The sequence below is a fragment of the Papaver somniferum genome, chromosome 11 (assembly GCF_003573695.1).
Source record: "Papaver somniferum cultivar HN1 chromosome 11, ASM357369v1, whole genome shotgun sequence".
Lineage (NCBI taxonomy): Eukaryota > Viridiplantae > Streptophyta > Magnoliopsida > Ranunculales > Papaveraceae > Papaver > Papaver somniferum.
In genome coordinates, this window is record NC_039368.1 from 38,538,086 (window position 1) to 38,682,264 (window position 144,179).

The 144,179-nt window shown below is 37.0% G+C and overlaps 5 protein-coding genes and 3 long non-coding RNA genes across 10 annotated transcripts; 1 reads left to right on the forward strand and 7 right to left on the reverse strand.

Annotated features, from left to right (window-relative positions):
• Window positions 1-1,681: 1,681 nt before the first annotated feature.
• On the reverse strand, window positions 1,682-3,455 carry LOC113320138 (metal-independent phosphoserine phosphatase-like). The gene is made up of 5 exons (XM_026568076.1): window positions 3,342-3,455; window positions 2,928-3,102; window positions 2,544-2,786; window positions 2,368-2,443; window positions 1,682-2,192 (listed from the first exon to the last, which is right to left on the reverse strand). The coding sequence occupies exons 1-5, from the start codon at window positions 3,374-3,376 to the stop codon at window positions 1,975-1,977; spliced, it is 747 nt and encodes a 248-aa protein (XP_026423861.1). The 5' UTR covers window positions 3,377-3,455; the 3' UTR covers window positions 1,682-1,974.
• Window positions 3,456-45,196: 41,741 nt separating this feature from the next.
• LOC113322214 (lipid phosphate phosphatase delta-like) lies at window positions 45,197-48,034 on the reverse strand. The gene is made up of 8 exons (XM_026570259.1): window positions 47,227-48,034; window positions 47,034-47,129; window positions 46,875-46,949; window positions 46,659-46,789; window positions 46,438-46,541; window positions 46,195-46,323; window positions 45,989-46,104; window positions 45,197-45,879 (listed from the first exon to the last, which is right to left on the reverse strand). Exons 1-8 carry the CDS (start codon window positions 47,386-47,388, stop codon window positions 45,472-45,474), a joined length of 1,221 nt encoding a protein of 406 aa, XP_026426044.1. The 5' UTR covers window positions 47,389-48,034; the 3' UTR covers window positions 45,197-45,471.
• A 633-nt stretch (window positions 48,035-48,667) lies between these two features.
• On the reverse strand, window positions 48,668-52,028 carry LOC113322213 (lipid phosphate phosphatase delta-like). Its single transcript, XM_026570258.1, has 8 exons — window positions 51,700-52,028; window positions 51,486-51,581; window positions 51,302-51,376; window positions 51,082-51,212; window positions 50,839-50,942; window positions 50,570-50,698; window positions 50,365-50,480; window positions 48,668-49,340 (listed from the first exon to the last, which is right to left on the reverse strand). The coding sequence occupies exons 1-8, from the start codon at window positions 51,859-51,861 to the stop codon at window positions 48,933-48,935; spliced, it is 1,221 nt and encodes a 406-aa protein (XP_026426043.1). The 5' UTR covers window positions 51,862-52,028; the 3' UTR covers window positions 48,668-48,932.
• Window positions 52,029-56,089: 4,061 nt separating this feature from the next.
• Window positions 56,090-61,105, reverse strand: LOC113320241. The gene is made up of 2 exons (XR_003345989.1): window positions 60,812-61,105; window positions 56,090-56,499 (listed from the first exon to the last, which is right to left on the reverse strand). It is a non-coding gene; the product is annotated as an uncharacterized LOC113320241 (long non-coding RNA).
• A 5,795-nt stretch (window positions 61,106-66,900) lies between these two features.
• Window positions 66,901-67,827, reverse strand: LOC113321661. Its single transcript, XR_003346820.1, has 3 exons — window positions 67,680-67,827; window positions 67,252-67,341; window positions 66,901-66,977 (listed from the first exon to the last, which is right to left on the reverse strand). It is a non-coding gene; the product is annotated as an uncharacterized LOC113321661 (long non-coding RNA).
• Window positions 67,828-67,915: 88 nt separating this feature from the next.
• LOC113321662 lies at window positions 67,916-70,795 on the reverse strand. The gene is made up of 3 exons (XR_003346821.1): window positions 70,301-70,795; window positions 69,241-70,020; window positions 67,916-69,101 (listed from the first exon to the last, which is right to left on the reverse strand). It is a non-coding gene; the product is annotated as an uncharacterized LOC113321662 (long non-coding RNA).
• A 17,513-nt stretch (window positions 70,796-88,308) lies between these two features.
• Window positions 88,309-95,280, forward strand: LOC113321146 (DEAD-box ATP-dependent RNA helicase 37-like). 2 transcript variants are annotated; one of them, XM_026569033.1, is made up of 6 exons: window positions 88,309-89,267; window positions 89,370-89,453; window positions 89,933-90,175; window positions 91,227-91,397; window positions 92,183-92,296; window positions 94,315-95,280. In XM_026569033.1, exons 1-6 carry the CDS (start codon window positions 88,485-88,487, stop codon window positions 94,834-94,836), a joined length of 1,917 nt encoding a protein of 638 aa, XP_026424818.1. In that variant the 5' UTR covers window positions 88,309-88,484; the 3' UTR covers window positions 94,837-95,280. The 2 variants fall into 2 exon arrangements, with proteins under 2 accessions (XP_026424818.1, XP_026424819.1); XM_026569034.1 differs by having other exon boundaries at window positions 88,485-89,267; window positions 91,227-91,394; window positions 94,315-94,836.
• A 254-nt stretch (window positions 95,281-95,534) lies between these two features.
• On the reverse strand, window positions 95,535-101,948 carry LOC113322897 (probable acyl-activating enzyme 18, peroxisomal). 2 transcript variants are annotated; one of them, XM_026571080.1, is made up of 14 exons: window positions 101,471-101,948; window positions 101,079-101,208; window positions 100,003-100,257; window positions 99,702-99,866; window positions 99,161-99,201; window positions 98,816-98,944; window positions 98,553-98,626; window positions 98,252-98,472; window positions 98,055-98,149; window positions 97,427-97,643; window positions 97,206-97,331; window positions 96,696-96,794; window positions 96,410-96,616; window positions 95,535-95,966 (listed from the first exon to the last, which is right to left on the reverse strand). In XM_026571080.1, exons 1-14 carry the CDS (start codon window positions 101,776-101,778, stop codon window positions 95,853-95,855), a joined length of 2,181 nt encoding a protein of 726 aa, XP_026426865.1. In that variant the 5' UTR covers window positions 101,779-101,948; the 3' UTR covers window positions 95,535-95,852. The 2 variants fall into 2 exon arrangements, with proteins under 2 accessions (XP_026426865.1, XP_026426864.1); XM_026571079.1 differs by having other exon boundaries at window positions 99,702-99,903; window positions 99,998-100,257; window positions 101,471-101,947.
• Between the last annotated feature and the right edge of the window lie 42,231 nt (window positions 101,949-144,179).

Below are 144,179 nucleotides of genomic sequence, written 5' to 3' on the forward strand. Positions count from 1 at the left end.
TATAGATGGCCTTGCTCTGTAATCAAAGAATGTGAAAGAATTATGAAAAATTTCTTATGGTCTGGAGATGGAGAAGTGAGGAAAAGTACTACTTTATCTTGGAAAAAAGTATGTAATCCATTTCAATAAGGAGGTTTGGGAATAATAAGATTAGGTGTCATTAACAAGGCATTACTTATGAAGATGATGTGGAAGATATTGCAATCTAAAGAAGACTGGGCAGCTTTCTTTGCAGCTAAGTACAAGGATAAGAATGGACAATGGATATATAAATGGGATTTTTCTTCTGTGCGGCCAGGTTTAAGATGGGCATGGAAATCCTTGAAAGATGATATAAGATGGTGTATAGGAAATTGCTATGAAATTTCAGTTTGCTTTGATTGTTGGGTTGGAGAAGTTTCATTAATTGAAACTTTTGGATTAACTGAATTTATAAAAACTCACATCGATATGAAGGTTCAAGGGTTAATTTATCAAGGGGAGTGGCATCTTCTCCACCTCTTTAATGGAATCTTCTGTACCTCTGATTTGGAGTCAAGTTACATTCAGAAGATGAATATAAGAGACCGTACATTTTTCTAGGGTTGCTAATGAAGCTTCTGGGATCGTGGCGTGTGAAGAGTTTTGTAAGGATAGTTCGGGCCGAGTAATAAAATTTCTAATGAGTTGATCCCAGTTACCGAGTCGACTACGATTTTTGTTCTCCTTGGATCACAATTTGTTTTCCTTTTAACAAAAATAGAAAATAAGGTAACATTCGATTATGGGTCTATCTCATCTTTTTAGACCAAATTTTGATTAGAAAAGGTGCAACATCATAAACAGTAATAATCTTACCAATATTATGATGCGTGTACAACAAATCCATGTTGTAATTATAACGAAGATAAACAACAACAAGAGAAAGATTTTCAAAACCCCGATTTATGATCCACTAAAAGATTTTGAGGAGGAACTTCCTCTGGGATTAGTTAGACATGGACCATAAAATCTTCACCAAAAATTCAATTGTTCATATATAAGGGTGTGCAAATTTCTCTAAGTTTCTCTCTCATCTCTAGCTCCTTCTCAAAAGTTAAAACGACCCTCACCATCATTAAAGCTTAATGCTCATATCTAGTCCATTTTGGGCTAGATCTGAGTAGGTTAATCATTTCTTTCATTTTTCTTATTTTCTTAGATAGCTAGTAGTTTAGGTTAGGTTGGTTGAAGTTTTTGTTTCAATCTCCATTGTTTTTAGGATATTTTTATGGTGTTCGTGTGAGTGTTTTTTCCTTTTTGTTTATGCCTTCTCCTGTATGGAGATTCTCTATGCGTTCTCATGACGTTTCTTTGTGATTTCAATGGAGATTTTAGGTGGAAGTTCAAGTGTGTGGTGATCAAGATTCAAGAATTTAGGCATATTACTTTCATACTTTTATGAGAAGATCTTTTTTTTAAGAAGAAAAAAACCCTATCAAAATGGTTGGATTATAATCTCAAAACCATTCTTTCAATCTTCGGATTGCTTGGTACTCTTGTTGGTAGTTTGTTATTTCTCTTCACGAATTACTCTTTATTAGTACTTTTTAATTGTATTTCGATCTTTGATCTTGATGTTCTTCAAGTCCATGTAATCACCATTTTACGATGAATGAAATTTATCAAAAATAAATAAATAATTAAAAGAAAAAGAAAAATGTTCAAGCAAAAACTTTTTATAAAAGTACATGAGCAAATTTAACCAACCCAAAAAAATATACATTCTTGGATAACTCGTGGTACACAATAATAGGTTGCTATCTAATTTATTCAAACAAACATACGTGTGACAAATGTCCAAATAATCAGCGCTGTTCAGGATCAATTTTGGATGGTTATACTCAACGACTCCATGATTGATCCTGATCTGATCTTCACAATCTCTTTTCATAATTTCTCCCGCTGTTCAATCTTCTAAAGTACTCGCGTAGATAATTATATAAATGGGTAGATTTAGTGTTGAAAGGCATCCCCATTGAATCCACGTTGGAGAAATCCGACTTTATTAAGGTGGCTAACATCACTCCATGTCTTGAATACCCATTTCTTCTCAGTGAGATGGACTACATTTATCGAAGCGTTCAATATTTTTCCTGCACTGGCTTCACCAGTAACCGCCATGTAAATGGCTCTTAAAATACCACCGTGTGTCACTACGATGACTCGTTCACCTGTGGGTACGTACGTACAAGAAAATACTGGAGTCAAAAACAATTAAATAATGGCTACAAAATTATGCGGTTCTTTTATTTAAGGCCAGTGCGTCTGCAGATAGAGTGATCTCACTACCATGCACATAGGCTAGTTATTTAAGATTCATACATATATTATATATATAGTATATACCTTTGTGTTTGGATGCAATTTCTTCGAGAGCAGAAACTGATCTCTCACAAAGCTGATTAAAGCTCTCTCCTCCACCCTACATGCGAAAACATTAGATGAAAAATTATGTCATACTGTGGTACTTAGTGAAATTGTACGTAACTAGCCTAGGTATATCATTATTTTTTTTTACTTACAGGGATTTCAAGGTCCTTATCAGAAGAGAAGAAAGCAAGGTAAGCCTCAGGCTCTTTCTCTTGAATCTCACTCCAGTAGTAGCCTTGTAAGCTTCCTACATGCCTCTCCTCCAAATCTGGTACTTCTATCACCTCCGGGATATGGCACGTCTTGGCTATCATTTCGGCAGTGTTTTTAGCACGTTTGAGGTCGGAGTTGTATACAGCAGCAGGTTTCAACTCTTTTCCTAACCTAGCAGCGATCTGTAACAACATCAACAACGACATCGTTGCACATGGCAGGTTAAAAAAAGAGAGGGCGCAAACATGCATGTTTCTGCTGTATTCATTACTTTAGGAATTAATTAATTAATGAATTGATATAGGTTATGGAGGGATATTAACTGCATCGGCTTGCTGCCATCCAGCCTCATTAAGCTCGGACTCTAAGCTTCCTTGAATTCTTCCTGCATTGTTCCATGTGGTCTCTCCATGTCGAACTAGGACGATCTCAGCTACATTATGTGTAACTTCGGTTGGAACCTCAACGTTAGCTACCATGCCAACCATGCCGTTGATTCTGATATTTTTATACAAATAACAGATAAATGAGCCATATATCCCATTAACAAATTAGTTCTTCACGGAAAAATTAAAATAAACCATGGGTGCATTCATCGTTTGTGAAAGTACGTACTGGTTATTATCAACATGTACTGATCAAGAAAAAAACGAATAAAACAAAAAAAACAAAATTACAAAAATAAATATTTGGAATTATGTATGGAAATTCAAAAGAAAAGAACTGTATAAACGTACGCAGACTCATTTGATGAAACAACACAAGTTGCCATTTTGATTTAGCTACTAGTGTGTGTGGTAGGAAGGTTATGGTATTCGAAGAAAGAGAGAGAAGTATATAATCAGTAGGTTTGTTTTAAGAATGAATGGTATTGAAGCTTAGTGATGTATTTATAGAGAAAAAAAGACGTTCTGAAAGACACCTGGGGCTGAATTATTGATGACAATAACGTTATATTCAATGATACGAAAAAATAAATGAGAGAAAACCTACCAAATTATTAGTTAATCAATCAAAATAGTGATTCATCGAATATTTGAGAATCTGCCCACAAATTTGGAGGAAACTCAAATGGCAACATGTAGTGTCAGTGTCGGATTCCAAACCCCATGTTATGTGGATGTATGTACACCTTTCATCATTCACCACGTGTACAGAAAGAGATACGTGGAAGGCATGCAAAACATGATAGCAAGCATCTCATCAGAAGATGTCACCGGTCAGCAGATCTGACGGTCAGGGACAGAGGATCACAGAGGTATGATGGCTCAGAGGAGCACCAGATAATACCCCTTGGGTGTTATCACACCCAATCCCGAGGAAGATCCCAGATCAACGGCCGAGAGGAAGTTTGGCTGACACAGATGTGACAAGACAAAGAGACACTTGTCTGACACGAGCAGACACCCATCTACCCGCATTAAATACCAAAGAGATATACACGTGTCAATCGGCTCGTGGAAGAGGCGAGGATAATCCTTCGTAATCAAGCTCAGGACGCAGCATATGCCGAAGACCTCTGCGTAATAGGCACAAAGCACAAGAAGATAAGATTATAATGGCGCCTCAGAAATGGGACCCACGCTCCAACCCTATAAATACCCCTCTCCACTAAGAGAAAAAGGGGGCGACCAATTGAGAGCAATTATAGGAGAATATATGAGAGAGAAATAGGAAGAGTAAGTAATCCCCCTACTTCCGCAGACCTATGTATACTCTAAAGTCATTCAACTATCTTTGTAACCATTCGATACATAGTGAAACACCATCCCCGTGGATGTAGGCCTTAGTGCCGAACCACGTAAATATGTCTTATTTACATTTCAGCACCTTACATTCAGCGTTAAACTTCATATGCTTTACATTTATACTTGATTCTTGGTTTATTCCTTTATACGAACATTATTTATGATAATATTCGACTAGACAATGACAAGCCCGAAGGCTTCGAGTCGATGAATCGATATAATCATCCCCTTTACGCATACGTACAATTCTAGAATTAGGATGTATGCGAATATTGTTTGTGAACACGTGGATGGCTTCGTGATTTATGTGTTCACAATCTGGCGCTAGAAACAGGGACTTTGTCCCGGTAAAAGATTTATCTTATCCTGTGATTTCACCTTAAACGCGCATTATGGTTGTGCCCTATTCTGGGTTCAGCGTGCTTTCAAAACCTTTTTTATTCTGGGTTCAGCGTGCTTTCAAAACCTTTTTTATTCTGGGTTCATGGTCTTCATTTTCACAAACACCATTTCAAAGCAGACAAATCCACGGCTATCTATCACAGATTTGCACGTGAGGCTTTTCTTTTAAAACTAAGACTTAATAATCCAGATTCATGAGTTCTCGCGACGGATCTGCCTTTTCAAGAGTTTTCTTTTTCAAAAGTAGTCTGAAAACAAGGTCCATGATTGTTTATTAGAGGATTTGTATTGCAAAAACTAGAGATGGAGTCTTTATTTTCTTTTATTAAGGCCCTTGGGCAGCTCATTTCCTTCTATTCCAAATTTGCGGATACGAATGGCACTAACCCGATCCTCGTGGATATCTTTGGTTCTCTTTATTTATTCCCCTATGCAGAAAAAGATTAAAAATGGAAAAGATACTAGAGGCAGGAAAAACCAAAGCCTCATCAAAGGAGACACCGAGGATTACCCCGGTCATGAACCCAAGCAGAAAGGAGACAAAGCTAAAACAGCTACTCAGAGGCAGGATGCTGCGGAAATCACCTCACCTATGAACACTAACTCCATTGCAGCCGCGGCTCTCAAAGCAGCAGCCACAAAGAACAACGCAACTGTTGCGGCCCTCCAGGCTACAGAAGCTAACAAGACTTTGGTTTCAAACCAAATCCATCAACAAAAGAAGGGGTGGCAGAATCTATGACACATCAGCCCGCACATCCACCAGTCTTCGGAATGCCGTCAACCAACGGTCAGAATCAAACCATACCAGTGGTTTTAGTACCGCGGGTGGAAGCTCAACCGGGGGACCAACAATTGAAGCTGATCCTGCCACCCTTAATACACACAGTAGACGAAGGGGGAACTATGGCCGTAGGGGTACAAGCCGGAACTCCCAATCAGGGATCAAACCAGTCCCACCGACTGATGGTAGAGCTCGAAGAATTGAAAAAGAGCCAGCAGGTCTACGCAGATGCCGTAGCTCTTCTGGGGAGAACCAAGACTTGAAAGATAGGATTGCCCAAAGCACGAAGACTAGCCAACAACTGGACGAAGCAAATTCTAAAGCACCAGAGCCTAATCGAGACCGAAGAATCATCCTAGCAAACGCCGCAGGGGAAGCAGTGCATCCGATCCGGAATATGCCGCCGAAGACTTAGACTATTATGACAGTGAAGTTCGAAGAAAGAAACGCTCAACTGAGCATGAGAACGTGGGATATTACCGCGCAATGGAGGAGCTGCGTGATGAGATGATGGCTGAGATCAGGCAGTTAAAAGCCAGACAAGGCGGAGGAAGGCTTGAAGAGGTGATGAAAGAAGCTAACTCCACGCCCCTAACTCATCGCCTGGCAAATACCCCCATTCCGTTAAAGTGCCCTGTCCCAACTTTTGAATGCTATGACGGATCCAGTGATCCCGCGGCACATATCCGGTATTATAATCGTATCTTAGCCCGATGGAGTCAAAACGACGCCGTCCTCTGTAGATATTTCCCATCAAGTCTGAAGGGATCGGCTTTGTCTTGGTTTGACAACCTGCCACCTGATTCCATCAACTCCTACGATCAACTCGCAGAGAAATTCTTGAGAACCTACATGTACAACAAAGCTGTCAACACCGGAATGGATAAACTTTTTTCTCTGGCAATTGGTTACAAGGAGAACACGAGGGAATACACCAACAGATGGCACAAGATCTGCCAAGCCATAGGGAGTGTGGATCCCGTAGTAAGTATCAACTGCTACAAGTGGGGATTAGACCGAATGAGTCCACTATTTGTTGAGATCCACGGAAGCGTACCTAAGACAGAAGGAGATCTTCGAATAATTATTGAGAAGTAGCTCGTCTTGAAGAAATCCAGCGTGAGAACCCGAGGGCACAAACGCAGAGGTCTCACCGTACCAATTCCGCAGAACAAACCAGCGGGGCCAAAAGAAATAGCTCAGTGGAACGCCTCACGAAGATAGGAAGGAACGAAGAGATGAACGACGAAAAGACGATCGAAAATTCGAAGATCAGGTTTACACGAAGCTCAATGCTAGCTACGCTCGGATCTTGCGAGAGATCAAAGGAAGGGAAAATTTGGAGTGGCCGTGGTCTAAGGGAAAACAGCCCCCAAGAACCGAGAAGTCTAAAGATTACTGTGAGTATCATTGCTTCAATGGACACCAGACCGAAATGCAAAAACCTCAAAATAATGATCCAAAAATTGATTGATGCTGGCGAACTCAAGCAATACATACGAAAGGAGGTCACCGAGGACAGATCCAAACGAACCAAGCAAGTCCAACTTCCAGAGGGAAACCGCACAATCAACACCATCTCGTGTTCCGAAGCCGCAGGGCCCTCACTTACAGCGCAGATAGGAAAGAGGCTACGAAAGCAATTCGAAGACCACTGCGAATTATATAAGATTGATGGCGTAGAGGTGGACGAGCACGAAGAGAGTGGATGGACGCACCTATCATCTTCGATACTGAAGATATCGAAGAAGATATGGAAGACCATAACGATCCCTTGGTCCTCACACTACCAGTGGCCGGATGTAACCTCAAAAAGATCCTCATCGACGGGGGAAGCTCAGTGAACGTTCTATTCTACGACGCCTTCAAACGGATGAAGCTCCATGATGAACAGCTAATGACCTCTTATTACACCATCTACGGGTTCAACGGAGCGCCCACAAAGCCATTGGGAGACATCGTGTTGCAGGTGAACGCCGGGCCCATGAAAGTAGAAACACGATTCAGCGTGGTGACGCCCCATCCCCCTATAACGCCATTATTGGACGAAAGTGGGTACATAAACTCAAGGGAGTGGCAGCAACTTACTACCAATATCTCAGGTTCCCTACACCCGAGGGAGTGATGGAAATCAAGGGAGATCGGGTCTCTGCAAAAGAGTGCCAGCCACTCAGGATCGTATCAACAACGAACAGGAAGAGCACGAAAAACCCGAAGGATCAAAAATAAAGAAGCTGCGAAAGAAAAGGCCATAGACCTGTTCCTCAAGGAAACCACAGGAAGGGCTTGACAAAGATGATAATGTCCTTAACACAGAGGCAAGTACTTCAGCAGCCAACGAAGGACAGAAACATACCAAATAGCAATTAAAGAACGTCCCAGTCCTTGGGGACCCGAAGCCGGTGTTCACACCAGTGGAGCCCGTAAAAGAAATCAACATAGGAACGGAAGAAAAACCCGAAGATGATCAAAGTAGGGACCATAATGGACGAAAAAAGAGAAGATTCCTTAACCAAATTACTTAAAGAATACGCGGATGTATTCGCCTGGAAGTTAGGAGACATGCCGGGGATTGATCCGAAAATAATCCAACACGAGCTGCGCATCAAACCAGGCACGCCACCTTTCAGGCAGAAAATAAGAAAAGTTGCACCAGAGTATCATAAGGCAGTAGAAAAAGAACTTCGGAAACTACTAGAAGCAGGCTTCATCAAGGAAGTCAAATACCCTACATGGATCTCCAACATGGTCGTCGTTCCTAAGAAAAATGGAGGGGTTAGGATATGCATCGACTTTACTAACCTCAACAAGGCATGTCCAAAGACAGCTATCCCCTGCCGAGCATAGATCAACTGGTTGAAGCAGTGGAAGGATACGAAGAGCTGTCATTCATGGACGGATATTCTGGTTACAACCAAGTAGCCCTGGCAGAAGAAGATCAACTACACACACATTCTACACCCCGCATGGCCTTTATTGCTACACTAGAATGCCCTTTGGACTTCGAAACGCAGGGGCAACTTACCAAAGAATGGTCGATGCTATCTTCAGGCCATGGATTGGTAGTACCCTAGAAGTCTACGTTGATGACATGCTCGTCAAAAGTAGGCTGCGCAAAGATCACCACCAGGACCTGAGAGATATTTTCGAAGCAATGAGGAAACATCACATGAAAGTAAATCCAGAAAAATGCACTTCGGTGTCACCTCAGGGAAATTCCTCGGATATCTGTTAACAAAAAGGGGTATTGAGGTAGACCCCGCGAAGATTCAGGCCATAGTGGAAATGCCATCTCCGAAGAATTTAAAAGAAGTGCAAAAGCTCAATGGGTCCTTAGCAGCCTTGGGCAGATTTATTGCCCGATCCTCGGACAAATGCAAACATTTTTTCAATATTCTCAAAAAAGGGAGTAAGTTTGAATGGACCGCAGAATGCGAAGAAGCCTTCCAAAGAATCAAGGAACACCTGGCTTCAATTCCGATCCTGCAGAAGCCTGATCCTGATGAGGTTTTGGCATTGTACATAGCAGCGACAGAAGACGCAGTTAGCGCAGTGTTGGTCAAAACCAATACGAAGATAGAACAACCTATCTATTATGTCAGTAAGACCCTCAATTCTGCGGAACGGAATTACACTAAGATCGAAAAACTCATCCTGGCATTGGTATGGTCTACTCAAAAGCTGAGAACCTATTTCCTAACTCACTTCATCCGCGTCCCATGCAAAGCACCACTGGAAGCAGTCCTCAAAATCGCGGGAAAGTAGGTAGAATAGCCAAGTGGAACACCCACCTGGACCAAATCAACATCATTCATGAAATTCAACATTCCCAAAAATCCCAAGTTTTGGCGGATTTCTTAGCAGACCTCCCCCTGGACAACGATGAAGAGATTAGGGAAATGCCAGAAGCCGACGAGGAAAGCAAGGATCTAATTGATGTCCTCGAACCCGCGAGTCAAAGACAATGGGAAGTCTTCGTTGATGGTTCCAAAAATAAGGAATAGGCATTGTCATCACCACCCCAACTGGAGAAAGGATCGTACATGCACTCAGGTTAGAATTCAAAGAGCATACTAACAACATCGTCGAATACGAGGCAGTCGTACATGCCCTCCGCTTAATTATAGAGATGGGGGTAACTGATGTAAGACTGACAAGTGATTCGCAGCTTGTCATACGACAAATAGGGATCGAATACAATGTGTACGACGCCACCCTCTCAGCTTACATGGCCTTGGTCCAAACATTGGCATCAGAAATTCCGAACATCAAGTTCTGACACTTATGCAGAAGGGATCTCAGGAACGCGGATTCCCTAGCATATATATCATCCATGCTGAAGGACAAGAGTATCGAAGTTATCAAAATAACAAGGGTATATGAGCCTTCGATTGCATCACAATTTTCCTTTGCTATAAATCAAGATACAGTGGAAGAAAATATCGAAGATCAGGTGGGAGAAGACATCTGTGACGATTTTGACGAAGAAGATATCCTGTCAAGAGCAAATCAAGACGAAGATTTCAACAACGAATATGATTGGAGAATGATGATCCATGCGTTTCTCAAGGATGGAACCTTACCCGCGGATCACAAACAAACCAGGAAAATACTCTCCAAAGTAGGAAGATATGATCTTCGGGATGGGATCTTGTACAAGAAATCTTTCCTCGGACCGTTACTACGTTGCTTATCCAGGAAAGAGGGGCATAGAATTATAAACGACATCCACTATGGTGACGCAGGGGATCATAGCGGCATGATATCACTAGCCGACAAAGCAAAAATGCAAGGATATTACTGGCCCACAATGATACAAGATGCTGCAAGAATGTCCCGACGATGTGAAGAATGTCAGCGTTTCTCCAAAAAGATACACGCACCAGCAACAACGTTGAATTCTGTGGATAGTCCGTGGCCATTTGCAAAATGGGGCATAGATATCGTTGGGCCTTTCGTCGAAGGATCAGGGAAAAGACGATTTTTGATAGTAGCCACGGACTACTTCAGTAAATGGGTGGAAGCCAAAGCCTTAGACAGAATCAGAGACGTGGACGTGTTTACTTTCATATTCCAAAACATTATTTGCAGGTTCGGCATACCAGCGGAAATCATGTCCGATAATGGTAAACAATTACAGGGGAAAAACATAGACATGCTCTTCGACACTTTCAAAATAAGGAAAAACAAGTCCACCCCCATATACCCTCAAAGCAACGGACAAGCGGAAGCTACTAACAATACCCTCGCCCTTATCCTCAAAAAGCAATTAGACGAATACAAGGGGCGATGGTGTGAACAGCTACACAATGTATTATGGTCATACATGACAACACGAAGATCTGCCACTGGGGAGTCCCCATTACTCCTCACTTATGGAGCTGAAGAAGTCATCCCAACGGAGATCCTCATGCCAACCACAAAGACCGAATCATGGGAGAAAAATCTCACAACAGACATGATGTTAGAGAGACTGGACGACCTGGAAGGAAGGAGGGAAGCAGCATTGCAAAAGATAGAAAATTATCAACGGAGACTAGCGAGAGAGTACAACAAAAAGGTTAAGCTTCGAAATTTTGTAGAAGGGAAGTATGTGCTAAGAAAAATCCCGCAGTATCAACGAGAGAAGAAATGGGGAAAGTTAGAACCTACACGGGGAGGACCTTTTATAATACACGACATTGCGGGAAACGGTTCCTACTATCTTCGCAATCTGAAAGGCGAGGTCCTCCGGCACCCTTGGAATGCTAAATGTCTCAAACCGTACTACCCATAGGAGCATCGCAGCTTTGCATCTGCGTGAAGAATAACAGAAGAAGAAGGCAGCGTAACCGCTTTACATGTTTCTATCTCTGGACGAGGAGTAGCAGCCCTCAACCTATCAATCAAACAAAATTTTTGGGAAATCTTCAAGCAAACGAAATGGTCAAAAGTCCCGCTGGATGAACGCATGTACATTACATGATAAATTAACAATATTGGGTAAAGTAGTTAATCTACAATCTCTCAGCTCCCCTATCAGTATCTATGAGTGTAAGACCAGGGGGAAGGCACCAAACAGAAAGAGATACCCAACCAATTTTAAGGCAGCGGGTCGACGGAATGGTTGCATGTAAATATTTTCAAATAAGCATTCCATATCCTAGAACGCTGCCTCGGCCCCCACCGTTTGGGAATCCTCTGGCCCAGGATTCGCCAGCGGGGTGACAGGTCTCAAGACGATCACGAAGGTATTTACCTTCGGTGTCGCTCCCAAACACTCTCAAATTTTTACAAAGCAAGTTATTCTAGTTTAACACTTCACAATACTTAAAATAAAAAGATGAATTGATAACGCAGGTATGCCAAAAGGATGATCCATTTCATAAAGAGTTGATTACAAGATTCAGCAAATAAGATAAAGCAGGAAACACATCAAAAAATGATTCGAAATTATATAATGAACAAGGATCAACTTTCTATGACTAATAAAAGAAATCTACTTGGACGATACAGCTCCATCAACAGGGTTGTCTCTGCGAGATGAAGGTACGCTACCATGTGAAGAGGGCCCAGAAGAACCAGGCAAGGGCGCGGGAAGGGGACGACGCGGATAATTCTTGACAAGACCATGTTCGACTTTAAGATCAAGTTCAATCTTATCTAGGACTTTGTTGGTCTCTTCAGCCAACTGACGTCGAGCTTTATAAGTGATAATAGCGGTCCGCTGGTTGGCCTGAGACAGCAATGCCGATAGGCGTTCCGCCTCTTTGGAGGTAATCTCCGCTGCTTCCTCACGAGACGCGGCCAACCCTTTGAAATAGTTGGCTTGTCCTTCCTGCTGCACTAAGGAAGAATGAGTCTTTTTAAGCTCATCATTTGCTGCGTGAAGCTGTCCCTCGAGTGCTGAAAACAAGAAATACCAAGGGGTTAAAATGAAGAAATAACAGAATCACACTCGATAAAACGAGGTTATACCTTCGACATTAGCTGAAGCCTCTTCATACTCATTGACAACTGCGTCCCGAGCCTCATCAAGAAAGTCATATTCGTTGGATAGTTTCTTATAATCCGTTTGAAGGTTCGTAAGGGAAAATTGACTCGCATCTAAGTCTACCTGCATCATTGAATCCAAGTGACGAAGGTGGTTGACTTCGTCATTCATCTCCCCCATCCTTTTATGGAGTCGATACACATTCACTTCAAGATCTCTTTCAGACTCCACTTGGCAAGCAACATCAGCTCGAGACGCTGCTAGAGCTTTACTAAGAGCACCAACCTCAGCCCTAGCATTATCTCTTTCCTCGAAAAGACGCAGCATACTATCCCTAACCCCTGGGTCTAAGAAAGAACGAGCATGTTGTAACTATCCTTCCAAAAAGCGCACTCTAGCCTCTAAGTCCGAAGCATGTTCTCGAGCATCACGCAGGTTGTCACGCGTCCATAGTAGCGTACCATTAAACATACAACGGTCATGATTGTACTTATTTTTCATATCAACCATCAGCGTTCGCTTTTCACGCCACTCAGCTGTTAAGGCGTTGTGCTCATCAGCACGAGTATTCCATTTTACGGCTTCGCTTTTCAACTTACCCACCAACTCTGCAATACGGGATTTCTGTCGTTCCCTTTCTTTCTGAAGCCATATCATCTCGGGGACTCCACCCACTGAAGATAGGGTGGGGAGACTCAGACAGAACACCAAAATACAGATAGGGAATCACGAGGAGTGAAAGATCCGTAAAATACGAACCTGTGAAGGACGAGACATTTCTACGAGTCTGCTCCAATTCGTTGCGGACTATAGCAAGTTCTGAACGAAGACTCTCCTCAGCGTTACCCAGCTGTTATTTTTCCTTCAGACGGCCCCTCAGTTCATTTATTTCCACTTCAGCCGCAGACAGTTCCTCTTCTCTATGACGAAGCTTGGCCTCCAACTTTAAAGAATTTGCTTTGAAGAATTGGTATAGAACATGGTTACAATGTTCGCTCCTCATCATCTATGTCACAAACAACAAACATTAATATACCAAAGGGATCAGATATCACGAAGAATACAATGTTCGAATATCATGAAGAAGAAAAAAAAAAGTACAAGGATTCACCTATAAGACACGCTGCTGGGGAAAACCGTATTAGTACCCATCAGCTATGGCCATCATATCAGCAACAGATGAGGGAGGGTCAACCATGAGGGAGGCTCAACCGCAGACTTTCCCTTGGCGGTTATCTCCTCACCCGCGCAAGTCTCGACATTACCACCCTCAGCATGACCACCTGCGTTCTCAGATTGCTGGTCAGTGGTACCTTCTTTGCCAAGATTCCCAAGCACATCCCAATCATCATTTGGGGAAAGCAATGAGAAGTCTTCGGCAAGACCCATGGCAGCATTCACATCAAAGGATTCCCCGCGGAATATATCCTACCGAAAGAAAATTCAGGGGAAATAACGGGCAGAGTACCCACACCAACAATATCATCGCCAACAGGGGCAGATCCGCCCCCGCCAGTACCACCAACGGTAATATTACCCTCAGACTCACCATCACCACCCGCGACAACTTCTTCTTCACCATTACCACCTTCGCCATCAGGGTGAGAAGTGTCGGTACGCTCTTCTCCATCGAACATTTCTTCATCCTCACCATACCCTTCGTTTACGGGACTCGTAACCTCCTCATAAACCTCAGCCTCACCGGTAACCGCAGTAGAAGATTGTTTGGGTCCAAGTTTCTTCTTCTTCGACACCTACAAACCATTATACATCCCACAAAGGCTCATTTTTTCCCTCACTTCAAAAATGAAAATTATTTCAAGCAAGGAAAAAGGGGCAAATAGAATAGAGAGTATAAGAAGAAACTATACCTTGGCAGCAGCAGCACCCTTCGTTGGATGGGTAGCACCAGAACCCTCCTCCTCATCTCCATCAACGACATCAAGAGCATAAGGAAAATTCATGCCCGCGAAATTCGGACACCAAGGACAGAAATCTCCATAACGAGCAGGAGGAGTTTCACGAGGCTTGCTATTTTCAGAAGGACGCCAACCGCGTGGACCCGAAATCCATCCATAAGCCCAAGGACCAACTACCTCAATAACAGTAGCATGCCATTCATAATCATGGTCACGCTTAATCCTTTCACAAGCAGGAAAGAGTTTCCGTTTAACAGATCCCTCAGTACCATGAACATACTTCAGCTTGGCATCACTCACCTCACTCAAAAGACGAATTTCACCACGGGGAGCAGCAATATTACGAAGACTAACACTCCACGGCTTACGGTTTCTGCTGTTGACATAATCCCCAAAAGAACTGTTAAAATTCTGAGAAGTGTACCACTCTCTCTCAGCAGGATTTGGAACATAGCAGGTCATCATAGTCTCTCCCTTGCTTCGCAGGTAACATTCCTTCAGTGAACGAAGATAGTTCCCAGATAGTTGTGACACGGAACGATTATGAGTGTTCGTGGAAGAGCCTTCGTGACTAGCCAACACGTCATAATAAAAGGAGTCACCCGACTTATATAGGGGCAACATGAGACCCGCCTCGAAGGCTCCAATTGTAGTCAACAGATGAAACTCGTCAAACTGATACTTAGCAAGGAGCTCGTAAGTGATATCATCGTTAGGGGCATAGAAGCGAACCTCAAAATATTGAAGTTCATGTTTTCCTTGAACATCTCAAGATCAATATGCTTGAAATTGACCTTCTTCTTACCAACTGAAATGTTGCGTATCAAGGGGACAGTTTCTTCTTCGTCTGCGGAATCATAAGTAGGACTCAATTCCGAAGCTTTCCTTTTAGAAGGAAGATTTTTAGACGGATCAGCTCTCGACATAGTACCCTTGGAGTACTTCCTTTTGAAAGAAACCGTGGGAGGAGGCGGCAAAGATTTCTGCGGAGGCACTGAAGGAGGATTCATTGAACGAAGGGGCGGAACATCCACTATTTCTGTACGAGGAAGAGGATCACGCGTACTCCTAGAGTCATCACGAGGAGGAGCCTGCGTACTCCTAGAATCTTCACGAGGACGAGAAGGGGGGCGGTTAACAGCATACCTAGATCCAGAAGGACCCTTCGGCACATCCCCTTTCTTAGTAGGCACAACCTTCGCACCGGAGGAAGATGAAATCCTATGACCCAGAGGATCCGATTGCGAAGACTTGTAAGGACCTTCCCCAATTAGAGATCTGTCAGAATCTCGACGCGGAGGGGATCTTGGCGGACTAGACGACGGGGTTTGGTAAGGAGCCCGCGGACGATCAGACATATCTACAAGGAAACACAAAAACATTTTAGAGAAGAATACGAGGAGATCACTAAAGATCAAAAAACCCATAATTGATGGTTCATCCGGATAGACATTAAAAACCCTAAGAACTAAAAAATACTCCATCCAACTCCAGGGACAATACTTAGATACGGACTCACAGACGTTGTAACAAAGAACAGGGGCAAGCATATATGCTTCGACATGTATGTTCTTCATCACAAAACCAAGAATACAGCAGCAGGAGACAAACGGGTAGATACATAGATAAATCAATGATGAACAACTAATGAAAAACCCCATACTTGTATAGAAGAGGACGACGAGCACCAACCACAGTCGAAGAAAGGAGGATCGGAGATATCAAAAGATACAGGGACAACAACAATCGAGAGCGAAAGAAACAGAAAATTGAATGTTGTTATCTCCCTCACAAGAATGATGATAATAAATGACTAAAGAACAAGAAGAGGATGAACACTGACAAGAAGAGGATAAAAGTTTTTTTTCACATTCTCTTTCCTATTTATGAAGCTAGAGAAGACAATAACTGCTCCTCGTACCAAGGAGCAGTTACGGGGAAAGTTAATGCAAAGTGGGAAACGTAAAGGACGACCTTTCTTCTTCAAAATTGCAAAATACGCCCAAGTCAGAAGAAGAGGGGAAAATTGTATGTACACCTTTCATCATCCACCACGTGTACAGAAAGAGACACGTGGAAGGTATGCAAAACAAGATATCAAAACATGATAGCAAGCATCTCATCAGAAGATGCCACCGGTCAGCAGATCTGACGGTCAGGGACAGAGGATCACAGAGGTATGATGGCTCAGAGGAGCACCAGATAATACCCCTTGGGTGTTATCACACCCAATCCCGAGGAAGATCCCATATCAACGGCCGAGAGGAAGTTTGGCTGACACAGATGTGACCAGACAAAGAGACACTTGTCTGACACGAGCAGACACCCATCTACCCGCATTAAATACCAAAGAGATATACACGTGTCAATCGGCTCGTGGAAGAGGCGAGGATAATCCTTCGTATTAAAGCTCAGGCCGCAGCATATGCCGAAGACCTCTGTGTAATAGGCACAAAGCACAAGAAGATAAGATTACAACGGCGCCTCAGAAATGGGACCCACATTCCAACCCTATAAATACCCCTCTCCACTAAGAGAGAAGGGGGCGACCAATTGAGAGCAATTATAGGAGAATATAGGAGAGAGAAATAGGAAGAGTAAGTAATCCCCCTACTTCCGGAGACCTATGTATACTCTAAAGTCATTCGACTATCTTTGTAACAATTCAATACATAGTGAAACACCAGCCCCGTGGATGTAGGCCTTAGTGCCGAACAACGTAAATCTGTCTTATTTACATTTCAGCACCTTACATTCAGCGTTAAACTTCATATGCTTTACATTTATACTTGATTCTTGGTTTATTCCTTTATACGAACATTATTTATGATAATATTCGACTAGACAATGACAAGCCCGAAGGCTTCGAGTCGATGAATCGATATAATCATCCCCTTTACATATATGACGTACAATTCTAGAATTAGGATGTGTGCGAGTATTGTTTGTGAACACGTGGAGGCTTCGTGATTTATGTGTTCACACTGGAGTTACAGACCTACAACTTAATTAGTTATAAGAGATGTTATTTGTTTTATTGGCATCATAATGCAGCATGGACTGTGGAGAGAAGATGCATTCATCCTTTTGTATGGCAGGTCAGCCGTGGAAGCTTGTGAGAGGAGGCACGCGCTTGTGATTTAAGCTTAGAAGTGGTATATGTAAGTCCTATCTAGGTGTATTTTGTGCAAAACTGTTGGTGGAAATCAATCTTAGGAGGAGGGGTATATACACCTTTTTCCCAGTTCCTTATATTTCTTTATCAGCGATGGTGCTACCTTCCCTTTACTCCATAAGCTTTCATTTCCCCTCATTGGACAGGGTTTAAGGCATATATGATTGCGACAGGAATTCATGTAACGCGATCACGATGACATAAGAGATTGGAGAAACTAAAGGAATAAAAACCAAACTAAATAAAGCCACGTATTTTATTTTATATATTTCATATTAATCATTGATGGAAGCTTGAAAAAAAATCACCAACAGAGTACTGATTTATTGGTCGACACCAAATCATTTCCCTTCAACAATAAACAAAAGAAAAGCTAAGCACATGTAATATACTTTTAGTTTATATTGAGGATCATAGCTGGCGGTGGAATCATTTAGGGACACATGGCCACTATCAAAGCAGAATATCCCATCAGAATTTCCAAACCGTGGAACAATAAAGTTTTCGGGCTGTAGCTCACACTAAGATCCCTTCACACTTTTATTATCACACATCGTGAATAAAAATCAAACCTTAACGGATTTGAAACTAATACTTTGAGGACATGTTCCTCTTATCAAGTTCTACATGCCTACCAAAAAATGAGCACATTCTGAAATATAAAACCTCGCAATATACCGGTTTTAATTTCGACGGCCAGAATTTCGTTAAGTTTTCAACGGCTCATTTTCAAAGTAATAGTAATAGATGGTGATGTTATACGTCTCGGAATACGCTTATTTTTGGTAGAAACGTAGAGCAGTATAATAGTAACATATTTCCAAAATATTCGCTTCAAATCCGTTACGGTTTTATTTTTATTCGCAAAAATGACGTCCAACATGTGAGATAGTATGGTAATAAAAGTGCGAAGGGAACCCTCCTCAATAATAATGACTTAAAATGTACTAGTATTTTTTCACCTGTCTTTGTAGCAGCACCATTTCCTACAATCGTGAGGCCAAGCATTATGGTAGTGCATTTTACTTGGCTATAGGGAAGCCGATTGTCATGGGTCATCGCTTAGTTATAATGTGGTGAAATGGTTTAGCTTCGCTTAAGTGGGGAGCGCATGTGCTCCGCATTATAGCTGAAATATGTTCTACGATAATTTAGCCTCTGTTTTTGTTTAGTCAATATGAAAACTCAATTGTCATCGTAAGATTGACACAAACTTGGTTTTTGTATGCTATTAATATTCGCTTGAATGTTTTTTCTTAGACCCCTTTTATACCCGATCATAACCATCCGTTATTCTTAAAGGATTCGTCTTTTCCACCGTCAGATTTCAAAAAAATTCTTGATTGTTTATCTACATAAAATAAAAACTCTTATCCCTAAAAACATATTGTCCTGATGAATGGAGTTTCATTGATTTTCATATCTCTCTACTAATCAAATTATTTGATTAATTTGCCCTTCTACTACTCAAATTCTTTTCTCTTAATTCAATTCAATATGGTTGATAAGAATTTTGTTCAACAAGAAGAAATTGATCTTACAGATACGTTCGCACGTTTATGTGGATAGTGATGGAATTATTGGCGTGCAACAAGTATCATCTCTGTTTTTGAGACGTATTCATGAAGTCTTTGTCTCTCGCAACGAAAATGATTATGATGTTCCTTAGCACGAAAACAATCAGAAAAGACATGAGATAATTCATGTCAATTCTTAATATATATATCGACAAAGTAGAAACGGTGCTTTACACAACTTGGTAAGTTCTAAGATTGAATTAAGTTGTTTCTGCTTGGTGATAATAGTAATTAACTTATTATTTCTACTGCAGTGTTTTAGACTCGAGATGGTTGGGAGCAATTTCAAAATCAAACATTGCAGTCATTCAAGTATGAAGCTTGTTATACAGGGTCAAGGGGGGTGCAAGTATACAGGGTCAATTGTATCTAGAACGGGAAGAAAGGGAAAGTCCACAGGGACAAGGGGGGTGCAAATGTTGTTTCTACTTTTCTAGTGACAGTGGGAATGAATTTTGTGTTGTGTTGAAACACAACTGAGCTGTTTTGGTATGTGACTGAAATAGTGACAGAAAGTAAAGGTAACAGTGGCAGGGTACTAAGGCTTCAAATCCACCATTTTACCTATGCTAAGGCAATCTCAGTTCAATACTGCTCTTGTCCCTTGTTAGTTATCAGTCAGCTTCTAGGCTTTCTGACTAACTAGATGGCAGTGGAGGTTCTATGCCTGCTGCTCATCAAAGGGTTGGGTTAGAAAGGAGGCTAAAGGCACTAAGATAATTCTAAACCTTGTGATAGTTGGGGCTCTCACACTGCAACTACCCGCAGAGAAGCTACTTAGGTGTTTTAACAACCTAAAGGATGTTCTTTGATTAATACTATCCTAAACATTTCAGCACAACAAGCACAATATCTAGCTTGGATTGAATTAGCAGAAGCATCATGATTTCATCTCCCCCTTAACAATTAAACTAAAACATGATGAATTGAACAACTGAAATTTAAAATGAACTGATATTGAAAACAAAATTAACAGTTGAGGTCCTGGCTATTCCAGGTCTCTTGGTGGTGCTCTGGCTAGTCCAGGCATGACTTCTAACACACACCCATCATCCCTATTTATACAACAATCCAAAATTAGGGTTAACACCCTTTTCCCCAAAACAGTGAAATTAGGGTTTGGTGAAAATCAAAATTAAATCAAAATAATCCTACCTAATGTCACTGAATCTACTCAATAACACTCACCCATGCCTCTATTTCTAGTTGTAATCATCAATTCCTAAGAATCCCCAATTTGTAAAATTAGGGTTTCCTGTTGAGAAATAGGAATCGAAATTACTCACCTAACATCTCTGATTTCTTCCCAATAGTCTCGACCCATGCTTCCTCAACGTCTTCTGCTCCTTCCCATGCTTCAATTACATCCATCTCATCAACTTATTTCACCAACTCCACAGCTAGGGTTTAGAGGTGTGAAAATGGGTGAAATTAGTCGTTGAGAGGGATATAGGACGTGATATAGGGGATGGGTTTAGTTGGTAGGAGCCATGATGGCTTTGGTGGTGGATGTGGTGGTGGCAGAAGGAGCAGGTGGTGGTGATGGCGACAGCGTCGCTGTGCAGAGAAGGGAGGAGAAGAAGATGGGTTCGATATTTTTGGAGTAGGGGGTGTTTGGTTGGGTTAATAGATTTGGGTTATTGGGTGTTGAGAAGGCTCATCAAGTCTTGATGTTTGGATGGTGAAAGGCGTAGGATAAAAAGATGAAAGAATGATCCAACGACTCGATGGAAATGGATATGAAGCGACCTTTGGATCTGGGATACATCAAAACTGACGGTCTGAGATGGAGTTAGGTGCTATAGTGTTAGACAGGAACATCAAAACTCGATGCACTCTGATAGAGCGACCGTTGGATGATGGAATGGATTCAATCTGACGGTGAAGGAGAGAAACGGGTTTGGGTATTGATTTTAGGCTTAGAAAATGGGTTTGGGCTTAAACAATCTTGAGCCCACTTCTTCTTTAAGAACAATTTCTTCCTTTGTGAGCCCATTTTCATCCTTGAGTCTTCCATACCGCATTCTGCACTTCTTTTCCTCTAGAGTTTCCGCCGGCTTTCTCCGTGTCTTTGCACTTTTCGCTCCCAACTCATCTAGTCTTTATTTATTACCTAAAAATGCAAAATTAATTAATAAAAATATTTATTCTTGAAAACAATGAAAATACAGAATATGGGATAAAATGTAGAATTAATGCACAAAAGATGAGTTAAATGCCAAGAAAAATATATAAAGTATGCACTTTTTAGCACTCATCAAATACCCCCAAACCTGAATTTTACTTGTCCTCAAGTAAAACAAAACTAAGGAAATCCTAACTATACCACTGTCGCTGGTCTCTCGAATGCATTTAGCGTATGCACTAAGCCTTTTAAACCACTAAGTGTCCCTAGTGGACGAGTGCAGTCTCGTGAAGGTTTGCTTAGAACGTACCTACAAAGTTCTAGGACAAAATATAAGCTCAGATTCCATGAAATGTGACATGTGCAAGACAGCAGAAGCTCACAGCAAAATGGAGATGTCAATCTAGCTATCTAAGGCACAATCCTAGAACTGATAACAAATAAAGACATGTGATAAGAGTGTAAAGTGTCTCTACACATGCGTAAAGAAAGATCGGATGTTATGACTACTAATCACCAAGAGATAGTTTCTCAGGCTAAGAACCGAGGTCGAAATCTAGCTAGCTGTCCGGACTTTACGAGAATTGTGAATGAGTTGGAGGTATTTCACAATTAATCGCGTTGTACATCAATGGCATGCACCCTTCCTTGCTTACTATAATACAACAAAAGATGACTCTTTACATGACTCTTATTTACATTGACTACTCTCTTTTATTTTTGGAACAAGAGAGGATGGAATTGATAAATACTTGATTTTTTTTTATTTTTTTTTTGATTTTTTTTTTTTGATATTTTGATTTTTTCTGAATATATACATCGTTTTTTTTTTTTTTTTTTTTTTAACATGCTAACACTTTTGATACATAACAAAAAGAAACAAAAAATTACATGACACTTTGCAAGAGGTAGCCCTTTTTGATGCACCCAGTTAAATTCGATGGTTGTCTTTCTTAATGTAACCTCCACCTTCTATCCCAACCAACCAAAGAACAAGCTAGTCAAGTTTCGTTCAGTATTCTAAAGTGATTGGCAACTAAAACTTCCGATAGAACACCTCAAGGATGAGGCTATACATGTATTGGTAGATCGTGCGCGTGCAAGTTTCTTATCACTATGTGAATTGTGCTAGAATCAGGGTGCCTAAATATCTAGACTAAGACTCCTAATAATTACATATTTGCACAAGAGTCAACATTTCAAGGTAAATGAGCTCCATTTTTATGTTTATCATTTTTCTAATTTTTTATTTTGATTTTTTTCAAAAAGGAAGAGTTCAAATTTTTCAAAATAGCATGTTATCGGGATATCTACTCTATACCCCCAAACCTAAACTAAACATTGTCCTCAATGTTTCAAAAGATGAATAAAATTACAACATACGAATAGGACCATGCTGGGCAGAGAAAAAGGAAAGAGTACCCGGATGTCGGCGAAAGCAAGATTAGAACTCCGTTATTCAAGGCAAAAATCCAACATATGTCAGCCGAGATCATATTGGATTAGCAAAATATATACAAAAGGAACAAAAGGATTTTTAAAATTTTTATCTACTGGATTATATACAAAAAATTCACCATACACTAAAAATCTAAAGAGTTGAGGATCAACCCAAAAGACAAAGTGTAGAGGTTTCAACAGCTTCACACAATAATAATATGATAGGCATGCAAGTGAAGCTGTGAAACATAATGAGCTACCCCCAAACCTGGATTTTTCAACAGATAAAATTTTGGATACAAAATCTCGCAGTTTTGGGGGTTCATCATGCACAAGGTCTAACTCAAAGTGAACTTTGGTAGGGACGGGCAAACATGCATATCCTAACTGTGGCTCCTCGAAAGTATTGTATTTAGATGAAAAATAGTCTAAGAGGACTTGAGAGGCACACAGCTCCAGGCCTAGATTAGGTATTCTCATGAAAATTGGTTTGACAATATTGTTACAAACCAAATCTAGGTAGGATGCAAGGCTATCAGATTGTGACTTAGGAAAGAAAGTGACATCTAAGTGTCTCACATGCATGAGAACAAGAGTATCAATATTATCAGTCACACCAGCATTATTTAAGTCACACTCAAGATGTGTAGCATGCTCATCATCACAAAAAATTTGCACAAGTCCTAATTCAGAATCATGGTTATCCGATATATTCAAATTATCATCAACAGAAGCAATATATTGTGGCTTAAGTATGGAATCAGACATATCAACTATGTTTTCATGCATAGGATCATTAGTGTCAACAGAAGATTTACCTAAGTCATGCTCTTCACAGGATAATTGCACAATATCTAAATCAGTATCAACATCACATGCGTATGGAATACTAGAAGAAATATCATTCATGAAGGTCGGGGCAGAAAAGCCTAATGTATTTGAAACCAAAGGTTCCACAACATTTTCAGCATAGACATGTTCTTCTAACATAACATTATCATCATCATCATCATAGTAATATGCATACTTGTCCCTATTAGCAGTTGTGGTGTCATTAGTCAACTCATGTTCCTCTAGATTAGGTTCATATTCAATATCATACACATGGGAAGGACTAGACATGCTATTTTCAAAGTTCAATTCATTATCACCTATATCATGTGACAGTGTCTCAGTTTCCCTAATGGATCCCATTGACGGGTTTTCTCTGCACTCTCAGCTAAAAATTTCCATGCATCATCCACAGTTTTATCAACAAATTCACCATTACACATACACTCAACCATGGCTCGAGATTTAAAGTCTAGTCCCTCATAGAGGATAACGACAAGTCTCCACTTCTCAAATCCATGGTGTGGACATTCGTTCAACAAATCATTAAAACGTTCAAAATAGTCAAAAACAGTTTCCTCATCCAATTGGACAAAACAACTGATACTTTGACGAATAGCGATGGTCCTATGATGTGGAAATAATTTTTTGAAAAATAGATCTGTGAGTTGGTCCCAAGTGTTGATTGATTGTGGTCTCAAACCGTAAAACCATGTTTTGGCCCTTTCCTTTAGAGAAAATGTAAACAAACGCAATTTCAGAGAGTCTTCGGACATATGATCAGGTTGCATAGTCCGACAAATTTGTTCAAACTCTCTTACATGAGTATAGGGGTTCTCAGAATCGAACCCTCGAAATATAGGAAGTATTTGTATCATGCTTGCATTTATTTTAAAAGGGTTATTGGTTTGAGGTAAGACAATACATGATAATGGAATTTTTATTGTGGGATACATGTATTCATGGAGAGCACGAGGTTGGCCCATATTGAAAAGATACAAAGCCCACTATTTGGTTTTAATGGGTTTTCAAAAATTTTATTTTTTATGGGAAAATTTTGGTTTTGATGTGAATGAAAAACATTTGGCTTTTGATGGGAAACATTTGGTTTTTATGGGTTTTGAAAACTTTGGTTTTTATGGGATTAAAAATTTGGTTCTTATTGGGATAAGCCCACTGTTTTGGTTGTGCTTTGGTGAGGCAATGGGTTTTGGGAACTGTTGTGAAACAGAGCCCAACTTTCGGCCTAGAGTTTGGGTACACGGCCCACTAACGACTTCAGCAAGCCCAGAAACTAATGAAGCCCAGCTGAGTTGGTAGGTTCAGTTAACCTTGTTTAGGTTGTTTGTTGGGTTTTTGAAACCCAAAATTTTGATAGGGACAATCCCACAGTTAAGCTCAAATACGAACCCAAAAGTTAACTTAAATTACAAGCCCAACAAAAAAATGGAAAAAATTATTACAAGCCCACAAATTAAAAATGGAAGCCCACAGGTTGGGTTCTCTTAATGGGTTTAGGCTTACCTTTGAAGCACAGCCCAGCTGTTCAGTTTGGTTGCAAAAGCCCAGTTGGGCTTTGGATCATCCTTAGCTCTTGTTGAAGCCCAGTTGGGTCACAACTTCTACTCCAACAGCACCAGCCCAGCCCAGCTCAACAGATCAGCAAGGCAGGTTCAGGCTTCAGCAACAGGCCCAGCAGGCTTCAGACAGCAGTTCTGGCACCAGCAGTGTTTTGTTTAACTCAAGCCCACAGAACTGACTGTGTAGCAACTTCAACAGCTGCAGTCTTTGGTTCTCAGTGCTGCTAGCAACAGCTTCTCAAGTACCCCTTGATTGCATTTGCACAAACCAGTTGCTTTTCGCCTTTGCAGCTCCTCTCCTTTGCAACACCACAATGGCTTCACAAGGACAATTTTCAGCTCTTTTCTCTTTGCACCAGCTACCTGAACACTCAAATTATGAGTTCAGTTCTAGTTCAGTAAGCAGGTTAAGTGGCAGGGGAAATGGTAGAACAAAAGTGCTGGTTACAGCTACAGATGTGCAGTGCAGTTGGCAATCAAAGTGAGAAGGCAGTTGCAGTTTCAGGTTAATATGCAGAATGACAAGAAGCTAAGAAAGCAGATGACTATTGAACAATGCAGAATTGCAGAGTGCAGAATGCAGCTAAACTAAGATGCAGACTAAAACTACAGAATGCAAATATGAACAGATGCAATATGTCAAGAAAAAAAAAATGGTTGGTATGCAGTTTATGCCAATGCAAAGACCAAATGCAAGATGTAACTAATATTTACAAGGTTACAATGATGCAAACTAAGCTAAGATGAAGATGCGAACAGCAAGTATGCAATGTAAACAGCAAATGATGCAAGGAAAGAAAAACAACATATGCGCCGCCACCGAGTCCCCGGCAGCGGCGCCAAAAACTTGGTAGGTTTTTAAGAAAGCCTACAACTACACCTGCAAGTATACAGGGTCAATTGTAGCTAGAATGGGAAGAAAGGGAAAGTCCACAGGGACAAGGGGGTGCAAATGTTGTTTCTACTTTTCTAGTGACAGTGGGAATGAATTTTGTGTTGTGTTGAAACACAACTAAGCTGTTTTGGTATGTGACTGAAATAGTGACAGAAAGTAAAGGTAACAGTGGCAGGGTACTAAGGCTTCAAATCCACCATTTTACCTATGCTAAGGCAATCTCAGTTCAATACTGCTCTTGTCCCTTGTTAGTTATCAGTCAGCTTCTAGGCTTTCTGACTAACTAGATGGCAGTGGAGGTTCTATGCATGCTGCTCATCAAAGGGTTGGGTTAGAAAGGAGGCTAAAGGCACTAAGATAATTCTAAACCTTGGGATAGTTGGGGCTCTCACACTGCAACTACCCGCAGAGAAGCCACTTAGGTGTTTTAACAACCTAAAGGATGTTCTTTGATTAAGACTATCCTAAACATTTCAGCACAACAAGCACAATATCTAGCTTGGATTGAATTAGCAGAAGCATCATGATTTCATCTCCCCCTTAGCAATTAAACTAGAACATGATGAATTGAACAACTGAAATTTAAAATGAACTGATATTGAAAACAAAATTAACAGTTGAGGTCCTGGATATTCCAGGCCTCTTGGTGGTGCTCTGGCTAGTCCAGGCATGACTTCTAACACACACCCATCATCCCTATTTATACAACAATCCAAAATTAGGGTTAACACCCTTTTCCCCAAAACAGTGAAATTAGGGTTTGGTGAAAATCAAAATTAAATCAAAATAATCCTACCTAATGTCACTGAATCTACTCAATAACACTCACCCATGCCTCTATTTCTAGTTGTAATCATCAATTCCTAAGAATCCCCAATTTGTAAAATTAGGGTTTCCTGTTGAGAAATAGGAATCGAAATTACTCACCTAACAGCTCTGATTTCTTCCCAATAGTCTCGACCCATGATTCCTCAACGTCTTCTGCTCCTTCCCATGCTTCAATTACATCCATCTCATCAACTTATTTCACCAACTCCACAGCTAGGGATTAGAGGTGTGAAAATGGGTGAAATTAGTCGTTGAGAGGGATATAGGACGTGATATAGGGGATGGGTTTAGTTGGTAGGAGCCATGATGGCTTTGGTGGTGGATTTGGTGGTGGTAGAAGGAGCAGGTGGTGGTGATGGCGACAGCGTCGCTGTGCAGAGAAGGGAGGAGAAGAAGATGGGTTCGATATTTTTGGAGTAGGGGGTGTTTGGTTGGGTTAATAGATTTGGGTTCTTGGGTGTTGAGAAGGCTCATCAAGTCTTGATGTTTGGATGGTGATAGGCGTAGGATGAAAAGATGAAAGAATGATCCAACGGCTCGATGGAAATGGATATGAAGCGACCTTTGGATCTGGGATACATCAAAACTGACGGTATGAGATGGAGTTAGGTGCTATAGTGTTAGACAGGAACATCAAAACTCGATGCACTCTGATAGAACGACCGTTGGATGATGGAATGGATTCAATCTGACGGTGAAGGAGAGAAACGGGTTTGGGTATTGATTTTAGGCTTAGAAAATGGGTTTGGGCTTAAACAATCTTGAGCCCACTTCTTCTTTAAGAACAATTTCTTCCTTTGTGAGCCCATTTTCATCCTTGAGTCTTCCATACCGCATTCTGCACTTCTTTTCCTCTAGAGTTTCCGCTGGCTTTCTCCGTGTCTTTGCACTTTTCGCTCCGCAACTCATCTAGTCTTTATTTATTACCTAAAAATGCAAAATTAATTAATAAAAATATTTATTCTTGAAAACAATGAAAATACAGAATATGGGATAAAATGTAGAATTAATGCACAAAAGATGAGTTAAATGCCAAGAAAAATATATAAAAATATGCACTTTTTAGCACTCATCAACTACTCAAATTCTTTTCTCTTAATTCAATTCAATATGGTTGATAAGAATTTTGTTCAACAAGAAGAAATTGATCTTACAGATACGTTCGCACGTTTATGTGGATAGTGATGGAATTATTGGCGTGCAACAAGTATCATCTCTGTTTTTGAGACGTATTCATGAAGTCTTTGTCTCTCGCAACGAAAATGATTATGATGTTCCTTAGCACGAAAACAATCAGAAAAGACATGAGATAATTCATGTCAATTCTTAATATATATATCGACAAAGTAGAAACGGTGCTTTACACAACTTGGTAAGTTCTAAGATTGAATTAAGTTGTTTCTGCTTGGTGATAATAGTAATTAACTTATTATTTCTACTGCAGTGTTTTAGACTCGAGATGGTTGGGAGCAATTTCAAAATCAAACATTGCAGTCATTCAAGTATGAAGCTTGTTATAAAATCGTGAGAGAGAAAGTTCTTGGTTTTGATTATCAACTCACTGTCGCACAAAATACTGCCATGTTTTCCAACCATAAATACTTTATACTAGTCCAAGATGAGATAGAAGTACTACCTATTGAGGGATTCGTTGGGACTACAAGTACCAGGCAAGGCGGGGACCAAAAAAGCTAAAACAGAAGCTAGGATGAAGAAGAATCACGAGCAAGGTATTTTTAGGGAAGAAAAAGGTGATCAGGAGAGTACTTCAATCCAGATGGAAGAATCTGACACACAAAGTGCATAAATTTTAGAGTTTTTTAAGGAATCATTGTTAAGAAAGAAAGCGATGAAAGCCCAACAACAAGCCTAATTCCACTCGATTTTTTGCCTAACCGACAACAAAGTTACCAAACACAATTAAAATAAGATAATGCAATAATGGACATGGATCTTACTAACCCCAAGCCGAGAGACGATATTATCGTCAGAAGAAAATCATATTTTAAAAAGGATAAACATAACGGAAAATGGGTCATTTGTCCAAATATTTTTAAAATATGGCTCAAATAGACGAGTAAAAATTATTATGGGTGAAATGGACACCAAAAAAATAGCAAGGATGAAACTGGATTCATCCTGACTTTAACTTAAAAAATAGCAAGGATGAAACTGGATGCATGCTGATGTAAATTAAAAATATGAAAAAATATTTGAAAATGGGTAGGATGAAACTATTTACATCCTGGCTATTTTTACAATTTTGTCCATTTAAACAGTATCAAAATCTAAGTGTCCTTTTCACCCAGGAATTGTTGATTTTGGTCTTTTTAACCAATTTTGTGTAAACATAATCGGCGTTGATGAATCAGAGATGATGAAGTAATCCAACTTTATTTGTTTTCTCATTTAGTTTAATTTTTAAATTCAGTTTAGTTTCTAGTTAAAATTGTTGTCTTTATTTCGAGCTCATATGATTGTTGTCTTTATTTCGGGTATTGTTTTAAATTAAGATTAGTGAACTTAATGTAGTTGTTGTTTGAATTAATGAAAACTTTGGATTTTTGAGTAACCAACGACTCTATTTTTTTCAATTAACATCAACTGCTAGATTTAGAAAAAAAAATATATTTAAACTTCATAATGGGTATTCAAACTCTATATATGTAAAATAGAGTCGTTACAGATTTTTCACATATAAAGATTATTTATTATTCATCAACTAAACAAGAAAACAAGCATTATATTTCTTCTTCTTTCCTTAAATTTAATCATGCCTCCAGCGTGCACACTTAAGAAAGATATCAATTTTATACGTAGTCTTCGCTGAGTTATGAGGATTTGTCAAACGACATTAATGGAAACCGGAATCCGTTTGTGGTCACATGCTTGGAGAATGTTCGTTTTGTGTTTCAATGGTGATAATAATATATGAAAGTATTCGAGTCTTCGAAGACGAGCATACACCATCAGAAACAATTTAAGGACATTCAGACCGTGTCTAAAATAATCACAATAATGAGGAACTGAATTTTTCCAAATAAAAGGGTATCCATTCATGGAAAAATATTTGATGGGGGCGTTTTCTGATGGGGGCATGGGGAAAAAATCATGTCTTGACACGTGTATTTGTTATAAATTGATTCCATCAAATTTTGTTTCCAAATATATAAAAAAAAAGTGTATTTTTGGTGAAAATACTGGTATCTTAATTGGTGATATTTTATCATTTATATTTTTGGTAACAGAATTTGTTAAAACAAATAATTGGAAAAACACATGTCAAGACATGATTTTTCCTCCATGCCCCCATCATAAAACGCCCCCATCAAAAATTTACTCTCCATCCATCCATTTGAGGCAAACGAGATATCAGGAACTGAAATCCCTGTAGTGAGCACAATACGGTATTTGTTGTATTAATGTGTTTAAGATATTGTTATTAGTTTTAAAATTAAGACTATTAATGTGTTCAAGGTATTGTTATTAATTTTAAAATTAAGACTTGGATTGTGTTATAGTGTGGCTTAATATGTTGTTATTAGTTTTAAACTTAAGACTGTGTTGTAATGGTTAGTGTATTGTTGTTAATTTTCTAGTTAAGGTTTCAATTAAAAAAGTGTTCATTAACAACTAAATTTTAGAATTACAACTGCTCATTCGACTTAAGTTTGTTGTTAAAACACTTTTCTTAATCAAAATTACAAATGAGGTATTTTCCAGCGCCTTTATTGAGTAGTATAATACCTTGGTGAGGATCATAACGTCGTAGAATCTTTATATAGGACTAATACGGTTAGCATAGGTGACCAGGTTCATCCAAGCAATGCAAATCCCCTATCAAGGACAAACCAAATCCACAGTGTTAACTAATCGGGCATAGAGGTTTATTGTGGGAAAGGTGTTTTCTCTCAAGGATTGTGGCGGTGGGGATTCTCATGGGCTATATTATGCAAACGCGGTATTTTTTTTTGTTCCATCAAAGATAGATTTGTGTGTCTTAATTTCTTTTCTATATTATGGAAACAAATAATCTATTTATATATTTACCGCGGATATTTGTGATACACTCTGTCATTGGTGAAGACGCAATTGTATTTATGCCTTTTTTCAATAGGTAATATGTTTCAGACTTTTCAGGGTTAGGTAATCTCCGGTTAAATGTATGTGGGAGCACGGTAATCCTACAAAATTAAATGTTTTCAATAATCATTTCAAAAAGGCGAAAGAAATTGATTCTGTTATCAAGAATTCTGGGATTCTGCAACCCAGAGCAGCGGAATCTCTTCCACATTGCTTTATGAGGGTTACTTCGTTTATTATTTCTGTATGTACCATAGGATTTGCGAGATCCTTTTCACTTTAAGGTGTGAGCGCTATTCCATTTGATTATTTTATAATACACGTTTAGCTAATCATTCATGGAATGACATAGGTAAAATTTAGCTAATCGTTCGTGGAGTGGCACAAGTAAAATATTTAAAAGTCTAATGTGGAATTTTGGCGGACATGTAAAATCTTATTCCTCTCCGGATCAACAACCATCAACTCAATCAAGAGTATCACAATCACCACCATTTTTTTTTCTTCTTCGACTACTTCTTGTTTGATTGTTTCTTCTTCTTTTTCTCGTTTATCTTTTTCAACCAACACCAACAACACTTGAAATGTCACCAACACATTTTACACCACCACCTTTTACATCACCGTCACCAACAACACCACCTTCTGATTGGCGAAAGGTTGATGATTACTGTGTTTTTTGAATTTAAGGTTTAAAGAAATGGGTTTTATTTTTTGATTTTAATTTTGATGGTTAGATATGACTTTATTTCACATGATTTTACTTATATTATATGATTATGAATTTTTGAATGTTCAATTTATATTTCTGTAATTTGTGTGTTGATAAATCTTTGTCTCATTGTTTAGTTGTATTTTGTTGTTCAAAAATTGGATGATAGAAATCAATCATGTTCAGTCTTTGTTAGATGTAAATATTAATTTGTAAGCTAATGACTAAATATGAGATTTATACCTTGTATTTTATTGAGAAATTGGGTATACAAAGAAGAGATTTTCAGTAAAAGAATCACATTCATCTTAATTAGAAATACGATACAATAATAATCGATGAAACCGGTGAGAAATCATAGCCTACCGAGCTGACTCAGATTGGTTTCACACAATTCGGTTATAGTTTCAATTTTAAAGACCGACATATACACAGTTCAGTCGATGGTTTGGGGTGAAAACCGGGCCGACCGACCATTGTGAAACCCTACTCGCATGAAAACTTAGAAATTAGAATGCACATAATAATAAACAATTCTCATTCACATGACACCTTTAAAAAACAAAATTAGAGGAGTCATTTTCAGATCGTGCTCTTGTGTAAGCAATATTGAACCGCCTCAAAACTGGATCAAAATGGTCGAGGGGATATGAAAAAGCGGGGGTCTAACAACCACACCCAATATTTCGCTTAGAAATATATATGGACTAACCCCAACATAATTTTAATAGAATCAACTAGACACTCAAGTTCGATCATAACAAAAAGTATATCAAGGAGTTATATCTCAAATTCTCGATTCAATACTTACTCAAGTAAATAGAAATCTGTGAGTCTAATTGAACACAAGAGAAATTAACTTGAATGGTACCAAAGACCAATGTTCAAGTATCAATCAATTTCAATCAACAACCAAAGGTTTAATTTTACCAATTGATCGATTCAACGCACAACCTGTGATATTTCAATTATATAACAAAATATAATGCGGAAAAGAAATAACACAGACACCAGAAGTTTTTTTAACGAGGAAACCGCAAATGCAGAAAAACCCCGGGACCTAGTCCAAATTGAACACACACTGTATTAAGTCGCTACAGATACTAGCCTACTACAAACTAACTTCGGTCTGGACTGTAGTTGAACCCCAATCAATCTTACACTGATCCAAGGTACAGTTGTGCTCCTTACGTCTCTGATCCCAGCAGGATACTAGCTGATCTCACCCACAACTAAGAGTTGCTGCGACCCAAAGTCGAAGACTTTAATAAATAAATCTGTACCACACAGAAAAGTCTACAGGAATAGATAAATTTGTCTCCCACAGAATTATCTACGAGTTTTGTTCCGTCTTTTGATAAATCAAGGTGAACATGAACCAATCGATAACCCAAATTTATATTACCGAAGAACAACCTAGAATTATCAATCACCTCACAATAATCTAAATCGTATGATGGCGAAACTAGATATTGTGGAATCACAAACGATGATACGAAGATGTTTGTGACTACTTTTCTATCTTGCCTAACGGAGAAATTAATCTCAAGCCAATCTTTCGATTGTACTCAAATACGATAGAAACAGCAAGATCAGATCACGCAACTATAGAGAAAATAGTTGGGTCTGGATTCACAATCTGAATGAAGTCTTCAAGTCGTTAACCTACAGGGTCTCAATAGAAACCTAAGGTTAAAAGAGAATCGAATCTAGCTTATTCAACTAGTATCACATAGAAGGTGTGGGGATTAGGTTTCCAAGTTGCTAGCGTTCTCCTTTATATAGTCTTCAAATCAGGGTTTACAATCAATGCTACCTTGGTAACAAAGCATTCAATATTCATCGTTAGATGAAAACCTGATTAGATTCAAGCTAACATCGTTTAACCATTAGATCGAATCTTAGCTTGTTATAGACAGATGAAATGTAACTTCATTTAGGTTTGAGTAACCGTACCTAAGCGTATACATGTCGTTGGTTCAACGGTAGTTAACCATAGGTTAGCCGTATGAGCACTTTCATATCAACCTTATTCTTCTTTACCACAACTAGTTCAAATGACTCAAATGAACTAGTTAGAGAGTTTTTCAATTGCTTAGATCTCATAGAAGTATACAAGACACAGTCGAAACCAATTTTGATTCACTCTAATCGATTCATGAACATTATAGCCACGGTTTGCAAAGATTGCATTCCTTAAAATATAAATGTCTTAGTTCACGAATTAAACTGTTTTTAGAAAATAACCTACTTAAGTACGCATGTTGGTACGCGGACTTAAGTACCCGGATTAAGTTTGTTTTCATCTCACAAACTCCAGTAGAAATTCACGGTATGTGAACTTCCGACAGTACGTGTACTGGTACGCAGACTTTAGTGTTGATTATCCTGAGCAGCAAAGTACGCATACTTTAGTTCAAGTATATTGGACTTACACACATATGAGTTGTCTCACAATGTTTATATCCAACCATGGTTATATATTCTAAACTCTCATTTCAATCGTTGAAATATTCTTAGAGGACGTTATATAGTTGTTGTTCAAAAACTATTTTTCGTCAAAGCGATTTTCAAGTGATTGAAACTAATATGATTGTCATCACTAGTAAAGATGAACTTGGCCAAAGAGAAATCTTACCAACGCATATTTCGAGAAATAGATAAGCGAGATAAACTCAACTCGAAATAGTACATGTGTATAATCATAGTCTATATATCAATACGACTTTTGTCTCAAGATGGGAGATAAAGTAGACTTTTGAGTGATAGATAAGTTCAAGTCTCCACATACCTTTTTGTCGATGAAGTTCAACCAGTTCCTTGAGTAGTTCTTCGTCTTTGCATGATGAACATCGTGGAGTCTAGAGCTCAACTACACTTTATATCTAGTCTGAGACTTAGCTATTAGTAGCCTAGCAATCAAGACTTATAGTTTTGGCAACTAAACTTGACAAACAAGCTTGAGATAGCAACGCTTGCGAGTTCGACCGAGCAGTGCTCTAACAATCTCCCCCTTTGTCAATTTAGTGACAAAACTATCAATATATATGGAATACAAAATAAATAAACTTTGCAGCTTCTCTTCCACATGCATGATCTCCTTGGTTCTTCAGAAATCTTCGTCACTTCCAAGTACTCCAATGATTCCAAAGGTTGTAAGTTCGTCATCATCCTTGTTGAAAGTCCGTAGCCATAACAATGAGAAAATAAAAGCTCCCAATCATTGTTATACAGTGTCGTAGTATTATTACACAGCATCAAAGTTCAATTCGACAACAATACTATGGTGATATGTATCACTCCCCCTTAGTCAATACTCCATGTCACATGGAAACCCCCCCCCCCCCCTTACATAATGATCCGAAAACCATATGTATTTGTAGTGTGAACTACACATTAATTCTCCCCCTTTTTGTCAATAAAATTGGCAAAGGTACGAAAACTAGTGGGATCCTCATGAAATTTCCATAGAGACACTTCATGACCAAAAGAAAGTACATGTCAAAGTTTTAGATGTAATCATATAGCCGAAGCTAAATGCATTCATCAAGGAGTTTATAAAGATACAAGATAACCCCTATAATATGCCACATCCGCACTCCCCACAAAGATTTGGCAATTAAGAACTCTCCACCATAAAATGTCATTCTCGAGAGAACAACAAGAGCGACCTTACTTTCATAAGAAAAGAAGGATTTCTTTAGACAACACAAATCACATAAGAATGTGAATTTGTATCCAAAATACTAAATTAAATTAACCACAAGAGAACCCATGATTAATTAATCGGGAATCCTCAACATAAGAAAACTTACGGAGCGGCATAGTACATACATAAGAAATATGGATTCGGGAGGATCAATACTGTGAAATAGACAAGGATTCATTTTATTTTCCATCATTATTTGCACAATGACATACAATATACAGAATCCTTGTAAACAAAAGTTTTATCTTTTCTTCCATCAAATAATGACGTAAAGTCTTTAAATTTTGTAAATCAAAAGTCCATTCAATCTTTTATCAATACTTGTATATCGACATATGAAGGACTTAACTTTTGACCACGTATGGGACAATCATAGTTCACAGACGTAAAGACACATATCCCGTAACAAATTGCAATATATAAAACCATAAAGATTAATACTGCAAAAATCATCTTCCAAACAAACTTTAGAATTTAAGCAAATAGATCTAAAAACATTAAAGATGAAAATCCTTGGACATAGTTATGTGTAATCACAATAATGGCTATTCCAAACTCTAGTTATTCTTCCTAAAACACAAGAATAAAATTCTCATAATAAGATTTCCTAGACAAAATAAAATCCACAAGATAAAGAACAAGGACAGACTCTTAAACCATCAAAACCGAACACGAACTGAAATCAAATAGACGTTTCAGAATCCTCACGAGCCTTGAGGTCTTTGAGCTTGTGATTGACAGCATCTACTGCTTCTTCAGAGAAGATATCCTCATTGATAAGATCTTTAACATGTGTATTTATGAGACCAAGGTCAGAAGTAACCTTTTTCAACTCAGTTCTTAACACATCAAGGCTCTTCAAAGTATCAACGAGCCGCAGTTTTGCTTCCTCAAAATAGTTAAGAAAATCATGAACCACTTCAGCAGAAACCATGTCCTCATTCTCAATATCCTGATGTGTATAGGCATAGTAACATGAAGCATTAGAATGACCATCTTCTACTAGGGTTCTTTTCTTCCTTCCCTTGGACTCGAAACTAATACCTTTGTCAAGAAAACCTTTTGCAATACCGCTAGAGTTAGAAGAAGACATTCTTGACAAACCAAAAGAATCCCAAAGTATGCGTACGAGACTCAAGGGTTTTGATATTTAAATGGTTTCTTAGGGAAGGTAACTTTTAGGGTTTCTAAAAATTGATTCGTGACAGTAACACATGTACTCGTACGAACACAATCTTGACCCAAAGGTACGCAACCGGTCGTATTTTTTACGACAAGACATAATTTCTGCTATGTGAAAATTATCACAAGATTTTTTGGCTCAATAAATTTTATATCTCCATAGAGAAATAATTTAGAGCACACAACATAGTTGCAACAAAAACAAAAAAAAAAAGAACAACCTCAGACACAAACAAAACTTTAAGCAAAGTTGTCTGCAGACAATAGTTCAGTTATGGACGATAAGAAAATAGCTCAACTAAACAGAAAGCAATTTTGCCAACAGTATACCTGATTATTAACACATCTTTCTCAACATGATTTTTTATGAGTAAGTTTTCAGTCCTTGTGATTAGTTGACACAAGTATGAGCTTTAAGCTCATTAAATGAACTGTGTTTACGGTTGGGTCTCTTTTTCCTTTCGAATGTAGGAAAGAATTCTTTTTGATCTGAGAAATTATCATAAAACATACTATCATCATAATACGAGACAAGGTGTAAGTTCTTACCATAAGAATTTTGACTGGAGGAAGTTGACAGTCTGTTGACGATTTCTCTATAACCTTCAATTGTCTCCTTTAGGTTATTTTTCATATCATCATTTTTGCTCCCTTCTTTTGAAACCTTGTTCACATCAAAAGTAGCCATATCTTCCTTCTTGACAGAAGTGAATTCCGGATCTCTTCTTAGACGATTTTTGTTGAGTCGTCTGTTATGCTTCTGAGCATTTGAGGAACTCACTGAACTAACTTTCCTGTTAGAATACACATGGCGAGTACTGAAACCAATTGGTTTAGACATACGAATGTCGGTTACACCTTTGAGGATTAAGTCCAAGGTGTGTTGAAGTCAAACACAGGAATTGTTATTCAACCTAGAGTTTCTCTTTTGCTTAACAAGTCCTTTTGAATCACAAAAAAGACATACTTTCTGATCACGAGGGTGATTATAGATAGTACAGACTTAAAATCATCGTTTGAATATTTCTTCCTTCCATGTGATGTGAACAACCTTGGTCATAGGAATATATAGGCACATCTTTTCCGATGGGAAGGGATTCCTATTTTACTTCTGGAACTGGAACTTTATCAGTTACAAAAGAAGTAGATGGTATAGAGGACTTTTTGGAACATCCTTGAATCGAGAGTTTACTCAAGCGATGTTCAATTTCCAAAGTATCCTTTTTGAGGCTTGCCTCAATTAACACACGTGAAGACTAAACTTCAGCATTTTTGGAATCATAGTCTCTTACTATACCAAGAAGAATATTGACATTGTTTTTCAACCGATTAAATCTATCAGCTTGGATTCTAACAATATTTAGAATCAGTTCACTCTCTTCAGCTGTTTCCTTTTATCAACAGAGATAGACTCTTTTGAAGGGTAATCGGAATAACACATGTCAGTGTCTATCTGTTTCGTTAGAACACTGGGTTCGTCCATATTTGAGATTGAAGAATCTTTCTCTTTAATAGACATGGTCAAAACAGTACTTTTATTTCTGGTGATGCGTTTATCAGAGATAGTGCTCTTGTCCATAGAGTCAGATCGCAATAAACACGGGCTTATAAGGTCTTAAACGTCTTAACCTAGCTCTGATACCAATTGAAAAAGCGGGGGTCTAACAACCACAACCAATATTTCGCTTAGCAATCTGTATGGACTAACCCCAATATACTTTTAAGAGAATAACTAGACAGTCAGACTCGATCCTAACAAAAAGTATATCAAGGAGTTATATCTCAATTTCTCGATTCAGTATCTACTCAAACAAATAGAAATCTGCGAGTCTAATTGAATACAAGAGAAATTAACTTGAACGGTACCAAAGACCAATGTTCAAGTATCAATCAATTTCAATCAACAACCAAAGGTTGGATTTTACCAATTTATCGATTCAACGCACAACCTGTGATATTTCAGTTATATAACAAAATATAATGCGGAAAGAAATAACGCAGACACCAGAAGTTTTGTTAACGAGGAAACCGCAAATGCAGAAAAACCCCGGGACTTAGTCCAGATTGAACACACGCTATATTAAGCCACTACAGACACTAGCCTACTATAAACTAACTTCGGTCTGGACTATAGTTGAACCCCAATCAATCTCACACTGATCCAAGGTACAGTTGCGCTCCTTACGTCTCTGATCCTAGCAAGATACTACACACTTGATTCCCTTAGCCGATCTCACCCACAACTAAGAGTTGATATGACCCAAAGTCGAAGACTTTAATAAACAAATCGGTATCACACAGAAAAGTCTATAGGAATAGATAAATCTGTCTCCTACAGAATTACCTACGAGTTTTGTTCCGTCTTTTGATAAATCAAGGTGAACAGGAACCAATTGGTAACCCGGACTTATATTCCCGAAGAACAACCTAGAATTATCAATCATCTCACAATAATCTTAATCGTATGATGGCGAAACTAGATATTATGGAATCACAAACGATGAGACGAAGATGTTTGCGACTACTTTTCTATTTTGTCTATCGGAGAAATTAATCTCAAGCCAATATTTCGATTGTACTAAAATACGATAGAAACAGCAATATCAGATCACGCAACTATAGAGAAAATAGTTGGGTCTGGCTTCACAATCCCAATGAAGTTTTCAAGTCGTTAACCTACATGGTATCGATAGAAACCTAAGGTTAAAGGAGAATCGACTCTAGCTTATACAACTAGTATCACACAGAAGGTGTGGGGATTAGGTTTCCCAGTTGCTAGAGTTCTCCTTTATATAGTCTTCAAATCACAGTTTGCAATCAATGCTACCTTGGTAAAAAAGCATTCAATATTCACCGTTAGATGAAAACCTGATTAGATTCAAAATAATATCTTTCAACCGTTAAATCGAATCTTAGCTTGTTATAAACACATGAAATGTAACTTAATATACATTTGAGTAACCGTACCTAAACATGTACAAGTCGTTGGTTCAACGGTAATTAACCATAGGTTAGCCATATGAGAACTTTCATATCAACCTTATTCTTCTTAACCACAACTAGTTTAAGTGACTCAAATGAACTAGTTAGAGAGTTGTTCAATTGCTTAGATCTCATAGAATTATACAAGACACAATCGAAATAAAAACAGTTTTGATTCACTCGAATCGATTCTTGAACATTATAGCCACGGTTTGCAAAGATTGCATTTCTTAAAATATAAATGTCTTAGTTCACGAATTAGATTGTTTTTAGAAAATAACCTATTTAAGTACGCATACTGGTACGCGGACTTAAGTACCTGGATTAAATTTATTTTCAGTTCACAAATTCCAGCAGAAATTCACGGGATATGAACTTCCGACAATATGCGTACTGGTACGCGGACTTTATTTCCGGTTATCCTGAGCAACAAAGTACGCGTACTTTGGTTCAAGGATATTGGATTTACACACATATGAGTTGTCTCACAATTTTTATATCTAACCATGGTTATGTATTCTAAACTCTCATTTCAATCATTGAAACATTCTTATAGGACGTTATATAGTTGTTGTTCACAAACTATTTTTCGTCAAAGCGATTTTCAAGTGATTGAAACTAATATGACTTTCATCACTAGTAAAGATGAACTTGGCCAAAGCGAAAGCTTACCAACACATATTTCGAGAAATAGATAAGCGAGATAAACTCAGCATGAAATAGTACATGTGTGTAATCATAGTCTATATAGCAATACGACTTTTGTCTCAAGATAGAAGATAAAGTAGACTTTTGAGTGATAGATAAGTTCAAGTCTCCACATACCTTTTTGTCGATGAAGTTCCACCAGTTCCTTGAGTAGTTCTTCGTCTTTGCATGATGAACACCGTGGAGTCTAGAGCTCAATTACACTTTGTATCCTAGTCTGAGACTTAGATATTGGTAGAATAGAAATCAAGACTTGTAGTTTCGGCAACTAAACTTGACAAACAAGCTTGAGGTAGCAACGCTTGCGAGTTCGACCGAGCAGTGCTCTAACAAGATACACATTCACATCCCTTACAAAAATGAAGAAAAATATAACCAACAACAATCTGGGACCAGGCAATCCCAAATTTTCTTAATCAGATTGTTTAGAATGACTCTATGTGTGTTGCATACCTACGCGTAATCGTTCTCTATTGATTAATAAAATTCATGTTTCAAAAAAAAGATGTACCTAGAAAGGGGGAGAAATTTAACAATAAATATAGGATGAATCAGACTGACCACGTTGACCCACTCGATGTCACTTGGTCACCTTACAGCATCCAATGCAAGGAATAAACGTCTTGAAATAGAATGAACCTAGGATTGAAGGCCTTTCTACCTAATTTTAATCCCCAACGCAATGGTCAAGGTCATAAAGAAAGATGATATGGCTAAGTGGGGCAAAGAAGAATGTCTAGATTGGACTTTCTTGATGACCTTGGATCTTAAGTCCACATCATCATTTTGTTTTTACCTTTGAATGAAGTTTGTTAAATAAGATCCTGGAGATTGGAAATGAACTTTTGGTAAAAGGTTCTTTTTCGTATTTTTATTTTTTGTCGTTTAACAATGACCTACGACAAAAAAAGAATCATATTATTGGGTCTGCAAACTCTATGGGTTTTTGGAGGCTTCATGGGTCATGAAATAGTGATTCTTTTAACCCCTTATCTTATTGTTTTCTATAATACCTAATGTACCCTTGATTTGATTAGCGATAATTATGATGATTAAGTAAATTAATTACGATTAGACTAATCGAACGATTAATCTCTTGAGAATCAAAAAAAAAAATTTCTGTTTTTGATTTAGAAGATGAAGAAGGATGATTTTGATGAACTTTTTTGAAAAAATTGAAGAAAACTGATGAAACCAATCCTGAAACTAGTCTAGAAAAACTTGTAATCAACTCTTATTAGAAATTTTGATTGATTCGAATTCGTTAGAAATTGGGGAAAATCTGAGTTTTTTTACCAGTTACGGATGGGAAAAAGTTGTCGTATCAACCGTATTACGTAAAAATGACCCGGAAAGGATTTCTTCCAAGCCGTTAATAGGATTTACGATTTTCCATTTAAGAAATCCTTGTTGTAATCAGGTTTTACGGTTGGGTGAAGATTAAATTCTGGCCAAATACTTATTCAGAGTCACCTATGTCTCAATCACGGCTGCAAACCCAACTGTAAAGGTAACAAACGGCTGGGATAACCGTGTCCATACTCTCAACTAATGCATCTATTGCATTTTTTTGACTTTGACAAATATGGTTGATGACCTAAACGGCTAGTTTTCAAACAAAAAAAGGTAGTTGGTAGGTCATTAAACCCTATAAAAGGAGACCATTCTATCATCTCTTCCTCACCCAAATTCTAGTTATAAGCTCTTATATTCATTCTCATATATTTCCCATCCAAAAAAAGAATAAAAAACACTATGGTGACTCCCTACCCTTATTTTGAAGATTCTGCCTTTGTTAGAGCATGGGCGACAATCAAACAACATGATGTAGATTTAGACATTGACGTGATCAAACATCTCTTTTTTTTGGAACCGTGTTTTCATAGTTTTCATAGAAAGTCCTTGAAGAGTGCGAAGCTTTCAAAAAGGAAATGAAATCCATTAAGGAAGCCAATCCCACTATGTCGGGTTCTATAAGATTAAGTTTTTTTAATAAGTTGTTTCATTAGAAATCGTTTTGAATAACACTATCTAACATAACGGATTTGATTTTACAGTGGACGAGGGCTCACCACCAATATGAGGCAGTTCATGAGAAAGAGTTTGACCAATGTGATAGTCATCGCATCTTGGAAAATACTACCTATGATTTTAACATATAGGAATAAGCGTTTATTTCAAATGTTATGATCTATCCTATCGATGTAATATAAAAGATGTATGCTTTTCCGATTCAATGAATGAAAAATATTTTGGTATATTGAGTTTTATGTTTGTTTAATTTCTTAAAAGAAAAAAATGAATAGTTTGATATTTTTTTTAAGGTATTATCGGCTAGGTTATAATCACAAATGACCTAGCCGTTTTGACCAGAAAATCTGAAAATTCAGATTTACGGTTTGGATAACGGACAATGACCAAACCGTAAACCGTATATCGTTTGGGTCCTTATAGTTTCTAGACCATACCAAGTCTTCCAGAAGCATATACGGTTTGGAATTTCCTTTCTCGACTGAGATTTAACAGGTTATGGCAGGATATTCTGGCCGTTGGTTGTGATTCCCATAATTACGGCTGGTTTGCCTAGCCATAATTATGGTTGGTTTTGTAAATTTTGTTGTCGTGTTCCATTAAAATTTATTCATCAATTCATAATGTTACCATTACATAATTAGACCGCGTTACATTCAATAGTTATACCCAAATCAAAAAAAACAAACATAAAGTATTACACATAAATAGTCAAGCTTTGTTGAAAATCTCAATAAACTCTTTCGTGACCCAATATCATTTCTCATGCTCGAATTCTTTGTGATGAATAGTTTTGTATCAGGAAAGAGCCAAGACTTCCTAGAAAAAACAAATCAACATGCAGTTAGTATATTATTTAAAACTTACTTGATGAAAAACTTTTGCGCATACTCACTCTTTCGAAAAGGGAATTTTCGGGACACTTCGCCTTCACCCGTTCCAATTGCATCAAACCTTTCCTTCATTTGGTTCATTGATCTTCCATTTTCATTACTATCTATGGCAACAAAGATCATAAAATATATGGTTCCATTGAGAATCATCACTTTCGCCCGCGTTAATGCCTTAATCTTCGTTATGCTTTCTCACCATGAGCGGCGCTCTTACGATTGCAATATCTTCTTCAGTAGTGTATCCCGCAGCCATTTTTCTTCTTTTTTTGTTGCAACAACTTTGAAAGTTTGAGAGTTTTTGCACAAACTCTTTGTTGGAGAAGGGTCATTTTATAGCAAAGAATGACCCAACGTCTAGTTAACGGCAAGGAAGCTTGGAAAGACCAAGCCGTTTTGATGTGTCGGCTGGGTTTCAACCCTTACCAAGCCATAATTCTGAACATTCCCAGCCGGTTTAAATACGAATGAGCCGCAAGTTTATCTGTGATACCTCTGTTCAGATTTATGGCCTAGTCAGGGTTAAAACCCAGCCGGCAAACACGATAGGGCTTGGTCTTTCCAACCTTCCTGGCCGTAAATCTGGGATTGCGATGAGTTATTGCATTGATTTTTTTTGAGGCCTTGAGTTATTGCATTGAGTTTTTTGAGGAACGGCTAATTTTTGAAAAAACTAGTCGTTGGGTCATTCTTTGCTACAAAATGGCCCTTTTCCAACAAATAATTTGTGCAAAAACTCTCTCTCTCTCTCTCTCTCAAACTTTAAATCTCTAATTGTTCCAACAAAAGAAAAAAAGTTACTCACTACAATGCCGAATAAGATGTTGCAATCGTTAGAGCATGGCTGACGGTAGTAAAGCATCACGAAGATGCAAACATTTACATAGATGAAGAATCCGATTCTTTTTGGAACCGTATGCACATTATTTTGTGTCATTAGACGAAAGTCATAATGGACGATCGATGAAACTCATTAAGAAAATATTCGAGAAGCTTTTTCCACAATTGAAAGCTTTCAAAGAGGAAATGAAAGTCTTAACGGAAAACAATCCCAATATGCCACGCGTTCAAAGAGTAAGTTTATCAATAATTCTTCCGTCAAGTATTGTTTTAAATAATACTAACTTAAAATTGATTCGCTTTTCAGTGGGAGATGGTCGAAGCCGATTATGAGGATGTCCATGGAAAGAAGTTTTACCTTCATGGTTGCTATCGTGTCTTGGAAGAAAGTACTTATGATGATTTCGAGCACTATTATTAAGATCCATAATGTAATGATCTTTTCTTTAAAGTTTATGCTATGAAATATGTATGTCTTTAAATGAAATGCTATGAAATATGTATATTTTCTTTTCACTCAGAATGTTACGGTTAGGAAGCAATACAAAAACCATTTGTGCGTCCAGTTAATGGCTGGAATGTGCATACCAGCCCAACCGTCAAAATAGTACACGGTTAGAAAAATTGCACGACCTAGCCGTTAAGGTAACAGACGGCTGGGAAACAAATGTTGCGTCTGGGATCCTAAAGTTACGGTGTGGAATTCCTAACTGAATCACAAATAAAAGTTCTAGTTTTATGCAGATACAGAAAAACTTATGGCTAGGAAAGTCTCAATCATAATAGGTACATCACGGCTGGGAGTTCTTTGAATCCCAACTGTGACTATCTTATCACGTCTAGGTTGACAAGAACTCCTAGCTGTAATCAACCCAGAAGTAGTTTTCCTAAACCCTAAATTCATCAATCTTACCTATCAAACCAATCTAAAGGTAAAATAAATGGTGGATTTTTCGATTCGTAATCAACTGGTTTTGGACAGATTCATTCATTGAATCTTAATCTTGTGATTCAACACCTTCATAAACATTAGAATAAGTAGATGGTGGGCTCAATCCAAATCATATTGATCTTGTCATCTTGAGAACCAACCTTAATAAACATTTTTGAAAATTGATGAAGATTTGATCAAAAAAATTGATTTATCATAAGCTTGTTGTTTGATTTTGAGAAGAATAAGAGAGAAAGATGCTGTTGAATTAAGTTTGTTTTGAATTTTGAATTAATTTTGATTTTAGGTAATAAGATTGATGAAAGGGCAAATCTGACTTTTAACATTGACTAGGTCTCCCCCTAGCCACTTTTAGGATACTAGTATCATATGAAACCCCCAATTCCCATAGAGATTGCGGCCCCAGTAACAGAATTCCAAAAAGAGATATTAATAAGACCTCCGTCTAAGGTAATCTTGACCCCTTGTATTGGAGATGCTCTTATAAATTTGCGCCACTTCTTAACGCCAGAGGTGAGGAAACAAGCATGGAACTAAACTCACGGCTGACCACGACAGTCCTGCATATTGACAGAACCGTATACCTGTGTCGACATCGAAAGAGTCTGGAGGAAATAGCAAGATCATACTGAGATAACCAGGCTGTGTCTTTGTGTCATTTTTTTCATCTGCAGTCTTCACGGTTATTGCTGGGATGTACGAAGATGATCTTATTGGGATTCCCAGAGTGTTGCATACCACCGGGAGTACCCATTTAGATAGATTCTTGATGCATAATTTAACAATTAGCATGATAGGAACGCCGACGGCCATCCTTCTCATGTAAAGCCCAAGGCTTAATTGTGGGGTGAAGAGGCGTGGAACATTTTCATGGTGAAATTGAAGGTAAGTTTGCTGGACTCCAATTACCTACAGAACATTCAAAAAACAAAATGCTTACGTCCTGAATAAGCCTTGTAGTTAACATAGTGATTCACAGATTTGAACAAGAAGTAATAAGATATATTCTGCTACTCACAATTCCTAATGCAGCGCCAGTGAAGGCTGCATGGTATTCAAAACTTGGAGTTGGAAACTCTGGAGTTGGATACGCGAATAACAGTAAGAGACTAAGGGTGACCCAGTAGGAAGTAACTGCAGTAAAGAAGCAAGAATGGAATGAACTAGTGAATAAACTGAAAAAAGATAGACCAGAAAATCCTTGAGACGTTCAGGTACACGTACCATTCTGTCCCGAGAGTATAAATTGATCAACATGATGATGAACCATCAGCCAAATTCTTAGGATTACTAGACCGATAACGAGTCCACCAATGACATCAATGGGGCTGTGCATACCAAGGTAAATTCTTCCTACCAAGAGAACAAAATTAAAATTCAATAGGGGAAAAAAAGAGACGAACGGGTAGTCGAAATATTTCTTTTACTGAACATGCAAGAAACTAAAGTGTGACTAGAAAAACTAACCAAAGCCCATAAGCCCCACAAATAAGCAAGCAATTGCAACCCCAATCAATATTAAGGAATCATCTCCGCAATCGATGTAGTCCAAAACATACTGAAGCAAGCATCTGCAACATCCTCAGATCACCCGAACAAAACAAGGCATGCTTATTAGGATTTCTCATGCATTAGTCTCATATATGTATAGAAAGAAAAACGGAGACGTAATGTCGTGGAAGGAATACCCTGATAAGCACACTGTGCTAAGAGTGTGGGAAGAAGGAAATCCATATTCCAGTGCACTTTCTTTCTCATCTTTTGTAGCCGTTACCTTCCTAATAGGTGGACAACTTGGTCTTGGAGCTGATACCAAATCCTACTAACATATAGAAAAAGAAATGAAACTTAAAATGGACTAAGAGATTTAATTTAAGTAAGTTCTTGAAGAGATATGTATGTACCTTAATTACGTTACCTATATAATTACATAGAGCCATCAGTAACGTCAGCTGTCTACCCAATTTGCCATGTCCACTCTACAACACCATCTCACAAGAATCTATAAACAAGCTATACAAAAATCAATCAATCGATCAAAATTATCCAAGACAATAACGTACCCAGAACAGAAGAGGAAGACAAGCAGTGTAAAACGGTACAGAAACAACCCAAGATAGAGTAGAGAATAGAGCATCCAAGAAACCATGTTGAGCACCCTGCACAATGGATCATCACTCTAAAAAAACTTAAAGTTTTGAAAAAATCAAAGTACAATGAGAAGAATTTGTTATGGGTTATAACTTATAAGATTACCTGAATCCGAAGAATGAAGGGAGTTTCATTGATGACTTGTCGAGTGACCCATGGTTGGGTTATGCATCGAATCTTCTGAGTTAAATTTAAGAATGAGGACATCAAAATCCAAAACAGAATACCAAATACAGAAATCACTTGCCACCCATGTACGCTCTCCATTCTTTATGATATTCTTCTTCTTCGGGAAACTTGACTTGAAAGTCGAGTTTGAACTTAACTTGACATTAATAAACATGAGTTTTTCAAGCAAAGAGAAAGTCAAGCTAAAACTGTTAGTTGAAGTAGATATCAAAATCATGCGAAACTGTTAGTTGAAGTTTTGAATTACAGAGTCACGTGGGGATGACTTTTACTCTGCAAAAAAATCCTTACCTCAAAAAGTTTCAGTAGTTGTCCAGCATATCTTCATCTCCTATGCTAGGCTGAATCTGAGTGTTGATGTTTCTCCATGAAAAAGTGAAGTAGTATCTAAATAATTATCTACAACTTCTCTAACTTCAAATTCCTCCGGTTTCCACTCTTCCAGTAACTTATCTACAACTTCTCCTACTTCTTAACAATGGTACAGTGGTGCAGGATAAGCGTGAGAAGCAGTGAAGGATAAGTATTTTTAAGTCTTCATTTCCCTCTTTACCATTTTATTACTCTGTCAGCACACACGTGTCTTGTGTAGGTGCGCTTGTAATACATGGTTAGTTTAGTCGGTTAAGCTAAACTATAAATGAAGTGTCATCTGCTTCATTTTCTTGTAATGAAGATTATCCTCTCTTAATGAAATGTTCTGTCATTTCATCCATTGATACACTGTTGCTATGGTATCAGATAGGTTAGGTTTCTTTTACCTCTTTAATCGTTCATGAAATTTGTCATCTCTACTTTGATCTCAATTGTCTATATATTGTATGTGTCTACTATGATCTCAATTGTCTATATTGTTAGGACCTATTTTGTACTCATTTTGCTTTGTCTTGACATGAAAAATAGGATCAGAATCCAAAGACATGGCACTGGTATTATCACACAGTATATCAATTTTTAATTCAGCTAATAAGATGACATCCAGAGCAACGGAATCTCTTCTGCATCCAGTTATGATTGTTACTTCATTTGCTATTCCTGAATGTACGCCATGGGATTTGCGAGATCCCTTTCACTTCAGGGTAGGAGCATTGTTCCACATACTTATTTCATAATGGAGATTTGGCTAGTCATTTGTGGAGTTGAAAGTCCCATGTGGATTTTTGGCAAACATGTTCAAGAAAGCCTGATATCTCTAAACTTACCCAAGTGTAACTCAGAGATGCCGTGTCAAAAAAAAAAAAAAAAAAAAAACTCAGAGATGCCTAATGAGAACTAAGAAATCAGAATGCACACAATAATAAACAATTCTCATTCATCTGTGACACCTTAAAAAATCTAGATGAGTGACTCATTCTCATATTGTGCATCTATGCAAGGAGGATTGAACCAGCTCAAAACTAGATCAAAACATTAAAATCAGAACAAGTATTATAATTTGTTCTTGAAGGGGTACATAAACGCATCCCCTGGTAAAAAGAAGAAAAAAGAACCAAGTATGATATACATATTAACTACCTACAGAGAGAAGAAAGGAATTTAACAATAAATACACGATGAATTAGATCTGACCTCTTAGACCCACTCAATGTTGGTTGGTCATGTTATAAACTTGTCACCACTTCTTAACACCCAAGGTGAGGAAATAAAGATGGAACTAAATCGACGACTGACCACGCCAATCCTGCATATTGAAGGAACCTTATACCTGTGTCAACATCATATGAGTCTTGAGGAAATAGCAAGACCTTATTGAGATAACCAGGCTGTCTCTTTGTGTCATTTTTTTTATCTGCAGTCTTCACAGTTATTGCTGGGATGTAAGAAGATGATCTTATTGGGATTCCCAGAGTGTTGCATACTACCGGGAGTACCCATTTAGATAAATTCTTGCTACATAATTTAACAACTAGTATTGTAGGAATGCCGATGGCCATCCTTCTCATGTAAAGCCCAAGGGTTAATTGTGGGGTGAAGAGGCGTGGAACATTTTCATGGTGAAATTGAAGGTAAGTTTGCTGGACTCCACTTACCTACAGAACATACAAACACCAAATATCATCAGTGATAACTAAATGCTTACATCCTGAATAAAACTGCAAACATGGGGTACTTTTTAACCGCATATGTTATCAACTGTCTATTTTCAATGTGCCTTAGTATGTCAGTACAGTTCTACAAAAGATATGGACTAAGTTTTAATTATTGTTCATTATTCTGGTCAGCAAAAGCAGGGATCACTCGCAGATGAGATGGAATAAAAGTCGGAACTTAAACTTGGAATAATAACTTGGTGGGGTCCTTTTTCAGAATGGTTGTACTTTCTAAACTTTAGAGATAGAGCGAATAAAGTACCTACCCATTCAAAAAAATTCAAGTTTCAAACCATAAAAATAAACTCACTAGTTGATGTTCTACTACTTCTCAGATGCAGGTTAGGTTTACAATTGCAGTGTCCAACTCAGAATTTGGTTTGGTAGCTTGGAGTGGAGTGGATTGTATGAACAATATACCCATACTACGCTTTAAATATGTAAAGATTGCCCCAAGAGCAATTTGGAACGGAGTTGATACATATATTAATATAATTAGTTGGAAACATTAACACTTGATTAAGCACTGGGATGCGTTCTGTCTACTCAGTTTTCACACTAATGTCTTTGCTTTTCCCTTATTCCTGCTTCAACTTGCTTTCATATTTTAACTCCTTCCTGTAGAATCTTTAGTTACATGTCTATGAACTTAAAGCAACACTATTCCCCTAACTCAAAGAAAATAGTTCGGACAAAGAAGCTAAGAGACGTGCAATCTCAAAGCACAAGTAACATACTGATGTTACTAGTACGACCTAAGGGTGCCCAAAGACATCCTGATATCGGAAAAGAATGTTTTCTTCTAATTGTATAACAACAAACAGATGACAATAATGAAGAAACAGTGCAGTTAGCATATGCTCTATACAGAAATCTTCAGAGGACTATCAAATATCCAAAAGAAAACAGTAATTGATAGATTAATTATAAATATCAGGAAGTAATAAGATACTCTGCTACTCACAATTCCCAATGCAACACCATTAAAGGCTGTATGGTATTCAAAGCTTGGAGTTGGAAACTCTGGAGTTGGATACGCGAATAACAGTAAGAGACTAAGGGTGGCCCAGTAGGAAGTGACTGCAGTAAAGAAGCAAGAACTGGATGAACTAGTGAGTAAACTGAAAATGATAACCAGAAAATCCTTGAGACATTCCTCGTACACATACCATTATGTCCCGAGACTATAAATTGATCAACATGATGATGAACCATCAGCCAAATTCTTAGGATTACTAGACCGATAATGAGTCCACCGATGACATCAACGGGGCTGTGCATACCAAGGTAAATCCTTCCTGCCAAGAGAACAAAATTAAAATCCAATAGGGAAAACTAACCGAAAAACTAGTTTTAGTAGACGAAATATTATAACTAGTTTTAGTGAGATTTCTTTTCTGATCATATATGAAATCAAAGTTTGAATAGAAAAACTAACCGAAGCCAATAAGCCCCACAAATAAGCAAGCAATTGCAACTCCAATCAATATTAAGAAACCATCTGTGTAATTGATGTAGTCCAAAACATAGTGAACCAAGTATCTGCGACATCCTCAAATCACCCAAACAAAACAAAGCAGGCTTATTAGGATTCCTTAAACATTACCCTCTACTATAACTGTGATATACCGCAAATGTGTGCAGAAATAAAAACGGAGACGTAATGTCGTGGAAGGAATACCCTGATAAGCAGACTGTGTTAAGAGTGTGGGAAGAAGAAAATCCATATTCCAATGCATTTTCTTTCTCATCTTCTGTAGCCGTTACTCTCCTAATAGGTGGACAACTTGGTCTTGGAGCTGATACCAAATCCTATTAACATAGAAAAAGAAATAAAAACTTAAAAAGGACTAAGAGATTTAATTTAAGTAAGTATTTTACAAACTTGAAGAAATATGTACCTTGATTACGTTACCTATATAATCACATATAGCCATCAATAAGGTCATCTGTCTACCCAATTTACCATGTCCACTCTACAACATACACAATATAAAATCCATAACTACACCACACAAGAATTTCTGCAAATCAAACAAAATCATCAACCAAATTAAGAAAAGCGGTTGAAAGAAGATAACATACCCAGAAAAGAAGAGGAAGAAAAGCAGTGTAAAACGGCACAGAAACAACACAAGACAGAGTAGAGAATAAAGCATCCAAGAAACCATGTTGGGCACCCTGCAGATAATTTTAAAGAGGATGGATTATCACTCAACAAAAATTTTAAAAAATCTTGAAATTTTTTTTGGAAAAACCGAAGTAAAATTTGAAGAATTTGTTAAGCCATTTGGTTTACCTGGATCTGAAGAATGAATGGAGTTTCATTGATGACTTGTTGAGTAACCCATGGTTGGGTTATGGATCGAATCTTCTGAGTCAATTTTAAGAATGAAGAAATCAAAATCCAAAACAGAATTCCAAATACAGAAATCACTTGCCACCCATGTATGCCCTCCATTCTTTATGATATTCTTCTCCTTCAGGGAAATTGAGAATTTAATGTGTTTTACTCATAAAAGGGGGCAAATCTATGCATACTTTCTGGAAAAAGTAAAGTTTGAATTTAACTTGACATTAATGAACATGAATTTTTCTAAGATTAAGTCGCGGTTGGCTCCTCAACTCGGGTGGGACTTGAATTGAGTTAATCAGATGAAACGGAGTCCAAGCCGATCACGTGACGGACTGCGACGTTACAATTGAGGCGGGTTCAATGAGACTTGACAAAATCCCAAATTAAGCCGCCACTGGATGGACAAATGTTGTTCTCGAGTGCAATAATACCACGACAAAGGATTGGTTTGGTTTGGTTCGGTTCGATTTCCTCACCAACCCTAAATTTATCGACCTCGGTAAAATTATCCTCAATAACGTCTTGAGAAATTTCCACAGACCTATCAGTTAATTGCAGTGTTATCTAGGTAGGTTTCATTTCACCAAGTCCTATATGTAGGTACACATAGTACGGAAGTAAGTTCACACTGGCTCCTAAGTCAAATAAAGCTTTCTCTACCCGGAAGTTACCTATAATGTAAGATATAGTGGGGAACTTGGGTCTTTATATTTATGAGTCATGGTGTTCTGGATAATCGAACTTACATGACTAGCTAAAAAGGCTTTCTTATGAACGTGAAGCTTTCGTTTTCGCGTACACATATCCTTAAAGAACTGGGCATAAGCAGGAAGCTCCCTAATTGCATCTAATAAAGGAAGGTTTATGGTAACTTTCTTAGAAACCTCCAATATGTCATTAAAGTTGGATTCTTTCTTTGTTGGTACTGGTATTACATCCTTAAAGTTGAAGGTTTATGGATCCACTTAGAGAATCTAGTAAACAAAAAGCATGATGGCTCCACTTAGATTTTTTCTAGACAGCTTTTATTCTTCCGAAAAGCAACTAGGTACACTTTTAGCAAACCTCTTAGAATGATCTGAATTAAAGTAAGTCAAAGAGAAGCAGGATAAGCTCTCGGGAGCTTGAATAACCCTACCTCTATGACAACGTTTCCTCGGATTACGGGCGGCGCGATTCAACTTACATTAATCATCCTGAACATTGAGTTAGTCTAACAAAGTACCCAATACAGTCCTTTTGAACTGCTTTCCTACAAGCTCGTTACCTTGTTAGTCTCGTTTTAGTCAATATTTTAAGCTTAGGTTCGCGTCGGGAAAGTTTTCCTAAGGCGGGAAAGAAGGGAACGATGATGAAATTCGAACTCTTGTATTATATGACCGAGTGTTATTAATCACCACTTATGCTTGTAAGTTCAATAGGCATACTTGCTAACATGAACTATCATTGTGAACAGCTCCAGAACCCCTGACCATAATGCATATTCTTCTGTGTAATTTCAAGGCAGGCAACTAACATGCTTACATGAATTCTTGATAAGAATTTCATCTAAACTGAGAAAGTGTTTGTTTGAATAACAAGCGACCCTAGCTTAAATTCAAAGATACCTGGAGCCTTGAAAATCCATACATGGAAAGACTCTTGCAAAAAGATTTCTTAATCTCTGGAAACTCTTATGGCCTAGTTGCTAAGCTAAAGTCGTCCTATATAACCCAAGTTCTTCATATAACTATATTTTAGGTTACGACCTTGAAGAATTAACTTAGGGATTCGTGAAGACCGATCAGACTATATTTTATCTGATAATTCGTTTAAAGGAGAGGGTATCAAGTACACTAATTTTTTTGTTCGGAAACTTGTATGCATAAAATCGAATACAATTATAAGTAGATCTAATTAAAGATCCTTGACAATGTGTATATAGAGTTTATATCACTTTCTCTTCACAATCATAAAGTCAAGACAATAAAGTCCTGATTGTATAGAAAAGTACTTGAGCGATCTCAAAAATTAATATCCAAAATCAATCTAGTCGTATCCAAATAAAGAAGATCATAATTCTTCCAAATATGAAACTTGTTATCTATCTTTCAAGATACGAATTCTACAAGAACGAGTCTCGTAATAGATCACAATTAATATGGACTTATCTACTAAGATGATTACGTACTAATTTATTTAATCCCATTATAAAAATAAAAAAACATAATGCGGAACACTAGAAGTTTTGTTAACGAGTAAAACTGCACCTGCAGAAAAACCCCGGGTTCGCATCCAAATTTGAACACCGAACTATATTAAGACGTTATAGACACCAACCTACTATTATCATACTTCGTACTGGAATGTAGTTGAGATAGAATTCACCCTCCAAGCTATTCAGTTGCAGTCATGCTCCTCATGTCTCTTGAACCTCGTAAGGCTCTGCGTAATTGTTCTCTTAGCTGACCTTTTTTACACCCTAAGAGTCGCTTCAACCTAAGTAAAGAATTTTGATACCAATTTACTTCTAACATATAAGAACTATCTGACTTCCCTTTATATCGAATAGATCAAGGCTCGGAAATCTGTTTGCAATAGGCAAAGTTAGCAAACCTCACAAATCCGGAATACTTACACTCAGTTAGATGAGACTCCTGGATTATTAACCACCTCTCAAGAACAATCTTAAACCTATAAATACATAAGGGTTTTAGATATTTATCTTGAGAAATCACAAAGCCATAGACGAAGAGAACTTTGTGATTTTTATCTATCTCGTTCCTGAAGGAGATTGACGAAAACCTCGACAAACAGAAAGAACAAGATCAGGATACACGAACTATCAAGATAAATATAGTAGAACCTGGCTTCACGAATCTGTAAGTAAAGTCATTAAGTCGTTAACCTAATTATGTTTCTCAGAGGAAACCTAGGTTAATAGAGGACAACTCTAGTAAACAACTAGGACAAAAAAGAGTCAAGATTGGAATTCCCAGTTGTTTAACTGTCTTCGTTTATAGATTTTCAAGACTATGGTTGCATAGAATTCAAGCTAAGATAACTTGAGAATCAAGCAAACATTTTCTCTTTTTAGATGAAACTCTTGTTAGGAGTTTATGCAAGAATGTGAGAAGTTCGTCTTGAAATTACATTGAAGAATATATACTATGGTCCAGAGTACCGGAACCGTGCAAAATGATATCTCATGGAAAGTATGCCTTAAAAATTAATAAGCAAAAAAGACTTAAAACTTGAATCATGATGCATGTACACAAGATGTTTTAGTGACCAAAGATGTATTAGAGGTATTCATGAGAGTTGTAGCAATGCTAAACATATTCGTGAAAATAGTTCATGAGCATCTGCTTAATTGTACCAGGTAGGTATGTGAAAGGGTATGTGTACCTATGAACCAGTTCGTGAATTCAGATAGCCACTGTACGCGCACTGGGTATGTGTTCCCTTAGGTTATTCACGGACTCATCCCAGTACGTGTTCATCCCCCCCATTCACAATTTCATAACTCCATGGTAGGCGTACTAGGTACGCATACCTACCTACGCTATGCAACCTCACATACTTGGGGTACGGGTGTTGGGTATGCGTACCAACCCTGTGTCCAGATTTAAGTAGTTCTAAAAACTCTCTTTTGATGTTTCGGAACGTTCCTAATTACCATAGATATAAATATCATTGCTCAGGAAATTTCCTAATGATCCATTTGACAAAAAAATAGTTATTGAACAATAAATTGTTTCGAACTAAGATTGATAAGGATTTATGAATATTCATTGCTTGAATCATATTTCGAGATGTTTAAAAAGACAAGCTTGACTCGAAACTACTTCTTTACAGTATTAAATCTACTAGAAATCATACAATATAGTCTCATATAAACATAATGGTAATACTTGTGAGTAAATATAATGGTTTAGTCTTCACATACCTCTTCGTTGATGAAGTTCTCTAAATATCTTCGTTTGATCGTTAGTCTCAATCTTCGGGGGTTATCCAGTGATGTCTGATACTCAGCTACCATACTCTAATCCTAGTCTGAGACTTGACTTTCATAATATAGAAATCAAGTTATAGTTATGTGCATATAACATTGACAACAAGCTTGAGATAGCAAAACTTGCGAGTTTGACCTAGCAGTGTTCCAACAGTTTGTGTATCCGGATCTTGTTCTTATTGATCTTTGAGGTTTTAAGTAATATCATAACAGGAACGACATGGATGGAAATCATAAAGTTCTTTTCATCTCAGACTTTTTGATTCCTCGAGATATCTAAATTTTTTTTAGAACATTCTTGAGAGGTGGTCAATAATCCAGGATTCTCAGCTAATTGAGTTTTTTTTTTGTTAGAAAAGGAAGATATATTAATATAGGGAAAGGTTACAACTGATTTAAGATGAATGGATGATAATTGTCCAACCAAACACCTGTTACATTGTATCTTCTACTGTGTTTAGATGTTTTATCAGCCCAACCATTAAAATTCCTATTAACGTACTCAATTTTAACAAAGCTTAAATCTCTAAGAATAAAAAGACAATCTTCTAAAATAGAATTGTTGGACCAGCTAATCTGATTCCCACTTTTATTGAGAAAAGTAATGGCATTCTTTGCATCACTCCTTAAGCAGATTCTTTGATAACCTCCTGCTTTAGCCCACTTAACAGCTTCTAGTAAGGCCATGCATTCCGCTTCCTCTGGATTTAGTGATTGTCCTGCAACTGTTTTACATCCTTTGAACTCCCCTGTTTGATTAAAGACAACAATACCGACACCAGAAGTATTAGTATCTTTATCATAACAAGCATCACAGTAAACTAATAGACAGCCATGTGGAAGGTCTTCATTCGAGGGAGCCACATGAGTTTCAACAACAGTAGGGCAATGATTCTGACTAGAAGAAGTAAGAATTTCATTCGTGTCACTAATCAATCTAGAAGCCAATATGACAGTGCATTGAGTATTAAGGGGTTTTTGTTGGAAAGTATGGAAACATCTGTCTCTCCAAATGCACCATGCAGTAGTTAAAACCGAGCAGCCATGAGTATTATCAGAGGAAAGATGTTTATTGATCCAATCATAGATGTTAATAGTAGTAGCAGAATCTTGATGAACCAAATTTCCAAAAGACGAAGAATTCCAAACAGATACAGAATAAGTACAATGCAAAATAAGATGCTCAACAGTTTCAGTAGAATTGGTGTCACACATGCTACAAATGTTGGTTTGATTAGGCTTGAACCGAGTCACTCTATCCTTAGTAGGCAGAATACCTTCAATGCATTTCCATAAAAACAATTAGATTTTAGGTAATAGAGAAGCTTCCAAAGATTTTTATATATCATATTAGATTGAGCATTAGGATCGGCAGGAGACAACTCACCAGCCAAAAGCTTATAAGCTGATTTAACAGAAAAGTTGCCATTTTTAGTGAATGGACAAACTAACCTATCTCGACCAGATACGGGAATTCTAATGTTCATAATTTTCTGACTATTTTCTTGAGTAAAGAAAGCTTGCACCAGTTCTGAATTCCAGGTGTTTAAATGTTTGTCAATCAAACTATCAACACGCAGATTAAGATTAGGGTAAGAAATGCATAAGGGACTAGACATATTTGGAACCCAATTATCTATGAAAGCATGAATATTTTCACCATTTCTAACTTCCCAAATAGCATGATGCTTAATTATACTAAGGCCATGACAAATGCTTTTCCAAATCCACGAAGATTCCTTAATATCTGAGTGATGCAGAGGGTGACAATTCTTAAAATATTTGCATTTCAAAATTCTAAACCACAGTTCATCTTCTGAATGAATAAGAGACCAAGCTGTTTTAGTCAGGAGGGTAACATTAGTGAACTTTAAATTCCTAAATCCTAATCCCCCTTTCATTTTATGTGTACACACTTTTTCCCATTTCCTAGGATAAAAACCACCGTTTGAATTCTTTCCCCACCAGAAATCACGCTGTGATTGCTCCATCTTGTGGATAAGGTCATCTGGGAGGAGGAAGGAATTCATATGGTAGATGGGAGAAGAATTCAAAATATTATTTACCATGATTGACCTGCCAGATTGATTAAGGTTCTTGCCTTTCCACTTAGCCACTCCATTCGCGAAATGATCAGTGAGAAAGGAGAAAGACTCATTCTTTGATCTTTTCAGAAAGAGTGGGATGCCCAAGTGTTTATCATTCAGATCAACTTTCTTAACATTAAGTGATCTTATGAGAGAGACACTATGATCTGGATGAACATTCTTGCTAAAGAAGCATCCAGATTTTTGAAAATTTATCACTTGGCCAGAGATGAGACTAAAATCCTTAATGAGAGACATTAAATTGTTAGCCTCATCATGAGTAGCTTTAGTGAATAAGAGACAATCGTCGGAAAATAGGAGATGGGAGATACTAGGAGCCTCTTTACTGATTGAACCCATGAATGAGATGACATTCTCCAACATGCAATAAATATCTCGAGAAAGACTCCATACATACAATGAACAAGTAGGGGGATAACGGGTCTCCCTGACGGAGACCTCTACTAGGTTTGTATGCAGTACAAGGGGATCCATTAAGAAGAACTGAGATACTCGTGGTACTAATACATTGATAAATAATGTTACACCAAGAGTCAGAAAATCCAAAGCGTTTGAGAACATCAATAAGGAAGGACCATTCTACACAGTCAAACGCTTTAGACATATCTAACTTAAGACCCATAATACCACATTTGTCTTTTTTCCTCTTCCTTTTCATAGAATGAATTACTTCTTGGGCAATAATCATATTATTCTGGATATTCCTATTCGGAACATACGCAGATTGGAATGGTGATATAATTTTTCCCGATAGTGGTTTCATCCTGTTAATAATGATTTTAGAGATTATTTTATAGCTAGTATTGCATAATGAGATTGGCCTAAAGTCAGCAGGAGTCACAGGATTGTTGACTTTAGGAATTAGAGATAGAAATGTATGGTTCATTTCTTTAAGCAAATGTTTAGAGTGGAAAAAACTTTGGACAATTTTGAAGATATCGTTTTCCACTAATTTCATGTGTTGTTTATAGAAGCCTGGTGGAAATCCATCAGGCCCCGGGGCAGACCATGAAGCCATTTGTTTAATTGTGTCTCTAACTTCTTGTAAAGTAATGGGACTCAATAATTTGTCATTGTCCACATTAGATATACAAGGATCTGTGCAATTCAGAAAATCTCTATTACGAAAAGGATTGGACGTAGTCCAATAGAACTAAAGTGATTAACCAATAGATCTTCAAGTTGATTCCTATCCTTAGACCATTGGCCATTTTTCAATTTAAGGGAACTGATATGGTTGAAATGCCTTCTTCTATTAACATAAGTATGGTAGAAGTTGGGATTTCTATCATGCCCTTTTATGAACTCGACTCTAGACTTTTGAGCATAAAATTCTTCTTGGATTTTTTGTCAATGCTCCAACTGTATCTCAACTTGCTTAATAGCCTCAATATTCTGAGTAGTATTAGCTTCACTATTCAGAACTTGTAGTTGAGTTCCAAGAGATTTGACTTTATGATCAATATTACCAAAGTGCGAAATATTCCAATTTTTCAGTTCAATTTTCACATTTCTAAGTCTATTGGCAAATTGAAAGGCATGAGTTCCTCTAATAGGTATAGAAAAAGCATTCTTGATTACTGAATGTGAGGAAGGGTCACTGAACCAGCACTTATAATATCTATAGGGCCTTTTACCTTGATTAGAAGAGTGTTCGTAGCCAAGATAATTGGTAAGTGGTCTGAACCTATAGAGTCAATATGAAAAACTTTTGAGTTGGCATAATGACTCAGCCACAGACCATTTACTAGAGCCCTATCTAATCTAGCTCTTATATTATCATCGCCGGATTGTTTGTTAGACCAAGTGAAGGGAGAATCCACAAAGCCTAAGTCAGATAAATCAGCATTATCAATAATTTGTTGAATGATTGGTAAATCCTCAGTAGTCGGTCTTGTGAAAGTAAACCTCTCATGGGAAAACATGGTAATATTGAGATCACCTATTAATACCCATGGGAGATTTGCTTGTTCACCTATTTTGCTGATGTAATCCCATTGTTGTAACTTCTCATCATGGTATATAGAACCATAGAGAAACGTTACTAGGAATTCTTGTTTACTAGGGTCATAAGAAATTATAGCATTTATCATTTTATCTGAATTATATACAATTTTAAGGTTGAAACCACTCTTCCACTTTAAAGATATGCCACCAGAGAGACCAACAAATGGAAATATCCAATTGTTAGGATAGTTGAATCTTCTCAGATATTGGCTCATTTCAGTGGAGTCATTTTTGGTTTCACATAAAAAAATCACATTAGGGTTTTGACTCTTAATAAGATTATCTAAAGCAGTTCTTGAAATAGGGTTGCCGAAGCCCTGACAATTCCACGACAAAATTCTTATGATGAGAGTAATAACAGAATGACTAGAACTGCAAGTAGATGTGGCCAGACAAACACTATTTGTGCAGAAGGCCCAAGAGTGATAAAACCACTGCAATGTTAAACACAGATAAAAACCACAGAGAGGACAAACTAACTTATATGCTAGGACTATGTAAGCAGTCAACCCAACAGGAAATAGATCAACAAAGTTGTCAAAACACACAAAGTACGCAACAACAGCAACCAAACTGCATTCAGCAATGCAGCCTAAACGATCAAATCAGAGAAGACAATAAGGTCAATAAAGCGCAGGTTAAAAAAGTAACCAAACGGATTATTATTTCCAATTAACAAATCACCCAAGATTATTGATCTAATCGGGGTATCAACCAACAATAACGTGTAAACAATAATCACATAATAGCAATTGAGCAATTGATTACTGAAAGTTGAAGAAATTAAGACAAGTAAATTGGGGTCTGGAAATTTGGGGGAGAAATTAAGTTTTGAAATATTCAAGAAATTAGGGCAATAGCAGATGAGGGACAAATTAAAAGAGTAACAATTGATGAAATTAGGGTTAAGGGAAATATGGCGTAAGAGATTAGGGATTATAAATACCTCGTTATTAGCTTTCACGTTATTAATCAGTGTAATTTCTTCATCAACAGCTGTGTCCTCATCAATTTCCTCCATTTCCACACCTTCCATTAGATCAATCAGGTTGCCAGTAGAAATCACATGTTGCTTGCAGATGATCATATCAGGAGAAGAGTTTGGATTGGGTTGTAAAGTGCGAGTGGTTGAATTATTGAGAAGAAGAGGAACAGGTTGATTTGGGATGACAACAGTTGGGGAAGAGACATCACCGCCAGAACGAGAGCGTTTGTTCTGTGATTCTGTCTTTCTTCAAAATTATCGATACCATCTGATGCCTTATCTTTTGGAGAGGGAATTATTATATTGACACCCACATAAGAGTTCGGGGCACTCATATTATTGCCACCACCATTATTTCCTTCAGATCCATCCAATTCAGCCTCAAGATCTTCATTTTCTCGAACCCATATTTCATATTCTTCAGCTGACATCGAATCAAGTTGTAGCTGATGCGCAATTTGCTCACACTGATCATCTGAATGTTCAATAAAAAGCATTGATCACACAAGTGGTAGGGTTGCCTCTCCCAATGGTACTTAACCCACGCTTCCCCTCCAGACGCGGTTCTTAGCCAAGCTCCTCTTTTAAGTGGTGTTGTCAACTCCATCCTAATCTTAGCTTTGACCATTCTGCCGATTCTCAGATGAGCATTAGGGGGATCTATCTCAACCTTTTTTCCTAAATCTTGGATGATCTCATCCACTAGTGACACATTTAAGTGTTTCAATTGTAGATTCCTCAGCTTTACTGTCCAAATTTGATGAATGAATTTATGGTCAGCCAATGGGATTCTAAGAGCAACTGCAATGGACGAGTAAACCCAAATTTTCAGTCGAGTGGGCTGGCGTAGTGGGATGGACCATCGATCAAAATTTGATCAAAGAGTAAAATCCAGATCAAATTTGGTCTGCGATCAAGACCAAATCCAAATATAGTCGGGCGTTGATATAATCTCCGCTACACATCGGGCGTTGATATAATCTCCGCCATTCATCGGGCGTTGATATAATATCCGCTACACAAGGGGCGTTGATATAATGTACGCCTGAAACGGGGCGTTGATATAATGTACGCCCGATGGGGCGTTGGTAAAGACAACGCCCGAAATGGCGCGTTGATATAATGTACGCCCCACTTTCACAAATTCTAAGGACTTACATGGGGCGGGCTTTATACCTCCGCCCCATTATTTTCCTTTTTTTTTTTTTTTTTTTTGTTTCTGAAGCGTTTGATATAATCTCCGCCCCACTCGCGCGTTATCTTTACCAACGTCCCACTCGGGCGTTATCTTTACCAACGCCTGATCCCAGGCGTAATGTTTATCAACGCGCGACCAAATATACTCTTTTCCCACTACGCTACATGACAGACTAAACCCAAATTTGGTCTTTCTTTTTAGTCTTTGGTCTTTGGTTATACTCGCACCACTGTGGACGCTCTAAGATTGTATTTTTTCACTGCCAGCAAGTATCCCTTCACCGTCCACGGAGATTTCTTGATTATTTCTTCTTGTTCATTAGAAGTGCTGAACTTGAAAACAAAAAGATTAGGACCCCATGACCTTTGTTTCCTTATTTTTATATTTCTTCCAGATCGCATTGATCTCTTCTTTAACTTCTCTAACCTCCAAAACCTCTGGGTAAGAGATTTTTCCTAGCACACTGTTTGACCAATTTTCAGCCGCAGTATTGATAACTTGAGAAGATCCCAAGGTTCTTCTTTGAACCTTAGCAGCACTAATATTGGTATTTTGCATTTGCGAAGTGATACTAGAGACTTGGTTTTGAGGATTAGTAGCCATTTCAAAGCACCGAAAATAAGACAAGTATGAAGGAAAGTGACTGAAAATGATTTCAAGTTTAGGATGTTTGTGATGTGAAGAGTACGGGGAGAAGAGGTTATTTATAATAGGATTAACCCTAGTGAAGATACTGAAATTAGTTTGTTACTGCGAGTTATCAGGGTTGTAGGGAAACTTTTTGCGGCTAAAATGATGCCGATTACTGTAACGGCTGTGACTGTATGACTGCATGGACAGATGGGGGTAATTTATTTGCAGGAAATCATCAAGCTTTAGAGAAAACTTCTTGCAGCTAAAATGGCGCCAATTACTGTAACGGTTGTGGCTGCATGACTGTATGGGCAGAGGAGGATTACTGTGACGGCTAGGACTGTTCGACTTCATTGGCAGAGGAGGATTACTGTAACGGCTAGGACTGTTTGACTTCATCGTCCTGCAGGGATTTTCCAGAATTTGCATTCTTGGGAACGGGACAGGATGATGATGGATGAGCATGGGAGATAATGAGAAAGTTTCAGGATGATTATATTCAACTGGGTAAGAAGCAGCAACCTTTAACAACCTTGTTAGACCCATCTTGGAGGTGATGGAGAACACAACTGCCTTAGTATGCATAACTGCTAGAGGGTGCACCACTGCTGACATTGATGCTGGCACAATTATTTGATGAAGAGCCACCATTGGTATAAACACCACTGTTATACTTACAACTGACTAATAAACATGATAGCTGCGACGAAGAAGTTAGTAATCCATGGGAAAAATACGATGGCAATAGTTTAAATGATTTAAAGAATTTAAAAGAGGAAGAAATTAGAGTGGGGATATGGAATCAAACCATATGATATCGAAACTGACAAAAAAGGCAGATTATTCCATCTTTAGCTTCTTGCAAGTGAAAAATAGCTTGAATAGCAAATGGAAGAAAAAAAAAATTCGCCTCCTATTAAAACATCATTCGTACAATTTGCAAGCTATCCTAGGAAACAAAAGGCAGCAAAACAACATATGCCTCCAAGAGTTGTTGTTGCAGTAAGAAGCTTAAACCCGTTCTTAATTGAGGTATTCATGCGATCAAGGAATCTATTTCAGCTAATTGAGTTTAAGTGTTCCGATTTTGTGCAGTTTGCTAGACTTTGTATATTGAAAACAGATTTCCAAGCCTAGCTTGAAAAATCAAAAGGGAAATCAAATAGACTTGTCTGTTAAAGGCAGATAGGTATCAAAAGTCTTCACTGAGTCTGAAGCAACTCTTAGGCTGTAAAGGACGTCAGCTAGGGAACCAAGTTCCTAAAATCTTGCAAGGTTCAAGCGACGTAAGGAACACAGCTGCAGCTGAATTACTTGAGGATTAATTTAGTCTTAACTACATTCCGGTCTGAAGTCGGATAGTAGGCTAGTTTCTGTAGCGGTTTAATACAATATGGTGTTCTAAGCTGGACGAGGTCCCAGGGATATATGCAGGTGCAGTTTTATCGTTAACAAAACTTCTGGTGTCTTATGTTATATCCTTTTTTTCATTAAACTTCTTGTATATTGTTTATCTTTATAATATCATAAGTAGTATGTAATCAATCTAGATATAGTTTCCTTATTGTTTAAGATCAAACTAATATTTGTTGTTATTAAATTCATATTTTGAAAGATAGATTACAAGTGTTTTTTTTATTATTTTGATACAGCAAACGGGGTTAAGGAAACCCCAACCAAACAAAGAAAACAAAAAAACAACAAACTAAACAAAAACTAAACAAAAAACTAAACATTAATGCCTAACAAACACTCTTCCCTCTTTATCAGCAGCCAAGATTTCTCAAAAGTCTAAAGTGAAATCCTCTTCTCTAATCTTCATGAAAGTTGAATTAGGATGAATCTCAGCTAGATAATCGGCTTCTCTATTGCTTTCCTATATCAATGAGTTATCTTCACAGATCTAAACTTCCTTAGAACATACTGAATTCTTCTTCATATTTGAATAGTATGCTAGGGAGGCTTGGGATCCTGATTTTGCAAAAGCAAACATGTGCACATAGAATCACTTCATAGATGAATATAAAGAGCATTGATCTCAAGGGAAATCTTCAACCCCAATTCCACACCCTGCATTTTATGAGTAATAACAGAGATAGGTTGGCACCCACATTTAGCAGCAATTAAATGATCACCCAAAGATTCTCTAACAATGGCACCAAAACCAGCTTCATCCTCACACATGGAATCATTTATGTTAATCATTACATCATAGCCAGTTGGATCTAACCAAGAGCAAAACACTGGTTGGAGAAGAGTAAACTCACAAGATATCCTCAATCTTTCTATAAACTGTCTATTAGCAGCAGTATCATCAGCTATCAAGGAATGGGCACTCAGCTTCAGCCAAACCTTCTGCACAATAAGAAAATTGACTGTCTACAAAGAATTATAATGAGAATCAAATAGTCTAGAAATCCTCTTTCTCCTATTGTTATAAACAAAACTATTTAGTAACAGTTTCTTAATCACAACAGCTGTGGAATCACCCTTGAAATGAAGAACACACCATTGAATCTCCTCCAACCAAGTACTGTGCACGTCTCTGGCATATCTCATCTTAAGTAATAAACCTTTCCATATCTAAGAAGTAAAATCACAACCATGGAATAAATGTGCTTCTTTCTCTTCAGCAGCACCACAAAACAGACAACTAGAGGAGGAAATAACCTTCCAACAAAGCAGTTTATCCCTAGTTTTTAATTTATCATGCAGAGCAACCCGCATAATGAAAGAGTGTCTTGGAATGTGCAACTTAAACCAAACAAGAGACTGGGTACTTGAGGAAGATAAAGTTTTATAAGTATCTTTAACAGAAAAATCACCAGATTTACTAGCAGTCCAACCCATTTTATCATGCTCCAAAAAGTTATACTCAATGCTGGATAAGGAATAGAAAACAAAAGCAACGGCCTCATCATCAGTGGGAGGAAGAAGCCACTCATCAAACCCTAAAAATTCAGAAATAGTACTTTCCTTGTTGGGAAAATACTCCAAGATGATATCTGGATCAACCTAATCATTAATAATACCCCTAGGATGCCAGTTATCAAATAAAAAACAGGTGCCATTACCATCTCCAAGAACATGGAAAATCATCCTTCTAGCCAAACCTCTCAGATCTAACATCCTCCTCCACCGCCAAGAAGCATCCTGGGGAATAAGTAAGGTCCAAAAATATCTGCCTTTGATGAGATTTTGCTTGACCCAATCAGTCCAGATAGAATCCTTACCAGAAACAAGATCTCCGATGTGTCTTAGAGTAGCTGAAATGTTAGTGGTTTCCACATCCTTAACACCCAAACCACCTTCCATATAAGGTAAGCAAATAGTTTTCTAGATAATAGGACAATGTTTTTTACTCAACTCATAACCATCCCAAAGAAACCTCTTAAAGATCCTATTGGTTTCCTTTATCACTATCTTAGGGATAATGAAGCAAGAAAGCTAGAAAAAGACTATACCAGATAACACATGTTTAATTAATTTAAACCTACCAACATGTCAGAGATTTAGACTTCCAAGATTTAACTATGGATAAAATCTTAGCAATTAGAGGTTGGCAATCATAGTAAGAAAGTCTAGAGGAAAGTAAACAATACACCAAAAAATCCGATTTGGGACGGATATAAGCGTTGCAATGAATTTCACCAACGCACATATCCGTTGGAAATATGGCGTAGCAAATTTGTGTGCAACGCGAAAATCCGTTGGGCAAATTAATATGTGCAATGCATAAAAACATTGGTCAACAAGTTTACTAACGTTATCTGAGCAACGGATTCTTTAATTTGTGCAACTGATACAATAAATTAGGCAACGTATTACTCTAATTTGAGCAACACTTATATACGTTGCAAACCCATTTACAGGTGAAAAAAAAATAAAATCCGATGATAACTCCGACAATAATTCCGGTAGATTTCTGCACCTTCATATACCATTGCAAATCAAAAAAAGACCCAATTTGATAAGATAATCACTAATCCTTACAACAACATAAACTAAGTTTGAAAAATACAATGAAATTCGATTCCGGAACATAAGAAATATTGTTATGAAGCTATTGTTTGCGGTTGTTATTCCAAAATATGCTCACAGTACTAGCTTAGTCCTAGCTTTAAGGATTAGAGCAACAAGAAAATAGTGGGACTGTGTATGTTGGCACACTACAGGACGTTCCCAAGTTTCAACTAGCTTCTAAGAGGTACCTCGATTCTTTTGCTGCAGCTGGGCACAATGACATGATGTAATCGACCAATCCATCCATAAATTACCAGCTTCATAGCATCTTTTCTGCAGAAAGAAAAATCAAAATGTTAATTACAAATCATAAGAAAACAAATATGAACCTATTACAAAGAAAATGAGTATAGAATCGATAATGTTCATTCCACCAACAAACACTTAGCAGTACGGTCACAGGGCCATCAAATCAAACCATACAAGCACATATATCATGTCACACAAAATATCATCGTATTTCCATAGAGTGATGCCACTTCAGATGCAGATTTACGGCGTGTGGTACTCTGGAAAATAGAACAAAGTTTGTTGTGAGGAAAATTACCTTATCTTGGGTAGAAGCACCTGAAGTTACACCTATAGTGACAAGACCCTCCTTTGGCCGATTTTCTTTGTCAACCAACTTACCATGCTGCTGCAACATCAAGAGACAACATATTAACTTGAAGATCTAATTCACAAAATATAACTCATATCATATTCATCAAGAGTAATTTAACTGATTACCAAAAGATGAAAATCAAAGAGAACGAGGAAGTATATATGTTGTTGGCATAGTACAATGCTTATATGTTGTACATGAGCGTTTTATTCAAATTTTAGAGAGTAGTTCATACATATAGATTGTGGAAGGAACTAGTGAGTAAAAGTAGTAAAGAACTGACAAACCCATAAGTGTTCAAGTACGATGATTTAACAGAACTGAACTAACAAAAAATCACATAAACACAAGTAGAGCATAAAAAATATCACCTGTTTAAGTAGCAGATCCCACCACGAGGACAACTCTCAGCATACCGTAACCCAACATTTCCACCAAAATACACAAGGTATTGAGCACTTCTGGAATACTCGTCAGCAAGTGATTGACCTTCAGCTGAGGCCACTACTGAAAAAGAAAAAGAAAAAAAAACTCGTAAGTATCATGGTATTGATGAAAACGGGGGGTGGGTGGGTGGGTGCAAGATAATAAAGTGTGTAGGATTTTTTCTACTAAAACATATTTGATGTACTCATAAAGCTCCCAAGTTCTTCAATGCACAGCAAAAGATCAGAGAATTAGTGGAGACTAGTATTGAGCACTTTGGAAAAAATTTGGTCCTCTTCGGTTATGGCTTTGCGCAGTTCAAATTTTCCATCACCATACTTTCTGATGCTCATTCAGTTCAGAAGACATTCAAACCACAAAATAAATGGAAAACCACATTTTCAAAGTTGTATATGTTTAACACACTGCAATCGCAGTCACCCCATCTTCCAAACTCTATTTTATTTTGATAAAGATACAATAGAAATATATCTGAAGTAAGTGCAGTTGGATTCTACTGCAAAGAAACATAACTGGCCTAAAAAGTTAAAGCCAAATAATTAGTAAAGTATGAAGAAAACCAAAATAGTAATAAAGTGCCCAAGGCGCTAAAAATGCGAGCCATACCTTCTTTCTTTTTTCCTGGTCACCTTGGTTGCCTTAGGCACGCCTCACACTACATAGCTCTCAATTACCCTTCGCATTATTTAAAAATATATGGATGCCAACTTTTCTTGTGACATGATCAACAACAAACAAGAGACGTGGAGTTTAATTTTGAAATCAGCAAATCAAACTAGCACCTGTGGCAGGTGTGACAGACCTCACACTCAATTAGGTGCTTAAAAACAATCAGCATATTAAATTACACAGAATTCAAAATCCTAATTTGATGTTGGCATCCTACTAACTTTTCATAATACATACTGATAGGACTACAATGACCAATATACTCTCCTCAACTTACAGGTCCAAAGCAGTCTTATCAATTTGCGAGGGATGTCGAGTCTCCAGGAAAGTCGGATAATTGAAGTTAGTGTGTAGGATTTTTTCTACTAAAACATATTTGTTGTACTCATATACTCGACTTATCTAGTCTGCAGCCAAACAAAGTTGGGAGGATGAACATACAAAGTTGTTCTGCGTCACGGAAGTGTAGAAAAATTTACTTGGTATAATAAAACTAAAAAGGATGTTTCATGAAGCAAACCAAAGAATATAATGTCCATTGCCATCCACGTGCAGGGGGATGCTTCCAGCTTAACCCATCAGCTTCATATATGTCATACTGGGTTAAACCAGGTTATCATTTATAATCAAGCATGCTCAATGGTGTAGCATTATGTCATAGAGCTACCTGTTTCCATCTACAAAACATCCACAAAAACTTAGTGGTCTAGACCAATAAAATCATTGAATCATAAAATTTGATATCACATTTTAAAAATCATCTCAAAGAGAAAAAAAATAATTAGGATTGCACCCAGAAATGGTTTTTTTTCTCACCAAAAGACATTGTAAATATCTGTGAACTAGCTATGGAGTCCATCAAAATTTCTTGTTCTGCAACATCATCTACATTTGCTGTAAGTTCCTGACCCTAGCATCCAGCTCCTGAAATTGCTTCTGCTTTTACAAGGCCATTGAACCACAAAACTTCATTCCTGCAATATCAAACCACCAACCATCTGCAATTCATCTCATTCCTCAACATCATCTCAACCCATTCATTCAACTGCAACACCATATTTGTTGTTCTTCCTTGTTTACACATCACCAAGACAGTCCATTCTGTTGATAACAACAAGATTCAAGCACGTCACATTTCGAGGCTTCTCTGCTGCTCAACCATCTCCATCTCATACATCCACTGCATCAGCACAAGCTCTAAGCATCAGCAAAAATATAACCCACTGTTTCGCTGCATTTTATCCACATACAGCTTCAAAAACAAACCATCTCATCAACACTAGCAGTTCCATCTCCATCTCAGATTCCTCAACAAACAATCACCAACATAACCACCAGAAACTGCCATTTCAGTACATATCTTCTCCATCCATTAGCAGTAACCAAATCCATCTCCTGAACCTGCAACTTCAACTTCAGACTAAAACTGCAAAACCCATTTCATCTTCTGTTGCTCCAAACACCAGCAGTTATATGCATTATCTCTACCATTCCTCACCTGAAAACCATTGCAAACACTCCTAAACTCCACCATCTGAAGCAACTACCACCAATCAAATTCGATCCCCCTCTTCTTTCTCTATTCTCAGCTCGCATCTACCAGAACACCACATACAAACAGTATCTTTAGAACACCATCACCATAAAATTTAAATTAAAGAAAACCCATACTTAAACTCACCTAATACAGTAAACGAAAATTTTTTTTGCAAAATCTGTAAAGAATATCACCTAATACCCATACTTATTAGCAATTCATCATTGTGAACAATCCAATTAATTTCTAACATAAAAAGATAAAGTAAGACACGGGTTTTTGTTGAGATAGAATCCTAGAAAATCTCTTAAGTAAATAAAGCCATAATTCTTGACTTACCTTCTTCATATTTTTCGTGATGTAAAATAAGATTCACATAAATAAAATTTCAGATCAGAGAGTTTTCATTGAGGTTGGTATTCAACTATGCAAAATAAACTTGACTCACAAAATCAATTACAATGAAATAAGGGTTTCACCGGTAAACGCATTTCATTTAAGCAAAAATCACATATCTAGGGTTTAAAGCGAAATTTGGGTAAGTGAAATTAGGTTTGATTTCTGACGGGTTTTGATTTATAGCAAATTGAGTTTGTTTAAAACGAAATTTCGATAAGTGAAATTAGGTTTGATTTCTGATGGGTTTTGATTTATAGCAAATTGAGTTTGAGTTATGTCTACAAAGGACAGTTTTGATTTTAAAAGATCTAGGTTTAGCTGAGGACAATAATGGTTCACAAGTTTTCGCTGAGGGTGAGGGACATAGGATTTTGATTTCCAAGATCTCTGTTCAGAAGAAAATGAGGAAGAGAACAAGATAAGTTTTGGTTTGGGTGATGGAGAGGGATAGAGAAAAGAACGGAAATAGAAGAAAAATAAGAAAAATTAGATATAATCACTTTCAGTAGACATTTAATCCCCCAACAATTCTAACAAAGGCAAGCGTGTCCTGTTTCCATTTTTTTTTTTCTTTTCTTTTGGAATATCCCGATATGGTGCAACGTATTCTAGATTATGAGCAACGGATTATGGTCCCCAACGTTAATATCCGTTGCAAACCCAAAAAACGAAATGTTGCAAAACCCCTGAAATGGTGTAGTGAAAGGCACGCCCAAATACCTCACAGGCAAATTATATATCCTGATGGCAGTCCAGAATAGATAGAATGGCCAGCAAATTAGGAGAGTCCACATTAGAAGAATATAAGGATTAGCAGCAGCTAAAGGGGTACCTTTAAAAAAAACCAAAACATCATCTGCAAAACAAAGATGGGTCAGCCTAGTCAATTTACACCTAAGATGGAGACCAAAATATCCAGTATTGACTTGCTGTTGAAAAATGATACTAAGAAGCTCCATAACCATCACAAAAAGATAAGGTGAGAGAGGACACCCTTGATGAAGACCTCTCCTAGCTTCAAAATAACCATAATGGGAACCATTAATGAAAACAGAAAACTTAGGAAAAGAGATACATAAGTTAATCCATATAATAAACCTTTCAGGAAAACCAATTTTCTTCAAGGTAGCTAGAATAGCCTGCCAACTCACTATATCATAAGTCTTTCTTAAATCAATCTTTAAAGTGCATCTGGCAGCTCCATTGTTTCTATGGTAATTCCTGACCAATTCATGAGCTAAAAAAATATTATCTTGTATTGATTTTGCTGCAACAAAAGCTAATTGACTAGGTTTTCAAAATGTGTTTCATTATACAAGAAAGAATTTATCAATGCACTTATACACAACTCTACATCAGGCTATAGCTCTGTAATCAACAAAACCACAAGGATTTTCCTTTTTTGCAATTAAAGTTAAAAAAGTGCTATTTACATCCTTTAGAAGTTTAGAACCTTTAAACACTGTATGGCACTAACAAAATCATTACCAATGATAACCCAATAAAACTTGAAAAAATGTCTAGAGAAGGCATCTGGGCTCGGAGATTTATCGTAAACAATAGAAGAGAGGGCTGCAATGACTTCATCCCTAGGACAGGTTCTTCAAGAGCTAGTTTAGCATCCTCCCCAACAACATTTTCAAACTCAAGAAAATTAATCAAATCAATGTTAATCTTCACTAGACCTTGCTCATCATATAACTCATAAAAAAATACACTCAACAACAATTTCCTTATCATCAACGAGAGTAACACCAATGATAGAAGAAATACTAAGGATAATATTATTTCTCAACCTTCTCTCTTTAAGAGAATTATGAAAGAAATGAGTATTTTAATCCCCTAAATACAACCATTGCACTCTGTATTTTTTCTTATTCACAGATTCATCATATCTAATCACTTTAACATAATGTTGAATAACATTCTTCTCCTTCCTAGCATAACAGGACAAAGAGGATGCAACTGAATTTGGTTTTGAACAATCACCAACTCAACAACAATTTCCTTATCATCAACAAGAGTAACACTAGTAATAGAAGAAATACTAAGGATACCATTTCTCGACCTTCTCTCTTTAATAGAATTATGAAATAAATGAGTATTTGAATCCCCTAAATCCATCCATTGCACTCTGTATTTTTGCTTCTTCACAGATTCATCATATCTAATCACTCTAGCATAATGTTGAATAACACTCTTCTCCTTCCTAGCCAGAACAGGACAAAGAGGATGTAACTGAATTTGGTTTTGAACAATCACCAACTCCTTTTTAGTTTCATCACCTGTTCAGAAAGATTCCTGAATCTAGTTCTCTTCCAAGCAATAATAACAACCTTGGATTTCCTCAACTTTGTCATAAAAACAAACATATGGTTTCCTCTAATTTTCTCAATCCAAACAAACCTAATTAATCCTAGAAAATCTGGTTTTTCAGTCATAAAATTAAAGAATCTGGAAGGAGGATGGTCATGCTTTCGCTTCTCAAAAATGGTAACAACTCATGCGGAGTGATCGGATATACCAGGAGGAACAAAATCAGCTTTAGAATCAAGAAATTGATCTATCTACTCCATGTTAACCATAACTCTATCAATTTTAGAACCAACTCCAGTATCACCTTGTTTGTTAAACCAAGTATAAAAACAGCCAGAAAAAGGCAAATTCAGAAGATGAGTATCCTTCACATGTACAATTACTTAAATCCTGATAATGGAAAAATCTGAATTCAGCACCTCCAATCTTTTCTTCAGGCTTCATAGTAGAGTTAACTAAAATCTCCCAAAAGAATTGGTTTGGATTTATACCGACTAAAGTTAATAACATCCTCCCACATAGATCTCCTAACCACAACATCATTATCACCATAAAGTAAATAAGAAAAAAAGAAAATCCTTTAACAGTATCAACCAACACAAAAAAAAAACATTGAGTAGAATAATGGAGAATAGAAATACAAACTTCAGTTGGTACCATCAAATCCAAATTCTGCCAGAAACAACATTATTATGATTATCCCGAAAGTGCCAAGATGGCATAATTTTGTTCCTAATTCTAGTAGCATTATTCTCTAACACATGGGTTTCACAATTATTGACAAATCATTTATTCTAATTAAGGAACCTACTTCTACTTGTTTTAGAGGTTCATTATGCCCTCTAATGTTCCATGCTGCAATTTTAAACATTATGGGTAAGATTTTGTTTCTTACCTCTTCCAGATATCTTAAGATCTTGACCCTTAGAAGCCAAAGCATGCTTAGTGGGATCAACATCAGCAGACTTAAGAATAAAATGAGCCCTCACTCCTCCTTTTGCACCACTAGAAGAAGTTTCATCACCAACAACCTTATTACTATAGATCAAGTGCTTCTTAGATAGGTCAGTTACCACATTAAGATCTTGCTCACCCAACACTTCAAATATATTGACTATTTGAACCACTCCACTATCGTTCGACTTAGGTTGCACAGTTTCAGAATTGGTATTCCCTTTTACCATATTAGACTGTTCAACCCCATCCATCAAACTAGCTTCATATTTATCATCTTGCACACCACTATCATCACCTTCATTCTCTATATTGTCTCTATTCCTTGTAGAAACTTTAATAATCCAACTATCCTTAGCAGGCTTATTCTTAGTTTCTGGATCATAACATCTTGATGAGATTTCTCAATCACCTTCTTACAAGCAACAAAAGAATGATTAAAAGTCTTACAATAAGTATACATGGGAGGTTTCCATGTATACTCAACAAAAACTTCAAAAGCTAACCCACCATCCATATAAACAGGAACAAAGCTAGGAAAATCACAAGATGTATCAATTTCAACACAGACTCTAGCATAATTCATCATTTTCATGTTCAAATTTTGTTTATCTAACATAATAGGCACTCTAACACAACTGGCAATGCACTCGAGCCCTTAGAATTCCACATATACAACGGAACCTTCTTCAAATTAAACAAATAGGAAAAGTTCTGAGTTCCTCTAATTCCTTCTCAAGAGTATTATGCCAAGGACGGACCAAAAATAGTCCGTTATAAATGTAAAAGGATCCCCTCTCTAAAACAACAATCATCCTCAAAATCAAATACAAACATAGAATCACCATGAAGAGTCATACTAAACTCACCTTTGGGTTTCCATTATCTTGCTACAGCATTCTTCATAGTAGTAAAAGAAAATCTCGGACCAACACAATCCCCAGTTAGAAGATCCTGACAATTCTGAATATCATTATGAAAATCAGCACATGAATGAGAAACAACTTTCTTACCATTTATAATAGAAGGAGCCTTGGGACGTATCTTATCATCTTGATATTGAAGCTTCGTCTCAGAGAAAACCTCCAACCATTGAATAAATCCACAAAAAATATTATCCCCAGAAGATTTAGGGTTTGAGACTTCCAAAACCCCACTAGAACCATTAGATCCTGCTATATCAGAAGTTCAGAACCCTCAAACAGATTACCTGAAGAACCTCCTGGATATTTACCCTCTGCATCATTCAAGGTCGTGAACAGAGGAGGAAAGACATGAAAAACCTCTGCCATGCCCCCGTCAGTTGTGGGAAAAAAAGAAAAAGCACCACAAAAAAGGAAACTCTAAAAATCGCCCCACTTCAAACTCACCCTATCTTCAAGTGATTAAGCTGATATTTTGGTCTAGATAGATTACAAGTTTCGTGCTTGTTAGAATTCAGATTTTGATATCTCGGATGCAGCTATAATGTTGTTGGATATTGATTTTTGAGATCGTCCAAGAATTCCTCTACACAATCAGGTGCACAGACATTTGGTCTATACATACTGATTGTGGAAGAGAAAGAGAAAAACTCTATATACAATCTGATTCAAGGCTCTTTACTATTGACCTACTTGTGATCGTATTAGGTTTTGTCCATACATGTTTCCGAAGGAAAAAAAATTGGTGGTGTACTTGGTACCCTCTTCTTTTCATCAAGTTCACCAATGGATTTAACCTCATCAAAAAGCGTACTGGAAATAATAATTTTGATACTGAGGGGATAGTTACGGGAACCAGTCTGTATCAGAGAATGCGAAAAAAATATAATCAACTCCTCTAATTTCCCACCTAAGGAGCACACCGAAGTATGCTTGATATGATAGTGACTTTTTTGTTGTTGCTTTTGTCGTTCGTTGCCCGAGGTTATTCCCGGTAAGGTGAAGATATTTCTTGATGGTATTGCTACCCGCTTTCTGACTTTCATCAAAATCCCGGTGATGCTTCAAACCTTACTTGCAAGTTCGCTTCTCTGACTTTTTTTCTTCTGTTTTGATTTCGTTGTCATTTTTTATCCGACGGTTTATGAAGGTAATAAATGTACGACTTCTTCACCGACCAGTTGTATTTTGTTATATAGTTAAGAAATATCCTTCGTTATATAGTTGTTTTATGTTGTTTTTAGTTGTTATATAGTTGTTTATAGGTAAGAAATATCCTTCGTCAGAGGCATAAAGAATATGTTCTGGAGTCGCATGTGTGGAGGTGGAAAACCTCTAGTGTATCATGAGCTTGCGGAAATGTGACTAGACAATCGGCTCCATCTTCTTGAGGTTATGTATATACCTCTAGTGCACTTTCTAAATTCGTTTGTGTTCCATTTTCTACTGATAGCCACCTATCTTTCCGCCATCAGTCCGCAAAAATTATCTGCCTAGAAGAACTTAATCATAGTGCGTCTCTTGTCGTTTTTGTCTATATCTGGATCGATTTTCTTAATTTGATTGTATTTCCGTATTTGTAGGTTTTAAGCTCTTCGTGAGCCTATTGGAAGATGAAAAGATTAACTTGGTGAAGAAAAACCAGGTTTTAAAGAAAAATATTAAAAGTTTAACAAATGAAGTCGCACGATGTCGTAGCATTACTGATGAATCGTATGAGGTCTTCCTGAAGTGAGTGGCGAAGGCAATGCAGCGTGTCTACAATTGGATGATCCGCATAGATTTCTTTCCAAACTCTGTGTTAAGTTTTTCAAGAATCAGATTTTTTATGTTAATTTCTTTTGAGCGTCGTCGAGTTTTTTTTCTTTTCCTTTTTCTATTTTTGGATTTTCCAGACTTATTTGTTATTCGAGTTTCAATAAATAATTATCTATTTTCAATATGGAAGGAAATAGGAAACTTTTACAAATACCTAACTTTTAAACGACAAAATCCTTTAGAAGCACTGATTTCTCTAGAACAGAAATATTTGGACCCATTTGAAAGCAATGACTTTCGCTAAACGAAGATGCTTGTACCTTTTTTAGAGCACTGATATTACAAAGATAGTCGGCAATTTACATTAGCCACTTTACACCTGGACGTAGTTTATCCTACCCCAGTCTGCAGTCAACGTCCACAGGGATAAAACATAGCACAATGGTGTTGATGGGTAAAAAAGCTTCATTGGTTTTTGAGGAAAAGTGGAGAGACGAACGATTCCTCGAACGAGAAAATTTCTTAAGCCTTTTGCAAACAGATACACTGCATGGGAGTGCTTTGACTTCAAGAGATCAATCTGTAAGACTCCAGCCTAAACCAAGACAATGGTCGTTCCAGAGTCAATTCGGTCACAAAGAGGGATGAAGGTCGATCTTTAGGAGGGAACCTGAGAAATGTGTGAGATCAATGATGACTGAAGGATTGCGAATGTGTTGTAACTTCTGCAAGTTTTGTGAACTGTTGAGTTCGAATAAGATAAGTTCTGATTGATTGAATTCTGCTATGTTGAGAGTTCTTGTTCAGATGAGAATTTTTGTTCTTCAATCGTGGATTCGGAGACTTATTTATATTGCAAGAATAGTAGACACATTGATCACAGTAAGTGTGACGGCTGCAGAGGAGTGGAAGAGTGCGAAAATGGAAACCGTGTTTGAACTAGTTCCTCATCGTGCGAGAGACTTGGTTGATTGTCCATCCACTAATTTTTTAACTCTTCAACTGCTTTCACGACTTACTCATATTTCTCATCGTGGGTGTACACACGTTCCATAAGTTTCCAAACCAAAACCCTAGTGAAAATCCCCCCATGTGACATGATTGATGTCTCACGAATGTGGAGTCTGCAAGGCAGGCATGCATTTAATTGGCCAATTGTTGACTTGACTAGACATGAGTCTTAGCCTTGATGAGTCTAACATAATGAACAAATATGGAATGCTTTGAGACTCATGGATTGAGTATAAGGTGTTTATTGAGACAAAATAATGGAAAGACGTTGAGTCTTGATGAATTGTGATATATCATTTTACCGGTTGAGGTAATAATGATATTTTGATAACTTGGATCGACGAGCGTCCAATGAGATTTCTAAATCATGGACTTATTCTGATATGCCGAGTATTCGACAATAAATCAGAGATATTGTTGAATTATGCAAAATCCTCATTCCTGATCTAATATGTCATTAATGGTCGAATGACAAAGTAGGAATCAAATTATTGGATTCAACGTAAATATTGAATGGTCGTCTTTTCGAACCATGTTGCTCAATCGAGCACAAATGTTGGTAGCAGGACCGAACATTAAATATAAATTAAAATATTGATCGCTAGAGCAATATAAAAGCTGTTGAATTATCGTAAATTCAAAACTCTAATTTCGGATAACTCTGGATCCTGGATATGGAGAGTTATCCAATATGGGTGAAAAAACATCGACCAATCAATGGGCATGAGAGCCAGCCATTGATGGTGAATGAACTCCCAAGCGTGCGAAAATATCCCCGAACGGGGATTCATTGTAGAATCCTGAAAATATGAATTATTATTATTAAAACAATAATAAGAGATGCGAGACCGTCCAGCCATGATAGCCAAGGGACCGGATAGTTCCAGTCATGGTTGTGCACCGGCCACCATGACCCTCACACGTGCATTCTTGAGAATTTTAGATATTTTTGTTACTCGTTTGAGCAATATTCTGGATTTTCAGAAGAGTTTGATCTTGACTGAACCTCTCAATTTTGCACGAATGAGCAAGTACAACTTCGCTTGTGTGACCAATATTTTAAGGATATTAAAATAATAATATTCTAATATTTGCCATGAAAAGCCCGGTCGTGAGACCATTTGACTTTTTGGAGATTTGAGCAATATTGGAGAAATTTGCTCAAACGAGGGAGTTTCATGAGATGAGAGAAGAATTAATAATAAAATAAGTTATTGGAGAGGCGTGGGATTGGCCACGGCCGGTGGGCCTGGTCACGTGACGCTCTTTCCTATTTTATTATTATTATTTTTTAACTTGTGTGATGAAATATGGAAAACTAGGAGTTTTGCTCAAACGAGGAAGTTTGCTCAAACGAGGAAGTTTGCTCAAACAAGGGAGTTTTCAAGAGATGAGGAAAATAATAAAATAGGTTAAAAGAAAAATAGAGAGGCATGGGACCGGCCACGACGGCATGGTCGGCCGGCAGGTGGGGCCCGGTCTCGTGCGCTCTTAGTTCCTTTTTTTTTCTTTTTCTTTCAGGTCTTCTTAGTTCCTCGTTCGTCCATTTTTCTGAGTGCTCGTTTGTGCATTATTGATAAGTACACTCACACCATTTTCTCGGGGCTTACTCGGTGGTGGCTCAAATTCCCGAAAAGTGAATATCTATTACTAATCCATGGAATTCAGCTGAGAAAAGCCATGAAATGGAGTAATGAGATATTATAATGAAAATAGATTATTTTCTAGGAATTCAATTGATGAATATCTAGAATTAATCAATTGATGGCTCTATACTAGCAGGTAATTGATGAGTTTCAAAAGTTGTTGTAGTAGTAGAGTTCTTCTAAGACTTGTGAAGGTTCGATTTTTAAATTTAATAAAAATAAATATATAAATAATGTTAACAATGGTGAGAGGTACTGGGACTAAGAATTTCACCAAATTCCATTCATGTGATTCAAAATTATTCCTGCACAATTATAGCTTGTATGATAACAATTTGTTGACTCTAGTTCCTTGCCTAATGTAGATTTTGAGAGCAATGAATGTAAATCTAAAGCATGAGACATCAAAACATTTTAGCTAAGCATGACCCATCAATTGAAATGACACCCATTCAATAAAAATCATAAATCATTTCATTAACAGTGCAAGTAGTCATAAAAAGAAATTAATTTATTTACCACAATGAAGAAAAATGGCTCCATCCGTCGTCCCAACATGTGATTCTAGTTCCTCATTATTACAAAGAAAACTAAATATAAGAAATAAAAGAAAATTGTGAAATTGGATACCGGCTCACCGGCTCTCAAAAAAAAATCATCTCCAGTTTCCTGTTCTCAACATCAATATATAGATTTCAACAAAATCTAACCTTCCTCTTTTAATTCTCTTCCACATGTCATGTCCAATGGGAGTGTGCCACTTGTCTAAGAATACACAATATCACCTAATAAAGACTCGCCACATGTACGACCACTTGCTTTTCTTTTCATGGGAAAGAAAATATTATATGAGCACATACTGATCTTATGTACGAGGTAAGTACTTATTTTTTCATTATCTCAATTCCAAAACAGGCGTCATGTATTAATGTGGTGAAGTATATATTATGATCAAAATCAATCTTCTTTAGTTGCAAAAGATATTTAGTTTCCTTTCTTCCTCCACCATGTCGACATACCTCGTACATTAATTATTGAGTAGGATTTTTCATTTTACGTGATACCTCCTAAATCCTTCGAGAACTAATCACCAAGTCCTTCATCCTAAAATCCACGAGACCAAAATGCCCGAGCATGTTAGTTTCTTAAACCAACTTCAGCCCATCATCTCCTTCACTAACTTAAATTGGGCCTATCCTATTTAGATCCAAAAGTATTCACGACCCATGTACTCCGAAGTCCATATTTTCTTCTTGGAATCCTAGTTTTAGCCGATTTTCTTGGAAGAGCCCATTTTATTCATTTACCTACAAAAACACAATCAATACCAAAATAAGCACCAACAATATATATTTTGGGTAGTAAATATGTAAGAATTAATCGCTCATCACACCCCCAAACTTATATTTTGCTAGTCCTCGAGCAAATTTATTCTAGAAAATAAAAACTCACTAGGTGGCTCTAGTGACCGAGTTAATCTCGGAAGGGTTTACCAAAGGTGTACCCACAAAACCATTACTTCTAATTGGTCACAAGTATCCAAAGAGCTATGAGGACATACATATTCTCAACCTATCTCCAAGTAACTAGAATGCCAGAGAAATTAAAGGGGTCAGCTCTAAAGATGACTGAAGAAAAGGGGAGACACATCCGCAACACTGCTAGATAAAGAGATATCCGCTACACAGCTAGATAAACATTGTAAGATGCGTCCGCTGCTTTACATCTAGATAAGATTAGGAGAGAGATAAAGATGAGAGGGACATCTGCTACACAGCTGGACTAATTACGTGTGATGAGTTAAACCAGTGCTAGAAATATCTTGTGCCAGATTGAAAGCGGACTAACAAAGCAACCAAATGTATCTTTCTTCGACTCTCTCATAGTGCTCAGTAGAAACAACGTCTTCTTCGGTCTTCAACTGTTGATGATAAACTATCGAACCTCATAGAACCTTGATAATTAACTCTTCTCTTCGATTTCTTCCTTGACTTATAAATTTCTACTTCCCTTTGGCCTTATTGAACAGAACGTAACGATGATTTTTTTTCATCTTTTTCATTTTTTTTTTTCATTTTTTTTTTCATTTTTTTTTTGGAAAAAAAATTACAAGACAACAATTTACATGACCATGAGAGAAGGACTTTCAAAACTTGGATCTTCGCAACTTGTGATGTCTTGGTATCACGGATTCTAACAACTTATATCATTTGCTCTTATAACTTCAACTTTGATTTTTGAATTATTCTTTTCTATTGTTGCTTCTAAACCTAAAACGTCTTCAACTTTCTTCATATATTTTGATGTCGCTCCGCTTGTTGATGATGATAAGTTTCTACTTAGAGAGAGTCACAATCCAGTAACTAAGACTACATTGTGAGGTTGCTTTGTCTTTCTGGCATTTCCTGACCTACTTGCCTTTCCATCATGTATGGTTAGGTCCATCACGGTTACCATTTAAAAGGAACAAGTTCTCTCCTGAATTTCAAGGATCTCAATGTCTTTTTCTCTAATGTCTCAAAAGGCTGTTATCTCTAGCATTCCAATTTCTATCTTTTCGGTGAGAAACAGTACGTAAACTTAGCTAACCGGATACCATGTGACGCTAGAAGTTTCAAAAGTGCAACTAAAAAGTTCTTCCCCACCCCCAAACTTAAATCTAACATTGTCCTCGATGTTCTAAAGATAAAATTAAAAGCATGAACAAGGAGAAACTATTATCACTTGAGGGAAAAGAAATAAGGAAGAATATTACCGTGTCGCATGAAAATGGGTTACCTCCCAAGAAGTGCTAAGTTTAAAGTCTTCAGCCAGACAACGGAAGGAATTAGTCACCTCATAGTATCATACAAAAGTAGCCGGAATAACTGTGGGTCATCTAGATCAAAAAGTGTTAACCACAAGAAGAGGAAACTGCAACAGACCAAGAAGATACCGAACATACCCTTGTTTAAGACAACTACAACTAGTTGTGGTTCAGGTTCAGGCTCTATGAAAGGGTCTAGATAAAATATTTTCATGGACTGCATTTCCTCATAGCTAAGATCCGATTCAGGTGTTAGAGTCTGGAAAAACTCAAGTAAAAACTTAGAAGCACATAATAATAACCTAAATAACTCTTAAATTCAATCAGGTTTGACTCACACAGCTGACCACAAAAAAAAAGGTGGTCTTCCTTAAGCAAATGTGTCGACCCTACCCTCCTAAAGTAATTAGGTTTAATCTTAAAACTTAATAACCGACACATCTGAAAATTATATGTTCCCAAAATTGGAAGAAAAGTTTTTGGTGGGAAAACAAAGTCAATTTTGGTATGATAGCCTGGGTTAACCACATCAACCATAGGATGGGTTTCTAACAACTGAGCTCTCCTATGGACACAACTAGGTTCAGGAAAAAGTGTATGAAGATAATCTTGTAAGATGGATGAGGCACAAATTTCAAGTCCTGACTGAGGGATCTTTGTAAGAGCTAAAGGTATGGCACAAGGGGAATGATAATCACCCCCAAACTTAGATTTTTGGGTATCTCTAGATAGACTAGCTACAATTTCATTTAATTTCTAGATCGTTGGAATCCTGAAAATAATCAATTGCTTCTTCTAGGTTATACTCAAGTGACGCATCCTCACTCATATTTAATATCTCTACGAGTTCATTTTCTTCGTCTAAGACCATTGTTTCTAAATCGCTAGACTCTAAAACAGTATTCTCAAAATAAACTCGTTCATCTAAACCATTATCGACTTCGTAATCAAAAGTAAATACTACATCATCTAAAGAGGTGGTATCTCTAATCAAATCCTCGTCCTTTTGAATAGGTGAATAATCATTAAAATTATCGGGATTTGAACCAGAAATAACACTATCATCATAAAGTTCATTTAGAGTAACAAATTCCTGATCACTATGCCTACAAATTTCAAATTCTTCATCAACACTATCCACATCATAATAACATGAAAATGGTTGAACCTCATCTAAAGTAGTGTTACCAATTCTAACCTCGTCATCTTGATAAAAATTATCCTTATTTTCACGGGTGATATAGGAAAGAATGTATTGGCAATCAAGAGTAATTCGAGCAGTTCTTTCTTCCGTCTCTAATTTAAGCCTACGTGTTGACTCAGCAAACTCACGTGTTGACTCAGTTAACTTACGCATTGACTCAAGTATCTTACGTGCTTCATCGAGAGGAGAGGAATTATAAGAATCTTGCTCGTATGACCGGTGGGCATGTGGATAGTAATTGGGCTCACCATGGTATGACCCATATCCTTCAAAAGGATGGGTTCCCAACCACTATTCCCAACATGGTCAAAAAGGATGATGTCCATATTCAAATTCAGGTCGATATTCATTGTATTGGCTTCTATCATACCAGTTCGACATTCTTAATTGCAAGGGAATTCTACACAATCACAAACAAGGCTGACTCGACCAAATCAAACCTATAAAATCTAGCAAACAACAAGCATGATAGCTCCACTTAGATTGTTTCTAGACCAGTTTCTAATCTTTCGAAAAGGAATTCGTTACAATCTGAGAAAACCTCTCTGGAATCAATCCGAGTTTAAGTAAGTTGAATTGAGACGAGGGAAGCTGCGAGGAGCTTTGATACCCAAGGTCTCACCGGTATTATAAGGCGGCGCAGTCACGCATTCAACTCGCAGAAACCATCATGAACTTCAAAGTATGCTCAAAAGAGTAACCAATATTTTTCGAACGACTTTCCTATTAAGCTCGTTACCCTATAGGTCTCGTTCTAGTCAAAATGTTAAGCTTAGGTTCGCGTTTGGTTTAGTTTTCCTAAGGCGGGCAAGAAGGAAACGGTGATGAAATCCGAGTCCTTATCTTAATTTGGACAGGCCTTGCCCTTTACTAGGAAATTAAAACAACCGTATTCAAATCCTCATCATATATTCACCTTAAGGCATACAATAAACCCGCTGACAGGGGATTCGCGGGTGTTTCGAAAGCTTACCTCCCGTACCAGACGGGTGCAGAACCACTGAAGTCGACTCGGGCCACGACTCCTATGTCATGTGCGAACCCGAGGGGCCGAGACGATATTGTAATCGTCGTCCTTCCCTGCAAACAGTTTTATATTTAATGTACCCTTCCTTAGGGTTTTAAAAAAAAATTGTCCAAGTCCAAAGTCCAAATAAAGTGCAAAAGAAAAGAAATAATTAAAAAATAATAATTACAAAAAATGGAAGGTCTCTAAAATAAAATAAAATAAATTCTCTCTTTTTTTTTTTTAATTTTTCTTTCGCTCTTTTTTTTTTTGCTTTGTCTTTTTCCTTCTCTTTTGGATTTAAGCTTTGATTCCAGGTCTTTAGTATCCAACTTCAAACCTGTAATACAAAGACACACTCAAAGAAACGTAAAAAGAACAAATGAAATAAAAAAAAAACTAAAAATTCTACCTAAGCACAAATCCGCGTCGGCGGCGCCAAAAATTTGATGAGTTTCAAAAGTTGTTGTAGTAGTAGAGTTCTTCTAAGACTTGTGAAGGTTCGATTTTTAAATTTAATAAAAATAAATATATAAATAATGTTAACAATGGTGAGAGGTACTGGGACTAAGAATTTCACCAAATTCCATTCATGTGATTCAAAATTATTCCTGCACAATTATAGCTTGTATGATAACAATTTGTTGACTCTAGTTCCTTGCCTAATGTAGATTTTGAGAGCAATGAATGTAAATCTAAAGCATGAGACATCAAAACATTTTAGCTAAGCATGACCCATCAATTGAAATGACACCCATTCAATAAAAATCATAAATCATTTCATTAACAGTGCAAGTAGTCATAAAAAGAAATTAATTTATTTACCACAATGAAGAAAAATGGCTCCATCCGTCGTCCCAACATGTGATTCTAGTTCCTCATTATTACAAAGAAAACTAAATATAAGAAATAAAAGAAAATTGTGAAATTGGATACCGGCTCACCGGCTCTCAAAAAAAAATCATCTCCAGTTTCCTGTTCTCAACATCAATATATAGATTTCAACAAAATCTAACCTTCCTCTTTTAATTCTCTTCCACATGTCATGTCCAATGGGAGTGTGCCACTTGTCTAAGAATACACAATATCACCTAATAAAGACTCGCCACATGTACGACCACTTGCTTTTCTTTTCATGGGAAAGAAAATATTATATGAGCACATACTGATCTTATGTACGAGGTAAGTACTTATTCTGTCATTATCTCAATTCCAAAACAGGCGTCATGTATTAATGTGGTGAAGTATATATTATGCTCAAAATCAATCTTCTTTAGTTGCAAAAGATATTTAGTTTCCTTTCTTCCTCCACCATATCGACATACCTCGTACATTAATTATTGAGTAGGATTTTTCATTTTACGTGATACCTCCTAAATCCTTCGAGAACTAATCACCAAGTCCTTCATCCTAAAATCCACGAGACCAAAATGCCCAAGCATGTTAGTTTCTTAAACCAACTTCAGCCCATCATCTCCTTCACTAACTTAAATTGGGCATATCCCATTTAGATCCAAAAGTATCCACGACCCATGTACTCCGAAGTCCATATTTTCTTCTTGGAATCCTAGTTTTAGCCGATTTTCTTGAAAGAGCCCATTTTATTAATTTACCTACAAAAACACAATCAATACCAAAATAAGCACCAACAATATATATTTTGGGTAGTAAATATGGAAGAATTAATCGCTCATCAGTAATTTGTCGAGGAGCATGATATGTTTTCGAGAAACGAGGTGTGAGATAGTAGAAGCATCATACTCGCTCTGAATATTTATTCTATATAGTCAAGGAACATTGTGACATCCTGGAGACGTTATTGCTCTATACTAGCAGGCAATCTATCTAGGAGTCGTCCAATCACTATCGATTTTATACAAAAGTGAATACTGAAATTGCTCAGTTGATGAAATATGATGAAATCTCAGTTGAGAGACTCTAATGACTGCATATTCATGTGTGCTCTGAGAGGTTTGTACGCTCAGTCACAGATTATGACATGAGGTTTGTACGATCAGTGAAACTCCTAAAATATGAATTTCACATACGCGTATGAAGCTAGGTCAGAAATATGCAAAATCATGGTTTTATGATTTTACCATTCATCAAAAATCCACCATCAACAAGTGGCCATTCATCGGGCTCAGGAAAATTCGTAAGAGAAAGTCATTGTTAAAGGAAACTATTTTCTTTCGGGGAATATAATTTTCTTATTCGTATTATACTCATTAATGATGCATGTCATGTTTACAAAGCAACATTAAACTCTCCCGAATGTTACATATTTTTTAGTTTAGGGTCTCGTTCCAGCGAATTCATCGCACCGTATTCTGGTGATTTGAGGGGCATCGTCTCGTTGTTTTCTTGAACGCGCAGTAATATAATAACATTTTTTGCTCGTTTTGTCTTCCTACGATATTCTCTGTTGCTCCGCAAATGCTTGCTTCTTGTTTATTTTCCTGGTTTTGCGTTTTCTTTTTTCTTACCACTTTGATATATGCCATAAACCCACCTCTCTTGTATTCCTTCGTTTTTCTCCCCACTTGTTTACTGGCACACGGTAAAAACGGGTTCTAAAGTGTGTAGTCTATTGACGTTGGACACTAAGAGAGTTGGCATTCCATGATAAGGCCCTAATATCAACGACATAAAAGGAGCTCTGATTACTAAACGCTCAAAAACTCTCAGGTTGAGCGCCAAGAAACTTGACATTTTTAGGTTAAATTCTAAGATCTCTTCCACGAGACATTAGAAGATAGCCTCGATGGAAACAACTTCGAACGCATTAAACCTAATTTTACAGAGTTCTTCCACATTTTTTCGTAGCTTTAATTCCGACTAAAATTTTCTTTAATGAGTATTAGTTATTCCCTGCAATACACAAACCGCACAACAACGTATATATGTCCACCGTTTCAAAAAAATAGGCCGAATAGAGAAAGTGAGAGTATCACTTTTTCGGAAACGGTTGTATCGTCTATTCAAAATTTAAAAATTGAGAGTATCACTTTTCCTGAAACGGAAGGAGTATTATTTATTTATTATGTCGGCTAGAAAACAAAGATCATGCAATAAGTGGTGGGCGTGGGCTTAGCGCTTAAGTGTTGAGCACACATACTACTACCAAGTATCTATCACACGAAACCTATTTTGAGGCATACTAAATAATGCAAAATAGGGTCACTAAATAAAAAACAACATCACCCCTTATCCCCTTTTTGATAATGGCATAACTATCCTTACATAATTAGTTTTAATGATTATGATTAGCGAGAAATTTTAAGGATTGATTAAAAATTAAATTGTTAGTGGTGAATTAGTAGAAAATCAAATTTATGTGAGAGAGTTGGGGTTTTTGAGAGGAAGAAGAAGAAGAAGTGAAAAAAAAACTTGGATTTTGAATTTTGAGGTTTTAGTGATTAGAAGTGACCAAAATGTGTGATTCAAATCAGAGGTAGACTTCTATACGAGGTTTAATTTCTTTTTATAAGTTGAATCTGTCAAAAAATTGAAGTTTTAAAACCCAGATCTACTGACCAGATGAACAGTTCGGCTGATAACTTTCCAGCCGAACCTTAGTTTTTTGAAAATTTACCTAGGTTCGACCGACAAGCTATCAACCGAACCTAGGTATATTTTAAAAAAAACTGAGGTTCGGCTGAAAAGTTATCAGCCGAACTTCACTCTGTAACTGAAGAATTTAGGTTCGGCTAATTCGAATAAAATCTAGCAAAGTCGCATTAGCCGAACATAGTGTTTCTCTAAATCATACACTAGGTTCGGCTCAAAATTGATACTCCAAGATCAGCCAAACTGATCTTCTGAAGACCCTAATTTCATTTTTGAAATCATATTTTATCGATCAAACAACAAAATCAATCAAAACAAGATGGGTTTGTTACACATACATTCTAAAATACATCTAAGAGCAATTGAGATTTGGATTTCGCACTCCAACATCGCTCACTTCAATTCGTGTTTGCTTTTCTTGATCAATTTCTTGATTGAATTGGAGTCCAAGATGTTTAAGTTTAAAGTTTATTTTGATTTTTGATTTTAGGTTTTTGAGAATAAGGACACTCTAGTAATTTAAATTGTTTAAAGATATATAGGTAATTACACTACCTTTAGACACCTCTTATAAATCCATCCTATATAGTATAATGAATGAGTATGACTCAAAAAAATTTGAGTATGCCTCGAAACAGGTTTCTACCACACACACAGTGGTCACAGCCGGATGTATATCGTACACACATGTGGTGGACGCACGCTAGGGTTGTGGACAAATTGGGGAGTTTTAAGGGGGTTTCGTTTCTTTGTTTATTCCGCATCCTTCTCTTTGGGGTTTGTTTTGGTGTTCTTTTTTAGGTCTTGAGGTTGAAATTCGATAACTGCTTTGGTTTGTTCAGGAGTCCTCTCTGATTGAAACAATTTTGACAAGGTTTGAAAAAAAAAAGAAACTTGGATTGCAGAAGATAAAGGAAGAAAATTTCAATTATGCGATCTTCCTGGGCCGATTCTGTTGCGAACTCTGCATCTGAGAATTCAGCTGCTGGTTCTTCTCTCAATAACAACAACAACATTAATTCTCGATCTTCTTACGTTCCACCACATCTTCGTAATAGACCTCCTCCTTCGGAAAATCCTTCTCCTGCAGTATCAGGTTTTCCTGGTAATTCAACTGGTAATGATAGATCTGGTTACAGTGGTGTTGCTCCTCCTCCGGCTGGAGGTTCCCGATGGGGTGCTCCTAGGCAGGCTGATTTAGGGCAAACTGGTTATGGTGGTGGTGGTGGTGGCCGCATTGGTGGTGGTGGTGGTGGTTGGAATAACAGAAGTGGTGGTTGGGATCGAGGAAGAGATCGAGAGGTTAATCCTTTTGGACCAGATGAAGAAATTGATGTTCCAGAGGAAACTACGGAAAATACTGGTATTAATTTTGATGCTTACGAAGATATTCCCGTGGAAACCAGTGGTGAAAATGTTCCACCACCTGTTAATACTTTTGCAGATATAGATTTAGGTGAAGCCCTAAATCTTAATATTAAGAGATGCAAATATGTTAAACCTACACCTGTTCAACGACATACTATTCCTATTTCTCTTGCTGGTAGAGATTTGATGGCTTGTGCACAAACTGGGTCTGGGAAAACAGCTGCTTTTTGTTTTCCAATTATCAGTGGTATCATGACTGGACAGGCTGCACAGAGACCACGAGGTGCTCGGACGGTTTATCCATTAGCACTTATCCTCTCCCCTACTCGGGAGCTGTCATGCCAGGTGAATGAATGAATTATCCTTGTTTCTGTCTTTCCATGATATTGAATTGCCGGCAGTTGCGAAAAAATATTTCTTAACTATTTCTTTTTAACCATTTTTAAGATACACGAGGAAGCCCGTAAATTCTCTTATCAAACTGGTGTTAGGGTTGTTGTTGCTTATGGAGGCGCACCAATCAATCAACAGGTTTGTATTATTATTGTCACCTGTCAACTATTGATGTGTGATTTTGTTGGTACTTTCTTTTGGGTTACTAATTCGGTCTATGACGCTAGGATTTCTCATATTTCATTATGGTTGAGTTCTTTGATTTTTTGTTTTATTATGCGAACATTGTTATATTAGTATTTAATGTCACTGCCCCAAATTTCCTCGTTGGGAACTATTACACATTTTCTCCAAGGATTATTTGAAATGGCTAAATTCAAGCAAGTATGCCTGTTACTTGCTCGGGATAACCAGTTTTTGGTCTCAAGTCTTTTATTAGGTTTTATTTGGTGTCCACATTGTAGCTGTTTTGGGTTAGTTGCATCATAAGGTGGATCTGGATCCTTAAGCCTGATCACATGGTGACATTTTTTGAGCAAAGATGGTGGTATCTTTTTATATTTGTAATTTAATAGGCCTGAGCCATTTTTCTGACACGGTTGTCCTTTTTGTGTCAGCTGAGAGAGCTGGAGAGAGGTGTTGATATTCTTGTGGCCACCCCAGGGAGATTGGTAGACTTGCTGGAAAGGGCTAGGGTGTCATTGCAGATGATCAGGTATTTGGCTCTAGATGAGGCTGACAGAATGTTGGACATGGGTTTTGAGCCACAAATTAGAAAGATCGTTGAACAAATGGACATGCCTCCACGAGGTGCAAGGCAGACCATGCTCTTTAGTGCCACCTTTCCAAGAGAGATACAGGTCAGTCTACGTGTTTATAAAGTTCCCTTATTCTGCGGTTGGCATAACTTTTAATCCGGTTTGTGCTTGAATCATTTTAGACATGGAGGTTCTTCACCTATCAGATTATATGAATGCCTCTGATAATTATAGTTGCGCAATTGTGAGATACCCAACTTTTGAAATCCTCTGTCATATGGGAACAGTTCAAAGTTCTACAATTTTTTACTGGAAAGCAAGATGTGGCGTTAGAAGCCCTCCTAGTTTTTCCAAATGCTTTGGAGATATCATTCTACAGTTGAACTTACATCATATATGTTCCCTTCAAAATCATATTTACATGGCTTATACACTTTGACCATATAATGCATATATAATTATTAGCCAAGATCATACATATCTTCTCAAATTCATCAGGCACTCTTTGAGAGTCACGGATTCTCTATGAAGCGATGTATTATTGTTAAATTTATTTTTTAATTCACTGTGTGTATACAAAAGCCTATTTGCATAAATATACTGCATACTTGATGCAATATGTATATTAATTCTAATTGGTATTGCCAAACTCTATTTTGTCTGTATTATTCCTTCTTGCATTGTACTGCACTATGTATTCATGCCTTTCTGATTACAATACCAACGTATACATGTACATTCAATTTGGGTCATCATTTTTCATATACAATACAAAAGTATCTGTTTTAGATTTACTCTAGAATTTGATCAAATCATAATTACCTTATCCAGACCTAACATTATATATTGGGTGGTTGAGTTAAATCATGGGGGTCCACCATTCATTAATGTAATAATATTCCCAGTTTTTGAAGTTACTGCTCACTTTTAAATGTTCAAGATGTGCTCTTGATAGTCTTTGTCAGAGAACCCTTTTCTCTTTTGCTTTTGTTCTTCTCTGAATTAGTCTTAACGAACTAAAATTCAATCACACATTTTTTTAAGGTGCACGTATTTTCACTTTAGGAACAAGGACAACGGTATGCAATTTACTATGTGCCATACAAAAACTTATGTGACAATCTTTATAATGTCTATTTGGTTTCTTGTGCAGAGATTGGCCTCTGACTTCCTCTCGAATTACATTTTCCTCGCTGTTGGAAGGGTTGGTTCAAGTACTGATTTGATCGTCCAAAGAGTTGAATTTGTTCTGGATTCAGACAAGAGGAGCCATCTAATGGATCTTCTTCATGCACAGAAGGCAAATGGAGCTCAGGGGAAGGTAGTAAGTGAAACTCTAAAACTTTCAACAGTGGGCAGGTTTTAATTTATCATTTCTAGAGATTTTCTGATCTTCATACAACTAGAATGTGCACATGTGCTTCAGTACGAAAGCTATAATCCTTTTAAATATAATAGCAGCGCAGCTGAAAGTATATAGAACTACACGTGTCTACCCTTCTCCAGTTCTCTGTAAAACTTCATTTAATGCAATGTCTCGTTGTAGTATAGTTGCTAGGATTCACTACAACAACAACAACCAAGTCTTTAGTACAAGTTGGGGTAGGCTAAGTTGCTAGGATTTGCTATTCATGTCAAAAAATTTATGATATATTTCTTCAGTAGTATTATTCAATATGTTTGGAACATGGAACTCAAGAGTGAAGTAAGAATTAAAGAAACACCAAAATGTACTACGTTTACTTGATGCTTTATAGAGATAACAGCATATGATCTCTCTTCAGTAGTATTATTCAATATGTTTGGAACATGGAACTCAAGAGTAAAGTAAGAATTAAAGAAACACCAAAATGTACTACGTTACTCGATGCTTTATAGAGATAACAGCATATGATCTCCATATGTTATTTCTGTTGCTTCACTGTTATATTCGTAATATACTAATCAGCTTGAGGGTAGCTAGTCAACTAGAATATTGTAGCAAATGATAAAATACATTGGTGTCAGTTCTTGGTTGGAGGAGATACACTTAAATGCTTGTCACTCTTAAACTTCATATTTTTAATGCTTCCTCATTCCACGTCTATGTTTTTTTGTGGTGTGCTGCAGCAAGCTCTGACTTTAGTTTTCGTGGAGACAAAGAAAGGAGCCGATTCATTGGAACATTGGCTGTGTATGAATGGGTTCCCTGCTACTACTATTCATGGGGATAGAACCCAACAGGTAAATATAGGTGCCTGGGAATACACTCTTTCATTGTGCATGTTGAATTCTTATTTGTATTTGCTACATAGCTTCTTAAATGTTTTCTACTGTAGGTGCATAATCTTATACCTAAAAGCATGTTTTGAAGCTATAAAGTTGCAGTCATCTCTTTTTCTGTTCAAGTAGTCCATTAGCAATACCCACATTTTAACGTTTTAGATCCCTATGCCAGTCCTTGGTGTAAAATAGCATGTACCAGGCAGGTTGTTACTGAACCCAACTCCCATCGCCTTTGTGCTTAATGCATTACGCATGCCTTTTAGAGTTTGGAGGTGGAGATATGGGAAGTGTTAGAGAGAGCTGGGTTGTTGGGATTTGTATTGTATTCAAGCGGGTGATAGAAGAGTTATTGCATTATTGGATTAGCTTATTTCTTTTATTTTAGAAAACATGCAGTCATGTGCATATTTAAACACTGTTGCTTTATCATAGAAAACATGCAATCGTGTGCACAGCTTGACTTGAACTATTTAAACACTGATTATATTTATAAAAAGAGCTTCATTCATTTGTCCACAAAGCCTGTTCCATGTTTCTAGCTTTCCCTGATGTGCAACTTTCGCTTTTCATCTTTTCTGGATATAGTGTCACAGACGTGGTCGCCCTAATGTGATTGATTGAAACTTTATGTTCTCATCTTTTTCTGCACCAACCATTTTAGACTTTTCTTGCTGAATGCTATCTAAGTTTCAACAAACTTACTCGTCTTGTCATCCTCAGTCACACTTAGCTCCAACACATAAGTGGGTACAGCAACACCTTCAAAAAACAGTACCCTCGTCCACTTCTATTCTTTTATCTCAAGTTCGTTGTCAAGCTTTCTTCTAATTGTGCCACATATCTTTGCATAATAGGCAGATTTTAGATTTTTCTATATGCATCCCATCTTTCAGCTTTGAGATTGATTGATTAATCTCAGACATCTTTACTTTATGTGATTGTTGTCATAACTGTTGAGCCAGTGCTTTGCTTCTTGCCTTCTGTTTTCCGGATCGTCTGCTTGTAACTTGTGAAGGAACTACACAAAAACAAGCAGTATTCTGAAAATGCCCCTAAGACGTAGCCAAACATCTTACCAGTTTGATGCAAATCCCGTATGCCTTAGAACTGGAGTCAAAACGTGATGCTTAAAGTTCTAGGGAGAGGGATAACAAGCTGGAGGTGACCCTAATTTCCCTTTCTAGTTACCACTAAACTGTGTTAGGACTTCATTATCTGGGAACTTAACTGAAGGATTTCACTGGAGAAGCTGACGGATGCTTGATGAGATATTGGGAATATTTTGAAATTTTTGCCAACATCCCTTTCTACATGAAACATTCTCCCTATTCCCCTTCCTCTAAACCTATCGAAATGTGCAGTTTATGGATTTTGCCTTTCTAACTCGATTTTAGTTTCTGGATTGTCAATGATATAAACTTTCTCAAGGATATTCACGATACTGGTGAGGTGTTTGGTTTACTTTAGCACCCAATATTTTGGTGCGAGATATGATTTTGGTCAAATTGAGTTATTTGCGTTAGTACTCATTCATTTAGGTGCATATCACTTATTCCTGCTCCATTTATTTAGGCATCCCCTCGTGGGGTATGGCATGGATTAGATGATGGTTAAAATTTGTGGTGCATCTTGAATATACATAGTAGAGAAGGCCTGACTATCTGCTTCAAAGTTGCGATTTGTAATAGTGTTACATACACCTTCGTAATGAATTTTTAATTTTGTATCCATCATTTAGTTCCAGTGGCTAGGCACTCGATCATGTCCTCTCTTTTTTCGTATGAAAACTAGTCAACTTTTGTCTATATCTAATGTCTGATACGGAAAATATCATAACTTCCAGAAAGATCTACCGTGGAGGTTTTTGTTGCTTTGTGTTGTTCTGCCAACATGAGGTTTTCACTTACTACTCAGTGCTCCATTCCGTAATTAATGGTTGGACGCTAATAGAATAAAACTGTTCTTTATTTTGGCAGGAAAGGGAATATGCGCTGAGGTCTTTTAAAAGTGGGACGACTCCTATATTGGTTGCAACAGATGTTGCAGCACGTGGTCTTGATATCCCTCATGTTGCACATGTTGTCAATTTTGATCTTCCCAACGATATTGACGACTATGTGCACCGAATAGGGCGTACTGGAAGAGCAGGTAAGTCAGGGCTGGCAACTGCATTTTTCAACGAGAACAACTCATCTATGGCAAGGTCACTGGCAGATCTGATGCAAGAATCTAACCAAGAAGTTCCTGCTTGGCTCTCCCGTTACGCCGCTCGCTCTACTTTTGGTGGGGGGAAGAACCGCCGCTCAGGTGCAGGTCGTTTTGGTGGTCGTGACTTCCGAAGGGAATCCTCCTATGGTAGAGGTGGTGGTGCAGATTATCACGGTGGAGGCAACAGTGGTGGTGGATATGGTGCACCTTCTAGTGGATATGGAGGTGGTAGTGGATATGGAGGTGGTGGCGGATATAGTGGTGGAGGTGCCAGCAGTGCCTGGGATTAGCAGGCAGTCTGCTTAGTGGTGCTATAGGGTTCTCTAAGAATATATATTTTTGGGGCAAGGGAGTGTACTACATTTTTTTCTTCTCCCTTATCGTGGGTCGATGATGATAACGATGATTTCATGGTCTTTTCCCTCTATCTATCTCTCTTTTTCTTTTTCTCTTCATTTTTCATTATACAAAGTATGTAATGTCGGGTCTCAGGGTAAGTGTTTTTGGATTGTTGATGGGTGGAGAAGGGTTCTGTTAGGAGGGTGTGGGGAGATAGCACACCAACGTCCCCAATTAAGCAAGGTGAGTAAAAGAATTTAGTAGTAACTAGTGGTGTTTGGGGGTAGTGGTGGTTCTGATAAATCAAATTGTACTAACACATGAGAAAATTTTGTTTCTCCCATTCTCTGTATCATACTATACCTTTTCTATAACCATTCATGTTCATACACTTATAATTTTTTTGGAAAATTTTGGTGGTCTTAGAAATATTTATATAGGCAAGGAAGAAGAGTGGAAGTGTGGAACTGTTCCAGGAAAGCAAGTTATAAAATAGTTTAATGAAAGTTATATGTTTTGATTATCTACATTTTTTTACTTATATATATATTGGATTAGCTTTGCGCCATATAGCTAAGAGTCTAGAATGGGTTTTATAATCAGTCCGGATGAGGGTCTTTACGGGCAGAAATGGCAACTTCTATTCTCCTCAAATCTCACTTCTATTAATAAACCTGCAACACCATAAACGGGTATTGCTAAACATAAGTTTTGGGCATTAGAAACTTTTTGCAGAAATTGAGAATAACACACGTGATTGAATGTACTCAAAATTCTTCCAGAATCCTCACACAGGTTCACTTGTTAAGATAAGAAACTTCTTGCAGAAATTAGGAATAACATACAGTTCTATTTATTTTAGTTTTTGGCTTGCACCGACAACATATCATCTTTTAGGGAACTTCTGACTGGCTACTTGCGCAGAATGCTTTCATGTGGGGAGTATTGCAACATAATAAAACGCCATTTAAAGACGACTCGATATGAAAGGATCATGCTTTATTTGATCCCGCAATACTCTGCGTAACAATTTGTTGGTGGCAGTTCGAGGAAACTCCTTGACAATCTTAACATACTTCACCTAGTTAACAAAAACAAATATTAAATCCGCAATGATTATAAGAAGTGGTTTTTAGCCTGTAGTGAGAATATCCAAATGGCTGATTTTGGGCAAGCTATTTCTTCTTACCATAGTTAACAGATTAGAGGTTGTGGTTGGAAATATATAGAGATCCAGCAATTCGTTTATCTTATTTCAGGTATGGGTATTGGGTGATCTAAAAGTGTAAAATATTTTTCACTCAAAATATTTGTTAGATGGCTCCATGTGCGCAAAATATTGGATCATCAGCGGTACATATTATGTATCACTGTCTACAAGTGTCCAGTGCCAACTTCAGAACTGCAGTCTAAATTTCTAGAGCATTACAACTACAAGGAAAACTTGACCGTTATCCTAATGTTTCAAGTTCAAACAATAAGTAGCAAAGAGGATTCAAAAGACAGATAGCCTGAAGTAGATACCTTGAATAAGGGGTTAAGGTTGGCTTGGATGGCTCTTGAGAATTTTCCCATCAACTGTTCTGGTTTAATGTCTGATTCTTTCTTTAGTACCACAAATATAACCAATTGTTCAGGCCCACCATTTACTGGTGCAATGCTAATTGCAGCAGTCTCTAGCACACTCTCGGATGCTCGATCACATATACGTTCAATTTCAACTGAGCTTGTCTGCACATAAAGAAAAAGGTTGAAGCTCTTGCCATGCCGAATTCAAAACTGATACTAATTCGGAGAAAGTTCGCTGCACCTTGACGCCGCCAAGATTCATGGTGTCATCAGCTCTACCCTGAACTACAAAATACCCATCAGCCGTTCTCTTAAGTATATCTCCATGCCTTCTGAGTTGCTGTCAGTATAAAATACCAAGAAATGTAAGATATTATATTCCATACTAATGTATATGGTAAAATGATAATGTACATCTGCCCATCAGCTTGTACATATAAACCCAGGAGAGTTCACGAATAGTAACTACGTTCCCATCCATTACTTCCTACTTAGTTTACATCTTTGCCAAAATAAAATCTAAATGCAAGCTTTAGGCATTGGTCCTAAGATAAGTACACACATGACGATTATTATGACTTGTCTCTGTAGCATAATGTAATTACAAATACAACATAGATGTAAAATTTAAGTAAATATTTTAGTCCCAACCTGCTTAAGATGAAATGGATTAGTTGCTTTCCCATTTTCGCCAAGGAAGCATTCTTAATAAGAAAGAAAGTCAAAGTCTGACACAAACAAAAGTGCGTACCATTCCATTGTGTGTAGGCATTCCTTTGACGTAAACTTTTTCAAAATCAGCATTAAGCAACCTATTAGTAGCTCCCATATAGAGAGAAAATAAACCGACCTCTCCAACACAAGGTTGATCACTTGGCTGTCATTACATGTTTATTGAAGTACTTCAGTTTATATACATACAAAAAACCTTAGGAGATAGAAAATTAAGAAATTAGGCAAAGAAATTCTCACATGAGCGACACCATGCTCATCAAGAATGACAAACCCTGGTGTCATTGATGCTGTGCTGAATGCTCCAAAAGATTGTGGCTGTAACAAGCTTCCTAGAATATATGAAGATGAAAGCTCGGTACCTCCACAACATTCAATGATGGGCTTGTAATAAGATCTCGAAGAAAGCCATAGATCATCATCTACATTTGAGGCTTCTCCAGTAGAGGCAAATAACCTGTTAATTTTTTATTTTAGAAAACATACAATAGGTAATCATCTCCATCTGAGGATAACAGTTATCCGACATGAAGGCTTAAAGTGATTGGATCTCATACATAAGTTATGATCTACATCTATACATCTATACACTATTAATGCATGGCTAGCTAGCTTTATAATGATACTTCTGAAAAATAACCTTGCTAGTATTAAATTCCCTGGTTCGTTAATAAATTAAAAGGAGACTTTATAAACATGCGCAGTTTGTTCAAATTTATAAACTAGTTATGAAACTGCTAAGTAATGCTAAAAATTAAGCATGCATTGGGTGGCTTACAAACTTGTTGTGGATCGTAGATGCTGAGGAGATGATATCACGGTCTGCCTTCTTGGTTCTAGAAAGTGAGGTTAAAGCATCAAACTTTACCTTATCTGTGTCCAGTCAAGACCATCCATACATCGAGTGTTCTTCCAAGTTTTTACGAGGCTTGGCACTGTACCTAAAATAGTCACACCTGCATCCTACAAACATTTAATCAAACAAGAAATAATATAGTATTAGTAATTCACCAGACATCTCTACAGAAAAGTATAATTTATTCATTAATACATTATTGTTCTCACCTGAACAAATTTTCCGAAACCACGATCGAGAGGAGAGCCATGATAGAGAGCGAGAGTACTGCCATTGAGAAAGCAAGAATATAATAAAATAGGTCCCATAACCCAACCGAGATTTGTAGGCCAACAGAAGACATCTCCAGTTTGGCAATCGCAAAATGCCCATGAATCAGCTGCAGCACGCATTGGAGAAAGTTGTGTCCATGGGATAGCTTTTGGACCTCCTGTTTAGAGATTCAAGCATGGTGAACAAATAACAGGCCATATAGGGGACATGAATAGTTAAGATGATAATATTTTGTACCTGTGGTTCCTGATGAAAAGAGAATATTCGTTACTGAATCGATAGGCTGGTAAACCGTAGAGTAATAGTTTGGACTGCAAAAAACAGGTTTTGGATCAATAGATTAAGCACCTGACTTGAAAAAAGAGAACTAAATTGAGGCAAATTGTCATATTGAATGAATATTATTGTTTCTAAGCAATAAGGTATTCATTAGAAACTCTGCGGAAAAGAAAAGAACTCGTTCAGTAACTCATTTAGAAGCGTTAACAGTATACAGATACCTTGAAAGGTGATCAACAGAAGAAAGGAAAATTTTCCACGACAAATCCTGCTCCCTTAATTGAACTCCTACATCCTTCCCATTGACAGGGATTACGATAGCTTTACATGAATCAGCTGCTACAACACGGCTGCAAGTAGCAAGGTAAATCAATGTTGAAATGAGTATGTGTCTCCAAGGGATATGATGAGAAAAGAAGTAAATTTCTCCAGATTATGTTTGTTCTTTGATTTGATGTACATTACTATATCCAGGAGTCAGCGACCAACATGATGACAAATTGTTGTATTCCCAAAATTTTAATAATATGATTGTAAAAACCAAGAGAAACATAGGTAAACATTACCTATAAAGAGGAAATTTTCTTCCTCCTCTTACAATAAAATCCTGGACAGAGGGTGAAAGCAAACATCATTTTGAAGATCCATGTAATAAAGATAAATGTACTATTCCTTGCTTTTTGACTGAGCAATTGCAAACAACTGAATAAGAAGTTGGCTTTCATGTCACCAAGATTTACAAGTTAACAGCTATTTTGGACAACCACAAAATATTTTTTTCTCCAAATTCTTAAACTAATTTGCTTACTTCAGCTTTGTTTGAGCAATTCTGTCAGCACAACTTGTTACGTGAAACCAGTATGATGCAAATATTTCTGTTTTAAGCTTCAGCTCATGTTAACATGACACTTGGTTGTGGGAATAAAAATAACTAGTGAATAGTAAGCTTCTTAGACCTTGATTAATATAAAGAAAAAAAACTTTTTGGAATTTCTGTTAAAAGCTCTTCATATTTTGAAAGAGTATAATCGATGTTCAGTGCTGTAACCTAACAAGAACCCTTAATATCATAAACACACTAGGGAATTAATTTAGAATTTAGAAGACCTGAGTGAAGATGCCCTTAGCTTTGGATACTCGCAAACGTGTCGCAATTTCTTTTGGAGCAAAGCTGTCAGCAATGGATACAACAATAAATCCTGCGAGCAAAATTGCTAAGTAAATGATAACTGCAGTCACTGTCATCGGCATGTCTATAGCAATTGCATCACCCTTCAAAAACATCCCTTCCAGAGCATTAGATACAAGCCTATAAACCACAGTGATAAAGGTTTTCATTTTTACATGAAAGTTACAGTACAAAAAAAATCAGAAGACAGAGACTGATATCAGCAAAAACATACATTACTTTGTCTCTAAGTTCCTTCAGCGTCAAATGATTGACAGGGAACTCGTCTGAACCTTCATCTCTCCATACAACCACCACGCTATCTTCATCTTTCTTAGGATGATTCACAGGTAGAAGACAGCATTCAGCAATATTTAAAACTGCACCAGGCAGCCATGTTCCTCCCAGCTTCGACTTATCAGTGGTATCTAGAATGCATTTCGGGCCTTGACGAAATATGATCGAAAGCTCTTTTAGAGCTAATGACCAGTAAACCTGTACTAGTATTTTGACGCAAATTATCAATATTAGGCAATGAACAAAAGAAGAAAGATTTTCTTATTGATGAGCTACAGGAAGACAAATGCAAATTTGACAAAACAGTTGAGGTGATGAGTATATACAACAGGTTTTACGCCTGAATTGTATAGATTTAGCTAAGCAGCCACCGAGCTAAAATTCATAAATGCCCTTGTAAGGTATCCTACAGAATTTTCTATCCTCAACTTTTGAAGGTTCGAGATGTTGTCAAGGCTTAAGTTACAGAAGTTAACTATAGATATATCCAGTGAGAAGCATACTCATAAGGTACTCTGTGTTTGCTAGTTACCACCAGAATGGCTATACAGTTACCTGTGGAATAAGTCTTTCGTAGAGAATTTACTGAATTAATGAACACATGGGGGGCATTCATTTTTATTTTTTTTGTTGGTATATGTAATCATAAATTGAGATATGAAATTCCAGTACTTTGTACTCATCAATCAAGCATCTTAATGAAATTTCAAAGGAAGAATGTGATATAGAATTTTGGGTCGGTAACTTATAAAGATGTTTTTCCTATGCAAGTAAGATGAGTAGAAGGATCTCCTCAACTTCTCTAACAAGGATAGAGATTCATACAAATGGATTACGAGAAGCTAGAAGGCCCACCGAATTCCAGTAGGACTTCTAGCAGCAAGATAGAGTGGATGAGTTTCATATTGCTAGAAACATACAGAATCATATTGTGCATACCATACACTTGTTTTTCTTCCTAATTGTGCTTATACAATTAAGTATTTTTACATCTAAAAAAGAGACTTGTATTTGTGTACCTCTGGATGCTCAACTGAGAACTTGTGGAAGACATTATAACTGGTAATTGGGTCTTGATATGAATCACCCAAAAGCTTTGGACCATGAGCTTCCATGAATCTACCTAAATTTGTTTGTCTGGCATGAAACCTGCAAGCATTTTCACAAACACTTATCTTTGAGATCATATAATATGCATCCCTTGTTCTATGAAATGGATTGTTTTTTGAAATTGCAAGTTGTATAATGAGCTAACTGGGGATAATGATGAACTGGAAAGCTGATTGCTAGTTTCTTGCCCTCAAACCACAGCACCTACCCATTTGAGGTAACTTACAATTGTATAGTTTAAAGATAATATTGTAGATGTCTTTTATGTATAAGAAATAAAATGTCAGACAAATTAACTTACAGAGAAGGGAACCAATAAAATGGAAGAGCATTGGTGGAGACCTTCTCCAAATTAGAGTAAACACTGTAATAGATAAGCTGGTGTAGACTATGTGGGTGAGATGGTTTTAGTAATTGTTGAGCTTGTATCTCAAACCAAATATCATAATTAGTAGGATTTGATCCTTGTCCTCCTCTTCCTCTGGCTCCTCCATTAATAGCCTGTTTAAGTTGTTTGTGAAATGCTTCAGCTTCTTCGGTACATAATCCTCCAACTTCAATTATTTCTTTAACTCCTACTTCATATATACTTCCATAATGTTTCTCCATTTATTTTCTTTTTTCTTTCTTTCTTTCTTCCTTCTCCCTAAATCTCTGTGTCTTTTGAGTTATTGTGTATACATTTGCATCACCACACCACACCGCAACATTTAATTAGACAAGGAAGGGGTTTGGTATGGAATGATGGGGATGAAGGGGTAGTTGGGATTGTCAAGCCTGCTCACCGGTCCACAGTACCTTTTTCAGTTGCATCATTTTCTTGGCGTGGTTCTATATAGGCCATATCTCCTTTTTGATACTGCAAATACGAAAATACCCTAAATCACAGCATTACTAAGAGCAAGTCTTATGGTGGAATCTATCCATCTTCCACGCCACCTCAGCATTTGGAACTGTGGATGGAAGCGCAAGTGTAATTGTGGAATAGTAGAAACGCTATTCTTAATGGAGCTAAAAAAACACAATTAAGAATGGAGCTAAAAAAACGCAATTAAGAATGGAACTTTTTTTTCAGCCGTTAGATTTCAACAACTCATTTTAAATCTACCGATAAAAAAAGCGCAATTAAGAATGGAGCTAAAAAAAACGCAATTAAGAATGGAGCTTTTTTTCAGCCGTTAGATTTCAACAACTCATTTTAAATCTACGGATAAAAAAAAAACGCAATTAAGAATGAAGCTAAAAAAACGCAATTAAGAATGAAGTTTTTTTTTTTCAGCCGTTAGATTTCAACAATTCATTTTAAATCTACGGATAAAAAAAACGCAATTCTTAACTGCGTTTTTTTAGCTCCATTCTTAATTGCGTTTAACACTATTCTTATTGGTTTTCAGATGGATTCCACGAACCCTTCCACGAAACCGTGGAACCTTGCTTGGATTTTCTGTGGAAGACCCCAACTTGGAAGCCACTAGACTTGACATTCCATGGTTTTTCCACACTTGGAATAGTTTGGATTCCACCATAAGACTTGCTCTAATAGCGCGTTTGGATACCAGAAGCAGCAGTTGGGAGCAAAAACATTTTGCTTCACAAGAAGCTAATTTTTTAATTTCTAGAAGTCATTTTGAAATTGTATACCCAAACTAACTTCTGATTTTTTTGCTTCAAGAAGTCAAAAAGTAACTTCTGGATATATATCCAAACAACTTCTGAAATTGTATATCCAAACTAACTTCTAGAAGTCACATGTCCATTTCACAACTTTCATTTTTCATGAGACATGACCATCAACACTCTGAGGTTCAGTGAATCAATTTCACCCACAAGTGCTCATCCTTGCATACTTGCATCAAAGTATGCATATGCTTTCACTCTTAAGGAATTACGAAACGGAAGTCTTTCTTCTTTTCTTTATAACTCTTTATGCCCCATAAGCATAAGAGGTTTACCATGTGAAAACACTAAAGGGACCAAAATACACCACCAATTTTTTCATGGGCAGTCTGTATGGACAAACTCAACACAACTCTGAGAGTTTAAATTTCAATCAAGAAAAGTATCTAGAGTTATATATATATATATCTCTCTCTTGTTATTAGAACGTTTACATAATTGAATCCGTGAACCTAATTATAAAGAGAGTTTTTAGACGGTACCGAAGACCATGTCCAAGGATCAATCAAGTCGTATCCAACAAACTAGGTCAGACGTATCTAGCATGGTTATCCGAAACTAGCCGGTTTAAACTTAAAAGCTTAATACTCATTTTCATGAACACAAAGACATTGATCTTGAATCACAATCATGTGATCAGATAAGTCTAGTTTTTTTCAAGAATTGGTCAAATGCAAATTATCTCATAGAAATAATTTAATCGCAATTGAATCATAATCGACATATGTTAGAGCACTGCTCAGTCGAACTTGCAAGTGTTTCTATCTCAAGCTTGTTTGTCAGTGTTAGTGATTAAAACTATAAGTCTCGATTTCTAGTCTACTTATACGATGTCTCGGACTAGGATGCGTTGTGTAGTTGAACATTAGACTTCACGACGTTCATCATTTGAAGACGAAGAACTAATAAGGAGAGCTTGTGGAACTTTATAACAAAAGGTATGTGGAGACTGAAACTCATCTATCACATGGAAAGTATATTTCTACTCTATCTCCTATATTCAGACAAAAGTCGTATTGTTATATAGTATTCGACTATACACATTTGAGATTTCGAGCTGAGTTTAACTCGCTTACATATTTCTCGAAATATGTGTTTGTAAGATTTCGCTTCAACCAAATTCATCTTATATTCTTGACGAAAGTCAAAAGATGATCATGTGAAAATCGCCGAGTAACATCTTACATGGTTTGTGTGATACAATCATTTGGTGTAGACTTGGATTTCGTAATGATTATTTCAATAACTTGAAAATTGCTTTGATGCTAATAGTTCGTGAAAACAGCTATTGTCATCCTCTAAGAATGTTTCAATGACTGAAATAGAGTTTAGAACAATAGGATATAAGCATAGTATGCGTACTTGCATATATGTAATCCATGTCTGGGAACCATAGTATGCATACCCGTATGCGTACCTGTTGGTTTGTGAAAGTCCGCGTACCTAAGTACACATACCGTTACGCGTACTGGCGTAAGGTTTGGGTCCGGGAATTTCTGTTGTGTTTGGAGGTATGCGTACCCGTTCGCATACTGGCGAACCCAAACTCAGTCCAACTACTTAAGTATGCGTACCCGTTTGCATACTTGAGTGGTTAAAGTTCTAGAATCGGTTTTTTCTTGAACTAATACATTTATATAATAAGGAATGCAATCTTTGCAAATCGTGGATATAATGTTCGTGAATTCATTCGAGTGAATCAAACCGATTTTGCTTCAATTGTGTTCTTGGATACTTCTATGAGAATATAATAATTGAAAAACTCTATAACTAGTTTCATTTGAGTCATTTGAACTACTTGTGGTTAAGATGAATAAGGTTGATATGAGAGTGTTCATATAGATAACTTCGGTTAACTATTGTTGAGCCAACCTAGTGTACACGTTTAGGTACGGTTACTCAAACCTAAATGAAGGTACATTTCATTTGTGTATAACAAGCTAAGTTCGATCTAACGGTTGAAATATATTAGCTTGAGTTCAATCAGGTTTCATCTAACGGTGAATATTGAATGCTTTGTTACCAAGGTAACTTCGATTGCAAACCCTGATTTTAAAACTATATAAGGGAGAACTCTAGCAACTGGGAAACCTAATCCCCACACCTTCTGTGTGATAGTAGTTGCGACTAGAGTCGATTCTCCTTTAACCTTAGGTTTTTCACGAAACCCTGTAGGTTAACGACTTGAAGACTTCATTTGGATTGTGAATCCAGACCCAACTATTTTCTCTGTAGTTGCATGTTCTGATCTTACTTCTACTATCGTGATTGAGTATTATCTTTTCCAAGATTTTCTTGAGATTTATCTCCGATAAGTAAGATTAAAATAAATCACAAACATCTTCGTCTCATCGTTTGTGATTCCACAATATCTTGTTTCGCTTCCATACAATTAAGATTATCATGAGGTGATTGATAATACTAGGCTGTTCATCGGAATATAAGTTCGGTTTATCATTTGGTTCCTGTGCACCTTGATATATCAAAAGACGGAACAAAACTCATAGGTATTTTTGTGGGAGACAGATTTATCTATTTCAATAGATTCTCTGTGCGAGACAGATTTATTTATAAAGTCTTCGACTTTGGGTCATAACAACTCTTGGTTGTGGGTGAGATCAGCTAAGGGAATCAAGTGTGTAGAATCCTGCTGGGGTTCAAAGACGTAAGGAGCGCAATTGTACCTTGATCAGTGTGATATTGATTAGGGCTCAACTACATTCCAGTCTGAAGTTCATTGGTAGTAGGCTAGTGTCTGTAGTAGCTTAATACAGTGTGGTATTCAAAGCTGGACTAGGTCCCGGGGTTTTTCTGCATTTGTGGTTTCTTCGTTAACAAAATTCTGGTGTCTTTGTTATTTCTTTTCCGCATTATATTTTGTTATAGAATAGAAATATCACAAGTTGTGCGTTAAGTTCAATCAGTTCTTGAATCCGACCTTTGGGTTGTTGATTGAATCAATTGACACTTGGATATTGGTTTGTGATACTGTCCAAGTTATTTCTCTTATTCAATCGGGATCACAAATTACTATTTGTTTGATTGCGGATTTAATTGAGAAATAGAGATATAAACTCTTTGATATACTTTTCTATAGATTGAGTTTGACTGTCTAGTTGATCATTCTCTTGAAAGTATACTGGAGTTTGTCTATTCAGATTGGCGAACGAAATATTGGGTGTGGTTGTTAGACCCCCGCTTTTTCAACATAATTGGTAAATGCACAAAGTACGAATACATGTGTCGTTCGTGAATTGGCTGAGTCATGGTACACAAAACTAATGAGAAAAACCGAGTTTCGGAGTTGACAGAACTTTTCAGTTCACGTACCGGTTTGCAAACTTAGGTGCAAAACTGAGTTTCGGAGTTGACAGAACTTTTTCAGTTTGCGAACCGGTTTGGAAATCTTAAGACTTTACCAGTTCCGGAGTTCACAGAACCTTTTAGTTTGCATACCGGTTTGGGTACTAAACTGGTTCAGGAACATAGAACTATATTGGTTCGCATACCGATTTGGATACTTAAACCTGGTTCCCTTACCATAGTTCCAAAATAGTTTGCATAGGAAAAAACATCCTTGTTAGAGACTAGTAATTTTAGTTACAGTGCATTAGTAAGGCCATTGAAAAGTGTTACCCCGATTACCTTTCTGACGAGTCTGACTCTGAAGTTGAAAGGAAAGCAGCCAAAGAGAGTGCATTGTTTCTAAAACTTGTAAGAATCCAGGCTGATGATGTCAATCGGTTGAAAAAAAAATCCTATGTACTTGTTGGTATGGTAAATGAGCATGAATCTCTTCTAAAGGTCCTTCAAGAAGAAAACGCCCCAGTCTGTTCTTAACGAACTATACTTGAGGAAAAACTCAAAGAGGATGCTTTGGAAATTTAACTTCTTTTGAGTAAACTCTCTGTTCAAGAATGTTCCAAAGAGTCCATTATACCAATTGCTTCTGATTTGACTGTAAAAAATTCAGTTCCATAAGCAAAACCGAAATCCCTTCCTGTTAGAAAAGATGTGATTGTGTCTTCCTCTAATCAAAGAATATCCACATCACATGGAAGGAAGAAGTCTCCCAACGATTGTGTTAAGACTGTTCTCTCTAATCACTCAGGTGATCAGAAAGTGTGTCTCTTTTGTGATTCAAAAGGACATGTTGAACAAAAGAGGAAATCTAGGTTGAATGACAATTCTATTGTTCGTCTTCAACACACCTTAGATTTAATTTTTAAAGGTGTAACTTACATTCATATGTCTAAACCAATTGGTTTTAGTAATCACCATGTGTACCCCCTACCAGGAAAGTCAGTTCCATGTGTTCCTCAAATGTTCAAATGCGAAACAGTCTTCCTAAACCAAATCGTCCAAGAAGAGCTCAAAGATCTTTTTCTGTTAAAAAGGGAGATAATGCTGTTTTTGATGTGAAAAATGTACCAGAAGAAGGAAGCAAAAATAGAGATATGAAAGACAACCTAAATATGATAATTGAAGGTTATAAAGAGATCATTAACAGGCTGTCAATTCCCCCTAGTCAAAATTCTTCAGGTAAGAATCCATACTATGCGTCGTATTTTGATGATAGTAAGTTTTATGATAACTTTTCACATCATAACGGGTTTCCTTCAAAGATCAGGAGAAATAGGTTTAACCGAAAAACACGTTCATTTGATGATCTCAAAGCTCATACTTGTGCTAATTGATCACAAGGTTGAAATTTCATTCACAAAAATCCTGGTTGAATGAGATATGGTCAGGTATACTTGATGGAAATTTTTTTTCTGATTCTCTAGCTATTTTCTTATCATTCTTAGATGTATTATCATTCACAAACATGTTTGCATAAATATTTGTGTTTGGTCTTGTCAAGCTTTTGATTTTTAATTTCTTTTTGAAATTTTGATATGTCAAAATGCTACTCTTATGCTCTAAATTTTTCTCTGGTGAGAACGCAAAATTCCTTGAGCTAAGATTTGTGGAAGAATTCACTTAGATTTTTTTTTTCATGCAAACATTTTTCTTAGTTTGCAATATTTGGCGTCAGTATTTTCTGCCTATGGGTCAAGTTTGTGTTTGTACGGGTACCTTTTGTTACATGTCAAGGACCAACTTTGGAAACCCTAATTTCTATTTCCCTGTGAAACCATATTTATACCAAACCTTTTATGAGAGTACGCATACTCTACGTTTGATTTTCAAGAGTGGCTTCTCCTCCTAGTTCTTGGAATTTGCCAGCTAATTCTATTGATGATGTTATATATTTTGAGTTAGTTTTAAAGAACAAAAGAACCATTGTTGAAGCTGATGAACTCAAACCCGGTGCATCATGCTATTATGCATATTCTGATCAAGATAGAGAAAGGGCTGAGATGCTCTCTGCTGATCTCGGGGAAGCAAAACTGAAGCTTGGAAACTCTATGAAGGATCTTGATGTGTTACGAACTGAGTTGAAAAAGGTTAACTCTGACTTTTTTCTCATGAAATCACATGTTAAGGGTCTTCTCAAAGAGAATATCTTCTCTGAAGAAGCAGTCAATGCTGCCAGTCACATGCGTAAAGGTCTTGAAAATCGTGAAGATTCTGATCACGAACTCTGATTTTTTCTTTCAATCGATTTTGTTTTTAGAGTTTTTTTTTTTTTTTTTGATAAATGTCTAGGAAACTTCTTATGAGAATTTATTTTTGTGTTTTTAAGAAGGATAACTAGGGTTTGGATTGCAATTATTGTGAGTACACATAGCTATTGCCAACGATTTTCATCTTGCAATGTTTTTAGATTTATTTATTTAAATTCTAAGTTATTTGGAAGATGATTTTTTCAGTATTAATCTTTATTGTTTCATATATTGCAAATTGTCATGGGATATGTTGTTTGTATCCGTGAACCTTTCCTGTCCCATATTAGCTCAAAAATTAACTCTATTATATGTCGGTACGCAAATATTGATAAAAGATAGAACGAACTTTTGACAACAAAAGTTAAGCCTATTATGTGATTATGCAAATATTGATGGAAGATAGGATGAACTTTTGTTTACAAAGATTAAGTCTATTATATATCATTGTGCAAATAGTGATGAAAAATAGAATGAATCTTTGATTATTCCGTAATATCGGTCTTTCCCTGACCCACATCTTTGTGTATGTACTGTGTTGCTCTGTAAGTTTTCTTATGTTGAGCATGGCCAATTGAATTTATCATTTTCTTTGTGGTTTATTCAATTGAGATTTTTGGATACCAATTTATGTTTCATGTGATTTGTTAATGTCCAAAGAAATCCTTCTTTTCTTGTAAAAGTAAGGTCACTCTTGTTGTTCTTTCGGGAATGACATTTTATGGAGGAGAGTTCTTAGTTGAACTTGTGTTTAATTGCCAAATCTTTGTGGGGAGTGCGGTTGTGGAATGTCGTAGGAGTTTTCTTGTATCTTTATAAACTCCTTGATGAATGCATTTAGTTTCGGATATATGATTGCATCTAAATAAGTTGATATGTTGTTCTCTTTTGGTCATGAAGTATCTCTATGGAAATTTCATTAGGATCCCACTAGTTTTCGTACCTTTGCCAATTTATATTGACAAAAGGGGGGAGAATTAATATGTAGTTCATACTACAAATACATATGGTTTACGATCATTATGTAAGGGGGAGTGGTTTTCATTGTGAGATGAATTATTGACTAAGGGGGAGCGATACATATGACCATAGTATTGTTGTCAAAGTTGTGGTACAATTGAACTTTGATGTTGTGTAATAATACTATGACACTGTATTACAATGATTGAGAGCAAATGTTTTCTCATTGTTATTGCTACAGATCTTCAGCAACTATGATGCTCAGTTGAACACGTTCAGAATCACTGGAGTACTTGAAGTGACGAAGATTTCGAGTAGTTGAAGACCAAGGAGATCAAGCATTTGTATGAGAAGCTACAAAGTTTATTTATTTTGTAATCCATATGTATTGATTGTAATACCCGTTCCATTTTCAAGGGCAATTTTTTCTTTTGATAAAAGGGTATTTTTGAAATTTACTTTAAAATTGATATTTTTTTTAGTATAAAAGACAAGGAAAAAGAAAGAGGTGGAGAAGGAGAAGGATTCTGTATTGATCAGTATTCTCTTGGTTACATGGATATAATACATATGTATACATGGAAAGGGGAAAACCAAAAGACACAAAATCTGGACCGCACATCCATGGGCATGGGCCCTTCAACACTCCCCCTTGTGCGGTTCAATAATGGAACTTCAGATGTAGTGCCACATATAGTGCTTTCAGATATCATTCTTTCCTTGATGACTTGTGCCAAAATCAATTGCCTTACTAAAACTTTGACAAGGAAAAACCCAGTGGGATAAAACCTTGGTACAACTCTTCACATGTAGTAATTCACATGTTATCTCGTACTTTACATGTAGTTCCTCACATGCAATACGATCTTCGAATACTGACGAGTCTAAGTTAATTGCCTCGTTAATACTTTGTCAGGAAACCCAGAGGGACAAAACCTGAATTAAAGAAAAAGAGTACAATATTAAGCAAACTTAGAACATAGTTGGACTCGAATATGTTGCCTCATTAAAACCTTGACAAGGAAACCCAGTGGGACAAAACCTTGACGAATGGGAAAGAGTACAACGTGACAGATGCAAGTAAAGATGATCCATTGCAGATGATCACTTTGCTTCGTTGAAGTTGATTAGTTGCTTCACAACTTCTTAGACAGAAAATCCTTCTGGAAATGACAATAGCCTTACTTGGGAAGTTAATTCCCGGTGTTTGTTGTTGTCTAATTAAAAACCTTGCCGAGCAACAAAACCCTGTGGGAAAAAGTAACCTCGGTGAAGGAAGATATTTCAACACACCATTAGATGCTCCCCCTGATGTCAGACAATTTTCATTAGTCTAATGCAGTCAAAAGGAGTTTATCACACTTTACTTTGGTGATATGAATGTTTATAAGACCATGTTGTTGATTCTGGAAGTTACGTTGCTTAACAAAATATCGTGTTTCATTTCTTTGATCCAGATATTTTCAGTAATATCAACGACGATCTTTATGTCTTCGACGTTCAACATACTTGATGTTTTTAGTGTTGTCTCGCTATAAACCTTGTCGAGTAACAAAACACTTTGGGAAAAACTATTCTCGATCGAAGGGAAAAAGAGTACAACACAACTTCAATTTCGAAGTAAAATATGTCGACATCATATCCTCGGATCCCCCCCTCTCCCCTTGATGTCGGCGTCTCCCCCTGGTTACCTTCAGAGTTGTTCCAGACAGTTCCTTTAGTCATGTATTTTTCGAAACTTAATATTGTTAATGACTTATAAAATAATCTACCATATCTCCCTCTGATTACTTTCGTTGGAGAAGAGATTATTGTTCCTTCGTAATCAACAACTTTTGGATTGCACTTTCATTAGCATTCCTTTTAATGTCTTTGTAGGGATAAAACAAATTTATGTCAACGGTTACTTTTAAGTACATGATTACATTCACTATACCATTCCAATGGCGTTGCGTTGGCGCGGAACTATATCTAGTTAACAAGTTCCCTGAGGATGTAAAATTTAATCGAGGACATTATTATACTAAGTACAACAATGCGTCTATTGTACTTAGATATGGAATTTCATATCCAAACACATCTTCGTCATATTCCTTTGAACGAAATGGTTACTTACTTACATTTGAACCTCGACTAATCATGGGAGTGCTATCAGGATGCATGTCTTTGTTAAATTTCCTGACAACTTTAGACATATGCAAACCGGTGGAATAATATACCACAAGCTCAGTATTCGGTTGAGATTTCCCTAGATTTTTCATCTCAAATTCGCATTTTAAATAGCTTTTAAGGTCTCTTATTACATCCAGAGTACACATCATGTCTGTACCATCAACATAAATAGCTACAATTCCAAATCGGGAACTTTCTTATGAATACGCAAGGAAAAATAACTTACTTGTCTATCCCCTCCAAATCAAATAGCCACTTAGACGGGTATACCATATCCTTCTGATTGCTTGAATCTATGAGTGAGCGTTCTATCTAACTATAAATGCACTCTGTGGTTTAGAGTAATTTGATTTGGGCACCAAAAGTCTATCAAGTACTTTTGTAGATATATTCTATCTCTTAATTCTTTCAGAGATACTTAACAACCACATACATATGCTGCATTTCAAGTCCTTTTGAAATTACCAAGCTAACTAAGTAGCGGAACTCTATAACGTTCATTACAAGAGAACAATTCCAGGGCTTTGTGAGAAACCTCGTGCCACAAGGCGAGTATTTGTACTTTAATACTACTTTCTTCTCATTATGCTTTATGAAAAATTAATTATGTATATCCAATAGGCTTTACAATTGGTTGGTTAGCACTACCACACCAAATACCCGTATATTTGCCAAAGAACTAAGTTCTACCTGGATTGTGTAGGCCAAATATGCTATTTATTTGAAATTAATCAAAATAAAGCATGGTTCGATCTCATTGTGCTCTACTTCTGGATCAACTATTTAAGGATTATATAATCAATGTGCATGCATGATCCTTCCATTGACTCATGTGCATTCTCATAATCCGTCGGGATTTCATTGTTCTCTAGAATCATTTAAAAATTCGAAGCGTCCTCCAGTATTGATTCATGGACATAGTCAGAGACAATCAAATCAGATGATTTCATTAATGTTACAAATTATGTTGTGCCTTACTCATCTACTTCCTTTCTAGGTGAGCATTGATCGAACCTGGTGGTCTCTCCATCTTCCTTTATGGAGCCGCGACCTCAACTACACTTTCACCAAGTGTAGTTGCAACACCTTAGTCTATGGTGTACCTCATATTGAGGATTTCTAACCTTGCGGGAATATTTGCAGCTGGTATGTGTGATCTTGTCACTTTGGTGACATCAGTGTACATTCTGAAAATTGATTATTCTTTGTCACTTCACATTTACATTTGTGGAGTACAATAATCAATATTATACACAGTGTGAGCACACCAAGACAATTCATGTCGTTTCCTTAGAAAATACTTTTTCTTATCCCCCCTAACGACGGGAAGACTGTCTCATTAAAGTGATAACCTGCAAATCTAGCAGTAAGAGATCTCCTGCCAAAGGTTTTAAAATGCGGATAATTGTTGAGATCAAATATCCGACAAAATTACTTAATCATTTTCGTGAGCCTTCATAGTACGATGTGGACTCGTAATGGCACATATATAGTGCAACCAAAAATGCGTAAGAACACAAATGTCAGGCTTAGATTCAGTTACCAACTGGTGGGCAGAAAAGGTTGACTATTATTGGGTTCTACGAAAATTAAGTAAAGATGCACGTAATATTGCATATCCCCAAAGCAATAAAAGTTAGGTTAGTACGCATAACCTATTCCTTAGAAACCATCTGTAACCTTTGATGGTAGCCTCTGCGAGACCATTGGGTATAAGATGCTCTATATTGATCTTATTAAACATGCAATATTCATCAAGTCCTTTTGATGTAAATTCTCTAGCATTAACAAGGGTGGTTAGCCTTTGCACTTTGCATTGTGTAATATGTGTTAGGAGTTTTCAAACGCAAATATCTTGGAAACTATAACTAGTCCAAAATGTCAAAACATTCACCAGATCCATCAGTCACTTTAATGGTCCGCATTCTGCATGAATATTTTTATAAATTTCACCTTGTTTTCTTTGTAATATGGATTTTTTACCATTTGCATCTTAGGATGGTCTCGATCCTGTTTTACTGAAGACTTTGTAAAATGAGTGCGGGCGGGGGGGGGGGGGGGGGGGGGGGGGGGGGGCATCTAGTACTTTAGAAAACACATATTGAGAGATATGCTGTCATTTCGCATTCTGTCAATCTTTTTCCCGTTTTTGTTCACTCAAATAAATTGATGTTCGTATGAGTCCTTTCAAAACGACCATCATGTCACAACCAAAGTTGCTTTATGGTTATGCCCAAAGCCTGTATGAGTCAGTTCCCAACATTTCATCGTCGGAGTCAATATGGATTCAATAATCCAAATATTATAGTGAATTACATTTCACTAGATTGACTCATTAGCTTCTCTAAAATGTGTTTCCTTACACATGAATTAGAGATATAAAAGATGCAATCAATTACATTCTCATCACTGCGAGTTTCCATATGATATCCACTTTCATGGGTTTCTTTGGAATTTAACAAGGTGATTAGCTCTCAGTACATATAAAGCTTTTGTGACTTTGTTCCATCTTGGAAACAAATTTTGAACAATGCTTCGCTCAATGATCCAATCATCATAGTCATATTATAAGGAATTAGTTCAACAACTAGTTTAAATTCCTTAAGCTAATAGAAGAAAAACAACTATGAGTTAGACACTTGGGTCTTGAGAATTTTAACATGTGGTGCGGCCTTATTACGTAATAAAAGTGGGATTCAACTCAAGTACTTTAGAGTGAATTGATGAGTGCCAAATAATGTATATATTTATCCCTTTTTGTTGGCATTTAACTCATCTTTTGTGCATTAATTCTACATTTTATCCCATATTCTGTATTTTCATTGTTTTCAAGAATAAATATTTTTCTTACTTAATTTTGCATTTTTAGGTAATAAATAAAGTCTGGATGACTTGCGGAGCGGAAAAGAGCTGAAGAGTGGTGAAAAGCCGGAAGAAATTACGCAAGGAAGCCGCAAAGAATGGAGCACACGTCCAAAAAGCTAGGAATGGGCTCAATAAGGAAGAATTGTTCTTAAAGAAGATATGGGCTTGGCATACCCAAGGCCCAAAACCCTTACCCAAACCCATTTTCTATATCCATAACCGCCTCCATTCTCAGCCGTTAGATGGGACTACATCGAAATCCTACGGTCGCTCCTTCGTAGAGCATCAAAATCTGAAGTCTCTGCAAAACACCACATCGCTTAAATTCCAAGCCTTCAGATTAGATTGTAGTTGAATCCAACGATCGCTTATTTGCCTGCACATCAAACCTCGATACTTCCGCTTAACACTACAACACCTAACTCCATCTGGCACCGTTAGTTTCGTTGTATATCTGCATCCAACGGTCGCTGCCAGCCTCTTCACTTTTAGCCGTTAGATCGATCCATCATCTCCACATCCCACGGCTCATCCTCGCTGTTCATCCAATTTGCTACAACCGCCCAACACCCGAGCACCCGATACCTATACCCTAACCCAAACACACCCTAACCCTAAAACTATCGACTTCATCTCCTCCACTCCGTCTGCAGAGAGCTGCTCCACAGCTCTGCAATTCCATCACCCTGCCACTGCCATCGCCACCACCTACTCCATAGCCACCTAAACACCACCACCAACTCCACTATAATCACTCCCCCCATCTTCTAGCCATCTATCCTACCAATTTATTTTCTTTTCTTTCTCAGAACCCTAGGAAAGAAATTGGTACAATAGCTCGAGCTAGAAAGAGAAATTGAAGGCATGGGAAGGAGCAGAGAAGGGAGAAGAAGCATGGGTTGAAGACGGACTCGTCTTATCACGTTTGGTAAGTTCGAAAATCAAAACCCTAGTCTACTGTCAATTTGGGGGAATTTATTAAAAAAAAACCTAATTTTCTGTTAGGGAGAGCATCAGAAGATATGGGTCTGATTTGTACTATCAAATTAGGTAGAAACAATTTACCTAATTTCTGTTTGATTTTAGGGATTTTTTTGGGAAAAACCCTAATTTTGTAATTTGGGGGAAAACCCAAATTGGGTCCGTGGGTATAAATAGAAGGGACTGGTGTGATGTAAAGGCTTATGCCTGGATTAGCCAGTGTGTCACCCAAGAGCACTGGAATAGCCAGTGTCTCAAGGGTTAGTGTTTAATTTGCAACTATCTTTATGTTTATTCCATTACTCTTGTTTAGTTTCAGTTCAGTTGCTCTTATTTAGTTTCAATTCAGTTCATGTTTTTGTTTTATGTCTTCTGTGTCTGTTTATGTTCAGTTCAATGCTCTGTTTAGTAATTGTTTTGTTTTTATTGCTGTTATGTGAGCTCACATGTGTATGTGTATAGCTAGGCTGAGATGATGCCTTAAGTCACTGTTAGTGGTGGAATGCTAGGTTATAATTCATGTAAATTGAGTTGATTGAGAAATGGAGGAATTTAGTGCTCAACTGTGCTTGTGATTGATTGTGCTGTCAAAAGACAGTCAATGCTAGGAGTAAACAGTTGAGCAAGCTTCTTATCTTTCCATTCCATTTATGTATGACCTGGAACATAGGAAGGCTTGAACCTTCACCTAGCTCCATTAGGGACAGGGATTTAACATAGAATTACACTATCTGGCTAGGTCACAAGGTGGATTCATAACCTAGTTGTGTTGTTTCTCTGTTTTGTATTTGTAATTTTGCTCCCCTGCCATTGCCCTTGGCTTAGGCCTTGGTTTATTACACTGTCATTTTATTGTCTTTGCTTCACTGTTTATCTTCATTGCTGTTTTCTCAATTGTTCACTGTTAAACTTTCACTGTCACCTTCTCACTTTCACTTTGTTCCATTTTGTTTTGCTTTTGTTCTCTGTTTAGTTTCATTGTTCTGTCACCTTCTCATAATACTTTTGTTCATTGTTTTGCTTTTGATGTGTTCACTGTCACCTTCTCACACACTTTTGTTACTTCAGTTTTAAGATCTGTCACTTAAAAGCCCATTTGTTCTCTTGCTTGGCTAAAGCCTAGTTCATAGCTCAGAAGCCTAGCTAATCTAAAGGCCCAGCCAACTGAGCCCAAGGTTCAATTCATTCCAAAAATCAAAGGTCCAGTCCACTGTGGACTTAATCAAAGCCTAAGGGAAAAGCTAAGGCCCAGTTCACTGTTACCAAGCCCAGTTCACATCAAAAGACATTGATCCCAATTCACAGTCACTGTTATCCCAAGGCCCAGTGCAATTCAAAAACCCAAGCCCAGTTCACAATTGAAGTGTTGAGCCCAAGTTCACAGTTCATTCCAAAATCAGTCAAAGGCCCAAGGCCTAAAGCACTTCATCATTACAACACAAACCCACTAAGCCCAAAGCACAATTAGAAGCCCAATAAGCAATTTAGAGCCCAAATAGCTAGAAACTCCAAACACTCCCAATCTCTGTGGATTGACCCGTACTTGCACGAGCTACAACTGACGACCGTGCACTTGCGGTATTACTGTAGGCCCGTTTCATTTCACTTCAATTTTACACGCTTTCCCGGGTCCACCAAGTTTTTGGCGCCGCTGCCGGGGATTGGTGCTGTGTTTTTCTTTTAGTTTTATTAGCTATTTTTGCATTTCACTGCATAGCATTTGCATCTGCATCTGCTTCACTTCATTTGATGTTGGACCTGCTGTTCTGAACCTGTTTTTCCTCTGCTGGGACGCCACCAAGGAAAAGAACCAAAGCCCAACTGGGCTTTTGCAACCTAACTGAGCAGCTGGGCTGTGCTTAAGCAAGTAAGCCTAAACCCATTAAGAGAACCCAACCTGTGGGCTTCCATTTTTAATTGTGGGCTTGTAATATTAAAGCCAATTTTTGGGCTTTTTATTTTCTGTTGGGTTTGTAATTAATTTTTGTGGGCTTGTTTGTTTAATTTGTGGGCTTGTATTTAATTTTTGTGAGCTTGTTTAATTTGGACTTGTATTTTGTATTCTGGGTTTTTAAACCCAGCTGAGCTTGTAACCGATCACGCTAGGTTAACGCGTTAGTGGGCCGAGTACCCAAATTCTAGGCCGAGATTTTGGACTCAGTTTCACCAAACGTTTTCAAACCAGCTGAGCCAAAGCAAACACAAAACCAACAGTGGGCTTGCTCCCATTCAAAAACCAAATTTTTTTTATTTTAAAAAAAAAAAAAAAAAAAAAAAAAAAGTTTCCAAATGTCTCCCGACAAAACCAAATTTTTCCCAAGAAGTCCAATCCCATTAAAAACCAAATTTTCTTGTAGATAATGTGTTAGTTAAATTTCCTTTTGTATATATTTTGTGCTCATCCATTGTGACTCCGAATATGTTGGAGTTTTGCCTTGGATAACGGAGTTTTAATTCTGCTTTCGCCGAAATCGGGTATTCTCTCTCCTTTTACTCTACTCAGCATGTCCCTTTCCATATGTTGCATTTTAATTCTTTCCATATTTTTAAACATTGAGGACAATGTTTAGTTTAGGTTTGGGGGTATAGAGTAGATACCATGATGATATGCCATAATTGAAAACAAGAACTCCCTCTTTTTGAAAAAATTTGAAAAATTCCAAAAAAATTAGAAAAATGATAAAAACATAAAAATGGAGCTCATTTACCTTGAAATGCTGACACTGGTGCATATATGTAATTATTAGGAGTCTTAGTCTAGATATTTAGGCACTCTGATTCTAGCACAATTCACATAGTGATAAGAAATTTGCACGCGCACGATCTACCAATACATGTATAGCCTCGATCTTCAAGGTGTTTGATAGGAAGTCACGATTGCCAATCACTTTAGAATACTGAACGAAACTTGACTAGCTTGTTCTTTGGTTGGTTGGGATAGAAGGTGGAGGTTACATTAAGAAAGACAACCATCGAATTTAACTGGGTGCATCAAAAAGGGCTACCTCTTGCAAAGTGTCATGTAATTTTTTGTTTCTTTTTCCTTATGTATCAAAAGTTCATCACAAAAAAAAAATAAAAAAAAAATAAAAAAAAATTCATGTATTTATCAATTCCATTCTCTCTTGTTCCAAAAATAAAAGAGAGTAGTCAATGTAAATAAGAGTCATGTAAATAGTCATTTTGTTGTTTCATTGTAATAAGCAAGGAAGGGTGTATGCCATTAATGTACAACGCGAGTAATTGTGAAATACCTCCAACTCATTCACAATTCTCGTAAAGTCCGGACATCTAGCTAGATTTCGACCTTGGTTCTTAGCCTGAGAAACTATCTCTTGGTGATTAGTAGTCATAACTTCAGATCTTTCTTTACACATGTGTAGATACACTTTACACTCTTATCACATGTCTTTTTTTGTTATCAGTGCTAGGATTGTGCCTTCGATAGCTAGATTGACATCTCCATTTTGCTGTGAGCTAAACTGTCTTGCACATGTCACATTTGATGGAATATGAGCTTATATTTTGACCTAGAACTTTGTAGGTACGTTCTAAGCAAACCTTCACGAGACTTCAACTCGTCCACTAGGGACACTTAGTGGTTTAAAAGGCTTAGTGCATATGCTAAATGCATTCGAGAGACCAGCGACAGTGGTATAGTTAGGATTTCCTTAGTTTTGTTTTACTTGAGGACAAGTAAAATTCAGGTTTGGGGGTATTTGATGAGTGCCAAAAAATGTATATATTTATCCCTTTTTGTTGGCATTTAACTCATCTTTTGTGCATTAATTCTACATTTTATCCCATATTCTGTATTTTCATTGTTTTCAAGAATAAATATTTTTCTTACTTAATTTTGCATTTTTAGGTAATAAATAAAGTCTGGATGACTTGCGGAGCGGAAAAGAGCTGAAGAGTGGTGAAAAGCCGGAAGAAATTACGCAAGGAAGCCGCAAAGAATGGAGCACACGTCCAAAAAGCTAGGAATGGGCTCAAGAAGGAAGAATTGTTCTTAAAGAAGATATGGGCTTGGCATACCCAAGGCCCAAAACCCTTACCCAAACCCATTTTCTATATCCATAACCGCCTCCATTCTCAGCCGTTAGATGGGACTACATCGAAATCCTACGGTCGCTCCTTCGTAGAGCATCAAAATCTGAAGTCTCTGCAAAACACCACAGCGCTTAAATTCCAAGCCTTCAGATTAGATTGTAGTTGAATCCAACGATCGCTTATTTGCCTGCACATCAAACCTCGATACTTCCGCTTAACACTACAACACCTAACTCCATCTGGCACCGTTAGTTTCGTTGTATATCTGCATCCAACGGTCGCTGCCAGCCTCTTCACTTTTAGCCGTTAGATCGATCCATCATCTCCACATCCCACGGCTCATCCTCGCTGTTCATCCAATTTGCTACAACCGCCCAACACCCGAGCACCCGATACCTATACCCTAACCCAAACACACCCTAACCCTAAAACTATCGACTTCATCTCCTCCACTCCGTCTGCAGAGAGCTGCTCCACAGCTCTGCAATTCCATCACCCTGCCACTGCCATCGCCACCACCTACTCCATAGCCACCTAAACACCACCACCAACTCCACTATAATCACTCCCCCCATCTTCTAGCCATCTATCCTACCAATTTATTTTCTTTTCTTTCTCAGAACCCTAGGAAAGAAATTGGTACAATAGCTCGAGCTAGAAAGAGAAATTGAAGGCATGGGAAGGAGCAGAGAAGGGAGAAGAAGCATGGGTTGAAGACGGACTCGTCTTATCACGTTTGGTAAGTTCGAAAATCAAAACCCTAGTCTACTGTCAATTTGGGGGAATTTATTAAAAAAACCCTAATTTTCTGTTAGGGAGAGCATCAGAAGATATGGGTCTGATTTGTACTATCAAATTAGGTAGAAACAATTTACCTAATTTCTGTTTGATTTTAGGGATTTTTTTGGGAAGAACCCTAATTTTGTAATTTGGGGGAAAACCCAAATTGGGTCTGTGGGTATAAATAGAAGGGACTGGTGTGATGTAAAGGCTTATGCCTGGATTAGCCAGTGTGTCACCCAAGAGCACTGGAATAGCCAGTGTCTCAAGGGTTAGTGTTTAATTTGCAACTATCTTTATGTTTATTCCATTACTCTTGTTTAGTTTCAGTTCAGTTGCTCTTATTTAGTTTCAATTCAGTTCATGTTTTTGTTTTATGTCTTCTGTGTTTGTTTATGTTCAGTTCAATGCTCTGTTTAGTAATTGTTTTGTTTTTATTGCTGTTATGTGAGCTCACATGTGTATGTGTATAGCTAGGCTGAGATGATGCCTTAAGTCACTGTTAGTGGTGGAATGCTAGGTTATAATTCATGTAAATTGAGTTGATTGAGAAATGGAGGAATTTAGTGCTCAACTGTGCTTGTGATTGATTGTGCTGTCAAAAGACAGTCAATGCTAGGAGTAAACAGTTGAGCAAGCTTCTTATCTTTCCATTCCATTTATGTATGCCCTGGAACATAGGCAGGCTTGAACCTTCACCTAGCTCCATTAGGGACAGGGATTTAACATAGAATTACACTATCTGGCTAGGTCACAAGGTGGATTCATAACCTAGTTGTGTTGTTTCTCTGTTTTGTATTTGTAATTTTGCTCCCCTGCCATTGCCCTTGGCTTAGGCCTTGGTTTATTACACTGTCATTTTATTGTCTTTGCTTCACTGTTTATCTTCATTGCTGTTTTCTCAATTGTTCACTGTTAAACTTTCACTGTCACCTTCTCACTTTCACTTTGTTCCATTTTGTTTTGCTTTTGTTCTCTGTTTAGTTTCATTGTTCTGTCACCTTCTCATAATACTTTTGTTCATTGTTTTGCTTTTGATGTGTTCACTGTCACCTTCTCACACACTTTTGTTACTTCAGTTTCAAGATCTGTCACTTAAAAGCCCATTTGTTCTCTTGCTTGGCTAAAGCCTAGTTCATAGCTCAGAAGCCTAGCTAATCTAAAGGCCCAGCCAACTGAGCCCAAGGTTCAGTTCATTCCAAAAATCAAAGGTCCAGTCCACTGTGGACTTAATCAAAGCCTAAGGGAAAAGCTAAGGCCCAGTTCACTGTTACCAAGCCCAGTTCACATCAAAAGACATTGAGCCCAATTCACAGTCACTGTTAGCCCAAGGCCCAGTGCAATTCAAAAACCCAAGCCCAGTTCACAATTGAAGTGTTGAGCCCAAGTTCACAGTTCATTCCAAAATCAGTCAAAGGCCCAAGGCCTAAAGCACTTCATCATTACAAACAAACCCACTAAGCCCAAAGCACAATTAGAAGCCCAATAAGCAATTTAGAGCCCAAATAGCTAGAAACTCCAAACACTCCCAATCTCTGTGGATCGACCCGTACTTGCACGAGCTACAACTGACGACCGTGCACTTGCGGTATTACTGTAGGCCCGTTTCATTTCACTTCAATTTTACACGCTTTCCCGGGTCCACCATGAATATATATTACGTGTCACCCAATATATCTCAAGTTCTTTAAAGAATTTATGTCTCGTGTTTTCATTCCATAAGTACAGACATTGGATCTAGTTCAGCTGAATAAGATAGTCAATTGGCTAGGCAAATTTCTTGTTGCCACTAAAGTTGATGTGAAAATTGGTCGTTACCATGATACACGTACACATTACATTGTATATACCAACACCTATGACAGGTGCATTTCCAACTCTTTTATTTATGATGGGAGATATAATTACATTTTAGCTGATCCCATGTTCAGTTGATACCTGTACTTTGGTATCATTACTGCTGGGGAGATTTTTTTTTTTGTCTCATGATATATATGTCCCTTTTCACATGCTTTATATGAGTCGGTACGTCTAACCCTCATTACTTTGGGGTTCTTACCATTTCAATTTTGCTACATTTAGCTTAATTTGAGAAATTTCTTTATCTCAACAGACCAAGAGAATCTCACAACACATGCCAACCGCTTACTTTAGGTTGAGTAGATTACGAAGATAGATCTCTTGTTGTCATACTCCAATATATACTGGTGCGTTAGTATAATGGATGAAGTAGAGAAATGGAAATTTTCTAACTCATATCATCTTCTGTGAGTTCTTCCACAAAAATTGGAATACATGTGATTTTATCTGAACGTATATTTTGAAACTAATGACAGATTAATAGTCGAGCAAGTGGATTACATTCCACCAAACATTCAAAATTTTGGGATGAATATATCAAGTACGCAATAATGGTGCCCCAAATAAATATATCTGAATTGAGTTGGTACAACCAATTAAACAAAATACACCATTCAACTGTAGCCAATATCATATTCAAGAGAACAAATAGCATTAAGACCATAATTCTTGATGATTCAGATCAATAAAAATAATTTAAATTGATCGCTTATATGCTGATAACTTATTTTAAGACTAAAAGTAAACAGAACTAGGCATATTCTAGAAACAAATAAATAAGCCTAACATATAAAAATTCGTGTTATACCTCAAAATTTTGTTCCCACTGTATGTACGCAAAACCAGGACGACTTTAGTCGCGCACGTCCCGAAATCGGAACTGAACAGGACACAACAGGCTGGGCCGGAACTGAACTGGACACAAAAGGCTGGGCCAGAACTGGATAGGATAGGACAGAGCAAGCTGGGCCGAAACTAAACTGGATAGGACAGAACAGCTGAGTTGGAACGGAACGGGACAGCTGAATTGAAACGGGGCCGCTCCAAGCGAACAGACATCTCTGAAAGATTAACAAATTTCTTTGTTCTTCCTCTTTTCGGAGATTCTCTAGATCCGCACACACAAACGATTAAAATAAATTAAATCAAACCAATTCCAAAGATCCGCACATACAAACAAAAGAAATTCTAAATTGAATCGACGCAACCCCTGATTAGTGCGTGCATACGCAAGTACTAAAATAACCAAAGTAATTCTAATCTAATCATTTTGATTACTACCTGATTGATTAGTACATGCCTATGAAAATAAAAAAAATAATAATAAAAAAAGATTCCTGGTTGCAAATACTTAATTAAAATAATCCTTAATGACTGATCGAATCAATTTCCGCCGTAAAATTTAATATACCCAATATATATGCCAAAATTAAAAACAGGAAAAAGAAAGAGAAAAAAAAATTCCAACTTATCTTATTTCCAGCGTCCATAGAAATCATCCATGTAGATGAAAGAAAAATTCCATATTGCTCCGACTTATCTTGCCAAAATTAAGGATTCTGTATTACATGGATATAATATATATGTATACATGGAAAGAGGAAAACCAAAAGACACCAAATTTAGACTGCATATCCATCGGCACGAGCCCTTCAACAATATTTTGAAAATTGATTGATTTAATATTTATATTTTGTTTTGACAAACCTTACCATGTATCCTTGGAAATATTTTGTTTTAATTAATAATGTTAATCCTGATAAGAATACTAATTATGGTAATTATTATATTTATGGATAATTGGCTTAATTAGATATGCTTAGCAATAATTAAGAAATTGGTATGTCAAGCTCCAGGGAATGCACATGACAGGAAAGGTGAAGCCGCATGCATATTATTAGGTGTTATTTACTTTTTATTAATAATATAATTAGCAGTTTATTATTTATTTATTTATTGATAATATTTAATTCGCATTTATATTTAATTAGACAAAGTCGACATTGATAGTTGTCATATGAGTTATGGAGTAGTTTAGGGCATGGTCAATCCATGACAAAAGCGAATTTTTATTCATTTTGTTAATAATTCTTTATGCATGTACAATAAAAATTCTATAAATTAATATTATCGAGATCATCAAAATTTATTAATTAAACAAGATATTAACTAACCGATAAATTAATCATTAATTTATAGATAAATTTCATATCACAAGTTTAGACAAAATTCATGCTTTCGTTGTTGTAAACTTCGATCAACAGATAACACAAATTTAGACAATTTGGAAGAACATACAGACAGTGAAATCTCTCAAGAATTGCAAAATTTGATCGAGAAGTTGGGTTATCGCAATTCAACGAATGTCGAAGATGTCCTAAATTATCCGAAAGAAAATGAAGTTATACAGTTGTTGACTGGTGAAAGAGCGTTATGGGAACTGATAAATATGTGGAAGAAGATGATGAAAGTTCTACAATAGAGCCCCTTCGCGAGACGAGGCTATTAAAGCGGCAATCATATTGAATAATTTCTTGTTGAGCTATGAGAAAACAACACCAAATTTTTTTACAATGATAAGAAAAATTAGCGATGAAATTCAATGCGATGTTGATTTTAGAAAAAAACAGAAGATAATTAAATCATTTTGCAACAAGTCTTCGTAAATCATTAATTTATTGAATATATATATGCATTATTAATTTATATTTAATATGGGACCTACAAGGTAATACAAAATGTATTATCTTATAATTTTAGCGAATTATTAATTTGGCACGTTGTCCCCGACTCGGGATCAGCCAAAAATATTATTTAAGCGAGTTTATTAAATAATCGAGTGTTATTTTAAGAGTTTCTACTGTATTTTCATTATTGCTTGCTAAATGATTTGTTTATCTCTACGTAAAGTTATTTTACAGAGTTTTTAGTTGGTAGCCGAGCAATAAACTGGGCACCAACCTTTTTTTGAATAGCAACACCCAATCTGTGAAAAATAACACTACCTAGACCATTACCAGCGTCATGACTAATTAAACAATTCTTCAAACGCTTGAAAAAACATATAGTATCTTCACTTGAAAAAACATACAGTATCTTCACTTGAAAAAACATACAGTATCTTCACTGAGCTCCCCTATGATAGTAAAAGCTAAAACATCCAAACCATAACCATGCGAACCACGTTCATTTGTAATTAATTAAAATTGCCTTCCTATAGACAAATACGTGTTGGTGTAGAATCAATGGAAACATTTTTTAACACACAATTGCCACATATCGTATTAGCATTGGTTTTCATTTAAACAGTGCATGGATTTGCCATGTGTCCAGGTCTTATTGGCTTCCTCTAAGATGACCAAAATTTCATAGTGGCGTGTTTGAAATTGTGCTGCACAACAATTGCCTTGGTGCTCTAAAGGGAAGAAAAAACGAATTTAGCTAGCCATGGAAGTTAGGTCACGTGGGAGTTCCCCTGGTGGGATTAAAGTAATAATCTAAAACGTGTTTGGGAGAATTTACGAGTCCAAATCTGTTTACATTCTTGAGTAATTAAGTACTAGGCAGATTTTGATTGGGAAAGTGATATTAGCATCCCATATTGGCTCGGTTAGTTGCCTTCTCTAAATGACTAGGAATACTATTTGAGATGCGATGACTAGGAACCACGAGTACAAGTATTTAAGACGTTGTTCTCTTTTCGCTAGCCGCACACACAAAAAAAAAAAATAACAAAACAAAAAAAGAGAAAAGGATAGGAAATGTACAGGAGAACAAACGAATAATTATGGGAGTTGCAAGACTTGGCTATGTTAACAAGGGATTTCTTATCGGGGGGATTTCATTGTAATATATTCCTTATCTGATATTCTTGGTGCTAGCCGTTGAGGTATGTGCAGGGCAATCAAAAAACTATTTTAATTAGGTTTTCTTTAATTAAATTTATGGTTACATATTTTCATTTTTGTATGGATTGATTGATGATATTGAGGATGTTATGAGCGGGATTATGAATGTTTCTTATTTTCAAAAATATTTTTGATGGGATACGAGATATCTTGGGGAATGAATTTGGTTCCCTAAACCCACTTGGAGCTTCCTGGGACGAGAAGTTGATTATTTTTAATGGGATACGAGATATCTTTGGGAGGATTTGATTCTCTAAATCCATGTGGGACTCCCTGGGGAAAGCGGTTAACTGTTATATTGATATTGGCTCCCTGGGGCGAGCGGTTGATTGTTTGATTCTTTTTATAGATATTGGCTCCCTTGGGGCGAGCGGATTTTTGTCTTTAACAGGCTTCCTTGGAGCAAGCGGATTTTCGTCTTTAACAGGCTCCCTTGGGGCAAGCGGATTTTCATCTTTAACAGGCTCCCTGGGGCGAGCGAGTTTTGTGTTCATTTTAAACAGGCTCCCTATCATTAGCAAACTCCCGGAGGGCGAGCAATATTTTAATGATTTGTACATGCTTATCAGTTAAGGGTGGCTATAATGGTTTTGACTATATTTTATTCAGTGAATTGTTTGATGAACTACGGTCGTGCATGTCGGTTCAACACTTATTATCATAACAAAATCAATGTTGTTTTATAATTGGAGTGAATATAAATATTAATGATTCTGATGCTTAAAGTTGTCATATATGCCTAAAATTATATTTTATGATGGAAACAATCTTAGTTTAAAAGTTGTAAAACATTGTATGATGTTAAGTAGACTGTTTATCATTTTAATTTCTAATAGAATTTGGAATAATTCTTTTTGTAATAAATCTTAAGTGACATTTCATAAAAATTGTAGAATTTTCTGAGTTGTATACGTATTTTTAAAATAATTCTTTGTACTAGTGTTAAATCCAGAAAATATATAACAATAAACTCTAGGATAATGTAACTTCCTGTGAAGTTGTGGTTTATTGTTATCCTTAGTGTTTTGCAAGCTTTTTTGAAAAGCTATTTAGTTTCTTTATCTAATCCCATGACTTAGTTCTGACTTGAATCCCAATTTCTCCCTTGTTTTTTCTTTATTCTTGTCTTGTACCCTTATGTGCTCGTGTGGCCTTGTGTGATATTTATGGTTTACTAAAATTGGTCCCTTGTTTCGAATCTATCTATTTAGGTTTAGATTTTTATTTGTTTACCTTATCTTAATTGTGATTCACCATCTCTAGAAATGTATGTATTAATTCTCATATGTTTTTTCTTTTAAAGGATTACTTGGTCTAATTCAGTAATCTATGATTTTTCATTGTTCACCCTGTCTTAGTTATACTTCACCTTTTGTACAAACGAATATCTTAATTCTCCTTTGACTTTTTTTTAAGGGATTATTTGATCTAATTCAGTAATTTAGGATTTCTTTTTCTTGATATGTATCTTAATCGTGAGATTTTTCATTTGTACGTGCTTTTACAAACTTTGCGGTCGTTTAGTTTAATTGTTAGATTTCGGGATATCTCAATCCTCCTCAGCGCCTCTTCTATATGTACCTATTATGAAGAAATGATAACCTCTAACCCAAACCCATGCTCCTTTGATCTTGCTAGCCCCCAGGTAAGTCCTCTCAAAATATTTTGGTCATATCAAATCTGTCTCACTTAATTGTCAATTTCTCTTTTTTAGATTCATCTGTGTTAAGTTGTTCATTTTTTGAAGTTGTATCCAGGCTTTGAAGTATCTGCATGTAACGTATAATTTTTCAGTTTGCTGTCTGTATTATTCAATTGAATTTTGCTGTTTTTAACGTTCCTTAAGGCTTGCTGACAAATCATACAATATTCTCTGTGTAATTATACAAGCTTCACTTTCCTTGTTTTGATTGAGCCAACACTTTTAAAAAACCTTTTGAGTGGTCACCTAATCATATACTAGTAGAACAGTTCCATCTCCTAAATATCACCAAAACTCTTCCCTTCTCTTAAAATCCCACTTAAAACTAGGTATCTCACAGGGGTGTGCATAAAATCCGGAACCGCGGATTTCATCCGCAACCGTCCGTAAAATTGCGGGTGAAAATCAATCCGCAAGAGTCTATGGGCCGGACACGGGTGAGTTTTCAAATCCGCAAGGTTTAGCGGTTTGGTTGCGGTTGGTTTTGTAAATCCGCGGACTCACCCGCATTGTAGGGCGATAAGGGCTTAATAGGGATTTGAAACAGAACTTGGAATCTGCAAGAAGAGACACCAGTGATGATGCATTTGAAACAGAACTTGGAGTTGGCCCAACAACATTAGTCAAAGTAATTGAAATCAATTGAAGTTTAGGCCAGTAGTGACCGAACATGTGAACGAGGTCAACCATGAGATCTTTGTTAGTGCTGACATCCATGTACTGAAGTTGTGGAAGATTAGGCATTAAACCTTGCAACTGACAGTTGTTTAAGTTAAGGTTCAAGGAGTGAAAGAGATGTGAAATTAGCAAGCTGAATAGGAATTGTTGAGCTCAAAGGATTAGAATCCATTCGGAGATACGATAGGTTTGAGAGACTATAAAATTAATTAAGTGGAAATGGACCAGAAATGCTACAATCATAAAGTGATATCTCCCTAAGGTTAGGAAGCGCCGATATGGGTTCAGTGCAGTTCGTGTTGTGCACTGAAGAAGCCACGCAGATAGATCAACACCCGCAAGGTTTAGCGGTTTGTTTACTTTTTTTTTTCTTTTTTCTTTTCTTCCGACTAAATCCACAGTTAATCCGCATCCGGTCCGTATTACCCGTTGATCCGCGTATGTGACATCCGCGGGTGATTGGGCCGGTCACGGTTCAATTTTCCAAATCCACAACTTTGACGGTTTGGTTGTCGGTGACCCCTAATCCGCAACCGTCCATCCGTTGCACACCCCTAATATCCCATCTTCTCAAAAAAGCCCATTTAAACCTATTATCAAGCGTCAATTAAACTTCTCATATCCGTCCGACTGTAAAACCCATTCACACTAATTCACCCTTTAAAAGCATGACTATTCTTTCTTAGAATTGTCAAGGCATAAACCTCTCATCCTCTATTCAACATCTGAAAGGACTAGTTACTCTTCACAAGCCTAGCATCCTATTTCTCTCTGAAACTCTAGCTAACGATCAACACATAAGAAGATTATCTCAATCACTTCAATTCAATAATTATGTCAACGTCCCAAAAATTGGAAGGAGAGGCGGACTATGCTTAATGTGGGAAGATAACCTAAATATCCAAATACTACTTCAATCTCAAAACTACATCCACAAAAAAGTTATGCCACCACTTCCAGAAAAACCATGGTTCTTCATGGGCATCTATGGCCCTCCGCATCCAGATATAAGGAAAAATATTTGGCAAGAATTTCCAACAATCTTCGACAATATCAATCCATCTACCCCATGGCTGTTGACAGGAGACTTCAACGACGTCCTAAATCAATCAGAGAAAAAGGAGGGAGGAAAGTTACATATGCCCAATCTCAACCTCTCCTCACTCTGATGGACCAGATGGGTTTTATATATTTAGGATTCCGAGGAGACCCATACACTTGGAAAAACAACCAAATGGGGCAAGAGAATATCTAAGAAAGATTAGATAGGGCTTTAGCAAACCAAATGTGGCGAACAACAAATCCCCATGCGGCAGTTACTCACCTTCCAAGAATAGAATCTGATCATGCCCCAATACTACTTCAGAAGAAAGCAATGGATTGGCAAGGAACAAAAAACTACAAATTCGAACACCTTTGGCTCTCTCACCCCCAACTCAAGCAAATCGTCGAATCAGCTTGGGATCAACAACAAGATAATGGAACTACACTCAACCTCCAACTAAAGCTTATTACAACTGGACAAACTCTCTTAGAATGGAACAAGGAAACTTTTGTCCACCTACCAACTAAGATCAAGAAATCGACAGCCAAGATAAAGCACGCCCAACACCAATGTGCATCCCAAACAGCATCAGATTTGGAACACTGGTTGATTCAAGAAAAACAACTGAGAATAGAGCATGAAGAATTATTACAATGTCATGCGACGTACTGGAAACAAAGATCTAGAATTCAATAGCTCCAATCAGGTGATCTCAACACAACATTTTTCCATACTAAAGCTACCATTCACAGAGCTTGTAACAATATACAACAACTACAAGACACACAAAACAACTGGATTAGAAAAAAAAGACGTAGTTCAACTCATTCTAGATCACTATTCTCAACAGTATACAACCCCGCCTACAGAAATAAATGAAGATATTTTTACAAATATCAGACCTCGGTTTACTCCTAGGCAATCAAACCTACTTACAAAGGAAGTAACTACAGCAGAAATCAAACAAGCACTGTTCTCGATAAATTCCGAAAGTGCTCCGGGTCCAGATGGCTATACAAGTAAGTTTTTTAAATTTTTCTGAGAAACAACCCACCCTCAATTGATAGCAATGGTTAAAGATTTCTTTAATAATCTTACTATGCACCCTCTCATGAATCACACAAACATAACACTAATACCTAAAGTCGACCACCCTTCAAAACCTTCACAATTCAGACCAATAGGACTCTGTAACGTCACATATAAAATCATCTCAAAAATTTTAGTCAATAGAATTAGGCTTATTCTCCCCTTTTTAATAAGCCCTTTCCAAAGTGCTTTTGTACCAAAAAGATCAATACACGACAATATAGCAATTGCTGGAGAACTCTTCCATCATATTAGAACCTCAAAATCCACCAAAGATCCAAAAATAGCTCTCAAACTAGACATCCAAAAATCCTATGACATCCTAGACTGGGGATTCATCAAAACATATTTTACAAAACTTGGATTCCCATTAGCCTTTATAGACTATATTATGCTATGCGTCACAACAGTTACTTATTCAATCAAAATAAATGGTACACCTCATGGATACATCACCCCAAGCAGAGGTATCAGACAAGGAGACCCACTATCTTCCTATATTTTTATCATATGTGCTGAAATCCTATCTACAAACCTGGGAAACCTTCAAAACCAAAAATTAGTTCCAGGACTTAACATATCACAAAAAGCACCTCCCATAATTCATCTAATGTATTCAGATGATCTTCTGATTACCTATAAAGCTTCAGATCAGAGTAACCAACACCTTAAAACCCTCCTCCACGCCTATAGCTCCTCTGCAGGGCAAGTAATTAATACTACCAAATCAGTAATCATCCATTATCCTAATCTAGACCCAATCAAAATAAATGATCTTCAACAATTCTTTAATATGCCGACCACATCAAAACCTCCAACCTATATAGGCATCCATTTCAAACAAGGAAGAGCATCAAAGTGAACTTTCACTCTCCTCTTACAAAGATTATCCAGAAAAGCAAAAGGATGGATGACAAAATACTTAACTCTAGCCGGGAGACTAGTTCTCATCAAAACCTCCCTAGCTCCAACCTCCAATCACATAATGCAAACAAAAAACCTACCCAAAAATATACACAAACAAATAGATCGTATCACCAGGAATTTTTTCTGGGGACATGACTCAACAATCAAAAAACTACACCCTATAGGATGGGATAAAGCAACAAAACCATTAGCCGAAGGAGGATTAGGAATAAGAAAAAGAAGTGATCACAATGGCTCTTCTAATGAAGAGAATGTGGAATTTGCATGAAAAACCTAACTTTATATGCGGAAGTCTATTCAGCGCAAAATACCTTAAAGAACAGCCAATTTTTCAAGGAAACGTTTTCATACCCTCTGCTTCCAGTCCTCAATGGAGACAACTCGCATCAATTATCCCTACCATGCAAAACTTAATTTTCCACCGTATTGGAAATGGGTTAACAACTTTGATAGAAGCTAATTGGATTCCGCACTCTCCCAATCTAGACCCGACACAATGCTACCCAATCCAAACGGCAACAAATATCATCGACCCAATCTCCCACTCTTGGAATATGAAAAATTGAACACATTTCCCAATCCAATAATTCAAAAAATCATCAACATCCACCTTCCCCAAAATAATACCCTAGATAAAGTTATCTGGCCACACTCAAAAAATGGAAAGTACACTACATCTTTAGGATATAAATGTCTAACCTACGGTTAACCAACCCACACACCTCTAACACCTACCAAATTCTTATGGACCTTACCATGTCCACCAAAAATTCGCTTTACTTGTGGAAAGCCATCAATGAAGGATTACCAACCTTCTCTCTCTTACATCGAATCCATTTGACCAACTCAGACATATGTCCAAGATGCAATACTGATACGGAATTAGCAAGCCACCTTTTAATTCATTGCCCAACGACAACTACTTCCTGGAAAAACTTATTCAATCAACTTACAAATGCACCAAACTCCAACCCCAACCCGACCTTCACCTTAACTCCACAAACAACCATATCCCAAATCCTGCAACAACCAACATCAACAACTATAATCTCCTCCTTCTGTTTTCTATTATGGACCCTATGGCTATCCAGAAATGATCTAGTTTACCAACAAAAACAAACAACTTCGGAAGAAATCCTAACATGGGCACAAAAACTACAACAAGAATATTTAGGGGCACTTCACGCTTCACCACCAATCATACCAGGAGATACACCAACATTCAACCACCCAACAACGGATAGAAGGACAACAACAATATAGGTAGGTTGGTCCACTCCGAACATCCACTGGATAAATATTCACATATGGAGCATCCAGAGGCCACCCGGGATTTGCAGGGACGAGATTCGTCTGCAGAGACTCTGATGCACGAACGTTAATAGCAATGGCTCAACCTCTGGAAACTACCACTGCCCTAACTGCAGAAACCTGGGCATTACTATCGGCCTCAAGAACAGCAACAGAGAGACAATGGCCTAGAATTCTCTTTGAAACGGACTCAGAGAAAATTCATGTGTTTCATCACATAAACCACCATACCACCTTGGCACATAGCAGGAATGATTAAAGAAATAAAAAGTAGGCTTAGGAAAATCCCGCAAGTCGCCATACAACACAACTACAGGGAAGGCAATCAAGCAGCGGACGGATTAGCAAACCATGAAGCAGACGGAAGCCAAGTAGGAAACTATTCAACCAAAACTTGGGACCAGACAATCCCATCTTTTATCAGTCACATTTTATTTCAGGATTCTGTGGGTACCACATACCCACGACAAGTTGTAATTGAAACTCTTCTCTAATAAAATTCATGCTTAATATATATATATATATAACACTTGTAAATGTCTCGTAAATATTCTATTTTACAACTATGACCCACTAATTTTTAGACCTTAGTTCTTCATGAGAAATTCAAGATCTATCTTTTATCTTTCTAAAATAACAAGCCTCGTGTAAATTTGATTTGTGTATGATTTTATATAATTTTTATAAAATGCGCTATATTTTTATATAATTTTTGACCGTGGTCTTAGGTTATTAAGCTTAATCTAAATATCCTGGAAAATTGATACCTAGTAATATATCCAGTCAGTATTTTATCCACATAGTTATCATAAATTTTGGAACTCGTATGAATCCTGTAAAATTTTAGGAGTCTACATTTGTCAATTTTCAGTTTTACAATTTGGTGTTTCAAGCGGTACTTTTAAATTAAGTCATAAGTATTGAACGGTGTAATATTTTTGCTTCGTAACTACAATGTGTCTTGCTTCTGGTAGCTTTATAACCATGCAAAATCAATGGTTATATTTTTCCTAAATGAATTTCTGAGTTTCGCCGCGATAGAATTGTCAACATGAATATAAAGTAAAATAGCTCAAATGAATTACTTAATGAGCTTGGGCTTGTAACCGGGCTATGGTTGGGATATTGACGTAGCATCTCGGGTTCTCGGGCATTGGATTCGGGCAGAGTCCGGGCCCGAAAATCGGGTGTTATAATGATAGTTTTGTCACTAAAATTGACAAAGGGGGAGATTGTTAGAGTACTGCCCGGTCGAACTCGCAAACATTGCTATCTCAAGCTTGTCTGTCAATGTTAGTGATCAAAACTATAAGTCTTGATTTCTAGTTTACTTATAGCGATGTCTCGGACTAGATTGTGTAGTTGAGCATTAGACTTCACGACGTTCATCATTTTAAGACGAAGAACTACTAGGGAGAGCTTGTGGAACTTCATCAACAAAAGGTATGTGGATACTGAAACTCATCTATCACTTGAAAGTCTATTTCTGCTCTATCTCATAAATTGAGACAAAAGTCATATTGCTATATAGTATTCGATTATACACATTTGAGATTTCGTGCTGAGTTTAACTCGCTTACATATTTCTCGAAATATGTGTTGGTAAGCTTTCGCTTCAACCAAGTTCATCTTATATTCTTGTCGAAAGTCAAATGATGATCATGTGAAAATCGCCGAGTAACATCTTACATGGTTTGTGTGATACAATCATTTGGTGTAGACTTGGAATGTTTCGTAATGATTATTTCAATAACTTGAAAATTGCTTTGATGCTAATAGTTCGTGAAAACAGCTATTGTCATCCTCTAAGAATGTTTCAATAATTGAAATAGAGTTTAGAACAATTGGATATAAGCATAGTATGCGTACTTGCATATATGTAATCCATGTCCGGGAACCATAGTATGCATACACGTATGCGTACCTGTTGGTTTGTGAAAGTCCGGGTACCTAAGTACACATACCGGTACGCGTACTGGCGTAAGGTTTGGGTCCGGCAATTTCTGTTGTGTTTGGAGGTATGCGTATCCATTCGCATACTGGCGAACCCAAACTCAGTCTGGCTACTTAAGTATGCGTACCCGTTTGCATACTTGAGTGGTTAAAGTTCTAGAATCGGTTTGTTCATGAACTAATACATTTATATAATAAGAAATGAAATCTTTGTAAACCACGTCTATAATGTTCATGAATTCGTAGAGTGAATATAACAGTTGAACAACTCTAAAACTAGTTTCATTTGAGTCATTTGAACCAGTTGTGGTTAAGATGAATAAGGTTGATATGAGAGTGTTCATATGGCTAAATTCGGTTAACTACTGTTGAGCCAACCTAGTGTACACGTTTAGGTACGATCAATCAAACCTAAATGAAGGTACATTTCATTTGTGTATAACAAGCTAAGTTCGATCTAACGGTTGAAAGATATTAGCTTGAGTTTAATCAGGTTTTCATCTAATGGTGAATATTGAATGCTTTGTTACCATGGTAACTTAGATTATAAACCCTAATTTGAAAATTATATAAGAGAGAACTCTAGCAACTGGGAAACCTAATCCCCACACCTTCTGTGTGATATTAGTTGCGACTAGAGTCGATTCTCCTTTAACCTAAGGTTTTTCACGAAACCCTGTAGGTTAACGACTTGAAGACTTCATTGGGATTGTGAAGCCAGACCCAACTATTTTCTCTGTATTCGCATGTTCTAATCTTACTTATACTATCGTGATTGAGTATTATCTTTGCTAATATTTGCTTGAGATTTATCTCCGATAGGTAAGATTAAAAGAAGTCACAAACATCTTCGTCTCATCGTTTGTGACACAATATCGTGTTTCGCTTCCATACTATTAATACTATTGTGAGGTGATTGATAATACTAGGATGTTCTTCGAGAATATAAGTCCGGTTTATCAATTGGTTCGTGTGCACCTTGTTTTATCAAAAGACGGAACAAAACTCATAGGTATTTCTGTGGGAGACAGATTTATCTATTCCAATAGACTTTTCTGTGTGAGACAAATTAGTTTATCAAGTTTTTGACTTTGGGTCGTAGCAACTCTTGGTTGTGGGTGAGATCAGCTAAGGGAATCAAGTGCGCAGAATCCTGCTGGGGTTCAGAGATGTAAGGAGCGCAACTGTACCTTGATCAGTGGGAGATTGATTAGGGCTCAACTACATTCCATTCCTAAGTTCATTGGTAGTAGGCTAGTGTCTGTAGCAGCTTAATAAAGTGTGGTGTTCAAAGCTGGACTAGGTCTCGGGGTTTTTCTGCATTTTCGGTTTCCTCGTTAATAAAATTTATGGTGTATGTGTTATTTCTTTTCCACATTATATTTTGTTATATAATAGAAATATCACAGGTTGTGGGTTAAGTTCAATCAGTTCTTGAATCTGACCTTTATTGAATTGATTGACACTTGGATATTGGTTTGTGATACCGTCCAAGTTATTTCTCTTATTCAATCGGGCTCGCAAATTACTATTTGTTTGAATGCGGATTGAATTGAGAAATAGAGATATAAACTCTTTGATATACTTTTCTATAGATTGAGTCTGACTGTCTAGTTGATTCTCTTGAAAGTATATTGGAGTTTCTCTATTCAGATTGCCGAACGAAATATTGGGTGTGGTTGTTAGGCCCCCGCTTTTTGAACATAGTTGGTAAATGCACAAAGTACAAATACATGTGTCGTTCGTGAATCGGCTGAGTCATGCTACGCAAAGTTAATGAGTAAAACCGAGTTTCGGAGTTGACAGAACTTTTTCAATTCACGTACCGGTTTGGAAACTTAGGTGCAAAACTGAGTTCCAGAGTTGACAAAACTTTTTTAGTTTGCGAAACGGTTTGAAAACCTTAAGACTTTACCAGTTCCGGAGTTCACAAAACCTTTTCAGTTTGCGTACCGGTTTGGGTACTAAATTGGTTCAGGAACATAGAACTATATTGGTTCGCATACCGGTTTAGATACTTAAACCCGGTTCCCTTACCATAGTTCCAAAATAGTTTGCATAGGAAAAATATCCTTGTTAGAAACTAGTAATTTTCGTTACAGTGCATTAATAAGGCCATCAACAAACAAGCATCTTAGTGCGACTTCAGATCATAAAGCGTAAAATGGTACATAGTCAATTAAGGAGACTCGGAACCATGACATTGAGCGAACTTTCCCAGTAGTGAAGTCACAAAACAATATCTCAAATACTTGATCCAAATGATAATAATCATAGCTCACATAAATCATTCACTTTATACATCCAAAAAATATAATAAAGTTAAACTAACTTGCTGGTAAACAGACACATTGGTGCTCAGGTCTCGACTTAATCACTCTTCTACCATAGAGATTCAGTATAATGCGTTTCTAATTAAAAGAACCCAACATATATATTAATTATGCAATTGAACCTTATGTATATCTTCCACTATTTCACCTCCACCTACCTACTACATATTTAACCACTTGAGTTTTCAATGATAATTAAGCTAAACATAAAAAATTGAAATAGAAAATCAAAATTACTTATACATGATTTCCTAGCTTTCTCGACATGTTTTCAAACTAATATATTTGAAGTTTAAGATTTAATGGAAAAAGAATTGATCAGATCTAAGTAAAAAAAACATATAACAAGATGCAAATAATTGAAAAGACTTACCTCCAATTATTATGTGACAAGGAGTGAATCAATCAACCTAGAATAATTAAAATGGAATCAATTGATTTCGAATTGATTCCAAAATCTCTTGTACAACCCCCAAATCGATGAAATTAAGGCTAAAACCAAATATCTAGGATACAAAAATTGTAGATACAGTTTGATGACTCAAGTTAAAGGAAATAAATCTAAATGAAAAATAAAACGAGATGAACAAGTTTCATCATCTTCGGCGGCAGCGGATAGAGATTTTTTTCACCATTGGAAACGAAGAAATAAAAGTTGAACTGTGAAGAAATCATTTTGTGGGTATTTTTGTCATCATCTTTTTTTTGTTTTGGACTAAATTGTTTATGAAAGGACTGACTCGTTTCAGATTTGGTAAATTTGAACTTCGTAGTACTAGGTTTGAGCGGGTAGGACTAGAGAGTATAAAACCACGTAACTCTGGGACTAAACATTAATTCCTACTTCTGTTGGGGGATAGGAGACGTAGTCCTCTCCAATTATCAATGCGGTTGCCAGACTTAAGAGGCTGGTGAGGGCTTTGGTCCATCTTTTGGCCTTGGAATGTGTTGTCGCTGCTGTCCCATTTTAATCATGCGACAATGCACCAGGTCTTTATTTTTTTATTTTTTTATTTTTTTTCCCTTTAAAAATAAATAAAATAATATAAAAATCATACAAAGCTCTTGGTTGGTAACCTAGCAACAAGCTGGGCTTCAACTCCTCTTTCAATAGCAATGCCTAATCTATAAAAAATAAAACTACCCAAGCCACTACTAGCGTCGTTTCTAACAAAACAATTTTTTAGACGCTTGAAAAAACACAAAGTATCTTCACCGAGATCTCCTAAAGTAGAGAAAGCTAAGACACACAGCCCATAGCCGTGTGAAACACACTTGTCAAGGTATTTAGTACGTTTTCGTGAAACAACACTAGAAATAGCCTTCCCTGGGACGAAAGAGCGGACACCTTCACCAGTGAAAGGCGAGACACCTGTAACATCCATACAAACATGGTAGGTTGGGAAACCTACAATAAAATACTGCAAGTGCACAGTGTCTAACTAGCAAAACAATGGCAAGTACAGGTCGTTCCCACGAGGAGTGTGAAATACTACTACTAATTAATATCAAAACTAACTAATCGACAAGATGATGTTTGAACGATTTTCAGAAATTTGGAACAAAATGAAATAATAATAATTCTAACAGTAAACAAAATGAGAGCAGGTTAATAAGATTTTTGGTTTCCACCAATTAATTATGCAAATTCTACTAGTCATTAAAAATATATTCTATGCATTTTCAAATATTGTTTCTCCGCTGTAATTTTCTTCGCTTCATGGGTAGTGATTCTAAAGAATTACATATCAATCCTAAAGCATATCACGTCAAAGAACTTAACCAAAGCACGCCATATCAATTGAAAAGCATAAATAATCAAGAAAATCACATGAACAATAAAATACCAAGCCATATGAAGAAAAACTACTAGTCATTCAAATCATTATTGAGCATATAAATGTAGAGTTTACACAATTATATTGGTTTCTACCTAAACCCTAACATGACTCTAGCTAGACATGGCTTTCTCAAAATCCATAAACATATTAAAATCAAACTCTAGATAATGAAAAATGAAGAATCGAAAACAAAACTTCAAAAACATTCCCTGCTTACGGCCCTGTGGCCGGGCTCTCCTCTCAAATAGTCGACACCCCTTCTTATAACCTTCCCTTTCTTTTATTTCATTAATCAAAGAATCAAAATAAATTATTCTATGAAAATATCTTGCATGCAAGTTGATGTCGTCATCAGTATGTTTCTCCAAATAGTATTGCCACCTCGTTCTTCCAATGAATGAATAATCTCTCCTTATTTCAAAAATCTCCCAAATGAAGAAAGAGTTACTTTATTTCCAAAATAATCTCACGTGTAAATATTCCTCAGTTAATTCTTCACATGGCAAATAAATTATCTTTCCCGGTGGAATATATTTGTAATAAAGTAAGAAAGATAAAATACTCCCATTTTCAGTTTGTATGCGCCAACCCCACTTTGATTTCAATTCATTTGTTGCGTTTGTGCCTCGCCTATGAAACAATTTTATGCTGCTGATATATATGGAGATACCAGGCCAGCTACATTTTATCATTTTTTTCATTGTGGTTGCTGATATATGGAAATACCAGGCCAACCTCATTTCATCATTGTGGTTGCTGATATATGGAAATACCAGGCCAACCCCATTTCATAATTGTGGTTGCTGATACTTGGAAATATCAGGCCAACCCGGCTGCTGATACATGGAAATACCAGGCTAGCATAATAAGTGCTGCTGATATATAGAAATACCAGGCCAGCATAATTGATCATTGTGGTTACTGATACATGGAAATACCAGGCCAACCACATTTCACCATTGTGGTTGCTGATATATGGAAGTACCAGGCCAACCACATTTTTCCATTTTCGTCGCAAACACCATCAAGTCTCACATTTTGCTGTTTATTCGCTGGATGATCGAATTCACTTGTACTTTCTACAAAAGCACTAAAATAGTATTACTAACTAAAATATTGTATCATAGCTAATATAAGTACGGGTATAAAATGTAGCATATAAATGCTTATCAACACCCCCACACTTATATTTTGCTAGTCCTCGAGCAAAACAAAGATATTATGCAATTAATTTTTTTTTAATTCTAAGAAAAGTGAAAACCTGCAAAAATATGGATAATTACCCACTCCCCCATGCTTAAACATTACATTGTCCTCAATGTAATTGAGTCATCCAACGTAGAAATTAAGATGGAAAATACAAAAATAAACAATTAAAATAAGAGATAGAGTAGAGGGAACAAATCTGATGGGTTGACTCCCATGAAGCGAAATGTATTTGTTTCCCAACTTGCCAATAGCATGTAGTCTCAAACAAGGTGAGGTTGGTACCCCAAAGTAGACATCCAATCATATATATAGAGTCTAAAAAGTTGAGGATCATCCCAACTAATCCGGTCAGTTGAAAATATGCACCTGCAAATACTATAAACCTCCAGAAAGATGTTTAAATTCATTCCCATTAGAAAATTATAAGTGCAAATTACATCAGTCCCATAAGCAACGGGTTCATATTTTTTGATAATTTCTATTCGCATAGCACTCTCTAAATCAGGTTCTAAATCAGCTGAAATGATTTCCGCAACTAATATTGGTTCAAATTCATCCGCGAAACAATAGCTTAATGGAGCAATAATATCACGACTCATAGACCCATTATCATTTAAATCGGTTTCATTATCAATATCATCAAGACAAAAAAATTCAGAACTTAATGAATAAGGGTCAAGGTCGGAGCTTTCTCGTCTATAGAACTAGTCGAGACTCTGACAAAATTAGAGGTTCTAGTTTGGGTTTACATTTATTAGTGTCTAGCAGTGATATGGAGTCTAATAAGGCACTGACTTCACATATAACACTATCATCATCAAAATCATACCCAAAATGAGCTAAGCAAACCTCTAGTGGATCTTCCAAGTGGCTCTTGCAAAAGCTTTGCGAGTGCATCTTTTCGCTGGTAGCACTTCAAACTAAGGTACCTGAAAAATTCCAAGCAAACTGCGTGAAGAGAACAAAAACAAAAGTAAAAGAAAAATAAAAAAAATTATGTACAGAAAAAAAAAAAACTATGTACAGGATATCAATCAGAGAGTATTATGCAACCACTCCCCGGAAGCGGCGCCAAAAACTTGGTAGGTTGGGAAACCTACAGTAAAATACTGTAAGTGCACATTGTCTAACTAGCAGATCAATGGCAAGTACAGGTCGTTCCCACGAGGAGTGTGAAATACTACTACTAATTAATATCAAAACTAACTAATCGACAAGATGATGTTTGAACGATTTTCAGAAATTTGGAACAAAATGAAATAATAATAATTCTAACAGTAAATAAAATGAGAGCGGGTTATTACGATTTTCGGTTTCCACCAATTAATTATGCAAATTATACTAGTCATTAAAAATATATTCCATGCATTTTCAAATATTGTTTCTCCGCTGTAATTTCTTCGCTTCATGGGTAGTGATTCTAAAGCATTACCTATCAATCCTAAAGCATATCACGTCAAAGAACTTAACCAAAGCACGCCATATCAATTGAAAAGCATAAATAATCAAGAAAATCATACGAACAATAAAATATCAAGCCATATGAAGAAAAACTACTAGTCATTCAAAACATTATTGAGCATATAAATGTAGAGTTTACACAATTAAATTGGTTTCTACCTAAACCCTAACATGACTCTAGCTAGATATGGCTTTCTCAAAATCCATAAACATATTAAAATCAAACTCTAGCTAATGAAAAATGAAGAATCGAAAACAAAACTTCAAAACCCTTCCCTGCTTACGGCCCTGTGGCCGGGTTCTCCTCTCAAATAATCGACACCCTTCTTATAACCTTCCCTTTCTTTTATTTCATTAATCAAAGAATCAAAAAAAATTATTCTATGAAAATATCTTGCATGCAAGTTGATGTCGTCATCAGTATCTTTCCCCAGATAGTATTGCCACCTCGTCTTCCAATGAATGAATAATCTCTCCTTATTTCCAAAATCTCCCAAATGAAGAAAGATTTACTTTGTTTCCAAAACAATCTCACGTGTAAATATTCCTCAGTTGATTCTTCACATGGAAAATAAATTATCTTTCCCGGTGGAATATATTTGTAATAAAGTAAGAAAGATAAAATACTCCCATTTTCAGTTTGCATGTTCCAACCCCACTTTGATTTCAATTCATTTGCTGCGTTTGTGCCTCGCCTATGAAACAATTTTATGTTGATGATATATATGGAGATACCAGGCCAGCTACATTTTGTTATTTTTTTCATTGTGGTTGCTGATAAATGGAAATACCAGGCCAACCTCATTTCATCATTGTGGTTGCTGATATATGGAAATACCAGGCCAACCCCATTTCATAATTGTGGTTGCTGATATATGGAAATACCAGGCCAACCCGGCTGCTGATACATGGAAATACCAGGCTAGCATAATAAGTGTTGCTGATATATAGAAATACCAGGCCAGCATAATTGATCATTGTGGTTGCTGATACATGGAAATACCAGGCCAACCACATTTCATCATTGTGGTTGCTGATATATGGATGTACCAGGCCAAACACATTTTTCCATTTTCGTCGCAAACACCATTAAGTCTCATATTTTGCTGTTAATTCGCTGGATGATCGAATTCACTTGTACTTTCTACAAAAGCACTAAAATAGTATTAGTAACTAAAATATTGTATCATAGCTAATATCAATATGGGTATAAAATGTAGAACATACATGCTTATCAAAACATCTTGATCATTCTCCCAGTTGAGAACAAGGATATGAGCCGGCCTCAAGTGTCTGTCGTCATCTGTCAGAAAACCAAGAGAAACTTCCTTGGCGCAGGCACATAAGCTTTGTAACAAATGTCAGCAATAACATCACGAACAACATCATGTTAAAACTTAATACCAACATCCTTATTTTTGATAAATTTTTTATTTTTTAAATGGATATTCATTAAAAGAATCACGCGGTAATGCACCAAATATTTATTTTTATTTATTTATTCTTGATAAAAAATTTAGTTTGTAAATGGATATTATGTGAGAGGAGCCACTCCTCATATTATATTTATCTATCAACAGTGTTTGTATAATATGCCATCCCAATCCAAAATATTGCTAAAAGATTTTGCTCCTTTTATCAGTGTATTTGCCACTGCATTTTCAGTTCTAGGATCGTAGTGGAAACGTAAAAAGTTTTGACAAGATTTAACAAATTTATCTGCTTCCTCCAAAAGAGCTTGGCTATTCCAAGAAATAACAACTGGTTTTCCATTTAGGAACTTGATTAAGCTTTCACAATCAACCTCTTATGCTAAAATTGTCTAGGTTCTTTTCTTTTTCTCATGATGCTGCCCTTAGCAAACCTACAACTTCTGTTTCTTGGGGGTCTGAACTAGTTGATGGTGTTGGAATTTTGAGTAAAATTATTTATGCGAGTGAAATTTATTTTTCAAAGTTTAAAATCCAACACGTGTGTTTAGAGTCATGCATTTTCGCCCGTAAGACACCTGTTGCACAACTGTTATGGCGAGTCACTATTAGATATGGAGAGTCGTCTATGGATGAAGAGACACCTTGTAGAGTCACTATTGATTCTATAAATACTCATTGCTTGTATTAGTTTTGTATGAGATTTAAACATGGTTTTGAAGAAACAAAAATGTCAAGAGTCATGTCGTATTTAATATCACGATAATTGTCAATATTCTCCGACCGAGTAGTACTATAGTGCTACTTACTACAAGGCGTGATCGTTGTTTCTTGGGAGACGACATCCGTAGAATCGTGAGTAGAGTATGAGGGGATGAATTGTCTTTTTAAGGAAATATGATTACCTCGCCTCGATCAACCCAATCCGATAAGTTTTTCTAACTGTTTATTATGTTAGTATTTTTGTTTGTCGCACTAACATGATTTCCGAGAAATCGAAACCGCATTATTTCCAACAGATTGTCCTGTTCTTCCTCTTTCAGAAAAACTTGTGTCATTACGAATAATTAAAGCAAAGCTAGAAGGCTTGGTTACAGAAATCCATGCTACATTAACATTGATTTTAGGAATATATCTATTCGAAGCCATCCAAGATTCATTTGTTT

Excerpts from the sequence above, each read along its gene's own strand:
- LOC113322214 (XM_026570259.1), bottom strand. The coding sequence starts at position 47,388 with ATGGAGAGCGTACATGGGTGGCAAGTGATTTCTGTATTTGGTATTCTG. Across the intron at positions 46,950-47,033 it reads GTCTTCCTCTTCTGTTCTGG|AGTGGACATGGCAAATTGGG; the intron begins GTACGTTATTGT and ends ATGGTGTTGTAG. Across the intron at positions 45,880-45,988 it reads CTGGCGCTGCATTAGGAATT|GTAATTGGAGTCCAGCAAAC; the intron begins GTGAGTAGCAGA and ends AATGTTCTGTAG.
- LOC113321146 (XM_026569033.1), top strand. The coding sequence starts at position 88,485 with ATGCGATCTTCCTGGGCCGATTCTGTTGCGAACTCTGCATCTGAGAAT. Across the intron at positions 90,176-91,226 it reads CCTTTCCAAGAGAGATACAG|AGATTGGCCTCTGACTTCCT; the intron begins GTCAGTCTACGT and ends TTTCTTGTGCAG. Across the intron at positions 92,297-94,314 it reads ATGGGGATAGAACCCAACAG|GAAAGGGAATATGCGCTGAG; the intron begins GTAAATATAGGT and ends TTATTTTGGCAG.
- LOC113322213 (XM_026570258.1), bottom strand. The coding sequence starts at position 51,861 with ATGGAGGGCATACATGGGTGGCAAGTGATTTCTGTATTTGGAATTCTG. Across the intron at positions 51,213-51,301 it reads ATATAGGTAACGTAATCAAG|GATTTGGTATCAGCTCCAAG; the intron begins GTACATATTTCT and ends CTATGTTAATAG. Across the intron at positions 50,481-50,569 it reads TATAGTCTCGGGACATAATG|TCACTTCCTACTGGGCCACC; the intron begins GTATGTGTACGA and ends TCTTTACTGCAG.
- LOC113320138 (XM_026568076.1), bottom strand. The coding sequence starts at position 3,376 with ATGGCAACTTGTGTTGTTTCATCAAATGAGTCTGC. Across the intron at positions 2,787-2,927 it reads GATGGCAGCAAGCCGATGCA|ATCGCTGCTAGGTTAGGAAA; the intron begins GTTAATATCCCT and ends ATGTTGTTACAG. Across the intron at positions 2,193-2,367 it reads AATTGCATCCAAACACAAAG|GTGAACGAGTCATCGTAGTG; the intron begins GTATATACTATA and ends ACGTACCCACAG.
- LOC113322897 (XM_026571079.1), bottom strand. The coding sequence starts at position 101,778 with ATGGAGAAACATTATGGAAGTATATATGAAGTAGGAGTTAAAGAAATA. Across the intron at positions 98,627-98,815 it reads TCTGTTGATCACCTTTCAAG|TCCAAACTATTACTCTACGG; the intron begins GTATCTGTATAC and ends TGTTTTTTGCAG. Across the intron at positions 97,332-97,426 it reads ATGAGCATGGTGTCGCTCAT|CCAAGTGATCAACCTTGTGT; the intron begins GTGAGAATTTCT and ends ATGTAATGACAG.